At 39.6% G+C, this 121,896-nt stretch overlaps 1 protein-coding gene across 1 annotated transcript; it reads left to right on the top strand.

Moving 5' to 3' along the window:
• Positions 1-11,917: 11,917 nt before the first annotated feature.
• tmeff1a (transmembrane protein with EGF-like and two follistatin-like domains 1a) lies at positions 11,918-118,339 on the top strand. Its single transcript, XM_067606836.1, has 10 exons — positions 11,918-12,651; positions 62,748-62,857; positions 70,449-70,578; positions 80,506-80,535; positions 87,711-87,807; positions 89,475-89,623; positions 101,715-101,774; positions 110,453-110,576; positions 110,695-110,856; positions 112,137-118,339. Exons 1-10 carry the CDS (start codon positions 12,501-12,503, stop codon positions 112,219-112,221), a joined length of 1,098 nt encoding a protein of 365 aa, XP_067462937.1. The 5' UTR covers positions 11,918-12,500; the 3' UTR covers positions 112,222-118,339.
• Positions 118,340-121,896: the final 3,557 nt, after the last annotated feature.

Raw genomic sequence — 121,896 nt, 5'->3', positions numbered from 1 at the left:
TTGAAGACAGAGATGAGAGACGGCAGTGTAGTGATGCCACCATGATTAAAAAAAAACATTTCTTGCTCAGTTTCTTGACATAATGAGAAAGTATCACATTATAACAAGATCATCCTTCTCATTACAATGAGAAAAACAACTAGTTATAACCAGATGCTTGTTCATGTTAAAACTAGTACATTTTCTTGTTATAAGGAGAAAGGTGTTTGAAATATTAGACTGTATCTGTATCTCATAAAAACAGCAGTGTCGCTGCCACTGAAATGGATGCGTGTGAATGTTTGAATATATTGATCAAATCATACTTTCTTCTGGGGTGAACATACAATGAAATTCTGCCACAAGGAACATCATGAGCATGCAAACACTGAAGGATATTTTCTGCTTCTCTATCGGAGAAAGAACCAAGCCCACGGGATGTGTTTGTCACAAGAAATTTATTAACAAAATATGTATTGGAATATGTTTTTTTCTTATAATAAGAATTGTCATCATAACTAAAATGTGTCTCATGAAAACGTGATATTTCCGGTTATAATGAGACATATTTTTCACTAAGGGTGGTCAGTAACGTTCACTGTGGAGGTTGGTATAGTCCAGTATAGTCCCAAGTGCAGCTATGTAACAGTGTTTAATGGATCAGATAATCTTTAAATGATGGAGGTCAGACGTCTCCTGGACCAGCAACACGCCAACTGAAAGGATAGAAAATGTTAGTACAACTTAAAGATAACAGAACTTAAGTGTTGACGATACAAAATGAGCTAAAGGTATGTGCTTCATCTAGGAATTATGTATGTCAAAAATACTAATTCAAAATGAGAATGTAACCAAATATTTGAATCTGCTGCTGTGGCCATCATACCAACAAACCTCCATAAATCCACTTAAAGATCAGAGAAAACAGAGACTTCAGAACTTGCCTGAGAATCCAACCTGATCTCATGGGATGGCGTATAAATAGAACGCCACTTTTAAATACATTTCACATGTCATGTCTATGCAGTTTAAGCTTTTCGCACATCATTTAACACCAAATTTTAAATTTTTTGCTTGTCATTTAACACTTTTGTTTAGGTTAGGTTAGGTTAGGTTAAAATGTCCTGACGTGACAGTAAAAATGTCTGGTTAGTGGTCTCAACAATGCTCTCCTGCTGCTTTTGCAACTTTTGCCAACTAAATATCTAGCAAATCACCCAACCCACCTCCTCCTAACAAGTCAAAATCACCTTATAAAAGAAAAGAAAGTCACATTATATCAACATCCTCTGAAATGCATCACTTCCCCTGTCACTCAAACTTAACTATAGGTCATTTTTGGTGACTGAATTTATGCCCTAAATGGTGTAAAATGTCACACGAAAAGCAAAAAAAATGCGTAGTCATAATAGGTGATAAGACTTACGAAACTGGCATGGTATTCATATGCCATTTGGTGATACCAGACTGGAGAATCCATTTGACAAAATGTGTGAACAAACATGACATTACAAAAGCACATTTGATGAGCTTTTATGAGGTCTTGCTCTCCTGATGCTTTTATTTTTTTCTGTCGTCATATTGGTTCCCAAACAGGCCTAATAATTTGGTGTTTTTGCTGTCAGATTAGCAAAAACAAAAGTCAAATTTCACACTGAGCTGATAAAAGAGTAGTAGGAGGAGGAGCGGCGGGTTCACTGAAAAACAGTTGGTCATTGAAGCTGTAATTATAACTGAGGTGGAGGTGAAAAATGAGCCACATACGGAGAGGGACTGGATTAAAATTACTGACTTGCAGGTAATGTTCAAATCACCACACTTCCCCTACAGACGTATGAATATGCTTGTGTGACACTTATAGAAACCATGTTTGTGTGTCTGAACAGTATGTTCTTGTGCGAAAGAGAAACGAAGAACATCTGTTCATGGTGAAGTGTATCCTGCCATGTGTGTTTGACAATCACGCATAGATTAGTCACAACAAACTCCTAAAGGTTGGTGAGAAAGAGATAAAGGAGTATTCGCCTCACTCTTCGGGGCTCGCTACTCTGCAGCAGCTTGAATGTCTGTGTTGGGTGTGAATGCTCTGAGCATTAAAGAAAGTGTGACAATACTGTATTGAGAATTGCTTCTCTCCTCATTGAAGTCAAGTGCAAGAGGTATATTGACAATTCGGGGGCTCGTCCAGGACACCAATCTCATTCCCTCTTTCAACTATTCTCCAAACAGGTCGAATCTGTGCAGCTGAAGACCCTGAGGAAGGTTTGTAAACGACTCCTGTGGCAAGAAGAGACTGCCTGGGAGGATTATAGACGACAGTTTGAATGATACGGTATCTAAAATTAAATGAGAATACAGTATTGAAGACCACAGAAGACATCCGAAATGTAATTATAACATTCCATAAAGGGTGACGACCCACTGACAAAGGAAATAATGAATAATGTCCACATGGAGCTTAAAGGGGACCGATTATGCTTTCTCATATTTTCAGATGTATATATATATAATGTTACAATGTCGGATGTTCATATTAAATATGGCCAAAGTGTCAAATAATGAGGTAAATGTATGAAGAAATCCCAGTGTGTGTTGAGAGATAAAGAGGGAGGGGTAGAGGGGCGAGAGAGACACAGAGAAGCATAATAACAACACTAATAACAATAACAATGATAATAATAATAATACTAGAGATATGACTAGTAATAATAATAGCAATAACAGTAGGAGAAGGTGTCGAGGCAAGAGAGGACACCCATGAGACCACGCCACCATCATCACAGCCCTCAACGTCTGGTTTTCCTGTGAGACGAGAAAGCACAAAGACTACGAGGAAGAAGCCAAGTTAGAAACACGCATTAATGGTACATGAATGTGTACAAATCATGCAAAGCTACTCTAGTGGAGTCTAAGAATAAAGAATATCGATGGCTAAAACGCAAAACCTCCTATCTGCAGAATTTTCTGATTTCTGCGGATTTCAGTTTGGATGATGAGAACAAGGAAGGCTGCTCATATTCAGTCTGTCTGCAGGATAATCCCGCCCTTCGTTGTGACAGAAAAGTCACACAACCAAACAAAAACACAACTCAGAGTCCCTGGATGTGTAGAGAGGCTGCAGCACGAGTGAATTACACAATCACTGAACATTCATTTCCAGCGGACGAGGAAGCAAATACACCGAATTTAAGGATTTCTGACCCTAGTATACTACAATGTAGTAACTATTACATTCACGGCATCTTTTTACCTGAAAACAAACTTAATTTTATTTTTAATTTCATTTTAATTATTAACTTAATTTAGAGCATCGTTTCGTAGAACCTCTTCCAACTTGCACCAAGTGCAAAAGCTCCTATCTGCACTTTGTGAGCATTAATATCTAGTCGGTATTGTCAACACATAATATAATAATAAAGTCCAAAAACAGTGTATTATATATTGAGTATCCTTAACAAACAGCATTCTGCAAGAAAACAAGTTTTTTTTAGTTTTCTCCAAAAAGTGCATTTTTCAAATAGGAGGTTTTGCTCTTCGGCCGTCGATATAAAGCTGGAAATGAGCATAATAGGTCCCCTTTAAGAAAGTTGGATATTTCATTCAACTTCAGGCAGCTTCACAGATTTTGTTCAGTGTTCTGTGATCAATCAGTAGCTGATGGTAATTTGTATCATTAATGTCTGAATGTTACTGAGAAGTGTAATTTGTACCTCATCACACCCTTTAATTAGACCGTAGGCTGAAATCAAAGGTAAAGTTACAAAGGGGGCCTCCTGCGCTGAACGTTCTCTGTGGCTCACCTTGATTTAATTTTTGTAATGAGATTCATCAACTATTGTGATCAGACAGGTGTGTGTGGAAATGGAAATGTGGCTTCTTTTGAACCGATCTATGCTTTCAACTTTCAATTAGAATGGCAGCGCGGTGTCAGCCGGAGGAAAAGTCATTTCCTCTTAGAGCCGTGATGTGAGTAAAAGGAGAGCAGCACCGGGGGGCGAATGAATCCTGAGATGTGCTTCAGTCCAGTTGGATGTTCTCACAGAAAGATGACTGATGTCAGGTTTTTATTTATAGTTCTCCAAAAGACCATATCACTGTGAAGCTTTTTCATGATATTTTGACCTGTGACCCTCTTTACTACTGGTTTCTAGACAAGTTACGGTAACCACTGTCTTCATGGTGATGGAACATGTCACTCAGTGCAGCGGTGTGACGTGTTTTTAATAGTTTTTGGACAACCGTGGAGGTCTATGGCACAGAGGAATAAGATATATCAGGCTTTGGATACACACACACAATACTTGTTAGTAGATCCTTTTGTTGACAAGAAGAAAAATATAGAAAATTGCCAGCATTATCCTTTAAGAACAGTGTTATTGTGAGATTTTTTTGACATTTTACAGTCTGAAAGAGCAAAAATAATCAGCACATTAATCATAATTAAAATAATTTATGAGTTTTTATCTTTCTTTCTTTTCCTCAGGGACACAGCATATTAATAAAAATCACTGTAAATGTGCCAGCGTTAGGCAGAAGGCTAATTTTCAACTGTTGTCCTTTAACCAGATGTTACATCAGCCGTTAAGACAACAATAAAGCAAACAGCGTGTCAGATCAAAATAGGAGAGAGCAGGGGAAAAACATGAAGCAGCTGAACGGAGGATAAAAAGGCAGGAGACATGAGCTTATCTCACATCGAATCTACAATCAGTAAAATCTGAATCTTAGTCACTCCAGCTGTCAGAGTGGAGATTTATCTCTGATGTGTGGTGGAGAAAAAGGAGAAACGCTGGAGGGGCGAGAACCTCTGAACTGAACCGGACTTCCATCACTAAAATCATTTCTTCTGATGTCTTACTTTTAAAAAGTGACGTTTTCAACTGCCGCATAAAAACTGATTTATAACATGTCATTCACGCGGTTTTATGAACTTGTCATTTTCACAGTTTATGGCCTTCATATATTGTCTTTCAGGGGAGGACAAGGTCAGCTTATTAAAATGTTATTGCAGTCATTAATTATGTAAAATCAGCCCTCGCTACAGAGGAAGATGATTCTACAGTTACTTTCCACTGTTGTAGCTGAATAAGTGGAGGACAGGTGTCCTGTTACCGGGGATGTGCAGAGAGCCCAGTATTTGTATTTGTATCTGTATTTGTTGAGGCAGCAAAATTATTTGTATCTGCATGTGAATAAAAGTGGAAAGAGGCTTAAAAATCCTGTTTTTGTTTTTATGACACTTTTAATTTTAGAAAATTTAAGTGTTACAATAAGTGTTCATGAATAAACTACCTTATAAAGGAGCTTTATCTCTGGGGAACACCCCCAACAAATAATTTTTAAAATATTTGTATGAAACAAATATTTGTATAAAACCCACTATTTGTGCTTTGCCGAATAATGTATTTGTATTCGGGCACACCCCTACCTGTTACAACCAACACTCTACACTCACACAGGGAACCAAACTCTGTGCGAAATGTTCAGTTTTGTCTCTAAAACAGGTTAAAGAACAATCAATATATATGTATCTAAAACAGGAGAAAAAAGGATTTTTCATGCAGTCTGATGTTGCAGGTCAATAAACTGATTTTTACTTTGTTGGTCTGGAAGCTGATTTATCAACATGAACATTTTACCCAAATATGTAAAATCACAATCACATACATCATAATCACATCACGCCCATCTTATTCACCTTATACATGCTCCCTCTTGGCTCCATCTTCAATAAGCATGATATCTCCTAACATTGCTATGCAGATGATACACAGTTATGCCTCCCATTAGAACCTGGTGATGACAATAATGACGCAGTTAGGTCCCTTCTTGACTGCGTCCAGGATGTACAAAATTGGATGGCACAAAACTATCTTCAGTTAAATGCTAGTAAGACAGAAGTGGTTTTATTTGGTCCCTCCGACGCCAGCGGAGATATAGCAAATCACTTAGGGCCCCTGGCAATTAACTCTGTTGTCAAAGGTTGTTTTTTCCAGCTACGTAACATTGTCAAACATGATTTGAAGACTGTCACAAATGCTTTGATTTCCTCTTGTCCGGACTACTGCAATGCCCTTTATTTGGGTGTTAGCCAGTCATCCCTGTCTCGCTTGCAACTAGTGCAGAATGCTGCTGCGCAGCTAATAACTGGTACAAGGAAGAGAGACAGCATCACACCTGTACTGGCCTCCCTGCATTGGTTACCAGTCAAGTACCGGACTGAGTTTAAGGTCCTTTTATTTGTTTTTAAGGCCTGGCGCCCCAGTACATCTCAGAGCTCCTCTGCCCCCTTCACAACACCAGATCTCTCAGATCCTCAGACCAACTGCTCCTCGCTGTCCCTCGATTGAGGCTGGGGGGTAAGGGTGACCGTGCGTTTCCTGTTTCCTGCCCCAAAACTTTGGAACAGTTTACCTTTTGGAATTAAGTGTTCCCCTTCTGTGGACACTTTTATGGCCAAACTTAAGTCGTTACCTTGTCATGTTGTTTTAATTTTATTTCTGATGTTTTATTGTACAGCACTTTGGTCAACTGAGGTTGTTTTTAAATGTGCTTTATAAATAAATTTGATTTGATCTGATTTGATAAAGCATAACACGTTCCCCTTTAAGTGGAGCATTAACGCGGTTAAAGAGGACTCGATCTCCTTTTAAATGAATGACATCATTGTGTGACACCGAATGAACCTCGAGAAAACAGAAACTCTGAGGACACAACCTCCTTGTTTCCAGCAGAAGTTCAAACTGATCACTGAGCACTTTGAGATTAAATGGCTGGTTAAGACTTTTTTCCAGCACTTTAAAGGGTTGTGCAGTGATTAGCGAAGGGTTAAACTGAACCCCCTCCACCCCCCCTCTCTCCCTGCCCGGCCCTGCAGGATGGTTTGGATTATCCCTCCTCGTTACCAGCAGCAGAGGGGTCGACCCTCCCCTGTAGAGGAGCTACAGCTGGCGGTGTGAATTAGAGTCTGCACGCTACGATCAGGATCAGAGCTAAAAACCCCCCGAAACCAGCCGTGTCCCCCTCAGGTGGAGGTTTCTAATAATCAGGGAAGCCTCTGCGCTTCATTAACATTTAATTTGACTTCATTTTATTTCACTCTGCAGGTTCTTACATGAGTTAAAGCTCCAGTGAGTGACATTTTAATTGATGTGGCAACAGATCTGAGTATTTTCTGATTTCCTGCGTTTTTATATCATCTTACAACAAAACCTCTCAGTGTCGCAGCTCTGAGACGACGGGCTCCCAGAGTCTGCAGATCCACAACAATCGCAGTAAGCCAATTAGAGATAACTATCATGGAACTTAATCGAATTAGCATTGCTGATTTGCCATCCCTGTACTCCATTTAGCACACGACATCCCCTCCGTCCCTCCCATTTACACTCCATCACAGCAGCCAGACAGCTCACCTTCAAACGCCTTGTGCTTTAATAATAACTTTATTAGAGACAGGAGCTAAAACGGCCTGTTTCAGACAGAGGCTGAACTGAGGGGCGGCATGAAGAGCCAGTAGAAGATAAATAAGGAGTTTTTAACTGGAAATCACGCAAAGAATATAAATATAGAGCTGGAAATGTGCAGAATACATCCTCTTTAACCACAGCGTTGTCACATCATAAAACGTACATGTTCCAACAGTGATGTGTGACAGTTTTGGAAGAAATGATATGGTCCTGCTGATCAGGGCGTCAGATGAAATGGACCAACCACACATTTTGTTTTTTTGGACACATTTGTAGAAGCACAAAGTCAAAAGCAACACAACTCGATGTAGATTCTCGACGGTGTTTCGCCTCTCATCTGAAAAACTTCTTCAGTTCTGAACTTTACAGAAGTGAAAAAGCTTTTTGGATAAGTGGTGAAACATCTCCAACATCACATCCAGCTGCTTTTGACTTGTTGTACTTCTAGATATCCCGTGATGTGAAAGACTGAGACTCAGAATCTTCAAGCTAACACTACATGGTCATGTTTTATACCTGCTCAGCCACAAGTTATAAGCTTGAAACTCCTGTTTTATACATTCTGCAGACTCTGCAGCACACGGCACATGGAGTTATGACTTTGTTTGAGTATAAATCACAGGACAGCCTCTCCAGGGCTCCATAAATGCCTTTAATGCAAATATTTAAAACATCCACAAGATTCATTCATGAAGTCTGTGTTTTATATGTTTGTTTACACTTTTCATTCATGGGTGTCATCTTCGTCCGGATTGATTTAAACCTCCATGCATTCAGACAATAATAAATAAATGAAAAATTAAAACTACTTCTGACTTTTTTAAAAAACCAACAGGTGACTTGATCCTCTCTGTTTCAGATGGGAAACAGTTTTGCGGTGTGATCTCTCTTCCTCTCCGCTCTGCCGAATAGCTTTTGTCTTAATTTCTCACTAAGCTTCATCTGCTTTTGTCTTCTGTTCGAGGGGTTTAAACTGAAACGGTCGTGCGGTGGTCGCTGTCAGATTATTTCCTCACACCATATGTCTCCGTCCCACAACAGAGAATTACAGCTTACTTGGCAGCACTGACCAGGCCTATTAAATATTCAGCAACACTTTACAAATAATTCCCTACGGGATGTTTCTCAAAAAGAAGTCATTTATCTGTGAGGAAAAAAAGAGACACACAGGTCAGAAGAACATGCAAAAAAAATGTGCACAAGCAAACATATAAATCAACATGTTTGGAGAATATAAAATTAATACTGAATGAATATTTATTGGGTTTTAAAGGGAGCTTTTTGTGCAAGAAAATACATGTTTCTCCCATAATTATTAACAAATGAAACACTTCTATTCATGAAACTTGACAGGAAATCATTTAGAGGTGACAGAGCTGTAAAAAATGTTTTATTAGATCAGCTCTTTCTTCTTTTTATTATTATTTTACACCCCACTGTGCAGGGGACTTCTGATTTTCTTAACAATAAAAATGAACTTGATGAACTTTTTAGGAAGCTGAAAATAAGACGAAAGTAAGTTTACTTAAATACTGTACGATTTTGAGGTACTTTACTGAGTATTTCTATTTGATGCTACTTTGTACTGACCCTTTGGAGGGGCCCGACCCCTAGGTTGGGAACCACTGGACTAAACTAGCTAACTGTATATAAAGTAGTGTAAACTAGCTCCACCTCCAGCAGCTACAACAGTAACATGCTGCTCTAACACTGATGCTTCACTATTAATAATCTAATGATGTCATATATAATAATATATCAGTCAGAGGGACCAAACCACTACTTTTACTGCAATACTTTAACTACATCAAGCTCATAATACTTATGTACTTTTACTGCAATACTTTAACTACATCAAGCTCATAATACTTATGTACTTTTACTGCAATACTTTAACTACATCAAGCTCATAATACTTATGTACTTTTACTGCAATACTTTAACTACATCAAGCTCATAATACTTATGTACTTTTACTGCAATACTTTAACTACATCAAGCTCATAATACTCATGTACTTTTACTGAAGTAAAGGATCTGAATACTTCTTCCACCACTGCCAAAAACCTTTCAGAAATTGAAAAGAGATAACTTTTTTAGCTTTCTGAAACTGACAATCAGATCCTTTCTCTCAGTGATCGGTCAGCTGTGTGGAGGTCTACACTACATCTGTCATGTTTCATCTTTATGTGACTCGCAGTTGGAAACGAGAAACAAAACATCATGGTTTATGTGAAACTTACTGCCTCATTAAGGTCAGGGGGACAATAGTGGAAACAAACAGCGACATCTTGTGTTAAAGTCCGATGTTTTCATCATTACTACGGTCGCTAGAGGGCGCTGTCACTTGAACGTAAACATGTTATTTTTGGGCGTTTTGCGAGCAGTTTTCCAGGACAGTAAAAGGAGTTGGGGGTGTGCAGCTTTAATGAAAATCCTGCAATAACTAGTAACTAGTTTTCATCAGAAACAAGTAGTGAACACAACACTGACCTTTTAAGTTGATATGTTGAACTTGTTAGCAAACAGTTGCTTATTTCCACATCCAGCAGTTACGGAGCAACAGTGTTATTCATTTGAAGTCCAATATTCACTCTCTTTTAGCTCTGTTTTTGTTCTCCACCAACTCCTGAGGGAAATATCTGGCTCTTTAGCTGCTAAATGCTCCACTATGTTCACCAGCTAGTCTACAGCTAACTGTGTCTGTTTGCCGTTTGGTGCTGAGCAGGTAGTGTACAGTGGCTTTTTAGAGCTGGGAGAGCGCTGAGAGTGAACCAGAACAGTAAAGTTGCAGCTGGACAGATAAACAATGAGCTGAAACTCACTATAAAGCTCCGTAAAGCCGAGAGGAGCTGCAGAGTCACTGATAATTCTCTGTAGGGTCATCATTACCAGCAGCTCATACATCATTTTTATTATAAAAGTATCCATTTCAGCAGCTTTAAGTGCATGTAAACACACTGCATGTCAAACAGCAGGTTATGAGAGACACAAAGGATCTTTTCATTATTTCAGGAGCCACAGATTTCTAGCTGGAGCTGTCAGTAGGTAGAAATATTTAAGTCCTCTTGTGTGAAATCCTGCAGAGAAGAAACAATAAAAATGTGATTGAAATCAGTTTCAGTCCACTACTGTATTATGATGTGGACGATACCTGAGCTGGTCGTTGAAACAGGACCCAACACGACTCATTAAACCCTCCGTGTTGACTGGATTAATATTTACACAGCTCACATTGGCTCACAGCTCCATTCTGGGAGGCACTGGCACTCCACCAAGACAGACTGGTGGACTAATTTGGCACGCCACCTTTCATCCAGCAGCTGTTAGTCTACCTTGTCTCCATCACGCTCTGATTTTAGCGGCAGCGGCAGCAGCAGCGTCGGCGGCAGCAGCAGCGTTGGTGGTGGTGGCGATGTGTCCTCTGCGGTGCTGTTGGACACGGTTGGTTCCACGCCAGCAGCTGTAACAGCTCCTCCGGGCACTATCATGGCTTGCCAGACGGCAGAGTGGAGCGAGCCTGTTTTAAATCACTCACCACACTTCCTGGACGAGGTTAAAGAGCTTCCAGAAGGTGTGGAAGGAGGGAAGAAATAAAGAACTCCTCGTTGATTTATTTCTCCTCAGGATGACACTGAGCCAAAGATCAGGGAGGCACTTTAAAATCCCACACAGACTGTGGAAATTAATGACTCGCCCTTATAATAACGACCACAAACCTCTGAGCAAGGCACTAAACACCAGCTGCAGACTTGATTTGAATGTAATGGTTGTATACAGCGTGATAATCTGAGCCCTGTGCACACACAGTCTCAGTTCAACATCTCTACAAATTACATTAATATTTCACAATTTCTCGTGATTTACGTCCAGTTCCAACACTCAGTCCCTCGTATAGAGAGAGGTGGACGGTTATTTTACCCTCGTTGCATGTAACACACATCTCTCTCCCTCTTTTTGTTTCCTGTCTGTCACTTCACTGTCGACTGTCCAATACAGGCAAAAAATGCCAAAGAAATTATGTTTGAAAAAAAAAAAAAGCTAGCCAACAGACCCCTCAGGCTATAACTCAGAACTAACAGCCATGTTTCCACGGTAATAATCCCTGCTGATTAGACAAACTGCACATACATCATTCTGCACAGAGACGCTTAAACATTCAACTGAAGGAATGAGAAAAACACGTTTCTAAATGGAGGGGGGCTTTAAATCTCTGCCTGCACCTCTTTTAATTAAAAAAAAAACATTAAATTAGTGAATAAAATACAATTAAACTGAAATAAGCACATCTTTCAGGTTTGTAGGTGATGTGAGTGCAGAGTGTCGTTGCGTATTTGGTGTTTGCATTCAGAAACACTTTATTTTCTTTGGCCTTGATGCGTTCTGTAAAGTGTGCGTGCGTGTGTGTGCGTGCGTGCGCGCGTGCGTTAGGGGCGTGTAGGTGGAGGGGAGTGTTGCATCCTATCACGTGACCAGCCTTGTCTGTCCTCTCCTCAGTCCGGATCTCTTTGTTGTGGTTGCAGCTGCTGCTCGCTCTCTCTTTACGCACCGCGGCTCCGCTACCGCCGGAGCCTGGAACCGCTTTACCGCGCGGTAAAAATAGAGCCGGAGCGCCTTGATTATCACTCTGTACAGGGGGGGAATCAGGTCGCGGAGGATCGCTACGTGTGCGAGATCCAGTCGATAGAAACTGAGATAGATAAATCTAGCAGAGGAAGACGCGGAGCTTCGGAGAGGAAGGATAGCGAGGATGCTGCCGCTGCCTGCTCTGCTTCCACCGTGGACAAACCGGACCGCCTCCGAGGCTTCCTGAACGCGGAATCAGCTCTCTCTCTGCACATTCCTCCATATTCACCACAGACTTGTGCGCGCTCTCTCTCTCTCGGCTCTCTTCTTGCTCTGCGTGAACCTGTCGGGTTTTTTTTATTTTAATTTCTTTTCTCGGGATTACGCTGAATTGTTTCCACCTGAACACCGAGTGATTTGTCCGCCGGTGTCTGGAGGGTTTGAGGACGGATCATCATCATTATTATCACCATCATCATCATCATCATAATGGTGTCAGGCGCTGGGAGGTGTCCCGGCGGGGTTGTCCGGTACCTGGTATCCGCCTGCCTGCTGTCCCTGCTGCTCTACCTGCCGGAGGCTCGGGCGTCTTATTACCCACAGAGCGGAGAGTGCAAAGGCAAAGGGAAGGACTGCACAGGTAAGACTGCTGCTGCTGCGTGGCTGTGCGTGGCTGTGCGTGGCTCTGCTGTGGTTGTGCGCTCCCTGCACCTTTTTTAAAAAAAAAAAAAAAAAAAAAAAATCACTTTCATACTGGAGACAAATCACCATAAATAATGTTGACAAATCAGCATTCAGTTCATGCAGAGCTGCGTGAGAGAGATGTACCGTAACTGTTATATTCCTGTAGAGACTTCTGCTGTCTGTTGGGCTTTTATTTATTTAATGTTTATTTGTATAGAGGCAAATATATAGCATGAACTTATGCCACACACCAGCATTTATAGCCTAGTTTAGTGTGCAAGATGGGCTTTTTTTTAATGCATGAAACTCAACAGTGAAATGAAACTGCACAGGACTCAACAATACATTATGCACACATTACAACACGAAACTCAACAAGAAAGCAGCACAAACAACCCATAAAGCAGCGGATCACTCATGACTACATGATTGATCTCTCTTTAAAAAAGCGGCTTCAACACTGAGTTTCAAACGTTCCCGGTCATGATCCATTTTGAGTTGTGTGTTATAAAGAGTTCCACATGTTGATGATGAAATGGCATCTTAATATTCCCAGTAGACGCACCTCACGTCAGCGAGAGGTGCCAGCAGGTCACCGAGCACCTGATGAGCTGGAGATTTAGGCATTTATAGATGAGTTTATAGCAACCTTTGTGTGTCTTAAGCTTTCATAGAGTCTAATTATAGTAGATATCAAATGTCTCGTGCCCTTATCGGACCGTTATGTTCCTTCATTAGTTTCCAGCTGACTCAAAGATCACATTAATATTCCTGTTTGTTGGGGGAGGAAATAAAATCAATATCTCGGCTTTATTATGAGGAATTTATCTGCTATAGATGGATCTACTGTATCCCTGCAGGGGCTTGTTAGTGAGTTTATGATGACTCTGCAGCTGTACTATATTTATTTAAATAACGATGCTCATACTTTATATTCACACACAGGCTGCTGATGGTCCACCAGTGACTTTATAAAAACCTTCTTCGCTGATGGTTTTAGTTATTGATCAGTTGATTTAAGCTGTTTATCAAGTCAAAATAAAAAAATTGACAGTGTTTTCAGCCTCTACAGTGAGAGATTGAGCTTGTTTTTGTGTAATTTAAGGTACTTTATTCATTACAATAATAAAATAGAAATACAGAGGAATGTAATTATATGTATATAAATCATATATATATAAATAATTAATCAGTAACTATATGTTTTAAATAAATATAGAGAAGTTAAAAGTACTATATTTCTCTCTTGGAGGAAGAGTATGAAGTTAAACAGCACGACACAAAGTGGAAATTATTTTCTTGATTCATTGGTTAATTGTTTGGTCTATTAAATGTCACAGAATAGTGAAAAATGTCAGAATCAAAGGTGACACGTTCACATATCTTGTTTTGTCTGACAAACAGTCCAGAAGCCCAAAATATTCAGTTCAGTGTCGTGTTTGACTGAGAAAAACATGAAATCATCACATCTGAGAAGCAACTTTTTTAGCATATTTGATTAAAAAATGACTCAAAACGATTCATCAATTATCCAAATAGTCGCTGATTAATTTGCTGTCAGTTGATAATTGATTAATTGATTAATTGTTGCAGCTCTAAAGAATGATTAACAGTCAAAAAAAATGTAAATGACTCTAAAAATGAAAATAAAATGAATACTTTAGAGCTGTAATAGTGTTTCTGAGCTACTAACCATCACTCATAATATTGATTTAATATTCCTCCAATATTATCTGACAGGAATTATCATCAAGACTATTCGCAGCCATGTTTGCATCCTGCATTAATATCTAATATTCATAAATTCATTATAGCATTATACTGTTCTTTCTCTTTGGAGCTTTTATTAAATATTTAACAGCAAAAAACAGCAGTCATGTAAATGAGTGTAAGCTGTCACTCCGGAGTGTGCGGAATAACCCGCCTCACCCATGTTTTATTAATGCATAATGCATAATTGAAGCACTGAATTGCCTTTTCTGTTGCTGCTCACAGTGTGTGCGTTGAGAAATGGAGCATTTTTTCCCTCTCAGACGATGCTGATCTCTGCTCTCCTGCAGAGGCCCGACACACCGCGGCACAATGCAATATTCTGCAGAGCCGAATGAAAACGTTCCGAGTCACTTACCAAAGCAAATACCTTGATTTATTTATATATTTATTTATTTTAGCACGCAAAGTCTAATTCACACATCCACTGTTTCATGCATAGCAATAACCTTGTCGCCCTGTACTGAGTCTTGATACGAGATAATTGACTGCGTTGCTTTCGCAGCTGTTGTTCATCAGAAAGAAAAAAAAGAAGAAGAAAGAAGAAGAAAGGAAGGCTTTTACAGTCGCAGAAGAAACTGAACAAAATGGCTTTTGGCAATTTGTTGGAAGCAGCAGCAGCAGCAGCCCGCTGTGTTCAGGGGATGGAAGGGAAAATGCTGCCCTGGAGAAGCATCAAGCATTTATAGCAGACCATTATTCACTGGTAATATGAGTGCACTGTAATCTGTACACACTGGAAAATTATAGATATAGCATTTTTAACGTCAGCTGTGAGCTCCTGAGGAAGCCTGGAGTTTGGGTTTGACGCTCAGCACCATCTTTTCTAGTTACTTAAAGGTGAACGTCACTGATTTCTCTACCTCAGAGTGTGTTTCCAGATGTTATAGGTGAAAAAAAAGTTGTTTAGTTCTGAAGAAGAAGAAGGAAACTTCTTCCAAGAATCTACAAGTCTAGCTGCTCTTGACTTAATGCTTTTGGATGACTGAAAAGCTTCACAGACAGTTTAGTTTAAAGGCTTTGGTGTCTCCAGAGGGAGCTGTGTGTGAAATCTGATAAACTGCCTCAAGTGATGTCACTTGAGTCAGCGTCGGTCGGGGCTGAAGACGAAGTTTGAAAGTGGACTTAGAAAGTTAGACAGAAGTGAGGTTAGCAGACCTCTGGAGGCTGGAGGCTGACTGAACTGTTGGCAGTCAAGTTGCATTGTGGGTAATGTTTTGGAGGTTTTGACCAGGAAGAAGAATGTGTGGAATAAAAATGATGATATCTCTGGTTCTGCTGCATCGATTTTCATCCTTTTTTAAAAAAAAAAAAAAAAAAAAACTGACCATGAGTTGATGTTGATGCCAGAAAATTCAAATTTGGGAACATGGTGCACTTCATACAAACAAACAACAACAAAACTACAAGAATTTGAAGCCTCAACAGCTAGTTTCACTACTTCTAATTAGGTTTTTGGTTCAAAGACTGGTGATATTCTTTATTTTTTGTCTCTCAATACCTTCTGACTTCAGTATCCTACCTAGCTGCTGAACATAGTGGAGCATTTAGCAGCCAGATATTTCCCTCAGGAGTTGGTAGAGAGCAAAAACAGAGCGAAAAGAGAGTGAATATTGGACTCACATTCACCAGGTGGAAACAGAAACACCTCCAGGAAGACTCTACATGAATGATAATGTTGCTGCTGGATGTGGAAATAAGCAACTGTTAAGTTCAACATATCGACTTAAAGCTGATGATGTGACAGTGTTGTGGTCGCTACTTGTTTCTGATGAAAACTTGTGGACAAAACATCAGTTAATGCAGATTTATGTTCATATTTCAAACAAAACATTTGATGGTTTCAGCTTCTTAAATGGGAAACTTTTGCTGGTCTTACATGATGGTACATTAAATATTTCTGGGCTTTGGACTTTGGTCGGAGTTAAAAAGACATTGTACTGTTTCCTGATGTTTTATAGAACAAATGATTTGTTTAGAAATGGATAAATCCATAATGAAAACATAAACAAACATGCTGCAACACAACACTCTCCGTGTGGCGTTTTCAGATCAGGTCTCTCAGCTGCTTCACGACGACGTCAGCAGCCCAAAGTGGACAAACAGTTATCGGGTGAGCTGTCCTGCTCCGGAGCGTTTACACAGAAGTCTTCTTCAGACAGAAAGAGTTGATTATTGACCTTCTGTCCGGCTCTGGTGTCGACTGTCTTGAGAACAAACGAGATCGATGAGTATGAATCTCTGACATTAAAGTCAGCTGTAAATGTCGTGCACATGTGTCAACTTCCTGTCAGGCGTTTCAGCTCTGTCCTCCACATGTTGTTGTGGTGCGTAGAGCTTTTTTATCCCGCATGTTTGCTCACAGTGAAGATTTTTTTGAAGGCACATATGTTGAGCATGACTCAACAGTCTGTTGGTTTTTTCTTGTACCCCAGATCTTTTTTTTTTGCTTCTAACAGCCTGTTAGTTTCCTCCAGCAGGCGTTTGATGGGTTGATTAATAACCGGCGAGCTCTGGGCCTTCAGTATTTGGATCATCTCGACTACATCTTTTACAGCATGTGTGATTTCTTTGATTGAATCTGATCTGTTGATTTAATGGACTCTGGTTGGTTTCCCTCCTTGCTATGATTCTTTTGGGCAGATCTGAACATAACATTCCTCCTCGGACCAGAACAATTGAGCAGAGACCCAACAGAGGAAGTGGTCTCAGTCCAGTCACAAACAGATTCTGGATTGGTTTGTTTGTGGTGGGAACGTGATCCGACTTCCATCTGACTACGAGGCTGCAAGTCTGAGCTGTGCGCTTTATATAACCTTTATTAAATCAAGATCAGGATCTCTTTTGCTAGAGAGAGAGGGACTCTAGCACAGCAAAGAGACAGAAAAAACAAACAAAATCCCACGCAGCAGCAGAAACAATCACTGAATAGATGAGGTTAAAAGTTTTAAAATCCTCTGTAATTCATTTCATTTATAAAGGTGCAAAGTAGTGGAAGTCTTCCCAAGTTCAGTATTTACCTGAGGGGTAAATACAGTTAAAGAGTCCTGAGTTGGTTTATAAATGAAGAAGAGAAGTCGTACTGACAGCTTCTGCAGGAGACATTTATAAATAAAAATGACATAATGTAGTTTTCTCCTTGTTGCTGCAGTTTCATATCTCCTGTAATGAAACACAAAGAGCAATGATAAACTGCATCAAGCTGTTTTAAAAAGGACATATTCTGCACATGTCCAGCTCTATATCTATATTCTTGGGGCTCTACTAGAATATCTTTACATGATTTACAATGAAAAACTCCTTATTTATCTTCTACTGGCTCTTTATGCAGCCCCTCAGTTCAGCCTCTGTCTGAAACAGGCTGTTTTAGCTCCTGTCTCTTTAAGGCCCGCCTCCTGATGAGCCCACGCTGTTCTGATTGGTCAGCTTTCAGGAAGCTTCATAAACAAACTATAAACAAACTATATTAGCAGGATTTCACTTTTTTTCCCTTTTTTGTCAACTTCTCAACTCCGTCTGTACATGTTGGAGCTGAATCAGATCTAAATTATAAGAATGGACGACACACGGAAGAACCTTAGCAACAACCTAGCAACCGAGGCTACCAAATGGATGCACATTTTTGGGCGTGTGTGACAAAACAACGTCAGATCATCAAAAAAAATAATGATTTGGAATAGGGGTGTGCCCGAATACAAATATGTTATTCGGCCAAGCATAAATAGTTGGTTGTTTATTTTAAACGAATATTTGTTTCATACAAATATTTTAAAAATTATTTGTTTTTGGGAAGAAAAAAAAACAACATGTTAAATACCAGCGCACAGGTCAGTTACATCGCTATCTCAGTGTCTCTCCTCTGCTCCGCTGTTACTTCTATCAGCAGGTCTCAACGAGGGGAGTCACATCCACCTGCTACATGACGCACATTTCCTAATTTGGACATCACTCCCAGAGTTTGGGGTGTTCCCCAGAGATCGAGCTGAACTACTGACACAAATTCCCAAGGGAGCACTTCATGAACACTTATTGTAACACTTTAATTTTCTGAAATTAAAAGTGTAATAAAAACAAAAACAGGATTTTTAAACCTCTTTACTCTTTTATTTGAAAACAAATACAAATAATTTTGCTGCCTCAACAAATACAGATACAAATACAAATACTGGACCCTCTGCACATCCCTATTTTGGAACTTTGTCCACGTTTAACATCTGACATTTTAACAGGATGTAAATGATAGAAAATCCAAAGCTGAACTTCATCTGAGTCAGATTATATTCCGGGACAAATGAACTCATCCTGTATAATTTGGCCTTCTGGGAGATCCTTTCAGATCCTTTCAGTTTGAAATCTGTCTGCCGGCGCTGATGGAGCTCAGTGAAGGAAGGAAACTCATATGCATGACAAGTATTTTTGCGAAACAGTAACAGGCGTGATTAAAATGTGAACAGCAGCTCTGACATTAAGAGTCCGTGCTGTCTGCAGATGAATATTGATGTCCTGTCCACGCTGTTTACAGTTTACACTCAGGCCGTTTAGCCGAAGCTCTCATGCAGAGCAGCTGATGATGACAACAGCATCAGCGAGCGAGTGAGGGAGGGAGAGAGGGAGGGAGGGAGCGTGGTGGAGAATAGTGAAGAGCAGGTAGAGAGCTCCTACAGAAAAGCAGAGGGAGTTGTGGGTTAATGGTGGAGTTGCCGCGGGGCGCTGTCTGGGATTCTCACATACAAATGTTTTGCTTACAAATAATTAGGCGTCGTTGAGCAGATTGCTCTTGAGGACGGCTCTCGGGCTGCTGGGAAATCAGCAGGTAAAAGAACGGAGGGTTGAAGCATCAGTCAGAGCAGCTGCTCCGGGTTTGGGCGATGTCTACAGAACGGGCTTATGATGATGATGCTTTTATTGCACTTACAGTAACGTAACGAGCGTAGTTGTCGTCAACTCGAGCACTTCACGTGGTTCACTGTCTCTCCTCTGCTCCGCTCAGACGACACACACACACACACACACACACACACACATGGAGCGCTCAGCCCCGCCTGCAACGTAGCGTAACCATAAATGACAGCAAAACGCAGGAAACACTGTTTATTTATGTTATTTACCTAATTTATGTGCGCTTGTTTCGTCTCAGCTCAGTGTGAGAGTCTGCTGTCATTTATGGTCGTGCTTTAAATCAGGATGTTACGATGGAAGAGGCTCAGCGCTCGATGACTGTCAGCTATTGGCGATGGACGAACCCTACCAGCTGCAGTGTTAAAATTTAACAAGCCTCATTCAGACAGGAGGAACATTTACTCAAGTACTGTACTTAAGTACAATTTTGAGTTTCTTGTACTTTACTTGAGTATTTCCATGTGATGCTACTTTCTACTTCCACTCCACTACATTTCAGAGGGAAATATTGTACTTTCTACTGTATTACATTTATTTGACATCTATTTTTACATTGATGTATTGATACTTTTACTTAACCCTCCTGTCGTCTTCCTGTCGACCGTGCAACTTTTGTCAAAAGTGACCCAGGAGGACAAAAGTCCACAGATGCTATAAATTTTAATAAAACACTCAAAATTCAACGAAAGTAGTGATCATTACTTTTACTTGCAAAATGTGTGGTATGGAACCATCCATGTGATTTTCAGGCAATTAGATGAAAGAAATTCATATTTCTGATATAAAAACATTTAAAAACAGGTCAAATTTGACCCGAGGACAAGAGGAGGGTTAAGTCAAGGACATGAATACTTCTTCCACCACTGGATGATCACGGGGGGAGGTGGGGGATGAAATAATTGAATTCCTGGTTCTGGACGGCATTTTAACCAGGAGGAAATGACATGGAACAATGGGACAATAAACCCTCTCATCAACCTGTGTTAAGTGTTAAGCAAAATGATATCTATAAGCAACTAAACACAACTAATACATATAGATTTATGTATTTTCCAGTTGGTAAAAATTGAAGTAAAACATCGCAGGTTGAAGTTGTTGAATCTCGGATGAAGCTGTGTGTGTTTAACAAGGGTTTTATTCCTCACAACGGTGCAGAAACAAAGAGACGATAAACAAAAAGATGTTTCTTCTGCTTTCTGTCTCCTTATGAAGAAACAACAACAAAATATCAGTTTATTGGAAACACAGACACCAGCAGCAACAACAGCATTAATCATGTTTTTGGCAGAGTTAGCGCGGCTCCTCCAGGTTTTTACATATCAGGCAGTTGTAAGTATTTCCATGTGGATCCTGCTGATTGATGATTCTTGTGCTCCTTTAATAAACACAAAGACGTGTCTGCCGTTATTAGACACAGGGTTCATTTTTCTGCTCATAACAGTTTTATGTGAGTCATTTCATCATTTCCCCGACTGACTCATTTTTATCGTCTCTTCGTATAATCACATCACGAAAATACCACAAAATTTCAGATGTTTTGTTTTGTTAGTTCCATCTAATTTGACATATTTTACTTAGTGTTTATGTTTGAAGGATTTTCCTGAAATCAATCTTTTTTTTTTATTATTCTGTCTTGTTTGAAGCTGCTGACACTGATTTAATGACAAGCTGGTTTGTATTTAAACCAGTGATGTCAGTCCTTTTGCTTGTTTCAGTTAATCTCTGTTAATCTCTGTTTAAACTGAGATTCTTGCTCTCAAATCATTTATCAAGCCGCATATGTTAACTAGGTTTTATGGCACTGAACATACAGTATATTAATGATAATTACACTTCAAAAATCCATCTTCCTAAGCCATTTCTATCGTAAAATCCTAAAAACCCTTCTGTCTTTATAGTTGTTTTCTTAATAACTAAAAAAAAAATACAATATTTCAATGTGTTTCCACTTGAAAGCAACTTTTCGGTTGCTGCATTAGAATGAAGAACAATGAAACTTGTCTTTTTGGAGAAAATAGTCAAAAAAAAGTTGAATTTGATTCATTATTTACTAGTTTTTTAAAGAAATAAGACTTCAAGGATACAATGCAGAAAAAAATACTGTGAAAAACTTCTAATATAAAATAGAGAAATACTAGATAAGAAGATTTTTTTCAAAGCATCTTGACAGTAATTTTATCTTTGGACCAAAAAGTTTCTCATCCCTTTCTGGTCCACTGGTCTATTTTTAGGATTCTCGTGCCAGCAGATGTTGGAGAGCTGACAAGTTATTATGTGAATAAGAGTACAGATTATGTCTTTTATGTCATTTTTTTGAGAGCATCTCAAGCCTGATTATTATATGTGACTAAGAAGTGAGAAAGCTTTCTGTAGTTAAATAAAAACAACAAAGAGCACAAAACACCGACACCAAATAAACAATGAAATGTTTAAAAATCTGCCATGAACAAGGATTATTTTACTTGTTTCTAAAACACATACATGTGTTTTAATGATTCTCTGACATGATTTTTTATATTATTCATTATTCTGTCTTGTCTGAAGGTGACGCTGATTTATAGAAAACTCTTCATACAAGCTGATTTGTATTTGAACCAGTGATGTTGGTCCTCTTGAAGGGTTAGCCCTAACCCTAACCCTAACCCTAACCCTAAACCTGGCCCTAACCCTGTTATGTTACGATGGAGATTCCTGCTCTCCAACCGTTTCCAGGTTGTGTAGGTTATCTAGTTTTTATGGCACTGAACATATATTTATTCTCTGCGTTGTATTTCTCTGTATCTAGAAGCTGAAGTGTTTTTGTAGCTTGTTTGTTTGTGGAAGAACTTAAAAACTTTCTCCCCACGGCGGCTGTTTCCTTCTGCTTCTCAGTCAAGGACGTTGCCTCTCCTCCATCCTCCATCTCCGGAGACTCTGAGGTGTCAGAACTCAACTCTCTGTTTGCTATGATCACCTGCTTGGGCTTTTCATCACTTACATGACTGACAGGAACTGCCTTTAGAGCTCGACACAACCGAATGCATTTTGAAGCCTCGTGAGACTTTGCCGGGAATCGATCTGGAGAACAGATGCTTTTCAGAAGGTCTGGAGAAAGATGTCGAGTTCATTTCACAGTTTCAAGGTCTTGAAAAGTGTCTCAGTTATATAATGAAGTCTGGAGGGAAACACGGGAACATGCTAACAGATTATATTTCGTTGTAGATCTGATGCTAGTTCACATACTTGGATCATCAGTTGATGTGAAGAATGTGGACCTGATCACATATAGTTGTTTCTATAGTCTGCGACAGTTATCCCGAGTACTTTACAGCATTTAGTTCCAATTAAAGGAAATCTTAGTTCAACCTCATACAATGAGGTAACATTATATTATACAGATCCCTTAATTTTATACTTATTTCCTGGTTTTTGCAGTAATTTGCAGGTATGTGTAATTTGTAGGACATTATTCAGAAAGGGTGGTGCAATCTGGTACAAATTATGTAATTATGTGTTACAAATTATTACAAAATGATTCCAACACCTTTGGGATAAACTGGAGTCAGACTTTATCGCCGACATAAGTGTTGGACCTCATTAATGTTCTTGTGGCTGATTGGTTCCAACATCTGCTGGAAACTGAAAAGACTGAAACTAGAAGAGCACATTAATGAACATGGTATACCAATCACTGCTCAACTATCACATATGGCTAGAAAGTTTTCGTGTCCACATACTTTTGGCCATGTAGTGTAGAATATAAGGGTAAAATACAGGATGTTTTCTTATCATAATCAACATCAGTGCTGGTAGTTTTTCTACACTTTGAAGATATTCAATGCAGTTTTACTTTTTTAAAAGTTTGATCATTTGCACCATGTGTTTTAACGTGTGCACATATTTAGCATTTCACTCCTATAACAGACTCATGATGGACAGTTTTTTTAAAAAAAGGACGAAAATCGATGCAGCAGGACTAGAGATATCGTCTTTTTGTTTTACGCATTCTTCTTCCTTGTCAAAATCTAGCGCCTACATTATCCACAATGCAACTCGACCACAGAGAGTTCTGTCGGAGATTCAGGTGTGTTATGCTAGTAGCGGCTAACGTAGCCTGAGCTGCTAGCCTCCAGTAGAGATGAGGAGCTACAGAGGTCTGGTAACCTCCTTCAACCTTCAAACTTGTAGTCTTCAACCCCAACTGACACTGACTCAAGTGACACCACTGGAGGCAATTCATCAGACATCACACAGCTCCCTCTTGAGACACAAAAAGGCTTTATATTAATTTTTATTCAAATACAACACCTGGAAACACGTGCCGAGGTGGAAAATAGGTGGAGTTCCCCTTTAATGGCTCCAGTTTCACATGAAAACAACCTCTGCTGATGTCTGAGCTGAAAGATTCTCAGGAAACCTGTATCGAGATATCAAGGTTTTTGAAGAAGAGAGATTAATTTTGAAATTTTGTTGATATTAGCTTAAAAAAAAACCTCCCTTGGCTTTTTGGAGTTTAATTGAGCCTCAAGGATAAAACGCACCGTGAAGTCAAGGTGCTCTTTTAGCTCATAAAAAAACCACCTTGACCACCTGCTTGCTCATTTTGAGTCAGAGCATCCTAAAAATGAAATGCCAGGACAGAGTGTGTCTGACAGATTACATTTGTGTAGGCGGAGATCAGATGCATTTTTCACTGATGTCGGTTCACTTTCTCCCAGCGTCGCTCCTCTCCAGCTGAGAAGGAATTATCCACCGATCACTTTTGCCGGCTGAGTTTAGGGCAAACCAATTATCTGCAGTGCTACAGGGTGACAGACGCTTTTAATTGTCTTTCATGAGGCAATAAAAGGTGTTTGTCAACTGGCTGGTTGTGGACTTTCTAAATCGGCCTCGGTTCTTGGAGTTTAATTAAGCCTCGAGGCTAAAAACACATCGTAAAGTCAAGGTGCTCTTTGGGTGAAAACAGGGCTGCAGTGAGTCTGTGGATGTCAAACTGTCTGTGAAGGTTCACAGGGTTAATTCTCGGTCTGAAAAGGAAAAGTACAGTTGTTTTTTTTTTAGTTAATCCAAAAAATTAATCACATTTAAGTCATAATCATTCAGAGAGCTTTCAGTTTTTCAGTGTCAATCATTAAATTCTCCAACAAAATAATCATTCAGCTCACTACTCTCTGTCTGATAGCTCTTTCTTGCTGTAAAATGAAGTGATGACTTTTATGTTTCTTGTTTATTTGGTATAAACACAAGAAGAAGAAGAACTTGATAGTTAGCATTAGCTGTGATTGTTACTGTGGCTGAAAAGACAAAGAAAAGAAAATCCAAAAATAAAGACGTCATCGTACCACCCACCCATGTTTGATTGGTAGAGCCCGTGCCCACACTAGGCCATCATATTATATATGTTTGTTTTACATACATTGTGGGGACCAAACCTGGCAGCCAACCTTATCGGGACACGCCTCTATTCTGGGGAAAGAAAAGCCTGTAATAGCTTCTTTTGGGGGTTAAGATTTAGTTTTATGGTTAAGAGTAGACTTAGGTTTAGGGAGGGTTAGGAAAGTCACCATAAGGATAGGTAATTAAGTTTGAATGTGTTTGATCACAGGACTTTGCATCAACAGTATCATTCAGCTTTATTAATTATATCAGAAGATTTGTCACACCTGCATTTTACTCTGTAGAGGGTTGAATATACTGTTATTTACCTAATTTATGTACACTCTTTGTTTCATTCTAGCTCAGTGTACAGAAATACACCGATATGAACAACCGCCTTACTGCACTAGAGCCAAAGACAAAACTATTCTGAGTTTTCTGCGGCGTATTGGTGTAACTTATGGTCCTGGCGGTGCTGTTGCCCTTCTGCCTCCATTCTTTGTTTCCTCTCTTCCATTTGTTTTAGCTCCTCTCTGTATACTATAAAGTTTGCCATCAAAGTGAAACGACTGATCATCATCCTCATAAAAGTCCACAGGATAATGCATCACTGCACTCAGTTTTTTTTAGTTTCCTTTAGTTTCAATCTCATACATGTAAATAAACCGGTGTGTATGGATGAATATGTGGGTGGTTCACTTAGCCGGCAAGTTGCCCGAGATATAGCTCCCTGTGCAGTTAGCCATAATGCTGCTACAGGCGGCTAGTTCCTGTGTTTACTTTCGTTCAGACTCAGTAGTAGGAGGCTGACTGAGCCCCGATAACCATTGGTATACATGGTGTTTAAAAACTTCTTAATGACCATAAAACAATAGAGACCGGAGCTGAAATATCAAATTTAACAGAATTTATTGTCTTGTACCAGAAGGAGAGTTTCACAATGCAACACGCAGGATGAGGTTACAAAGAAAAAGGCTCCCAGTGGAGCGACTACAACAGGGTTTTATACACTTTAAATGGGCGTTACAGTTCTTTTCTTAATCTATCAAATACAGACTTATAGATAACGTCATGTCTGTTTTCAGTTCTCCTGTCCAGGAGCCATCTTGCCCAACTGACCACCAGATAACATGTCTCACCCTGTCTCCAATGAATTTTAATTTCTACATTTTCCTCTTTACAAATATAATGCTGAACTCCTTTAACCTGAGCTGATGATGAGTCTGCTGATGTTGCAGAGTTGCAGTGCAAGACAGGAACAGTTCACCATGATCTAGATAAAATAGTAACACTCATAGACAGTGAAATCATATTTTTTATAACACACGGTGTACGGCCTCATTCGCCCGAATCTCAGTCTGAATCACTGGAATCTCTATAGCGGAGCTGGAAAGAGCAAAGTCGACCAGTATGACCCGCAGAGCCACAACTGTCACATTAATGGGAAGAACAACAGGTTCAAATAAAGTGGATTCTCCCTTTAAGGAAGCATTGGCAAAAATGAACCTCAGGAAATTCAAGAAAAATAACTAAAGCTGAAGCAAAACAAAAAAACAAACCAAAACAAAAAAAAATCAATAAAATCACTGCAGACAATCACAATTTTCTACAAGCACTCAGATACCATCATAAGAGCATCAACTTCAACAGAATCATTTACTACACAACAGTTTTATTTTTCCTCCCACATCTTTCACCGCTGAGAGAAGCTGATGATACAAACCTGTTTCTACTGTCACTGATCAGCTGATTCACTCACAACATCGCAGGCACAACTACTGACCATAATACAAACATACATATACATTATTCTTGTGCTACTGATAAAAGCTAACAGATGAATAAACAGATTAATGGAAACATCTGACCAAAATAAATGATTCAATGTGGGTTTTGGACATTTATATGTGAAATACTAATAAGTATGTATTATTTTTTATAACTCTTCCTCCACTCGACTGTGAATGTAAAGCAGCCTCATTAACAGATAATAAATGCAAATTCACTACCTGTATGATATATAAATGCACGTCTTATGCTTCCTCCTAAGATAATATTGTCATAAATTTCACATTTTTATCATTTTTTTTTATGCGCACGAAAAGAGACTTTAAAAAAAAAGAGCGATTCCATTTATTTATTATCTCGTGGGTATTAACACGGTGTGTTTTTGTAATCCGCGTTGGTTGATTAAGATGTGAAAACTGTCATTTCAAGGATTTTATGGATGAATAAGCTCGAGCTTGTAGAAGAGAGGTGAGCATATTTCAGTTTTTATTTTTCTCTCGCATTGAAGGAGAAAGGCTGCTCACAGCCTGGAGATTTCATCCAACTGCAAAATAAGTTTTTTTTTTAAAAAAATCAATCACTTTGTCAACTCGTGTAGGAAATAATAAAGCTCTTGTGGCTGGGTGAAGAGAAAAAATCTTTCGGTTGATATGATCTGTATGGGAAATCGGAATAGCGAAAAAAACCACAAAAACTTGCTTCTCATGGATGTTTGAGGCGTTTTTTATGTTTATGGAAGCAGCCTCGGCGCCGTGCTGCATGTATATGATGAGCGGACGCTGCAGTAGTGACTCACAGTAAAAGGATCTCGCAGCTCTACAGGTGTGTTATAGCCTGCGGGCCCCTCAGGTGCGCACGTAGCCGACACCCCCGCCGTCCTCTGACTCGCCTCCTTCGCCCCGCAGCGCCGGCTCTCAGCCGCCATCAAACAACGATGTTTGCACTTCAAACGGGAGGGCTAATCTTATTCAGCCGAAGCCTCAGATCGAGTTCACTCTCAAAATGTAAATCTTAACACCGTCTGACTGCAGGTGCGTACGTTTGATTGATCCACCTCTTTGATCTCGCTCTCGTTAGTTCAGATTATGTTCAGGGTGATTCTGCGGTTGGAATGTGATGCCTCGCTTCCTGTGGTCGATCCCCCCCCCCCACCTTTCTACCTGCTGCCGCCTCTTCCGCCATCAGGTCAGGGGTCAAAGGTCAGGGCCTGCTAAGAAAGTGGTGAAGAAGTAGCGCTGAAGGTGGCAGAGAGTCAACGACACTTCAGCAGGGCTTTGATTACTTTTTAACCTGCACAGACTTGACAAATGATTCAAATGTTCTTGTAAATCATCATAATAAAATAAATAAAATATACACAGCTAGTAAACGACTCCATAGCGAGCAAGTTCAAAACAAAACACAGCGTCATAGTTGCTGAATAAATTCACAATTAAGCCAAAATTTAAGGGTGAACTGATACATTTTCAGTTTTCTCAACATTGTAACTCGCAGCACCCTTTCATGACAGAATTTGAAGCTCTGTGATTGGATGCGTATTTCTGAAATGCAGCTTTCAGCAGTCGCGTTCAACCTCAAAGTTTCCACCAGATATTTTTTTTGAATAGTTATTTATCTGTTATTCTGATGATTCAAGCAGGAGAGTTTCGTGTCGTGTCTGTACATACAGTAATGATGTGTTGACGTCTTTCCGTTGACTTTTTAAGCATTCATGACACCTTAAAGTTCATTCACCTTTGTGTTACATAATGTGTAACAAGGGCAGCTGTAATGACGTTGGAGCAGAAAATAAAAAAAGTGATTATAGAAAAGCTCTGAGCTCTAAGTAGAAAATGCTGCAGGTCTGTTAATGTGATGGTAATTATTACCTCCATATTAAGTGAAGCAGCAACAGAAAGAGGCCAGCTAGAGGTCAGGACCTCCGACGCGGCTTCCACAGGGTGCGTCGCATCATCTGAAGGCTTCTGTAAACATCCGACTAAACGTAAAGAGTGAATTTTCAGGGTTTGTTATCTACTGTGTTCAGGCAGGTTGGCGCTCTGAGGCAGCAGTCTGTGCAGCCCACACACACACAAACACACACACACACACACACACACACACACAAGGTGAAGCGAAGCCACCCGCACAGCGACAGACACGGCTTCAACGTCCTGACAGCGTCTCTTGCACTCCGCGTCAGATTCGCTGTCGTGGACTTGCACAAGTCGCCACGTTAGTCGTCCGGTAACACGTCTTATCTTCCTGGACGTTTGGGTGTCAAACCAAAGGAACAATTAAGATTTGGCAAACACCCACCCTACCCCCCCCCTCCATCCCCCATCCCATCGCCTCGCTGAGAACATTAAAATGATTTCTGTGACATTGGCTTAATGTGTGGGCTGTCAATTATGCGAGGTAATATTGCATGCGTCGATGACTCTGTAGATTAGGCGTGAATGGCAGGTTTATGAAGGCAGTGAAATTGCAGAGGCCTCATTTGTCAGATTTAGAGTGACTCGGCCTCCACGACGACGTTGCCACTGCTGCTGCTGCTGCTGCTGCTGTTGCTCTTCTCTTTCAGCAAGATTGTTTCTCCTCATGAAATGCAGGCCTGATTAAAGAAATAGAGCTCATCAAAATGCTAAATACAAGGGTGGTGATTTAGCATCGGTTTGCACGTCAGGGCGGATTGAACAGCAAGTGTGTGTTTCCAAGCTGCAGGGAGCCAGAATCACTTTATATCTGGAGTGCAGTAACAGTGCAGTCATTTGTCTTTACACACTCACACACACACACACACACACACACACACACACACACACACACAGAGTGTACTGACAGCACACAGTAAACCCAAGACGGACTACGTGACTAAATCAAATGGCTGAAATGTGACAAAAACAAATGTATTTTTGGCGCATATTTTTACTCTAAATCAAAATCAGATGAGAAAAATAACACTGCTGGTTAATTAGCATGTAGAGTTGAGAATCACTGGAGATTTAGTGCTACTGTAAGACTGTACTTTCTTCAAAATTTATATATATGAGTAATATAAACATGATTTTTCTACAAAACCCTTTTTTTCTTTCATTATCGATCAATTTGTTGATCATTTTCTTGATTAATTATAGTTGTTTGGTCTATAAAATGTCAGAAAATGGTGAAAAATGTCGATCACTGTTTCCCAAAGATGACGTCCTCAAATGTCAACAATCAAAAGATATAAAGATATTCAGTTTACCGTCACAGAGGATTAAAGAAACCAGAAAATATTCACAGTGAGAAAGAGAAGCTGGAATCAGAGAATCAAAATAGTTCTTCTCTGTGCAGCAAGTAAAGAAAATACCACATTGTAGCAACAGAATAATAAACAATACAGACTAATAAACACATTTTTCACCTGGCTTGTTGTGGCTGAATCCAAATGTTAAAGGTGTAAAAGAGATGAAATGAAAGTTCTCCGCAGCGTCTCCACCACCAGCTGCTATTTGATTAGTAGCTGATAGAGATTCATTGTCATACCTGCTGCCTCATTTACTGCATCTTCTGTGTCTAAGCAGGTTTGTCAGCAGCTGGCACGACTAAATACAGCACAGATAAGAGTCCCGAATGTTAAATGTTGTCTCAACACGAGCAGCCGCGCTATAATTTCACAGATGTCAGATGTAGGTACTTAAAGCTACAATATGCAGGTCCAGGAAATCAAGCTAGCGTGCAGCCCGATGTATTGATTTCTGGAAGAGAGCTCTTCAATTGGAGGAATCAGGAGCTTCTGAGTAATAAGCCATGATGACGTCCTCCAGCAGCTAACGCTAGCTTTGTGCCTCGGTGTGAGAGGAGTAGTAGACCAGAAGTGCGTTCATGTATTGATTGATTAGCTCCCACCTCTGACTTTGGCATCCACTGATTGGTTAGAAGAGTGAGGCTCAATGACTCACAGAAGCCTTTGACACCTCTCCACATTACGATATGCTTTAGAGCTTATTCAAACTAAAAAATATGAGGAAAAAACCATAGACTGTATAAAAATATGGACGTAGTTACTGTGACGTCACCCGTTGGTTTCTGAAGAGCGGTTTTGAAGCTCAAAGTGAGCCGCTCCGTCCGTTGCCATCTTGGCAGTGCGTGACGCTGCCTAACTCTCAGCCAATCAAAAATGGGCAAAGAGGCAGGCCGAACGGCTGAAACAAGCCACCTAGCGGCTGGCGGACCTGTCACTCAAAGCAGCCATAGCCAGCCAGAGTGAGTTCACCGCCCGTCCAGTTGTCACAAAAGAGGAAATTAGCTTTAGAGACCAAAACCGTTGTTTGTACCAGGCTGTAAACATGTTTATTTCTGCTGTAAAGTTGGACATTGTAACATGGGGGTCTATGAGGAATGACTCGCTTTTAGAGCCTCAAGTGGCCATTCAAGGAACTGCACCGCTTGGAAAAACTTAAATACTGTAGCTTTAAGAGTTTTTGACTCTGCTGCTTGGTGCAATGAACACATCTCAGTCGGTACTAAAAAGTCATGAGCTTCTCTAGCGGCGCCGTTCACATAAAAAATATAGTATGTGCAGAGGACTTTCATTAGCAAGGTTTCCATTCAAAAGTTTAACCAAATTTTCAGATTATTCACGTGAATGTTTGTTTCCATCCGCTACTGTTGTGTGAATATTATGAGATAAACAGTTGGTGGCGCTAATTGCAGAATCGCAGAAGAAGAAGGCACAACGAGGCGACGTCATTTAAAGAGCGGCAGTCAAAGCTGAAACGATGGAAAACCTGATGGAAATATGACATTTCTGTTTGTTTCATGTATTCGAGGAACATTTCAGTCTCCTCATCGCTCCACACAGATCTGATGTTTTCAGCTCTTCAGTGACGTTTAAGTCACATGATTCATCGTTTACATTTGCTTTTTACCCACACATACACACTTTATTTGTGTTATTTAGACTTATTTTTCTGAATTTCCAGTGTATCCATTTGGGGTTTTTAACATGCACGAAAACATTAGAATGGAGATGCACTTATTTATCGTTATTTTTCATTATTGATCGATCTATTAATTATTATTTTGCCATTCGAAATACAAAATCTAAAAAAGATCCCAGAGTCCAAAGTGACATCTTCAAATATTTCTGTATATCTTGTTTTGTCTGATCAACAGTCCAAAAAAAAAGAGAAAGATTTTCAGTTTACAATAATAAGAAAAACAACAAATCCTCATATGATAGAAGCTGTAAACAGGAAATGTTGAAAATTGGTCAAGGGTAAAAGGTCATATTGGGCCTACCGACATCCTGTTAGAGAAGTATGAGGAGACTGGAAGAGTTTGTTTCTCTCTCAGGCAGATGGGAATGTGAGGAGGAGGAGGAGGAGGAGGAGGAGGAGGGGGAGGAGATGTTTTATCGCCCGACTAGCTGATGTGCTGCTCTGTTTTCTCTTAGACCTCAAACTCCCCGGAGGACGTTTTCAGCACTGAATATATTTACTGCAGAAACCAGCTGTGTCTGTTTTATTCACATTAGGTGTTCTTCATATGTGGGATTTTTTTTTCTGTTTGCCTTTGCCGGCGGATATTTATTCTTTTTTACTTTGGAAGACAAGACCAGTGATTTCTTGCTTTATTTGACCTGACAAATGAACAGTGTTGAATCAGCTTCCACGGTATTTATTAGTGCAGCTGGTTCAGTGGAGACGACTGAACTCTGTGGTTCATTCGGGCAGATGAGGAGAGAGATGTTCAAGATAAACTCTGTTTTTTTAAATTTTAAGACTGTAGCATTCAAACAGTAATTGACAGCACCTTCTATGAATATCTGTGACATTATATACATGTACTGGGTTAGCTGTTTCGCCCCAGTTTATGTGCTAAGCTAGGCTAAACATACCCTTGACTGTTGTCTGTACCGGATACACACAGATGAAACTGAACATAGAAAATAATTTTGAAAAGGTTGGACTGTTCCGTCATTGCTTTAGTCATCAAACTGAAGATTTTTGAAGGACTATGGCTGCAACTAATACTTATTTTCATTATCTATTAATTTGCATATTATTTGTCCATAAAATGAGGTCATTGTCACGACATCTTAGCTGTGTCTCAAATCACATACTTCTGTTAGTACGCTTTCATGTAGCACACTGTGTACACTATGTGCTCACTGGCGTAGTGTGCAAATTTCTACTGGATAGTGTTGTCTCAAACCAAACAACGGCCGTTGTGCACTTACCGGAAATGACAATCGCAAATTAGCATTAGCTAGCTTTAGCATTCACGTTATCGTTTGTGCTACCAAATCATTACAGACTGCTAAATTAACCCAAAAAACATACTGATGGCTTATATCTGACAACAGTATAGTGGTGCTTATTGCTAAAAAACACATGTATAACTTACATTTGTATAATGTGGTGATGTTCACTGTAGTTACAACGTACTCGGCCGCCATTTCCAATTTGAAAACTGGTTCCTCCCCTTCCGCTACATAGCCAAGATGGCGACCGTTGAAGGCGAGAAGTGTCCATAGTTCCACACTCAACTTTTTGACTGTTTGAGTGCACCATCCGAGTACTCACAGTGCACTGCATTTCCCATACTCCTCAGTGTGAACGCACTTATGCACTCAAAATGTTAAGTGTAAGTACAGAAATACGCAATTTGAGACACAGCACTTGTTTTGTCTGATGATTCTGTCTGTATGACACAGAAAAAGCTAAAATTCTCACAATTAAGAAGCTGCAGCCAGCATTTTTTCATGTCATTTGTGTTATTTGATCATCAAAATAGCAGCAGATACAGAGCAACACGATCATCCCATCCAAGGGGTGTCAGTGATTACTTGTGGGGTTCCTCAGGGTTCTACTTTTGGTCCTTTTATATTTTCAACTTTGCTACATTTTTTTCAATATTTTTGTGTGTTTTGTCCACTTTGTGGCAGCAGAACAAACTTAAAACACAACACCTGATATATTATCAGCTTATAAAGTAGTTGTAGCAAGCACAGAGCAACGTGATCTGTGTTTGTCTCTTTGCAGTCATGTTTCGGTCCACCTGGTGAATCTTAGTCCAATATTCACTGTCTCTTAGCTCTGCTTTGGTCTCAACCAACTAATGAGAAAAATATCTTTAGCTGCTAAATACTCCTCTTTCTTCACCAGCTAGTCTCCAACTTTGTCTGTCTGCTGTTTGCTGCTGGGCCGGTAGTGTACAGTGGGTTTATCAGAGTTTGTTTGATGAGAACAGCTGTGATTGAACTGAAACTGCAGCAGCCCTGAGGTGCAAAACACAACAAATCTGAAAACAGAATTCCAGAAAACACATTAACAAATTAGAAAACACAACAACAACAAAATACCACAGTCTCTGGGGATTAATTTACTTTAACAGACTATTTTTCAGTTGACACCACATCTTTTATGTTGGGCACAGCATTATGGGAAACACCATGGCAACAGAAGAAGCCAGATGCCACACCAGCCCCCATTTTCATGTGTCTTTTTTTTATTTTTTCATCCTTCCAGTTTCACTAAACCAATGAACACACATACAAATAGCCACATTCTGCTCCTGTTAGCCATGCTGCTTCTACTGCAGTCCAGCACATTTTCTTTTTTTTTTTGTAAAGCCTCTCCTCCCAAATCATGCTGTGAAAAGAGCTTTCTGTTGCCAGAAGACAATGGCTGAAGCTTGAGACTGTGTCCGAGAAACGGCTGGATGAGCAGAACGTGAAACAGTGGTTTCCTTGTCAGTTTACTGGCGCTCATTAGTTCACAAGTCTACAGCAGCTGCATATATAAAAATAAGCTCCATTTCCAAACTGAGACATCAACCATATGAGAGAAATTAACCTTATCTTGACCAATAACTGATAGCACAAAATTAAAAACCAGTTATCTCTCCAGAGATATCATCCTGGTGTTCATTTGATCTGTTTAACTGTATTAACTTATGACATATGTATATCCATTAATAGATTATACTGTATATACTGAGGTATTTTTTGTGGGTTTTATATATTGTTTAATGGGTTTTCTAAGGAGACAACCCCATAAAAATCTGCTAAATAACGTTAAAGCAACCTCTGAATTTGTACCTAAAAGAGCCCTAAATTAGGTTTTTTTAATCTTCTCTTGGTAAAAACCCACTTAACCATGGAAATCCATTATTTATTATGTTATAACACATTAATTGATACAAGAATTAGTGGACTAAAATCACATGAAAGAACACTTGTACCTTCATAAATCTTTAATTGTTAATTACAGTTCAATCTAGAGGTGTTTTTAATGCTAGTCGGTTAATTTCATGTGTTTTTCTTCCTTAAAACCCCCTACACTGTGGAGAAATCCCATTAACAACACTATAAAAGTAACGTAATAGTAGGCACACCCTGGAGTACACTTCTACATCACTGCAGCAAGGTAAGAAGGTCAGCAAAAACAAGATGTTTTGGCTGCTTTATTGTAAATGTTTCCCATTAACCCCCCCCCCCCCCCCCCCCCCCCCCCCCCCCCTAGGTTAAAGCCCCTTAAGTCATAACAAAAAACATTAATCCCACCCTCAATATATTGTATTCCATTGATTTAGCCATTGATTTACCCTTTAAAAACACATGAAAAGAGCATTTGTACATAATTTTCAATCAAGGTTCAAAGTCAGGTGTGGCTGGTCACAGATGGTCACTTTTTATGTTTTGTTCTCCTCTCAAACTCATTAAACATGCAGAAAACAAAAATAGCTTTATATATAATAGTCCATTAGTTAATCCATTAAAGAGCCTTAATTTGTAATTGAGGTTCAAAGTCAGAGGTGGCTTTGATGTCAGTTGGTCAATTTTCATGTGTTTTTCTTGCTTAAATCCCCTTAAACCACACAGGAAAACCCATTTAAAATACCTTAATATATGACCAATCCATTAATTTAATGGATTAATCTAAAAGCCATGAAAATAGTTGTACTGTTAAAATAGATTTCATTTGTAATTATAGTTAAAATTAAACTTAAAGGTTAAAAAGGTGTAGTTTTAATGTTTTGGGGCTTTTGTTAAAACCTCTTAAATCATGTGGAAAACCCATAAAAACCACCCTAATATACTTCCTATATTACAAATACAATACATTTCACAATCCACTAATTAGTTTCCTCTTAAAAGGCCATAAAAACAAATCATTTAAATCTGTGTTAATGGAAAATTATTGTTTCATAACAAAATGTTTCTTATTGATCACATTTTTCTCTTTACCTCTGATTCTGAGATAAAACATTTTATTTCCAAAGAAATGTGTCACCTAAACTTGCAAATATTATATAACTAAAACATTTAAGTGCATCATTGTGAGTTTTTGGAAGAGATCTTTGGTTTTTGTGACCAAAATGATGATTTTTTTCCACCCAGAATCCTCCATCATTATCCTCCATAAAGCTCTGTGTAAACAGGTCATGTATGTGAGCTGGAAGTGTCTGCAGTCTGTGCTGAAGACTGAGCACAATCTTTATGTCCTGTCACTCTTGTTATTAGCCCGAGGATAAAGACGAGCCTCTCACTGATGGTAATGAATTCTACATGACAAAATAACCCACGGAAGGCGATTCATACATTTATTTATTCTGCAGGAATTGATTGAACCAATATTTTCATGCCAGAGGTGATTCATAATTCAGTGCTGCTGTGTTTTAATTCTGCAGCCGTCATCTATCACGCTCGCTGTGGGTTTTCGTCTGCAGCTATCTCGGCCTTCTTTTATTCTCCTCGGCCTTTGTCACCGTGCGCCTCTGGAGCTCATATTCTCTGCAGGGTTTGTTGTGAAGCCATTAGCCGCCGCGGCGCTCAGGGTTACCTTCCCCTCCCCATTGATCTCGGATGGACAAAGAGCCTCGAGCAGGCCGGGGTCGTCTCCCTGTGCATCTCTGAACCCAGAACAGCATCTGAAGTCTCCTGTTACCTCGCTGCTTTAGGGGGCTGCAGAGAGAAGGAGGGGGGGGGAGAAATGCATTTCACAGCCGAAAACGCAGTTCTTTGTGCGCCAATTAGAATGCATCAAGTGCAAATCACCTGCTGGTTTACTGTTTGAGCTCGGGGACCGGGGTCTGGTGTCCTCCGCTGTGCCCAGAATTGGAATGGGACCTGATTAGTCTCGCATCGCCGACTCTTCGGGTGAATCCATTCAATGCAGCAACAAGCCGGGAGGAGGGGGGGGGGGGGGGTGGAAGAGCTGGAGCTGAAAAGTACCTCATGTTGGAATATGTCAGTGCGTCTGATTATGTTTTAGTATCCAGATGATTCAAGTGTTGATTAAAGCTGAAAGCTGCAGACTTGAAAATATTTTTAAAACACTGACAGAGTTTAGATGAGATTGGCAGTGTGCGTTTTTTTTTTTTTTTTCTTATTTCCAAGGCACGACACAGTGTTGGAGATTTTTGGATGTGTGTTCCTGCCTTCCCGGTTGCCGTTGGTTTCCATTCAATTCACTATATTATCAAAACTGCAACGACTTGCAGAAACCTGAAACTTGAGCACTTCCTCTCAACAAGATGGTGGCTTCTTGTTTCTTATGGGATTAAATTTGTGTCATAATAATTATATAATAACAAAATCTCCCAAGAATCAAATAAAAAAATACATTGAAAGAACAAAACAAATGACCTCACAGGATAAAACTAAAACTACAGTATAAGAGTGATTACAATACAATATTTTACAATATTATTTTAGTTTGGGCAGCTGTTACAGGGTGTGGGTGGGTGTTACAGGGCTGCGTCCCCATTGGCCAATTACTTTGTGAGGAAACAGGTCAATGGTCCGAAGTGCAACAAGCTGTAGGACGTTAATTATTTCCCCTCACCAGCTAGTTGAAATTGAAAAATTCTGCAGCAAAATTGAAAAAAACTGACTGCAAAAGCGAAATCCTGATCATTGAAAGAAAAGTGAAAATATTGTAATCAAACGATGATTTGATTCTTGGGAGATTTTCTTTAATTTATTATGACACAAATTTAATCCCATAGTTTCTCCATATTTGCTACGTTACGCTATTTTATTTTCCAGTTTCCAAGCGTCGATGTACTGAAGTACCTGATTCAAAAATTCTCCAAAACAATCGTCCAATAGCTCAACTTTACTGCTCGCTACAGAGTAAACTACATGAGGAATCATTGTTTCACTGTAATCTAGTTCAGACTTGCAAATATTGTAGCTTCCAGATCGTTTGATTCACTCTCAACATACGAGATTTGTTCAGAGATTCAAACGTGTTTAATGTGCTTGTTGAAGGTTTGAGTTGAGAAAAACGGACTCAGCTGTGCGTGTTTCTGTTTCAAGTCGACCCTAACAACTCCGAAAGCGACATATTTTGTCAATTATTGTGGAAAAAGGGTAACAGCCTCTAGCGACCGCCAGCTACCACAGCTTCTGTGTGGACTGAAAATAACCACAGTAAATGAGACGGATACGTCAGTCACTGCTGATCGGTTTAAGAACGAAAACAAAATAACGATGAATAAATGAATAAAAAAGTGAATGGAAATGAACAAACTGCTCGGAGGGTTTGAATAAACACATCTGAAAATCAAAAACACTGCTGCTTGTGTTGGAAAATGATCAACAGAAGATTCTGATAGATATAAATAAACAGAAAGTGGATTTTTGGTTAATCCAGTGAATTAAACACCTGACGAAGCAAGATACATTGATGCAAATATCACAGAGAAATTTAAAAAACAAATCTGTAAATCAGTAGATAATAACGGTAGATATGTTTTAGTATAAATGGTGTAGAAATCTCTGAGTCATGGTGAACATTGTAATATTATTCTGCTGCTTGTTTTACTGGAAATGAACAGAAACCAACGACTTCTTAAACATTAAAAGCTAAAAACACAACTGAATTCTTTTCAAAATGCTGAAGAGTAAAATAAATTATAGTTGATTTGTAGAAAATAGGGATGCGCAGAGATCCCAGTATTTGTATTTGTTGAAGCAGCAAAATTATTTGTATTTGTATTCAAATGAAAGTGGAAAGAAGCTTAAAAATCCTGTTTTTGTTTTTATGATGCTTTTAATTTTAGAGCAATTAAAGTGTTACAATAAGTGTTCATGAATAAACTACCTTATGAAGGAGGTCCTTACACCGGGTCTTGAACTGGAGTCTCCCAGATCATAGACGACTGTGCTGACTACTGAGCTTAAACTTTACTCATTGCCTCATTGCAGACAAACCTCTACCTATTTATACACCCATAACACAGAGACAGCACACCGTGTACCATGTAGAAGAACTTGAAAGGAAATTATTGCTTTGCACTTTTCATTTATTGCCTATTTTTTACAACCTAACTTTGTGGAAAGGAGAAGGGGAACAACAGGTGATGGAGAGTCCTTTGGGACTCCTGATAGATGTAACAGCGGAGCAGAGGAGAGAGACTCAGATAATGATGTAACCGACTTGCAAACTGGTATTTGATATGTTTTTTTTTTTCCTTCCCAAAAACAAATAATATTAAAAATATTTGTATGAAACAAATATTCGTATGAAACCCACTATTTGTGCTTTGCCGAATAATGTATTTGTTTATCTAGTAGAAAACATGCACGTCTTTGAAATTAGACCATTTAACTGTGGATGTGTTTAACGAGGAACCTCCACAGTCAACTGACAGTTAAATTAAAGGTTTTTCTGTCTGACTCTTTGATTGATTTGCTAAAAATGTTGGTCGTGCTCTTGAATCTCATCAGCTCTTCCTCACTAACACTCTGTGGTCTCGGGTTCTTTCTTCGCTGGATTTCCGCCTGTTTGTGGTTTTGCTGCTTGTTTATCACTGAATCTCAGCTTCTTCGCTGAGGTTTTTCCTCTTTCCGCCAGCAGACTGACCACAGCAGGAGACTTTCTATCTGGAGCGTCGAGAGAACTAAATCTCTCTTTTGTCTTCCAGAGACGGAGCAACGTCTCATGTCAAACTCTCAAGCTGTAAACTCGGATCAAATGGCTCTCGCATTGGGGTCGTGTGACGCCTCTATAGAATCGATACAGGGGTGAGATATTTCCATCTCCACGGTGCCGTTAACATGCCAACAGTGAGATTTATGCGACTGGGTTTAGGAGAGGATGAGGTTAAAGACTGAGAGCGAGGCAGAAGGGAAGACACATCCTGACAGCCAGTCAGAGAATGAAAACAACCTGAAAGCTAGAAATTGAAAATGCAAATGCAAGACGATCCTCTGTTTGGCTGTCAGGTCTCTTTGACTTCATGACGGCTGCGTTAAACAAACTGCATTGCTTCTATAATTAAGGTTTCTAAATGTATTGTCGCTGTCGTGAAGCTGAATGACTCCCTCTGTTCGGCTCCTTGGGGAGGAGGGTGGGTGGGGGAGGGTGGGGGGGCAGTGGGAGGTTGTGACAGATTTTGGGCTCTTTGCGCATCTCGTGGCGTCCTGACAGCGTCGTCCATGAGGCTCATAAACAGTCACAACATGCAGCGAGGCCGTAAACAGTCTGTGAGAAACGCCCGGAGGAGGACAAAAGCCTCTCTCTCTGCGTCTCTGTTTGGCTCTCTGAAGAGCTTTCCACAGTTAGAGAGAGTTAGAGCAGCACTTCACCACAAAAAACAAAATAGATTTATTGCAGGCAGATCACACACAGAGAGAAACTCTGAACTCAGGCTGCGGAGGAAGAACTTGAAGCCCTTAATGATGTAAAAGTCATAATTAACACAGTGTAACACGAGTGAAACTCATTCTTACTCGCCGCAAGACTCTAGAGACGCCAAACATCAGCGCGTTGGTCCAAAACTTTGACTCAGACTGAAATATCTTGACAAATATTGAATGAATTGCCGTAAATTTTGGTTCAGCAGCACCATGAGCTTTTGTGTGAAAGCTCTCGTCATCTATTGGATGGATCGCCATGAAATTTGGTACAAACAGTTTTGGTGATCCTCTGACTTCATCACCCTAGCAACATCATCAGGTCAAATACTTTGGTTTATGAGTAAATACCTGCTAAACTTATAATATATTCCCATCAGCTTCATCTGTACTTTATTTTGTGCCAATTAGTCGAGTCAGTTTATCCATTGAGCATGTTAAAAAAAAAAAAAAAAATATTGACTAAAGTATTGCCACAAATGTATTCCCATTTCAAATATTGCTTTAATTAAAAATATTCTCAATATAGTTTTATGTTGTAACCAACAGTTTTCATTCTTTTAATGTTGTTTTCTCTCCTTCGGTGGATGGCTCTAGATATAATACCCAGGAGATGCTGCTGCCGTTGCCATGGAGAAGAATAAGTGGTGGATTCAAAACACTTTGTTGTTTTAGTTGAGAACAAAATGCGGCACCATAATGTCCATCTGTTTTTATTTATACTTTCAATTTACACATTTGAAATGCTGAAAGTTAGAAAAAGTGTCAGTTTCGGTGTCGTCTGATGAGAAGTTGTGTGGATGTAAACAGACTGAGTGAACAAACGATGACGTACATGAATCATGTGATTTAAATGTCACTGAAGAGCTGAAAACGTCAGATCTGTGAGGAGCGATGATGAGGAGACTGTAACCTTCCTCAAATGACTGCATGAAACAAACAGAAATGTCATATTTCCATAATGTTTTCCACATGGTTTGAGCTTTGACTGATGCTCTTTTAATGACGTCATCGTGTTGTGTCTTCTTCTTCTTCTGCGATGGTTTAACGGCACCGACTGGAGGATTAGCGCCACCAGCTGTTTATCTCTTAACATTCACACAACAGGAGTAAATGGAGAAGAGCATTAATTCAAATTGTGATAAATTTTGATGGAAATGGAGCCGTAGTTGTTAAAAGTGAACTGACTTATTCTGCAGATTGTAAACATCATAATATCTAGCTTTCACCTGTACATAATAGAAGTTTAAGCTCTGTGATTGGCTGTTTCTTGCTGAAATGCACCTTGGGAGTCGTAGTTTACTTCACCTTGAAGAACCAGATATTTTCTTACACAGATTATCATCTTTTCTTCTGATGATTCAACAGGAGAGAACTGAGAGTCACTTCCCACCTCTAGGGGATGTGCCCGAATACAAATACAATATCCGGCAAAGCACAAATAGTGGGTTTTATACGAATATTTGTTTCATACAAATATTTTAAAAGTTATTTGTTGGGGGTGTCCCCCAGAGATAAAGCTGAGCTACTGACACAAGCAAAGTGTTCCCAACGGACTCTCCAAACCTGTTGTTCCTCTTCTCCTTTAAACAAAGTTAGGTTGTAAAAAATAGGCAATAAATGAAAAGTGAAAAGCAATAATTGCCTTTGAAGTTCCTCCCTACATGTTACATGGCGTGCTGTCTCTGTGTTATGGGTGTATAAATAGGTAGAGGTCTGTCTGCAATGAGGTGATGAATAAAGTTTTATCTCAGTAGTCAGCGCAATCGTCTATGATCTGGGAGACTCCAGTTCAAGACCCGGTGTAAGGACCTCCTTCATAAGGTAGTTTATTCATGAACACTTATTGTAACACTTTAATTTTCTAAAATTAAAAGTGTCATAAAAAAAAACAGGATTTTTAAGCTTCTTTCCATTTTTATTCGAATACAAATACAAATAATTTTGCTGCCTTAACAAATACAGATACAAATACAAATACTGGGCTCTCTGCACATCGCTGCCCACCTCTATGGAAATAAAAAGTACTGAACCTCAAAACTGAACTGAAGCACAGAACTTAAACTCTTCCCTCCACTGGCATAAACTCATTCAGCTCGACTATAAATGCATTTTTGTTCTCCCATTAAAATGTCACATTTAACGAGATTGTGTTTGTATCTCTCCGGTTTAAAACATCCTGTTTGTCTTTCTGCTTTCTGCCAAAACACCACTTGTCACTCATCTCATTTCCTCACGACTATAAACACTCTTAAATATTTACCGGTAAACACGTCGCCGCGTCTGTTTTCAGTCCAGATTTTTTTCTTCCTGCCTCCTGTTTGATCCACATCTGTCCTTTTTGCTTCATTTCATACGCAGAAGTGTCATTTCTGTAGCTTTTACATTACATTTCCAGTCCTGTTATTAATGAAGACAAATCTGCCTATTGATGTAGTTTGGATGATCAGATCTTCTGCAGGTTAATGCAGGTGGAAATGAATGAAATCAGTCCACCGTTGCACGGCGGCTCACACGCAGTCGTCTGCAGATCAGAAAATATGAAATGTCCAAATTAAAACTGCAGAGAATGAGGCTTTTTGTGATTGCAGATTAAAAAAAAGTCGTTCAAGGGTGAAGTGGCTCTTTCCAACAGAAGGACACTTCTTGCCGCCAGAAAAAAAAAGCCACGATACAAGAGAAAGAACACACTAACGTACTGTAGAGTGCTGCGGTTACTCACCGCCACTCATTGTAGTGAGATAAATGATACTGTACGAAGGTATTGGGCTGTAATTATGCAAATTACACGGCGGTTTGCAGGGGTGGAGGCTGACACACGAGCTGATTCGCAGCTGGCAGCAAGATGGTGATGATGATGATGATGATGATGATGATGATGATGGTACAGAATCCTGTGTTACGGCCCCTCAGTGGTCAAAGCAGCTGCATCTCCAGGCTGCAAACATCTGGGGCCAGATGTATAAACGATATGCACAACCCCTCCCCATACAGAATGTGCACATACCAGCGTACACACGTTTTGATGACTGAGGGCCAATTTAAGGAGCCGACACCGGATTTAGGGCCAAACAAGAAAAAAACGGAGCACAAAATAACTCAAAAAATCTTTCTCTTTAATAGCCAATCATACATACCAGTGATCACACCAACAGCATTACTGGAGGCCTAAAATAAATCTTTATAGAGCAGTCGTTCAAGAGTTCATTTTAAAGGTTAATCAAACATTTAGTTGTCTCAAAAGTGCCTTCAATCACACACACACACAGAGAAAGAGAGAGAGAGCTTTGTGCTGGAGTGGATGATATGCTGTTGATTTCCTGTCTTATCAGCATGGACCTGATTCAGAACCGATTCCAGCTGCTGAAGCACCACAGGACGACCTACAGAGAGAGAGAGAGAGAGAGAAACCGACAGATACATACATACATAGAAGAGGAGGGAGAGACTTTTAAAATAGAAACCTACCAAATACCACAATATTCATCATCAGTGTTTCCCCTATAATTGTAAAGGCCCGGCAGGCCGACGAGAACCCAGCCAGACCCAAAAAAAATCTTTTTTTTTTAATGCCAAATATAACATTAAACATCCATTCATTCAGAGATCAATAGCGTTTGGGAGCCTCTGTGCAAAGCTGTTCTGACACGTGAGTCAACCTCTGTGTTGTTGCCTGATTAACTGTTGGCAGTGGACAAAAGACGGGAGACCACACATGAGTTGTAACTAAAAATAAGCTTATTGTAAATAACTAAAAGATAAATGAAACTAAACACAACCAAAACCAATATGGAAGCCAGATGGGAGAGAGGGAAAATGACTGCCTGCCTACCAGCTTGTATAGAAGCTGAATCTCCATGACGACCTGACTCCGCCCACCAGGCTCCTGCAGGTAGAGGCGGTTCAGAGACGGTCATCACAGTAGCGTAGCTGCTTTAAAGAAGACCTATTATGCTCATTTCAGCACTAAATTTTTTATTTTTGGACTCCACTAGAGTAGCTCTGCATGATTCAGAGTTCAAAAAAACTCCTTATTTATCTCATACTGGTCCTTTATGCAGCAACTCAATATACACAGTTTCTTTTACGCTCCGTTTTAGCTCCTGTCTCTTTAAGGCCCGCCTCCCGATGAGCCCACTCTGCTCTGATTGGCCAGCGTTACGTATCAGAGTACAAACAAACATTTCCTGCTTTACTGCTTCAAATTAAAAGCTTTTAAATCACTAACTAATGGGAGACTTTTATTGTGAAGAATTTACAGGAAGTAAAAACGTGTTCCTCACTGGCTTAGCGGAGCTTCGTGAGCAGCAACAACAGGAGCTATTTGAAGCTATTTGAGATGTTTTATGAAGAGCTACAGACAACCAGCACACCTCCAACAGGTAAACCCCTTATTTTACTTTGCTGTGCTGCGTAATGGCGTCGTGGCTTGGCGTAACTACTCTCAGAGCGGAGCAGCGAAGTCATGTGCTGTGCATGTAGCAGATGTCCATATGAAGAAATCCGTCACGAAATGACATCAGCTCGGGCCAGAAGTAGAAAAAAAACGTTGGAAACCAAGCGTTCAGAGCAGCCTGAAGCTGCTGCTTTCTGCTCACAGGGATTACTGCTACATACGTTTACCTCGTTATTTGACACTTTTAACATAAATATCCAACATTGTGACATTATATATATATATATGTCTGAAAATAAGGAAAAGCATAATACCTCCCCTTTAAGGAACGTGGCGGTGTGTAATGTGTGTATGTGCAGAGAGCGAGCAGCAGAAAAGTGATGGTGAACGCAGGCGGAGCAGAGGAAAAGGTTAACAGGAAGTTGTCAGTCTGGCAGTAAATGTTCAGTACAGACTGCAGTGTGTCAGTTAATAAATGTTGCAGCTTCTCAACACCAAGAAAAGTCTGTTGTTTCCTAAACTACTGGACTAGTGAAGCTGGTTAGCCCTGAAGTTAGCGACAGCGGGTTAGCTTAACCTCTTGCAAAAGTCTTTGGATGTTTTTTTTAAAGTAATTCACCAAAGTTACATGTCGGATATTTATGTTCTATTTATTCTACAAGTAACTGTTTGTCTGTTGTCTCTAAAATCTCTGTTTGGCTGTTAAGAAGATGAGAATTTGACGACTGAGAAGAAAACGGCTAGAAGGTCAAAAAGCTGCCACCAAACACAGAACACACAAAATGAAAGCACCTCCGGTTCTTCCTCTTTGTGTTTTGTGTCGGAGCCTGAGTGCTTCGGTCTCCTGGCGGTCAGAGTGTTTGGAGGAAGGGGGGGGGGGGGTGAGGGAGGCAGGTTGCATTAGAGGATGATGTGCAGAGAAACATTTGGACAACCTCCCTGCAGCTCATCTCATCAGCAGCAGAGCAGGAGAGTGGAGACGTCAGAGGAAAGGATAGAAAAGTACTACCACTACTCCCGGAGACTCTGACAGGCACAGCCGAAGGTTTCCTGAAGTAAAAATGACCTCGCGGAAGAAATGAGAAAACAATCAAAGAGCTCACACCTCCACCGAGGCTGCACAGTCCTCTGAATGTCTCATTTTACCAAAAGAAAATGTTTAAACATTTGGATAACTGTGGTGGCTGTGATTTTTTAGAGAATATCTGAATCTCATCTCGCAACATGTCAGCTTTGCTCAAGGTTGAATTGTGCAAAATTTCAAAATAGTTAAGATTATTTACCACTGAGTGATGTTAATTAAAGTTTCAGTTGAGCCTCCTATGAGTTCAATGTCATTCGATTTTGCTAAGAGTTTAATATTTGCACATGTCATGCAGGTGTTTCAGATCATTTCAAGGTCATTTCACTATAAGAATCTCTATCAGGTATTTTATGCATCAGATGTGATGATTTGGTGAAATTTGTAAGAGTGGTGGAAAATTTGTTTTAAGCTAGTTTAGATGTACAGTAATAACTCATCATAAATATATGGAAGTGTTTAGTGTTCACCAAAGGAAGAAAACCTGAGGCTTTGTCTTCTAATTATGATTCTCGCATCTCATAATTGTTACTTACTATCTCATAATAACAAGAAAATGTCTCATAATTATGAGGCGTTTCCTTTTGTCAATATCACAATTTTATATAATTATAAATTCATAATTACAAGACATTACATTGTCGTTCCCTGGTTCGCTGCTACCTTTATGTTTACACTATAAACTCAACACCTGTGCCGTCCAATACAGCAACTCTGCCATAAATTCTACAGTTATGAAGGTTATGCATTTTCAGTTTTTGTTGACGTTGTCATAATTCTACTTTATGTTTGTTATTGAGGTCGTAGCGGGTGCTGCTGGAGAGCTTTATTTTGAAACGTGTTGTACTGGCTCATCCCTGATCTATTGTTAACGGGCGCCTTCTCGCAGCATCGTGTTTGTAAAAGCTGCTCGTCTTCTTAGTTTGTTTATACGGATGAAAACTGTGTGTGAGCTACCCCCCCGCAACCACACACACACACACACACACACACACAACCACACACATACACACACACACACACACACACACACTCTCTTTTAATGAGTGGTAAATGGCGGCCAGCTTGAAAGCCGTTTCATGGAGGCCTCTGCTTACAGTTTAGATAATCGGTGTCAAAAGTCAAGTCATGATTCTCCAACACACACACACACACACACACACACACACACACACACAACACACACACACACACACACACACACACACACACACACACACACAAACACACACACACACACACACACACACACACACACACACACAGTATCTAGCAGACTGAAGGGCCTGAGGTCACTCAGCCTTTGAATTCCCTCGCCACTTACACTCTTTCATCATGTGGAGTCTTCTCCTCCTCCTCTGACTCTCTGCTGGATATTTAGAAGCTGTCATTATTTTCAGCCCTGCTTCTCTTTCTCAAACCACTTCGCTGCTTCTTTAACGGTCAGTTTGGATACGACTTCAGGATTTAAACTTGTATTATCTTAACAAAGGCTGCAACTAACGATTATTTCCAATAGTGATTAATATATTGGTGATTTTCTGTGTTTTTCTTCTTGTCAACAAATCTTACCAACAAGTATTGTGTTTGTATCCAAACCCTCCGTTGACCTCCGTTGTTGTAAACAGATCCGTGTTACAATCTCATCATTGTTTTACTCTTTGGAGCCGTTTCTAAACAAACTATCTGTCTTCATAATGAGGGAACGTGTCAGCGATGTGGCAGCGATGTGTTTTTAGTAGTTTTTGGACAACGGAGGTCTACGGCACAGAGGAAGAAGATGTATCAGTGATACTTGTTAGTAGATCAGTTCATTGTTGGTTTGGATCCAAACATGAGATTTGTAGAAAATAAGAAAAATACAGAAAATCGCCAGAGTTATCCTTTAAAAAAATAGTAAAAATGGCATTCACAGTTTTGCACAGCTGACAGTGATGTCTTCAGTTTGCTTGTTTTGTGTGACAAGAACCTTTAGATATTCAATTAAGTGTCTTATATGACAAAGAAATACAGCATTTGATTTGTATTTTTGCTTGAACGACTGAAATTATTTATCAAACATCAAAAAAGTTGCAGATTAATTTTCTTTCGATTGACTTAACGATTATTCAGCTAATCATTGCAGCTCTGATCTTATTGCAGTTCTGCTGATATATATGTTACATTTGACAAAACTTGTGAAAACTTAAAAACTGCAAATATAATCACATCTTGTACAAATCTTAGTTCACTATTTTGTATTCTTTCTTACTTTTGTCATGTTTGAAATATCAAATAATATAAATCTCAAAGATTCAACAACAATACATCTCATTCTCTCTACCGCTCATTATTTATATTATTGATTAATCTGCTGATTATCTCCTTTATTAATTGTTTTATTGTTTAAATGTATAAAAATAGTAAATAATGCATTACATACCTTGTTTTGTCTGATGTTATGATACACCATGATAACATTTAAACAAAAGATATTTTATTCAACCCAAATTGAACCAAATTAAAGAATTAACTGGGTACATAAGGGATGGGGTGTGGATATCCGTAGCATCAGTGTGCATGTGTGTGTGTGTGTTGTAAGATGCAAGAAAGTAAAGCGTAACAGAACGAAGGCAACATAACTAAACCACACGGTTGCCTGCGGGGAGGAGCAGCAGACAGACAGAGAGAGAGAGAGATGCTCTGCAGCCAGGCTTAAATAACCTGGGAAACACCCCGGGGCCTCCAGGTGTTCCAGGTTACCCTAACAATCCACCTGCAGGGTGAACAAACAGACAGCAACACAAGATGACTCAGCAGAGGTCATCACACTGACCGAGCGTCCAAAACAAGACAAAGATCACACAAAGAGGCTGGAAACAGAAAATATTTGGCATTTTTTACTTGAAAAAACTATTCAAATGACATGTTTCCCCTAAATGTAGGTTTCATAATTTTGAAAAAGCACAATAACGACTGTGAAAATCATTCAAATCTGTCAAAATAAAACCCAAAAACAGCTGCAACCAGAAAATTCTAAGTGAACATGAAATTCAGTTTGTTTGTCTACGTTCTGTGTAAGTTTTTCAAGCATATCATTACATTTTAGAACGGCTCAGTTTTGTCACAGATATAATTTTATCTGTAAATGATGAAATCTGCATTTTAGCTGCAATTTCTATGTCTGACTTGACAGTATAATAATTTGAATATCTTCAGGGTTTTTGTAGTAGTTTTTCAAGTTTCCCTGAAGCTTTTCTTCATGCGGTCTGGTCTAATTTGTTCAGGAGGTCTGAGGGTTTTAACGGTTGCTGGCTGCTGTTGTGTCTTTGTGTGTTTGTTTTTGAAGCTAACGCTGCTGAGGAGCTAACTGTGAAAAGCAGCCTTGTATGTGGACTCACACATTAAAGTGACTGAAGTGTGATTTTTTTGTACACCTGCTCCGTCTGCACACTAAACAGAAGCAGAGACAGTTTTTTTTTGATTCAGGCGGCGGAGGAGAGTCACAGATCAGAGCGAAGGTCTGGTGAACAGAGCAGCAGAGCGCTAATGAAGTCTGTCAGCTGTCTGAAGGAGGGACTGTGGGTGTCGGCAGGATAATACAGACACGCTGAGTCAGCTGGTTTGTGCTAGCCTAGCTTAGCACGAAGACCGGAAGTCTCCATCAAAAGCTGGTCATTTTTTGGAGATTTCAAGAATGCTCAATATTTGCTCACATTGTTAAAGAAATCGGTAGTCCAGTCTTTACATTCAGGATTAGTTTAGCCTAGCTTAGCACAAATACTGGAGGCAAAGGGAAATGGCTAGCTTAGCTTGGTCAATAGAGAAAAAGTATAGGTATTGACAGGTTTCCTCACGTTTCTGAAGCAAAACTTTAAACTTATTTAAATCCTCAACATTTGCTTTGCGTTGTTGAGTTGTTAGCTTAGCGTAGCACAAATAAGACTAACACTGTGTTTCATTTTGGATACTTCCATGTAGTACACTGTGTACTTACTATGTACTTACATGTATAGTGTGTGAATGTCTCAAATCAAACACGGCCATTGTGAACTTACTAGAAATGACGATCACAACATTTGACTGCTTCTTCTTCTTCATCTTCTTCTTTTTAATGGCGAATTGCAAACGGGCGGAGCATTATCGCCAACATTTCACCGTGATTGTCGCCCGCCAAAATATACGCTTTTACTTTAACTTGCTTGTGTGGGCCCCCCCCCCCCGTTTCATACGAGGTGGAAATTACGCTGCTATCTGCGCTGAAGATGTGTCCTCCTCCTACTAGATGAAAACATACGGTATGTTGATTTACATATTGTTTTTATTGTGATCTATGTAGCCTATAAACTAGATTATTGTTGTGCATCATTACCCTTAATTCAAACTTACCTAATAAATAAACCATTATCTAAAGTTGTAATTGTCTGTGCTCTAGCTAGACTGACCATTACGTAAAAGCACCTAACAGTATAACAATGTATGTATAGGTGTCAGAATACATCTACATTTATGCACTACTGTCTGATAGTAACTCGCTGTAGTCGTTAAAAGTATAAATTCAAAAGAAAGAGAGCAGAGACAACAGGATAGACATCAAAATAGATACTGGTCATGACTTCTATTCATTTAAGCACTACTGTATGTTATTTATAGCTTGCTACAGTCATGCAAAGACTGTAATGCAAAAGAAAACACATACTAACATTAAAATAAACTGAATAGACAGTGTGTCCTGTGTTTTTCTTTCTCCAGCATCTAAATACCAGGCAGTAGTGATAGCTACATGCTACAGTGCCAGTACTACATTGAGAGTGGACGTCTCTCCTTCAATGCTCTGATGGCCGTCCTTCAGCACGGTGTGTGACCATGGCTGGGGACCCGTCATTGAGGCCCTGATCTTCCTATTTCGGTCGGCCAGTGGTACCTCATATTGTGTTGTCGGCAGAGCCTTCGATACGCCCTGAGCCACTGTGCACTTGGCAGTCCACAGGACCAGCAGGAAGGTCCTCTCTCTCCTCACACAGGTCATCCACTTTCCATCTGAGGAGGATTTGCCTGGCCTGGGTGCAGGTTTTGCACGTTTGGCCAGGTCAGCAGCCTTTAATAGGGTTGCTGGCAGCCACATCCGTGTGAAGCCACCAACAGAGGACGCAGCCTGTTACCTGAATAGAAAACTATTCTATTCAGTTTCAGGCTGTCTGTGACCACACAGCCAAGTTCACCAATGTGTTCATTGGTTTCCTTGGGTCAGCGCGTGATGCAAAGGTGTTAAAGCACAACCCCATTTATTATCCACAGAAATACCCTCCATCAGGCCTCTGCATCATTGGGGATGGTGGCTAGCCCTGCCTCAAACAACCCATCATCCCCATAACCCCTTACAGACAGCCTCTCTTCTTAAACCTATCTCTAAAGCAAGATAAGAGAAAGAGCTTTTGGCATCCTGAAGACGTCCTCTATGTCCCAGATGTCATTGCCTGCTGCACAGTCCTTCACAACATCTGCCTCAGCTGCGGGGACCTGTTGGAGCCAGAAGATTTTGACGTGGAGGGAGCAGCAGGGGACCAACCAGAACCAGTACCTCCAGGCACCATCTGTGCATCAGAGTACAGGCACAGGATGGCAATGTTGTATTATGCACCAGATCATGACTTTTCTCATTAATTGATTAAATACATAATTTTGCTTAATTGGAACATTATTGTGTGTATTGATGTCATGGATGTTGTGGCCGTGTCCCGTTCTGGGGTCACCACAGAGAGGGGGGGGGGTTTGACCACCGACCACATCCTGGGAAGATGAGGCAATGAGAACAGGCAACGTTACCGACAGCCTGCCCCCAGTTGCCTCATCCATCAAACTATACCACTCTCAAGATGCGGCAGTGGTCTCACCCCCCCCTCTGTGCTGATCTCAGTTCTGGGACACTTCAAGTCCTGGAGGAAAGACAGAAAAAACAGATCAAACATTTGAAATGTCATTCCTTGCACATTCCTCACAGTATTCAGTGTTTCCCCTGCGATTTTTTGCTCAGCAGCAGTGCTGTTGTGCTTAATAGAAATAGTAAACAAGCTAAAATGTATGAAAATGTAAAATGTAAGCAATATAAAATCATCCTCAGTTAATTTGTGTTATGAGTACTGTGCACCAAACATCATGAATAATAAACTGAAACGTCCACACAGTGGAGCCTCTAATTCAGTATCGACGGTCCGCCACTGCTGCATTTAGTGGAAACACTGGTATTACATTTCCTGAGGCTACTAACGACTTGCACCAGCAAAAAAGTAAAGTGATTAATTATATAGAATCAATATGAGAGCATCCACATAGCTGCATCTTCATCAACTTAAACAACAATTGACAACTTTTCACATCCTGGCTGGCTGATTACCTCACAGGGATCAGGCATACAACCAACTTTATATTCCTGTTTTTAGTATGTAGCAACGTAGGAAAAGTTTCATATAATAGTGTATAATGATAGCTAGATGTGGTATTCATTCACCACCTCTCCGTGAACAAGGAGGCGTTGTTCAGCTGTTCAGACTGAAATATCTCAACAATTACTTTAACAATGTATTGTCATGGAAACTGGTAAACAATCGTGGTTCCCATATGGAGATACTTTCCCAATTTTGCCACTATGAGGACGGATTGTTTTGTTTTTTTAACCAGGTTATCATATTTAACTGTTTTTGCTTGTTTCTTTCATCCACAGTAACTGTCACCTTCATGAAAAAATGATAACATATAACATACTTAGAGGGTCTATCCAAAGCCAGAAAAAGAGCTTTAAAATCCTTAGATTGAGGCCAAATACGAACCTGATCCCCGTCCACTTCCTGCCTGCAGGTCCTGCTGCTCAACACGCTGTGAGGTGAAATCAAATTGGCTGAAAAATACTCACAGTCCTGCTGCTTTTTACTGCACATAATGCGAGCCTGTATAATAGCAGTTGTTAGTCCGGCAAAATAGCTCGCAATGCTCGCAAATAAAATACACTCAGATTTATAGTTTAAAGTGCTTTACGTCGGCAAATAGCTTTTCCATTAACGGTAACAACAAAAATATTGAGAGCAGTGAATCAGCGGCAGGAGGAGGAGGAGGAGGAGGAGGAGGAGGAGGAGGAGGAGCGTCTGTTGCTTTAAGGACATCTCTCTTAATTTCCCCTCCAATTTTATACAAGTGCAGCATTTTACAATAAAGCCCTAAAAGTTTTAAATGGCTTTTTGGAAAACATCTTAATAAAAAAAAACAGAGTGATTAGAAAAGCTATTTGACTAATTTTGTGTGTCTGCCTGGCTGTGAGTTTTATGAATGTTGTTCAGATGTGATTAAAGCCGCTGAGACAGGAACAATACTGTTATATCTGTGATTACTGAAACATATGGTTTATAATAATATATATCAGTCAGTTCATTAGGATCATGGGTAAAACAGTGTCAGTGACAAAAGCAGCAACTGTGGCGGAAAAAGAAAAGATTTTACTAGAAAGTTCATTAAAGCAGGAGGTGACAGAAAGCAGCTGAAAGCTCCGACAGCAGACTGCAGGTGAGCGCTGTCAGCTGTGGGCGGATTTGTGGGCTGGAAAATAAATAAAGTACATTTCATCGAGTTTGATCTCATAAATGCACTGAGCTGGATAATGAGTCAGTCCGGCGGGCTCGTTTAACGCCTCAGTCTGAAGTGCTGTCACACCTCAGTGGCTGTTATACTGCAGTAAAAAAAAACCCACATCTACCCTCAGCAACCAGGAAGACTTTCAGCTAACAAACGACATACCAGAACAACAACAACAACAACAACAACAACATAGAGCCTTCTCAGAGTGACTCATCGCTCTGTTTTCTGATCCGCCGCACACAATCGAGGTCTCGTTAAGACAACTAAAACCACTTGATTACAGATGGAGGAAGATGAACCGACGTTGATTGTTTGTAGGAGACGGTTGTTTGTACGTCCAATCATTCGCTGCGGACTTTTAACACTCAGAGGTTTTGTGGCGCTAATAATGTCACGTTATTAGAGACAACAGACGTTAATCACACAACAGCAGAAGGTCACATGTCAGGGAAACATAAACATTAGAGGTGGAAGTTGAAAAAATGAGCTAGAATAGTTCAGTACAGTAATTTGTTTGTCGCTGATGTAGTTTATCTGATTGATTTTAGTGCTTTTGATGACGTCTGACATCATCTGTGATGTGAAAAACTTAGATTTCCACAACGAAAGATACAAAGAATTGTCATAATTCATAATGAAACTCAAATTTACTGTGGAAATATGTGGAGAAGTTCCCTCTTTTTCATTAAGTAGATGATTTTAAAGCAGGACCGGGTCTCCTGTCATGCTGTTTTAATGTGTTCTTCTGTGAAACATGAGGTTTGAATCAATTTGAAGCTCGTCAGCTGATGATTCAGCTCATTAATGATTAGAAAAGCAGCCCGGAAATTGATTCTGAATAATATTCGGTTTATCTTTAACATCCTGCAGCGTATTCTACAAAGATGACTGTTACTGTATTAATTAGTATGAATTAATAATGAAGACATTTGAGGATACAAATAATTAACATCTGGGAAATAATTGCTCATTAGTGACATAATATGATGAATTATTTATCAAATTATCAAACAATAGACACTGATGGAGCAGTAGTTCTCTTGATTTGAAAGCTGCACGTAAGAATTCAAGGTTTTCCAGGAAATCTGTGTGTGAAACTTCTAACTATCTTCTCCAGTAAATATGAGGCTTAATTGTCTTGTTAGTAACAAACAAGTGACCCCGCTTGTCTTAGAGAGACTCCCCCGGAGGTCAATTACTTCCTGCTCTGCGTCCGCATCAGACTGCAGAATGAGTCTTTCTGTCGCTCTCGTCTGTTCGTCATGAATAAAACATCAAAGCCGTTATCTTCACGCCGCACACGTGCTTCCCAGGTGAAGATTAGTCTGCAGCAACAGCTGATGAAGCCAAACGAGTCGACGTGTCTGCCGACCCCTCCGGGGGGCGACTCGGAGTCAGATGCTCGCTCTGCCTTCGAGGAAATGCATTCATAAAACTGGACAAATTAGTCCCAGTTATAGAGGAGGAGGAGGAGGAGGAGGAGGAGGAGGAAGGCAGGGCAGTAATTAGGCAGCAGCTTCTGCAGCATCTGCTCAGTGTCTCTAACAGGGTTGAGGGTTCAACTCCCGGAAACTCTCGCTGGGTTTTTCTGCTGCTGTTTTGGCCACAGTTCTGTTTTCATGCATGAGATGTTTATTAAAGATGGATCAGTAAAATCACTCAGTTCTATCTCGGAGCTCTTTTTAAGTTATTTGAAATTTTGAAATTTGCAGCTCAGGAGCGAGCGGTGTTGAGGCAGAACTTGTTACTACGTCACACCAGACAGTCAAATCAAATCTGCGGGATGCTTCAGCGTGAGCTCACCGCCGCTCAGTGATCCGCTGAGCATGAATGTAACTTCTGTAGTCAGAGTTTGCATTTCAGGACTCTGGTGAGTCTTAACAGCCTTCCAGAAGATGGAAATTTACATAAGGAATGGCTGAAATTCAGTTTTGGGGACAATCTTCCCTCCGTTATTACAGCCAACTGTCTGCTTAAAGAGACTCAACACGCTGCAGATTTAAAGGACGAGTTCACAATTTTTCAAATGTGTCTTAAACCAACAGTCAGGAGCCCAGATGAACATTAAACCTGTTTATCTTGCTGTAATCATTCCTCCTGTTCATACTGACCATTAGAAGATCCCTTCATAATGACCTTACAATGGAAGTGATGGAGGACAAAATCCACAGTTTCTGTGCAAAAAATGTATTTAAAAGTTTATCTGAAGCTAATATGAAGCTTCAGCATCCAAATGAGTCAAATCAAGTAGATATCTTTCAACGTTACAGTCTTTTTAGTGCCAAAGTTCCTCTTTTTGTTACTATACTTCCACCTGCAGCTCAACAGGGAAACACTGTCCGAGGAAACACAAAGAGGGAATTTGATGCTAAAAAGACTGTAAATGTGTCAGATATCCACTTGATATGACTAACTCAGACTGATGAAGACTCATATAAGCTTCACATCAACTCTTAAATTCATTTTTGCACAAAATGACTTCTGGTCCAAATCACTTACATTGAAAGCACATTTGAAGGATCTTTTAATATCCAGTATGAACAGGAGGAATGATTACAGCTTGATAACTGTTGTTTTAAGACACACTTGAGAAATTCTGAATGCGTCCTTTATTTTTAGTTCGATCGTCAGCCGTGTTGCTGCGAGCGGGTCTCTCTTGAAAAGTTTGCAGCGATTCTAAAACTGTGAACATCAGAATCACAGATGAAGCTCTCGTGCTAAAACATGCAGACGTGTGAGTGCTGCTTCTGTATTTTTTTCTGCAGCGACGGTCTTTAATATTTAGATCACTAAAGATGAATCTCATCTCAACACTTTTCTGAAAATACAGTTTCTACTGAACATTATTTTTCCCCTTTATAAAAGATAAACTTACTGTTGGCCAGTGACAGGTGCAAAGAAGAAATAAAACTAAAACAATATAAAAATGCAAAAAAATTTTCATGCTAAAGACGTCAGTGTCCCTGCGTTGCCCGTAGCAACGAGGAGGAGGAGGAGGAGGAGGCGGCGGTCAGGGTTTCATGTTTTATTCAAACAGCAGGAGAGAACAGAGAAAAGCTCTTCACACAGGAACTCATCCAGCTGCTGCAGCCAGGAGCTTTAAAATAGATCCAGGAACAAATGGACAACAGGAGCTGTGCAGCTCGCAGCGTTTAGTCTTTATTAGTGCGGACAGACCTCACATACATCATCACACTTCAACACGCTGCCGCTACACTCTCTCTGAGGGGATTTACATCTTTACTTTTTATGTTTTTATCCATAAAAAAACAAAATAATTATTTTATATTTGGATTTTTCCAACATCAATAACTGACTCTGATTGATGGTTCATCTTTATACTAATATTGGAAATACGTTTTTTAATACCGTGTTCATGTTTTCAAAGTGTTCTGTGATACGAAAGTGAGGAAAAAAAAAAAAAAACTACAAAAATGTCTGCGGTTGAGTGAACACTTTAATCCAGACTCCAGCGAGACTTTCTGCATTTTAAAGGTTTTATTCCAACATGAGATGAATGCTGACACCTCTTCCTCACCTCTTCTTCACCTCTTCTTCTTCTTCTTCTTTACTTTCTATGTTGTTCTCCATAAAAACACCAGATTTATTTTATATTCTGAGTGGATCCTTCAATCCAAACTCCAGTGAGATTTTTAAAAGGTTTTATTTCCAAGATGAGACGAAACCTCTTTGAACAAGGAGGTGTGAGGTGGTCCTGGTCTCAAAGAGGGACTCTACATCTAGTTTGAAGACTTTAAATGTGTTTTCAGACACAACACGAAGCAAACGTTTGTGTTTATTCGCCCCAAACAGCTAAAATACGTGACTGTACACGACTGTAAGTTAGCAACAGACACCGCTGACCGTGTCTGTTCAGCTTCAGACTGAAGACACCAGAGACTCCAGTTCTGTTATTTCTCTCCAGTCTCTGTAAGTTATATAAAGCAGATTCATAAAGCCGCAGGACGGGCACAAATTCCTCACTTTGCACGGATGTGTATTCGCGTCAGTTCACGCCACCCCGAGCGAATTCACATGTACTTGTGTCTTTGCACGACTTTGTCTAAAATTCACTGTGTGTTCTGTCTGAACTCACAGTTATAGTTTTAGTTTATATTGAGCTCATTTGTTGTAAAGTTGTGTTTTATTGAACTGGTTGAGACTGGTTGTATTATTCTATCATAGGAGTAATGTCAGGCTGTAAACAACTATTATTTTCTTTAATATTTGATTTAATGCCGCCGTGTACGGAGGTTAATCCGGTCCGTGCGAGTGTGTCACTGGTGTTTCAGAGCTTCCTGAGGAGACGACCGTGAACATCCGGCAGGTGTGAAGGATCCTGTTTGCCGGCAGGAAGAGAAACACAACTCAGTGTACATGAAGAGGAAAAGAAAACCATCTCACTGAGCTGTTTTTTATTTTTTATTTTATTGGTTTTTAAGCAGCAGCTGTGATGATTACAGCTTCTGTTACATCCAGTGAAATCTTTTCCTCATAACTTCAGTACAGAGCTGGAACAAGGAGATACAGAAAATACATGTGATGTTTGTTGAACAGTTTTCAGCTTTGAAGCTTCTTTAGAGAATTTGGTTTATATTAATATTAGTAGGAGATTTAAATCCACAAAGGAAAACTATCAACAAAATGCCGCTTTTTTTTCAACTTCACTAGCAAACTGGAACATTTGTGTTCTTTCGGCTTTTCGGTGTGATGGGGGATTTAAAGTCCCATCATGCATCACTGATGGCGGTATTTTACATGAATGTCACGCCGCCGCCGCCGCCGCCGCCTCCCTCTTCTCCTGTTTCACATCTCTGCTGAGGATAAATTCCCTCGCTTTTAGAAAACCAAATCAATACACCACAGCGCAGTCCTTGAGAAGGTTTCACTTCTCTATGAAATGAAAACCTCACTCTGGAGATATCTGTGTGTGTGTGTGTGTGTGTGTGTGTGTGTGTGTGTGTGTGTGTGTTTGTGTGTGTGTGTGCGTGTGTGTGTGTGTGTATACGTCGAGGTTGTTTTCTCTCTTTTTTTTTTAAAAGCAGAAAACAGAAGCAACAGAATGAAATTCTCAAGTTTATGTTCTTTTGAAGGACCTGCTGCCGTTAGAGCGGAGAGGAGGAGAGTGAACGAATTACCTTTTTTTTTTTTTTATTATCGTCTTTACTCTCGTCCTGTTTTTATGGATTATTATTATTTTACAGTGCTGCTTGAAAGTTTGTGAACCCTTTAGAATTTTCTCTATTTCTACATTAAATAGATTTTTACACAAGTCCTCAAACTAGAGGAAACCAAATTAAACAAATGAGACATTAAACTTACTCTTTTATTTATAGAGGAAAATGATCCAATCTTACATATTTGTGCAGAAGTAGATGAATGTGTGACCCCCCCCCCCCTTTTTTTGCAGCAATAACTTCAACTAAACATTTCCAGTAACTGTTTATCAGCTCTGATCATCAGCTCAGAGGAATACTAGCCCGTTCCTCCTCACAGAACAGTCTCAACTCAGGGATGTTTGTCGGTTTCTTTGCATGAACTACATGCTTCAGATCCGTCCACAGCATCTCTATAGGATTAAGATCAGGAGAAAACATTAACCTTCTTCTGCTTTAACTAATCTTTGGTAGAACAACTTGTGTGTTTAGGGTTTCTGTTGAGCTTCAGTTCACTCGTAGCTCCATCAGTGATTGGTTCAGAGGCAGCAAAGCAAACCGTGATACTACCACCACCATGTTTCACTGATAGAAGAAGGTTCTCATGCTGGAACGCAGCGTTTGCTCATCGCCAAACATAACTCTTCTCATTCAAGCCAAAAAGTTGGATTTTGGTCTCATCCATCCACAGGACATTGTTCTAATCACCTTCTGGTTTCTCCACGTGGTTTTGAGCAAACTGTATAAGTAACAAAAAGAAGGACTTTAGCACTAAAAAGACTGTAAGACTTGGCTTGTGTCTCCTATATCCCCAAAACGCTTTTAAGCAATTAACATCTCATTATTGAATTGTCATCAGAGCTGTCTGTACTGTCAGCTGTTAGTCCACCACCATCGCCATCATCGACACATAACGCAGAGACTGTAGGCTGTCACCATTATCAGCAGTATAAAAGAGACTTAACAGAGGCGTTATATACTGTAAAATATAGACATGGCACTAAAAAGACTGAAAGATTTCTACTCGATTTGACTCATTTGGATGCTGAAGCTTCATAGATAAACTGTTTTTGCACAGAAGGAGGACTGTGGATTGTAAGGTCATTATGAAGGGATCTTCTAATGGTCAGTATGAACAGGAGGAATGATTACAGCAAGAAAAAACAGATTAAAATCATCAGCGTGTATGATTAGTATGAAGTCTTTGTCAGTGAATCTGTAACCGTTTGCTTATTTTTAACATTCATTTTAAACACTTTACTTTGAATTCCCCCGTCTAGCATTAATAATCAGCGCACGAACCTTTAATAAACGGTTTATTACAGGCTACACAGTGGCAGCATGTGTCTGTGCCGCAGCGGTGAAAGAGTTAAGGGATGTTGGGAGTGCTGAAGGTCTCAGAGTGCCAGACAGAAGATGAGGTATTGACGTCCATCTCGCCTGGAGTCAGGGCTGCTGCAGTGGAGGAAGATGGAGGGCGGGAGGGGAGGGTGTAGAGGGGGGTGCAGATAACGACTCAGGGGAGCGGCGGCTGGGTGGCCATGACGACCGGGCTGGGGCTCGGGGGGATTTGGGAGGTGGATGTGCCTCCGGGCGGGTGGAGAGGGGGGGGAGCTGCTGCCACGCTCCGTCAGCTTCTTTAGTTCTGCTCCGATCCAAAAGAGGGAATTATGTGCATTTCAAATCCCTGTTTCTGTTGTAAAATGTATGAACCCGAACACAACACGGCCGGGGTCGACTACAAACACACACACACACACACACAGAAATATATCAGCAGCAGCCAGCGTCTCGCTCCTCAGAGGAACACACACACACACACATTTCAGACTGAAAACACTCGTTTGCTCTGCTCAACACACACTCATTTGCATTTCTGTTTCTCGCCAGACAGAGGGTTTAAAGACTTCTGGTTTGCCGTTCAGCATAATCCCAAATTGTCTGGGTATTAAAAATTTGGCTTTTTTTGAAACCTGCAAACAGGAAACACAACACACTAGTCTCTCTGTCACACACACACACACACACACACACACACATACATACAGTTGATCAGCAGGCTTCAGGCTCTGAGCTGTTGATGAATGTGGCTGCTGGTTGGACTCAATTAGCCATGAACGTCCTGCAGCAGCCGGACCCGCTCCGCCTGAAGACCTCCAACCTGCTGAACAGCTTCCTTCAACAGGCGTAGATCTGCTCATGCGCGGGTCGGAAGATGGTTCGAGTTAAAACTGGGATACATTTGTTTGACAAGTCAGGTTTTATTAGTTTAAGGTCGTAATGTTAGTCGCACAAAAAAAGAACCAGCAGCGACTGTTTCCGACCGCGAGTCTGGACAGTTTTATAAAAAGCGTAACTATGGTCGTCCCCTCACCTTAACCATGTGGTTATTATTGTAGCCATGACGACGAAGGTGGCCTAGCTGTAAGGAAGTGGTAACTTTAACCCACCACATAACCCAAACTATGATCTTTCCCTAAACATAACCAGACTTTAACCACAGCGTCGTCACATCATGAGGCATCATTATTGTTTAACAGTTTTTGAAAGTACAGACAGATGATGTCGTCCTGCAGATTAGAAAAAACGCTGCTGTGTGTCGTTCTGGAGTCACATGATCAAACCGTGTTTTTGGAGTTTAATTTGGAGGACTTCTTGTTAAATACGGTGGCCCCCTGAGGACAAAACACATACAAAAGCAAAAGCACATACATTAAGAAAAATGCACTTCAAATCCAGAACTGCTACAAATACAAAACCTCCTATGACAGTGAAAGATGAAGAAACAGCTGCAAAACACACAGAGAACACATACAGAAGCTTTTTAAAAACATAAAGACACTGCAGACTCATTTGAGATTATGTTCATCTGGAGAGGAATGATGTTTTATAGAGTTATACAGTACTTTTCCTTTAAATTAATTGGAAAAACCTCTAGAAACACGGCGGGCTCAGTGGAAGAGGACCCGCTCCTTATGTAGATATAAAGGTCTCATTCTAAGCTAACGTGATTATACACTAATTAAAACATATTTATGAATATTATATTCCATTTCTGCCAAGTCTCTTCCACTAGATGGCACTAAATCCTGCACACTGCACCTTTAAATGGAGCATCTTTCCATTATTGCAGTGTTATAAGTCTTACTTACAGATTTAAGAGCTTCTTCCAGCACTTCATTAGTATTTTATTTCCCCTTGAATCTGAAGGTTAGTACTACGACTCTCTGCCTCCTCATCCTCTCTGTGCTGGTTTGAGCTTCAGGGGTTTTTGTGGCTGGTTGTTACTGCGGCCAGCGGCGGCCATTTTTAGGAGTAGGGGAGGTCCACAAACAGTAATTAGAGGCCATTACACGGCTCTTCAAAGCTCACTCAGCTGTGGTCTGTGACACACACACACACAGTCACACACAGTCACACACAGTCACACACACACACACACACATACCTCCTGTTTTTCAGCTGGCAGGAATCTGCGGCTTTTATCTCAAAGAATATGTGGATAATTTAAGTCAGCTGCACAGTTCTGAGTCGCGGAGGCCTGTTATTATCAGACAAGACACGACTCCCTGTACAGACTGCCAGCAGCATGAACAGTGTGTGGTTTGTTGGTGTGTGTGTGTGTGTGTGTGTGTGTGTGTGTGTGATCTGAAGGTCCTGTAACGTTCACACAAGTCAGGATTTTCTCCTTTAAATCTCCAGATAAGAATAAAGCTCCCTGCTTCATGACATTTCATTAATTGGTCACTAATTGAACTTTAAAGAGCAAAACTAATTCAAGAATCACCTAAAAACTATCCTCCATCTCCAAAGTTAAGTGTGAAAGTTTCTTCCTAATATAATCCTAATAAATAAATATATTTATATTTAAATATTTATAACGAGTCAGCTGAACTCGTCACCAAATCTGCTGACCAACGTCTGCGTTTGATTTATTTTTCTTTTTTTATTTCTTTGCACCTCTAATTTTTTACGATTCACCACACATTTCATTACACAATCTGACAGCTTCCGACTGATATTGTGCAGTTTCTGCTCGTTAACGTCTCCTCTGAGGACTGTCGGATCACAGATTTGTGTTGCGCCGCGCTGTGAGTCTACCTGTGTAAACACTCCTGCAGTGCCGGTGTCTGCTGCGACATGAAGCCTTATTGATCTATCATCTGATAAACAATCTTCTCCCCTGTTGTGCTTTAGAGGGGGGGGAATGTGTGCAGCTTTGCTCTCTATCTGCTTTTTATTGTTTCATAAACTCATAAAACTGTCCGGGCGTTATTCAGAGCGGATGTGAGATCAGAGCGTCGGGATATACTGCTGATACTTTGTGGTGGCGCCGTGGTTTTATTTAACCCTTTTTTCTCTGTCTGTTTGTTTCTGTTTGTGGCAGATCTGTCAGAGAAGAAGAGCGACCTGAGGGTTTGTGATGACTCCACCTGCAGATTCGGAGGCGTCTGCAGAGACGACGGAGCTCAGCTCAAATGTGTTTGCCAGTTCCAGGTAGGAAAAGATGAAATGTTTTTTTCCTTACTGTCAACAAATCCCATGAAAAGACTCAAACCAACAATGTGTTTGTCCGTCTCTAGATGCGTTCAGGCTCTCAGCTCCAAGCACATTGGTTTCTACTGAAGACTTTAAAAACACCTCATAAATTTATAGTTTCATTTTTAAAAAGAGGCTCAGTCATAAAAGTCCTGAAACGTTGCTCAAACAGGAGGAAATGCATTCGTTAGGGACTATTTTCAATGGCGGATGAATTCACGTTTGGTGCTCTAGTGAGTATTTCTGTCAGCAGGACGGTGTGTGTGTGTGTGTGTGTGTGTGTGTGTTTGTGTGTGTGTGTGTGTGTGTGTGTGTGTGTGTGTCTGTGTGGCTCAGTGACACATTTTTAACAGTTTTTGGACGACAATTGACGTCGACAGCACAGAGGAATAAACTACGTCAGGTTTTGTCAACTTCTAACACATATAGGAACATCTGGTGGAGAAATAATATTATTATATGTTACAGACTTAAAACAGTAAAGTCAAAAAGTACTGAGTCTATAAAATTGTCAGTATTAGCTTTAAAAAACTTAGTATTGAGTTATAGACATAGACTGTATAAAAATATGGACGTAGTTACCGTGACGTCACCTGTTGGTTTCTGAAGAGCGGTTTATAAGCTCAAAGTGACTCCCAGCCAATCAAAAATGGGCAAAGAGGCGGGCCGAATGGCTGAAACAAGCCACCTAGCGGCTGGCGGACCTGTCACTCAAAGCAGCCATGTCCTTCATTATGCATAACTTTATGGCTTAATAAAATTTAAACGGGTGAGTTAAAAAAACACTCACCCCCGTACAGTTGTCATGAAAGAGGAAATTAGCTACAGAGACCAAAACCGTTGTTTGTACCAGGCTGTAAACATGTTTATTTCTGCTGTAAAGTTGGGCATTTTAACATGGGGGTCTATGGGGATTGACTCGCTTTTGGAGCCTCAAGTGGCCATTCAAGGAACTGCAGTTTGTGGCACTTCCTCATTGACTTCATTTTACAGCCCCGGAGGCTGCCGCTTGGTTATAGACCATGAGACTATGAAGCTTGTTGAATTTTTTCTAAGCTAAGCAACTATATTACTGTTCCAGTATACTGTATTGGTGGCCAGATCCCCCCTCTTCCAACAACTGCTTTTTTTTTTTCCTTGTGTTTTGTCTTTTGTAGTTTTGGTTTTTAATCCCTTTTCATTCAAGTGGTAACGACCACCTCTTGAGTCTGAAGCCGATGCAGAAGCACCACTAGAACTGACTCCCCTTCAAAAAGTCTCAAATACTAAATTAATCATTGTTTTCAACGAGTCATTATGGTCTCAAGCTATAAATTCAGTCCCTCTAATAAGTGAGCTGGTGGTCATTTTGGAAATTAGAAGAGAAGGATTTGAAGACTTATAGTAGTGCTGCTCTCCTCGGCTCCTGGACTCACACTAAGTCGGACTATTGTCACAATATTTCATTAGGTTTAATGTCACTTGATTACGATACCTGCTCTGTTAGCACAATTTAGCTAAAGTAGCTAACGTTAGCCCAAGTGTGCAGCACTTGTTGTTCCCAGTAAGCTAGCATTAGCTTGGGTTCAAGCTATCGGGAAGGTCCTGGCTCCAAACGGAAAAGATGGTGCCGACCGTACGCTGCAACTCGGGGCTTCAAACCAGCTCCAATAAAACCAGCAGGTGACGTCACACCTGGCTACATCCGTCTTTATATACAGGTTATGTTTTGGTTTTGATACATTTATTTACCACCCTCTGGGGTCTTGGAAACACATCAGTGAGTCTTCTGTCTGAACACTCAGGGTTGCATCTTTCCTTTGAAACACAAAGTCGATTTTGAAAAAGACTTTTTGAAGATAAAACACACTTTCACGCTCGTCCTGTTGGAACGCTGAGATACTGTTAATCCAAGGAGAAGAGAGTCCTCATCCTGGAAGCCTTTTCTCTTGTTAAAGTGAAATTCTTCCATTAAAGCAGAATGTAAATCCCACATTTGTGTATCTTGTCTATCAGTCACACACTCTCCTCTCTCTGGCCTTCAGACAGTCAAACTTAATTATCTTTTCGTTTTCTTTGACGAGAATCTGTTGTTTCTCAGGATCACTATGTTATTCTTTATTTTCTTGGCTTAGTGATCTCATAGAAACTCCACCGCTAAACCGCATCTGTGAGCCCTCCGTCGGTGGCAGAATGTATGTGGAGTTGACTCCAGGAGCTGACTGAGGAATCAGAGGCTGAACACACACAGATTGTGGCCACAAACTCAACATCGACCCTCAGTCTTGTTAGTTTTGGAGCTAAAACATGAATAAAACATTATATATTCCTTCAGACATGATCTGCTTGCTGTTTGTTCTCATGATATAAAATGAAATATAATTACTTTCTCCCCAGCCAGTCGTGTTTGCTGCATATTTGGCTGAAACAACATGACAGAATAAAAGCAGCAGCGGCAGCGTGAAGGGCAGAGTCTAGAAGACAAATTCACCACAGAGCTGCTGCTTTACTGCAACAACAAGACGCACAGACACTGTTTAAAACCGGCCGTCACGCTCTGTGATCTGAAAGCAAAACCTACATTTATTACTCCTGTTCACACAGACAGGACGGAGCGCGCTGAGCTGTTAAACCTGATCAGAGGAGTTTCACAGCCACCTGAGCGAGACGACTTCACCCTCACAGACACAACAACAAACTGCATGTTTTATAACTCGGATCATCACAGGAAGGACAAAACCAGTAGAGACAACCAGAGGACCAACACAGTGCGGACAGATCCATTACTACAGTAAAAATACTCTATAACAAGTCCTGCATGAAAAATCCTACTACAGTAAAAGTACATAAGTATTATGAGCTTGATGTAGTTAAAGTATTGCAGTAAAAGTACATAAGTGTTATGAGCTTGATGTAGTTAAAGTATTGCAGTAAAAGTACATAAGTATTATGAGCTTGATGTAGTTAAAGTATTGCAGTAAAAGTACATAAGTATTATGAGCTTGATGTAGTTAAAGTATTGCAGTAAAAGTACATAAGTATTATGAGCTTGATGTAGTTAAAGTATTGCAGTAAAAGTACATAAGTATTATGAGCTTGATGTAGTTAAAGTATTGCAGTAAAAGTACATAAGTATTATGAGCTTGATGTAGTTAAAGTATTGCAGTAAAAGTAGTGGTTTGGTCCCTCTGACTGATATATTATTATATATGACATCATTAGATTATTAATAGTGAAGCATCAGTGTTAGAGCAGCATGTTACTGTTGTAGCTGCTGGAGGTGGAGCTAGTTTACACTACTTTATATACAGTTAGCTAGTTTAGTCCAGTGGTTCCCAACCTAGGGGTCGGGCCCCTCCAAAGGGTCAGCAGATAAATCTGAGGGGTGGTGAGATGATTAATGGTAGAGGAAAGAAGAAAAAACAAAGTTCTGATACACAAATCTGTTTTCAGTTTTTGGACTTTTTCTCTAATCTTTGATTTTTGCTGAAATATTGGATCATTTGAACATTTATTGAAATGAAAGCATGTGAGAAGTTTAGAGGGAAAAATCACTATTTGGTGGAGCTGTTAACAACTCATAGACATGTGAAATGTGACCCCGACTACACACTGCTTTTTGTAAGACGTCAAAAGACAAAAAGGTTGGAAACCACTGGTTTCATCTTTAACAATGTGTTGTATTTTAAAAGCTTGTTATATTATCCATTGTGTCAAATCTTCATCTGAAAAGTAACTAAAGCTGTCAAATAAATGTAGTGGAGTAGAAAGTACAATATTTCCCTCTGAAATGTAGAAAGTAGCATCACATGGAAATACTCAAGTAAAGTACAAGTACCTCAGAACTGTACATAGTTTTTCTTGCCACCTTGCACATTGAGAGTTGTAGTTTACTTCTAACTTGAAGATTTATGTCCACAGTCTTGTACCTCTGAGTTTTTATCAAAGAATCATATATTCTCTAACAGAGTTGTTCATCTTTTCAACCAGGAGAGTTTCATGTTGATCCAAACTGTAGAAGAAAGAACTGAGAGTCTCTAACGTTGTTTATGGGAAAAAATAAATTGGATTTTTAGTTCTGAAACATCTCCTCCCTCTTCACAACTCTGCCAGTAAACTGAATATCTTTGAAACATTTAAAGATGTAACCTTTGACTCTGGGGAATTATAACATTTAACATTTTCTGACAAAACGATTAATCAAGAAAATAATCTTGAATAATGTTGAATGAGGTTCTCCTCCTTCGATAAGATTCATTTAGGCAGATTTAAAGCAGTAATTGTACCAAAGAAACTGCAGTGAGACTCTTCAGAGGAGGTTTGTTTTTGCAATGCAGATGTATGAATATGACTGTACAACCCGAGTCAGCACATTTATCTTCCATTGTGCTAAAAATATCTTGAAATGTATTCAAAGTGTAGAGTTTTCTCTGCAGGTGTGTGTGTGTGTGTGTGTGTGTGTGTGTGTGTGTGTGTGTGTGTAGCTGGATGTAAATCAGTCCCAGTTTTTACATCACACTCAAACAATTTAACGTGTGTGTGTCGGTTCGTCGTGATGACAGAGAATCTCATCAAAGTAGTTTCAGCGTGTGATTGAAATCTGCTCCACCCGCCTCTGCTCCAGGGGCAACAGAGTCTCAATATCAAACATCCACCGTTGCCCTGCATTCACTAATTAAAAGGAGTGATCTGTTAGATTTCTATCTAAATAAACCTCCTGTTCTGCTTGAACCAGCAGGGATCAATCTCTGTCCTGATCAGTATTAAACTGCTTTTTTTCTTTGTCTTCTACAGCAACGTATCTGTAAATCACTTGTCCTGCTTTGAGGAAAGGATGGCGCCGTCTAGTCTTACACAATGAAACACTGTTCTGTTATCTGTCTGTACAGTCATTATTTCAATACAGCAAATACAATATTAGCACAGAGCAGTAATGCGGAGATAAAAAGGAGCATTTCTAATATTTTCACTATATGTAAAAACATGTTGACCAAACAGAAGAAGAAGAGTGTTTAAAGCCTGGTTACACCATGAATTGAATTCCAATGATTAGCGGATTTGCTCATCAATGTCAGTTGTCAATTTTGGAAAGTTACAGAATCTGTTAGATGCATAAATTTCGATGTTTTAAAGGTCTAATGAATGACAGCAAACAAGCCGACCCCCCAAAATGTGGAAGTGACGTAGTGTAATTTAGATTAGTAACTGTAACTGATAAAGTAATTGCATCATCGGTCACTGTGCACATGCAAACATTTTGCTTCAACCTCATCTATCTGACACTGTGTGTTTTTATTCATCTTGCATGTTGTGTTAACTCTCAACTCACTGATTTTAATCAAGAGCGAAAAAGCAACTTTTATGCGCGAACGGTACAGAAGCTACACAGAAATTGAATTTAAACAATATTACATATTGAACAAACTTCTGTTTATAACCATGGATCATATAATCATCATGGTCTTTACTAGTTGATAACATTGTGAGTAAAACAGGAAGCGGTGTGTCAGCTATGAGAAGAGTTTTTATGAAAAAGTAGCTCAAACCAAAGCTGCACATTGTGCTTTACTTACAGAACTGATGTAATAGACCTGCGTGACTGTAACTACAGTATGATTTGTTAAATTTAGTCAGATATATACCGATGACACGATCACCAGAGATATTATATGAACAGTTATTTCCCAGTTTGTTCAACACAATAATCAAACATGATAAGCAACAGAAAGAAGGTTCATGATACTTCAAGCAAAACAAGTATGATGCAGAAAACGAGATCGAGTGGAATTCATTGCCAGCGAATATCGTTTAAGAAAATACGTGTGTGTGTGTGTGTGTGTGTGTGTGTGTGTTTGAGTGCAGGGAATGAGTTGTAATGTATTTTACACCCTTTTTCTTGGAATTAAATGTGTGAAAGCGCAGGATGGATCAATCTATATTTTAAGGATGTTACCAGACGAGGATCTATGTTTATTCAGAATGATCATTTATTTATATGGATGAAAAATATCAAGTTTGCTGTGAATTCTTGAGGAATCGTGATAATTTGTGTTTGACTTAATGTGATGACAACTTTGTTTCTCCTCTGTATGTATTTGATTGTTAATTCAATAAGATGAGCTGGTTGGTGTGTTGTGTTTATGTGATTATAGTGTTTATAAGTGTGTGTAAAGAAGGAAAGGATCAACTGAGTGACTGTAACGTGAAACTGACACTAAACATAAACACTCAACCTCCGGTCAGTTCGTCCAGTGACAGCTCCAATAATGTTTATTCAAACAAGTTGACCACATCCTCAAGAATGTTGACAGAAAGAGAGAAAGCAGAGTTACTTTGTGTAAATTCTAGTATGAACAGAATCAGTCACGTCAGGCGACTAAACAGATGTTGTGACCTCAAACTGCATGTCGACTAATCTGACAGAAATTCAGCCTGATTTCTACAATTATTCTGAGTTCAAATCTGCTTTTAATCTTAATTTGGTTGATCTCTTTATCACCAAAACGCTGACAAACTCTCTCTGTTTCTCATGACTCTGGATCTACAGGGCTGATCACTGTTAGGGTTAGGGTTAGGGCGTTAGGGTTATGGTTAGGGTTAGGGCGTTAGGGTTAGGGCGTCAGGGCGTTAGGGTCATGGTAAGGGTTGGGGCGTCAGGGCGTTAGGGTTATGGTTAGGGTTAGGGTTAGGGTGTCAGGGCGTTAGGGTTATGGTTAGGGCGTTAGGGTTAGGGTCAGGGCGTTATGGTTATGGTTAGGGTTAGTTTCTGTCATCAATGAGTTTCCATAAAAACAGCAGCTGCAGACGTCACCGGAGAGCCAAACAGTGTGTTTCTACCGTGTGTGCAGAGGTCACAAAGGTCAGCTCTGCGGGGAGGGGGGGAGGGAGGGTGGGATTCCTGTTAAATGATTGATGGCTCCGAGTTAATAGAATATGGATTTCTGAACACTGATATGTGTCCTTGGCAGCTGCAGCTTGTGTCTGACAGCAGAGTCAAGTTATTCTGCGCTCAACCTCATGCAGAATGAATGAAGCTCTTCTAACGGCAGGCTGACTCACATCATATTTAACATGTTGCGTAACTGGCAGCTGCTTCTCATCTTACATCAGAATATGAGATTTGGTTTTTCTACGGCCACAGATGCAAGCGGCCCCGGATCTGTTGTTTGATTGTTCACACTCAATCTGATCTTGGAGGCAAAAATATTGGATTTGGGCCACTTCAGCATATTTGCATGCAGGCAGCAGGAAAAACAGGTTGCAGTTGCAGAGATGTATATACTGTATGTGGCTGAGTGTAAATGAAAATGTCTAAAATCTCATCTCCAGATACCAGACAATGAGTGGAATAAGTGGAAATGAGGCCAAAAAGTGTTGAGATTGAAAATCCAGCGCTAATCAGTGTAGCTGACGAGCTCTTTCTCAAGTTTTCTCTCCATAAAAAAACCTTCCTGAACTCATTCAGCTGGTTGTGAATCATCATCATCATCATCATCAGGTCTGAAGTTTGTCCTGTGAGCAGCGGTCACATTGAAACTTAATTAACATTTTGATTGTGTTTGATTTTCAGTGCCACAAAAACTACATCCCCGTGTGCGGCTCCAACGGAGACACTTACCAGAACGAGTGCTACAGGCGACAGGCGTCCTGCAAACAGCAGAGACTCATCTCTCGGGTGTCCGACGGGCCCTGCTCTGCCGGTGAGTCTGCCAGGAAATACACTGGGGTCATCGCAATGGAAACCTGCAAATGACGCTGATTGATTGAGAGCAACAGGCTCGTCAAAAAAAAGAAAAGTGAATCAAAACACTTCGTTTATCGGTATCGAGCAGTCGGAAGAGGATGTGATTTAAAATGTTCTTGAAGTGTTTTGAGGAAATCAGTCATAAAAAAGATCCTACATTTCCCATGATGCACCTCTCTGTGTGGTAAACAGTCACATCTTTCAAACTCCAAACACTTTCAGTTTGTAACACACTTGCTGAGATAACCCTGATGACATCACCATGACATCATCGGGGTTATTTTGTCCTCCAGAACAGCTGAACCCTTTAAAGACAAGGTGTTTTCTAGAGAGTTAAAAAGTCATTTAATTGATTTTAAAGGTGAAGATGATCATTTAAACTCATTCATGATGAGATCAGCTGATCGTCCTATAACGTGTCGCGTGAAGTCGACCGTGCTGCGGCGTTTTCATGGCATTTTGACTGAACACCGAACGCTACACCGCTCGTCCTCGATTTTTCCTCTGAACTCTGCGGGACGTCATGAGTCGGATTGATTTCAGAGAACGAGCCGGTTAATCAACCCGCGGATCAATTTTAATTAGGAGCGGTGGATAGAAAACCGTTAAAAAACCTCTAAAAGCCGAGGGGTTCCAAAACTAGAGTTCGGGGACCCTGCGGGGGTCCTTCAGGAGGTTTCAGAGGAGCCGCAGTGTAATGAGGATTAGTTTAATTTCACTCCGAGGCCTTTTAGTCCAGGAGAGATGCTGTAATGAATCACGGAGAAAAATGCATGATTAAATAAATCCTTTATCAACAGAACTCAGGTTAATCTGTTTGAGAACATCTGAAGGATCACTGAGACATTTATATCGCAGCTAAATAAAACTCTTCTCTGTGTGTTCAGTGCAGCGTTAATAGACTAAAGAGTCAAATATGAGAGATGATGATAATATCTTACTGACAGACAATCAGTACAGTTTGAAATAAAATACTAACAGGAGATGGAAGAATTAAACTTGAGAGCAGTGACAGCGGAAAGGACATTTTGTGGCATCAAGAGGAAAAAAAACTAATTTCTTGAGAATCCTTCAGGCCGAATAAACAACTTAACCGACTGAAATCATTTCCAGGACTCTCTACGGGATTCCTGGAAATGATGTTCCTCTAAATATAAAGGCCCCTTTTTCTATTTATTCATTTTTTGCGAACATAATCTTAAAACAAGCACACAAAAAAACATACAAACATAAAAAAGAAGGCAAAACTGATGAAACGGAGTGAATAAGACTGGATGTATTATGTTGCTTTATGAGAAAACATTAACAATCACTTTTCTGTTTGTTTCATTGATCTTATTATAAGACCTTATTAATAAGGAATTGGTGCCATTTTTTTCTGTTGGTAATTCTTCATTTTGAAGGTTAAATTGTGTTTCAGGTGAGACGAAAGTCCAGTTTGAGTAACAGATGCAAGAGTTTGAAGGTTTATCAGACACTTCATCGCTGCGTAGTTTATAATAAAGTTATCACAGTGACTTTATCTTTCATCCTGACGACTGCCAGATAAACAAGAGTTCACTTTACAGAGAAATCTATGAAGAATCTGCACCTGGAAGCATTTGATTGGTCAAAGCAGCACATTGTGTCCTGCAAAGTTGAACCAGATGCAACTTTTTTTTTACAGAACAACCCCTAAGATTGTTCAATATTTTATATTTTTCAATACTTCAAAGATTAATTATGCAAAAAATGATTAGAAGATTTTTTTCTGAAGTCCTGGATAAAAGTAACTGCAGTTGATGCAAAACTAACAAGTTGACAGGCAGCGTTTGATTTTATCTAGAAGGAATGTAAATCATAAACTCAGCTGAAGATTTGGTGGATGATGTTTTAATGTTTGGATGTTTAAAATCAAAGCTGCTCCGTTCTGTCCTGAATCTGAAGACAGAAATACAACATGATCATCTCTGAGAAATGTTTTTCTTCAAGAGAAAATAAGAGTATAACACACTGCTACACTGCAGATATTCTGGATCAGAACATCTCCTGTATACTGAAACTCACTTCCTGTGTATCTAAACACACATCCTGCATTAACTTCAGTGTTTGCTTTAGTTTCACCTCCTGAGCAAAGCTGAAATTTAGGTTCAGGGAACTTAAACCCAATGCGATCGGTAAACAGAGGAAACAAAACGGCTACACCTTCAGTCGTAAAGCTCCTGTAGTGTGAGAGAGGCTACAGCGTGTAAGTATACACCCATCAGCACTCAGACATTCAGTATGTGGAGGGAATATTGGCATGAGGCAGGTTTTATTTCCCAAAAGCTGCTGGTTTAATGTTCCACATCTGGATGATAACCAGCTGTAAATCAGACACAAGCTAAACGTTAAGGGCTAAACGTTTTTCTCATCAAGCCACCAGCAGACTCTCTGGATTCAAACGTCTCTGCAGGCCAGTCAAGGTTTATGTTCTCCTCCCGCTTTGGAGAAAATGTGTTGGAGAAACTTAGAGAAACACCACAGCGGCGGCACGGCGGTGGCGGTCAACTCCATCTGCAGGGGCAGTGGCCTGATTTCCCAGGAGGCACTGCCCGGCGCTCTGCTCTTATTACCCGTTACACCGGGGGATCCGACGCCGCGTTATGCCCTCTGCTTCCCTCGCCTCCCTCCTGTCCTGCTGCAATTTCCTCTCCCCGAGATTTATGCTTCCTGTAATTGGAACGTTCGGTGGCTGTGAGCCAAGGCGACGGCATGAATACTCAGCTGAGTGTATTTCCCCGGGCAAGAGTGAGGAGGAAATGCAGCGACTTGGCTTCTTTTTTTTGAGAGAGCAGACTGTTGAGGTTATGAGAGGCAGGAGGGCTGACACTCCTCCCTGGGATCTGATCACAGGTCAGCGGTAGGTTTAGCTCCGGAGCTGAAAGGTCTGAACCTCCACACCGACCTCGGGCACAAAGCTATTACTTCTTCAAACTTGTGTTGTTGGCTTTTTGACTTTTCTGGCCTGTTGAAAGAAGAGAAAGGAAAAGAGAGAGAGAGAGACGCCTGCAGCAGAAAGCAGATTTCACACAGTCGGATTATAAAAAAGGGGATGTGACACTAAAAGCCCCTTTTTTCCTCTAAAAGGAACTTCACACAACTTAACTTGAGACCTCCCATAACCGCAACTTTAAATAACTTTGTGAGGCTTCGGGATGAGCTTCCGCTGTATGTGGAAACATAAGGAGGAATGTTTTTGTTTTTCAGTCATTAAAAAGACGAAATTGGGAACAAATTTGTTATTTTTACCGAACCATCTGTTCGGTAGGTTAGTGAAGTAAACATTTCCGGGACAGACGGCAAAAGTTAGAAGCAGTGATGACATTTATGTTTACTTGAACATGAAATCCAAGTTTATCTGCCGACAGAGAATCCAGCAAACACATCCTCTAAATTAAAGGACAAAAAAAAACCATCTTCTGATCTGATCATCGGGATCACATCATCGTGGTTAAGGTCTGATGAGGTTTAAAGAGAGATCGTGGTTTGGGTTAAAATATGTACTTGTTACATTGTTTTAAAGAAAACAAGGTTGACTCGCAGTTTGAAACAGGAAAATGGACTTTGTTGCTCAATAGTAATACCATATGTTAAGCTTAAAGCTGGAGTTCAGGACTTTTGTCTCCCCCTTCTGGCAGTTAGAGTAATTACATCAGAGGCTCCACAATAGCCTACTCCATCGCTACTGATGCAGCTGAAAATGGTGGATAAATTGTTTCGAGCGTCACACAACCCCTTCAAAATGACTAATTTCACTATCGGAATTTGATCCATTTGGTCAGATAACATTTAGAAAGTCTAGAAGACACACAATTAAAGTATTTTATCCCCATTCAAGTTAGCAGAGAGCTAACTGGGAAAGTTAGCTGACTCAGCCAAAGGAAGTCTCTAGTGCACATGTTCTGCTGATAGAGTATGTGCTTTATGCATCATTCAGCCAGCGAGGGAATGTCAAACCCAACACCAGGTTAAAAACTTAATCAACATTGTGTGAACTTGTTTGGTAAAGGCTTGAATGTAACGGACGTTGGTTTATATGTAAAAGTTCTGCACTGCAGGTTTAAAGTGGCTATAATCTATATTTTTATAACTGCACAGTATAATTCCTAACAACACTGTTGTAATGGCAGTAAAGATAACTAACATTTGCAGTAATTTGTAAGTATTAAGGAGTAATTTGCAGGTATTTAATGGTTGGTTTTTACAAACTACACAGAATTGTCTTACTTATTTCTTTGTCTTATTTATTATTATTATTATCTTATGTTCTATTGTCTTACTTTACTAAGAAACTTTTTTCAGTTTTTTTCTCATAATTTGTATGAAATGTCCCAAACATTTACTGTTAAATACCTGCAATTTACTCAAAGAAAATTCCAAGAAATCAGTATAAAATTAGAGGATCTGTAAAATAGATTCCAATTTATCCCAAACATCAAGAATGAATTTCTCAAGAAGAACAAAGTTTTTCTCTTTGGAATTTATGTGAACACAACTACATCTAAACACAATTTTATTTTGTTATTTTCAACCACAGTTGTCTCAAGTCTTTGAGATGTGATTTACAAATCAAAAAGTCTTTCAGTCCATCAAGGCTTAATATGCAAATTACAATAATGAAAACAATGTTCTGACCAAGTGGTGAATCAAACATGTCTATGTGACGAGTGATTCACTGAGAATTCTCGAAATGAAAAGTTTAAATGTTTTTAACGCTGCAAAAAGGAACATTTTGGAACATTTTTGTCTCGACACATTAAGAACCAGAACTGAACCTCAATGTCAGCAGAAGAACTTCATTTTAAGTTGTTTTTTATTTTCATTGACTCAGTAGTAGTTCAGGTGAATTTTAAGGCAATAACTCACATTTTCATTTCATTTTCAACCTTTTATTTTTTAGAGCAATACATTTTTCATATTGTAATGTCAAACACTGAACCAACGAACCAAACGAGTGGCTTTAAGTTTAAATGTCAGAAGGATAAAAATTTATAGAACAATTTAGAGTAACATCAGACTCTGACTCTGCTGTGACACTGTTGTGTTTTTGTTTGGTTGTTAAACTTTATGAGTGAGAGATTTTCTGTTTCCAACCGTGAACCGAAAGAAAAATCAAACATTGAATTGAGTCACAAGTGACCTTTGTGTTTGCTTTTGGGAACAGTTTGAATGTCTATTAAGGTCTATTTTGTTGTAATAAATTGAATTGTCACACTTGCCTCAGTTCATTGCTGTTAAGAGCAAAGTTTAAAAGAGGCACAAAAAGAGAGTTAAAAATAAAAAATAAAGGTATATTTCTGCTCTGAGTCTTGATTTATCCTGTCAGGCTTCATTATACTGTCATTAGAAAGCAAAGAAACTCTTTAAAGGACTCATATTCTGCACATTTCCAGCTCTATATTTATATTCTGGGGCTCTACTGGAATATCTTTGCATGATTTACAGTTTAAAACTCCTTATTTATCTTCTACTGGTTCTTTATGCAGCCGCTCAGGTCAGGAATCTTCCTCCAACTCAACGTAAACAAACTACAGTAGCAGGATTTCACTTCTTTTTCTCCTTATTACTCAAAATGGAAACTTCTCAAATCCATCCGTACATGTTGGAGTTGAATCACATCTGAAATATGAGAGTGAACAACGTTAGCAAACAAGGCTACAGAACTGACGGCCATTTATGGACATCAGAGGTGGAAACAAGTACATTTACTCAAGTACAGTTTTGAAGTATTTGTACTTTACTTGAGTATTTCCATGTGATGCTACTTTCTACATTTCAGAGGGAAATATTGTACTTTCTACTCCACTACATTTATTTGACAGCTTTAGTTACTTTTCAGATGAAGATTTGACACAATGGATAATATAACAAGCTTTTAAAATACAACACATTGTTAAAGATGAAACCAGTGGTTTCCAACCTTTTTGTCTTTTGACGTCTTACAAAAAGCAGTGTGTAGTCGGGGTCACATTTCACATGTCTATGAGTTGTTAACAGCTCCACCAAATAGTGATTTTTCCCTCTAAACTTCTCACATGCTTTCATTTCAATAAATGTTCAAATGATCCAATATTTCAGCAAAAATCAAAGATTAGAGAAAAAGTCCAAAAACTGAAAACAGATTTGAGTATCAGAACTTTGTTTTTTCTTCTTTCCTCTCCCATTAATCATCTCACCACCCCTCAGATTTATCTGCTGACCCTTTGGAGGGGCCCAACCCCTAGGTTGGGAACCACTGGACTAAACTAGTTAACTGTATATAAAGTAGTGTAAACTAGCTCCACCTCCAGCAGCTACAACAGTAACATGCTGCTCTAACACTGATGCTTCACTATTAATAATCTAATGATGTCATATATAATAATATATCAGTCAGAGGGACCAAACCACTACTTTTACTGCAATACTTTAACTACATCAAGCTCATAATACTTATGTACTTTTACTGCAATACTTTAACTACATCAAGCTCATAATACTTATGTACTTTTACTGCAATACTTTAACTACATCAAGCTCATAATACTTATGTACTTTTACTGCAATACTTTAACTACATCAAGCTCATAATACTTATGTACTTTTACTGCAATACTTTAACTACATCAAGCTCATAATACTTATGTACTTTTACTGCAATACTTTAACTACATCAAGCTCATAATACTTATGTACTTTTACTGTAGTAGGATTTTTCATGCAGGACTTTTACTTGTTATGGAGTATTTTTACATTGCTGTATTGGTACTTTTACTGAAGTAAAGGATCTGAGTACTTCTTGCACCTTTGGTTATGTGCGACAACATGACGTCATCATGAGGCGGAAACAGAGAATTCTTGACTTGAAGGCAGAATTTTTTTTGTTTTTTGCAAGTTTTGGAACTTTGATCATGTTTAACATCAAACATCATAACAGTATTTCACAAAAAGCCTGCTATGCCCCCTTCAGAGTTTAGAACCAGCAGAATGAGTAACACTTGTGGACTGCAGTAAAAGTTAACGGTGCACAAGTTCGTTCTGTTTCATTAAACACAGTCGGCCGTGTTTAATTTCCTCAGCGGGTTTTATTGACTGTGCTTCTGCAGCGTCGGTAGAAAGACTCGAGAGCTTTTATCCAGCGGAGGATTTGTTGATTCGTTGAGTCGCTGCAGCGTTAATGTGGCCTCACAGCTAATGAATAGCACAGTTTGTTACCGAGCTTCTAATCCAATATTCTCTCACGAAGAAATTTGGAATAATTTCTCCGTCTGTATCGGATCGATGAAAGTATGACAGGGAACAAAGACGCGGCTGCAGGTGATTCAGAGAGATTTCTGCTCTCAGCAGGTTTTTAATTCTGAAACTCTTTCAAGTTTATTGATCCGGGTGAAGTTTTCAGATCTGCAGAGGAGCTCGCTTTCACTTTCAGCTCGTCTCTATCAGCTGAACAAAATCTGTGGATTCAATTCAAAGAGACTTTGTTTATATTCTCTTCCTTACTTCCTTCCATTTCTTTCTTTCTTTCCTCCCTTCGATCAATCATTCCTTCCTTCCTTCCTCCAACACTTAAAATAAGAAGCTGACTGTGTTTATTCATCAGGACGTTCATATGTAATTTCAGCCACTCAGAGTCTTTCAATCAAAACAATAACAAAAGACGGAGTTTGATGACGTCGTGAAGTAGCAAGGGATCATGGGAGTTGTTGTCTTCATTGCTAAACAACCAGCTTCTCCCGGTCAGGATTCCTGCAGTGTTTATCGTTCAGGAGGTTTGTATCTGGGAGCTGAAGTCTCCTCCTCTCTAGAACAAACAGACATGTTGATTAAAACCAGTAAAAACACTGGTTATAGAGAGTTAAAGAGCAGTTTCACTTGAGATCCAGACGTTCGATGACTAAAATCCTTCATCCAGTTAAAAGATATAGTTAAAAGCGACCAATGAACGTAAAAATCTGGCTTAAAACTGAATAAAAGTCCATTTTAATTCAATTTCTGGTGGTTAACGACGATGCTGACGTATTATCTTGTATGCGTATACTCTTATGGTGGACGCCATGGCTCTAGTTGTTTTTAGACATTTTAATGCAGAATAGTTACATATTAAAGCTTTAAAGCAGTTGAAAGAGTTTCAGTCTTTTCATTTATACATTAAACAGAATGATTTTCTCATTAGTAAATTATCCACATCAAAGAAGAGTTTTTTTTCCTTGATGAAATGTTAAAGCGACTAAAACCTGCAGTTTGACACCAAACGTTTAGTCAATAAGATGCCGACAGAATCGTTAATATCTCTGCTCACTCTCAGGGAAAAATTTCTGCCTCCTTTTGCATGAAAAAACAATCTCATCGTGACTTTGTAAAGAAGTGCAGCAGCTAAAGGTGAAATTTAATTGAACAAAGCAGCCGGTGTCCATTTCTTAATGCAGCAGCAGCAGCAGCAGCGACGAGCCAGAAAACCCCCCGAACACAACCTCCATTTCTTAATTCAAGGTTGCCGCGCCAAGATTTATACCGTCAGAGTCCATTTCCTGATGGAGCTGCAGATCCGAGCCAACAGGACATTTACTTCGACCTGCTGCAATACAGCACTGCGCTCTTATTGTCTATAATTACATTATCATACATGTATCTGATTTATCAATTTGCTCATGTCATTAGTATTCTGTTCCAATCTGACAGTTTGATTGATTATATATTTATTGTAGCTCTACTGTTTTTTAATCAATTTATCTTTCTGACAAATTTTTTGCCCAAAAAGTGCTGAATTCTCTGCTTCCAGCTTCTTAAATATGAATATTTTCTGGTTTCTTTTGTCCTCTGTGACAGAAAACTGAATATCTTTCAGGTTGACTCACCATTTCACCATTTTCTGGCATTTTAAAGGCCAATAATGAAACTAATCGTTATTTGCAGCCTTCATTTTCTTTCATTTGTTTAACCAGGAAGTCTCTTGAGATACATTATTTCAGTAGTTTTGTATTAGTTGTGTCTCCTTGTCATGTTTCAGATGATAATCAACTTTATTTCCTGCTTCACAGAATACAAAACTATAAAATATAGGTGCAATGATGAAACAGAGAGTTCTTGTGTATCAGAACTTTGTTTTTTCTTCTTCTCTCTCCCATTAATCATCTCATGACCCCTCAGATTTATCTGCTGACCCTTTGGAGGGCCTCGACCCTGTGTTTTGTGTTTGTGTGTTTCAACATTCAACAAATAAAACAAAACAAAACAAGAATAACGAATAAAATGGATAGTATGCATACAGCAAACTCTCAAAAAACAGAGTCTCATAAACATAAATAAACAACATAAATAAATATTACACGTCTAAAAAGGAGGAAGAAGAAGTATACAGTTATATGGTCCGACATCTTCTTCATAACTCAGACTATTTAATCAATATTTATCATATATACAACTTACAAACAACCACTCCAAAGCTCTTATGTACAACCCAGATATCCATCCAATCAGATGTAACGTTCATCCGACCGACTCTTCCTCATCTCTGTTCCTCTTCAAAATGAAGTTTTTGTACATCGTCTTAAATTGATTTATCATTATTCATATTTATTATTATCATTATTTATATCTGCGCAAATTGAAATACACATATTCTTCAGAGTGGTATGAACACAACATTAAATTATAACCCTCCTCTCTGTCTAAGAACATGTTTACCCAGTAGTAAATTGTTTCTTACTTTATACATTATTTGTGACTTTAAAAACAGCGTGTTAGTGTGTTCGTGATATTCTACATTGTTAAACATCCTCATGGCTCTTTTTTATAATAAGCATAATGAGTCTGAGTTGCTTTTGTACGTGTTGCTCCACATGTACCCTGATACATAAATAACAGTTGTTGTGTCTCTTCACAGATCCTGGCTCCGGTTCAGGAGACGGAGACGGTGAGTGTCTTTTTTTTCTTCTTCTTCTTCTTCTTCTTCTTCCATGTGCTATTTAAAGATTTCATTTCCTGCTTCCTTCCTGATCCGACTCAAAGTCAAACAGAAATCAATTACAGTTCAGTCTCTATCTGCCCTCCGCAAACATTAACTGCTTGTATTGTGAGTCCTGAGCTCTGATATGACTTGAGTTCTGTTGGTTCTCAGGTCAGAACGTGGCTGAATGACGCCTGAACGCAGCGCTCGAGGATCTTTTATCCTTTCCTTTGTGTCTTTCCGTATCTCCAAACATTCCCTCCCTGAATATTAACTCCTCTAATAAAGGCCGAGTGTAGATTTTCAGTCCGTGCATGAACTCCTCCTGATATTTCCTCTGTCTCGTGGGAGTCGAGCTGAAAAGCCTCCAACGCCGCCAATTTTGGCAACAGAGACATTTCGCGACCATCTGCGAGGGCTGTGTTTGTTGTTTAATATGGCTGCTGGTGGGAGAGGGTGGGGGGGGTGGGGGGGGGGGGTTTAATTGGAGGCGGCCTCTGGAGAGACGGTATCTCCACCATCTGCATGTGGACGTGGCTTCAGCTCAGTCGAGGAGCCGGTGATTCCCCCCGCAGGCAACCGACCAATCGAGCCACGGAGATAAATTATTAAACCTCATCTCAGACGTGTGGAGTGAAGTCAAGTCCGTGTTTGTCTTTTACTCTCTAAACATCTACAGACATGTCGGCTAAGAAGCATCTACCTGTGAAACAGTTTCTTCTGGGAGAAATGAGATTGTGTGACTTTTCTAAAGGTTTCTAACACGTTTTAAAGGTAAATACCGCGACTCAGCAACGATTAAAACAGTGAAACTTTGTGGAAAATTCATTTAACCCTTTCATGCATGAATTATGATCACCTCAGTCAGAGTGTTTTTATTCCTCTTTAGGCATGAAAAAAATATTTGAACTTTTTTAAACATGCATTTTTCAAGGAGTTTGTCCAACTTAGTGGACAGATGATTAATTGTCTCCCAACATAAAATCAATACTTGGAGATTTTAACACTTTACTCTTTAGTTGTTACTTGATGTTACAAAAGTTTATTTACCTGCAAGTGTCAATCACTATAGAAGGACTGGCGAGATATTCCTCAGCTGTTGAGCATTTCTGGCCAGCCGGCGGCCATCTTGGTTTTGAGAAATTTGTGTTGCACTTACAAAGGCTGACCAGTGGATGGCAGTGTGTGGGGAAACCTGGACATAACATGTTTAGAGCCCCCGTTCTTCCCAGGATCAAGAACGGTCAGCCCGACAACCATCACAGTTCTCTGTAGCAGTTTATTTTGCAGAACAAAGTTATTGTTTGTTGTTGCCCAAAACAACAAACAAAACTAAACTGAACCGCCACCCTAAACTTCACTATCGAAAAACAAAATAGAAACAAAAGACCAGACATAACTCCTACTCAAGAAAAACAGGAGAAAAAGGTTCACACACAAAAAAAGGGCTTCTCACTCCTACGAATTTAACTGCTGCCTAAGTTTGTGCAAATATTTACAATGTACAAGAACTATCATCTAGTGGAGAAGAACCGCCCAGCAGACCTGGCTGACAGTAAATCTGCAGCACTTTACCACTCCTATACATGACTAACACACACACACACACACACACACACTACAACTAGCAGGATGGGCCTCCATTGTCAGACATGGGAGAGAGAGAGGGGGCGGGAGCCGGCATCAGCTGGTGTTTAAATCATCCGTTCTGGCCAATCAGGGAGCACCACCTGCACGTAACCAGACATGCACACACTAGAGGGGATGACACACTAGAGTCCACCATGTTGGCTGATGTGCAGCTATACCATTAAAACCGATGCATCTATAAGAAAACGGCTTCTGAATAGCTGTCCACTATGCATGAAAGGGTTAATTCCAGTAAAATCGATGCAGTCAGTGGATTCGCTCACAGGGGTGAAATACATCCGCTCAAACTTTTTCACATCGAGTTCAACTTTGATGGTAAGTTCATGTCGTTCAACAGCGAGCCGTCGTGACAGAGCTGAACTCTGAAGGACCAGAAGTGTTTTTCCTCTTTCTGTTCTGTCTTTAAACAACATCCTTAATATTACTGAACACAGAAACTCAGGACTCTCCCATATACTGTAACGATCCTACAGGTTTATATTCTGACCGTCGGTTTCAATTATTTCAACTTCTTAGAAAACATGTTTTGTTTACAATACCCATGAGCCTCAGCTGCCGTTGCTATGGAGAAGAAGCCGGTCAGAGATGTGAATCAGAGTGTAATGAATTCAAAATGCTTCGTCATGTCAGTTGTAAACAAAATGCAACGACATAGTCACTAGGGGATGTGCCTAAATACAAATACATTATTCGGCAAAGCACAGATAGTGAGTTTTATACGAATATTTGTTTCATACAAATATTTTAAAAGTTATTTGTTGGGGGTGTTCCCCAGAGATAAAGCTGAGCTACTGACACAAGCAAGGTGTTCCCAACGGACTCTCCAAACCTGTTGTTCCCCTTCTCCTTTACACAAAGTTAGGTTGTAAAAAATAGGCGATAAATGAAAAGTGAAAAGCAAGAATCACCTTTGAAGTTCTTCTCTACACATGACACAGTGTGCTGTCTCTGTGTTATGGGTGTATAAATAGGTAGAGGTCTGTCTGCAATGAGGCGATGAGTAAAGTTTTAGCTCAGTAATCGGGGCAGTCGTCTATGATCTGGGAGACTCCAGTTCGGGACCTCCATCGTAAGGTGGTTTATTCATGAACACTTATTGTAACACTTTAATTTTCTAAAATTAAAAGTGTCATAAAAACAAAACCAGGATTTTTAAGCCTCTTTCCACTTTTATTCAAATACAAATACAAATAATTTTACTGCCTCAACAAATACAGATACAAATACAAATACTGGGATCTCTGCACATCCCTGATAGTTGCTGAATTCACTCAAAAATGACCCAGAAACTAAATATGAACTGATATAATCTGCAGATTGTAAAATTGTTTCTATAAAATCATAATATTTAGTTTCCGCTCGCCGTTAGCTGTTTGAAATATTCTCTTTTTGAATTTGTACATCAAGAGTTTACATCAAACCTAAACCAATCAATCAATACATTAATCAAAGTTAACCATGATTTCTCTGACTGTGATCAATCAGTTTTAGTTTAAGAACGGAGGTGACGGATCAGAAAACACTCCTATGTGTGATAGATGAGGACTTATTGGCTTTTACAAAAACCAAACCTGATGAGGTTTTTTGTGTGTTTTGGACGGGACAGAAACGGCGGTGGCTGATGTGGTTGTAGTGTGTTTGTGTGTGTGTGTGTGTGTGTGTGTGTGTGTGTGTGTGTGGCGGTGGGCGGAGCCTGTGTGAAGCAGTATCCTGCTGTCAGCACAGCGGAACAGAAACAAAGAGCCTCTCTGCTGCAGATCCTCGTGGATCGATCGGCAGCCTCCGAGCCCCGGCTGAGCTCTCCATGTCCAATACATCCACACACAGCAGGCCAATCTGTCAGCCAGCGGGGCTCACACACACACACACACACACACACACACACACACACACGCACACACACACACACACACACACACACACACACACACACACACACAGCAGCAGCATCCTTTTCATCATGTTGTCGCTCTTTGAGTCGTATTTTTCTTACGATAACAGAATAACAGAAGAAATCTGCTCCTGCTCTCTTGATTCAGCTCAGTATGTTTAACTGAGGCTGGATCACGGACGCATTAAGAGACGACGGGCCCCTGGGCGCAGACGTGTAACGGGCCCCCCACCTCTCCTGCATAGGAGCAAGACCCCCAGACTGAAAGACAGATAAATCACGGCTGTGTCGGTGACATTTAGCAGGTGAATCACAACTCTCAGGTGCTGCTGTTGCTTCAAAGACGACATCTGAGCTTCAGTGTTTAGTTTAGACTGGAGATAAAGAGAAGCTGTCTGACTCCTCTCGAAATCCTCACTGACCGTCCTCTGCACAGAGATTACACTCAATGCTACAACACATTATATAAACTATGATAGGAAACCATCAAAATGCAGATTCTATTCTCTTAAAGGAGACATATCGTGCTTTCTGATTATTTTCTATCATTTAGTTATGATGTCGGATGTTAAACAGAGCTTCAACCTGCCCTGAACCACGGCTGTATTAAGGAGACCTGGATACCGTCTTCAAAGATGGCGCCCGCTCATTCCTATGAAAGTTGCTCAGCGGTGCATGAAGCCAAAAAACTGTTGATTGCTGTGATTCTGCCATTTTTCTGAGGCTTCCTCACGCTGACACTTTCTGGGCCCATAGAGCATGCTCAGTAGCGTCCTTCTCCAGCTCGTCTGAGACTTCCTGTTGGCTCCCGCTCACTTGAGTAGGGATAGAATAATTTAATCATGTGACTCTTTTAGACTCTCCGAATGTTATTTCGGCCAAATGGATGAAATTCTGGTAATAAAAGAGACAGTGAATAAATGCTTCTGATTGAAATGACTAATCAGAAACATTTATTCATTGTTTCCAGTGATTGTGTGGGGAAAATGCTTTTTGGGCCTCTATGCATCACGTGACAGACAGGAAGTTGTAATAACCCCGGTTTTGCCATTATGTCAAATTGGCCCCACAACCCGCCACTGTTGCAGGGGGCTTGGTTTGAACGCTCCGTTTGCAAAATTACCTCCACTTCCTCATCAAACTGACTTCAGATCGTCTGCACGTGCCTACAATCAGCCGTCTGCTGAGGTTGTTCACGTTGTCTGCTCTCATACTGACGATCAGATTCAGCTCGAACATGTATGGATGTATTTAAGAAGGAGGAAAAGAAGAGAAATCTTGCTACTATAGTTTGTTTATGTAGAGCTGGAGGAAGCTTCCTGAAGCTGACCAATCAGAACAGAGTGGGCTCATCAGGAGGCGGGGCCTTAAAGAGACAGGAGCTAAAACGTCCTGTTTCAGACAGAGGCTGAACTGAGGGACCAGTAGAAGATAAATAAGAAGTTTTTAACTGTAAATTATGCAAAGATATTCCAGTAGAGCCCCAGAATATAAATATAAACCTGGAAATGTGCAGAATATTTAAAACACAGCTGCTCTGCTGTTAAACTGATCAATCCTTTACTAATTATACTGCCTTTTAATGAAACATTACTGTAGCATCAATACGCTGCGCAGCTTTAATATGAAAGAAAATCAACAAAGACAAACGCTGAATTTGATTTGGGTGACAGATATTCAATATTAAAAGACTCTGATAAGATCAGGAGCAAAAAGTTTGATCGGCACATCTTCAACAAGATGTTAACAATCACTTCCAGCCTCCTTTTCTTCACTTTCACGTCATTTCAGTGCGTTTCGTCTTTCTTGCTTCCTTTTTTCTTTCCTTCCATGTTTTCTCATCCACTGATATGAAACGTTTCTAGCGTCTCAAACGTGAGGATTTGCTGCTTTTCTTTGTCTTATTTGATAGTAAACTGAATATATTTGGACTTTAGACTTTGGGAAACTCTGGTGGACAGACAGTCTGAGCGATTGATCGAGAAAATAATCATTTGATTAACAGATAATGGAAATAATTGTTACTTGCAGCCTTACTTCACTAAATATTTTACTACTAAGACTCTCATTTTACCGACTGTAACGTTGGTATTTCTACTTTTAAGCTTTACTTCTTCTACCATTGTTCCTAACATTTTGCTGTCATTAATTATATTTACCTTTTTGAAGATATTTTGGTCTGCAGTGGAAACAGCTGCCATGATTTCATTGCTTTTTTTCAGAAGATTTGAACACATGTGAACACAGGATTTAATGACTTCAGGTGTAGCTTTCTGCAGCTTTGCAGGACAGTTTGTTACATTTCGTGTCATGTGCTGTGGATTAATTTCAATCCCCTTGATAGCAGTAAGCTTTTCCTCTATTCCATTACAAAATTACACTTGATGAATCATGAAAACGGCTCCCTTGATGAAAGGCACCCAAAAAAAATAATCCCTTCCAGCTCTTTGATATTTGATGTTTCAGTTGTTACTGCCTCCTCTGCTCGCCGCTCGCTCTCTGCTGGAAAACGGACGCCGTCATGCGAGATGGCATTAAACGCATCCCCCGTAATGATAATAATAATATCATAAGATGATAATGTCTGGCTCTGTTTCCATTTGGCCGATAAGCTTCAAGAGTCTCTTCACACACTCAGCCGTGTCTGATGGAAAAGTGTGTGAGCCGTGTCGTGTGGTGTCATCGGAGTTAACGGCACGACGGCGCCGGATGTTGTTTCAGAAATGAAATCAAGTCGCTGTTCTGGAAGGAAGTGCAAAAATAATCATGATAAAAGCTGATTATGTTGTTCAAGGATGGAAAAATAGAAATATACAAGCAAGTAAAGCAGAAACAGTGGAGGTGCAACACTGAGGTTAAATAAAAGAGATTTGTTTTAAGTCATAAGAATCACAGTTGAACCAGATGCAACATGCAGTGTCACAACTGATTTATAACAGAAAATGACCACATATGAACATTATTATTTTTATCAGTAGCAGAAGAAATAACAGCAGTACAAACATATGAAAATACTCCATTACAGTAAAAGACTTATCATCAAATCAATATGAAAAGAAAAAAGAAAAAAGTACTCGTCATGTAAAACATGTTCACGCTGCTGGAGTTTTTCATGTTTTTTTATTAAAACATTGAATCAAAGTGGATTTAATGTGGATTTTTTTTATGCCAATCAAAATAAAAAAGGTCCTTTTAAGTCAAAGAGGAAACATCTCTTACAAAGAATTACAAATTTAAAATATAAATCATTTGTTTTACTCATAAAATCTGTATCTGAAAAGTAAAAATGTGAGACAAATGTAGTGGAGAAAAAAAGGTAGAATATTTCCCTCTGAATTGTAGCAGAGTGGAAGTATGAGCATGAAATGGAAACACTCAAGTACCTTAAAATCATACTGGTCCTTGAGTAAATTTACTCTGGAGGTTCCACCGCTGATTGATGACAGGTGTTGTTAGAATGAAGAAATGTTCACTAACAACTACGAAACCCTGTGAAAATAAGAAGCAGACATGTTTGCAAAATACCTTCCTTGTGATTACAGCTGAACCCTGTTAAACGCTGGACACCTCTGGTAACACCGTCTCATTCCCCCCCTCACAGATGACGAAGGTTCAGGCTCCGACGTTGGGAAGAAGTTCAACAAGTGCAGCACGTGTAAATATGGAGCAGAGTGTGACTATGACTCAGAGGACGTCTGGTGAGTGTTTGACTTACAGTTTCAATTTGAGTGCATGATATGAGTCACAGTGATGCTGCAAAATACACTTGGTTGTGATTTAGTGAAATACACTAAGGTGTAAAAAAAAAAAGACTCTCTGAACATCTTCATCTTACTGTCCACCAGTGGAGGAAAGTACTAAGTACATTCAATTACTGTACTTGAGAACAATTTTGAGGTACTTATACTTTACGTGAGTATTTCCATGTGATGCTACTTTCTACATTTCAGAGGGAAATATTGTAATTTCTACTCCACTACATTTATTTGACAGCTTTAGTTAGTTTTCAGATGAAGATTTGACACAATGGATAATATAACAAGCTTTTAAAATACAACACATTGTTAAAGATGAAACCAGTGGTTTCCAACCTTTTTGTCTTTTGACGTCTTACAAAAAGCAGTGTGTAGTCGGGGTCACATTTCACATGTCTATGAGTTGTTAACAGCTCCACCAAATAGTGATTTTTCCCTCTAAACTTCTCACATGCTTTCATTTCAATAAATGTTCAAATGATCCAATATTTCAGCAAAAATCAAAGATTAGAGAAAAAGTCCAAAAACTGAAAACAGATTTGTGTATCAGAACTTTGTTTTTTCTTCTTTCCTCTCCCATTAATCATCTCACCACCCCTCAGATTTATCTGCTGACCCTTTGGAGGGGCCCGACCCCTAGGTTGGGAACCACTGGACTAAACTAGCTAACTGTATATAAAGTAGTGTAAACTAGCTCCACCTCCAGCAGCTACAACAGTAACATGCTGCTCTAACACTGATTTTCTTAATTTTAAATTAATGAGCTTGCAATTTCAATATACTGTATATATGTTATCTAACTGACAAACAGTTCCTGTCAGAGTTACTCGATTTCTTGGACAAAAAATGAGTTCATATCTCATAAAACTCATTTATCTGCTTACCTTTCTAATAAACTTTATATTTAGATTCATACTTTTATGCTCCACTACAATTCCTGGTTGGGAAAAGGCCCATTTTAGATAAACTCACTGTATATAGTTACCTGTGAAGAGAGATAAACTGACAGGTTCTTGCATGATTTGTCCTAATATTCATCTAAAAATGTTTAATTTTTTTAAAAAGATAAAAACAGACAAAAGACTTAACACTGGAAAGTAATTTGGAGGGAAAGGAAACAGCGAGAAAAGGAAGCAATCATCACGTCAACCTGAATGATTTAAAACAATATTCACAATGTCAAAAGCAACTAATCAAAATGATAAATTCGAGGCTAAATCTTCTTTTCAACATGTTCTGTTGGAGTTTAAAGAAGATGTAATTTCATCCAAATGAGAAAAAGTGCTCCAGAAGTCGTGATCCCCATATCGAACTGAAAACTGTCTGTAGGAGCGAATCTATGAATTAATTTGGAAATATTAATCCTGCTCTGAATTGTATCTGCTACATGTCGGAGAAAGTTCTTCCAAAGTATTAAAATTAGCTCTTTATATCTGTAGACTCCCAGTCTGTGGAAAATTAATGACCTGTGTCTTCATTCAGAAGTCTCTAAATGTACTTCAGCTAATGATTTGGTGCTGATGTGAGCTGTGCAGCAGAGACATGACTGAGGGCTGAATACTAATGTTTCCAATGATAAACAGTCCTGACACCTGACTTCTCTCCCTCAGGTGCATCTGTAACATCGACTGCAGCCGTCACAACGAGAACCCGGTGTGCGCCACCGACGGGAACTCATACAACAACCCTTGTCTGGTCCGAGAGGCGTCGTGTATGAAGCAGGAGCAGATCGATGTCAAACACCTGGGCAGGTGTCCCGGTAAGACTGAGCTTAAAGTCTTTATAGAGCACTAATAAATATGTGGTCTGAGTTTATCACACAGCAGAAAAATGTGTAATTAACCACCCAGACAAATGTGAATGATTAAAAAGAATCGCCAAGTCTGTAAAATAAGTATTCTCCGCTCTGAAACGCTGGGGGCTCGTCCAGGCGCTGAAAGCACGGCACAACTGAACAGCCTCTGAGTTAATAATGCTCATACCAAACTCCTGTACAAAAATACGCAGTATAAATAGGCCTTGTTTGTAGGTGTAAGACAAGCAACATGGATGATATTTTCAAAATAAAGTAATGTCAGGAGCCACTGTTTAATTCAGCACATATTTTGCAGGTAAATGTGGATTTGTTTCAGTAAAAATGTTACTTAAATGACTCGTGAACAAGCGATCCATCACCAGTTCGGTGCACTTAACGTTAATCACTTCTCTGCTGAGACATCCTTCATTGTGGCCGTCACCCTTGGAGCAAAAGCCTCTCACAATGTGCTTTTTGGTGAAGTGCCTCCTGGGAAATGCTCTCCCTCTGGCCGAGGACCTCCCAGCCACACAGCCGGTGCTGAAGCCAAAGCCGCCAGAGGCTCCAACCGTCAACAAACGCTTCAGTTGGGTTTAAAATAACTCCTTTAGCACTAACTTTGTACCAAAAATGGCCCCATAAAGTGAATCCCAGTTGTCTCTGATGATGGTAGGGTTAACTACATGGTGTAAAAATAGTAGTAACTTTGAGTCTGTGCACTGTAGTGTTTATATCGGGGGAGGGGGTCATGCTAGTAACCCCTCTACGTCATCGAGCCACCGTTTCAGACCCGCCCAAAAAATCCTGAACACAGAAATGGTGAAAAACAGTTTAATGCTCTTAACTCCATGATTCAGGACTACATCGTTCAGTCTTTTCAAATGTTTTCATCAAATATTTTCTAATGCGTATTAATGTGTTTAGAAAAGAAATCTCACGACACAGATTTTAATGAAACACATCACATCACCTGTGGGGACAGGAGTAGATTTTCTACATCACTCTGGACGACAGTAATGAGCCGTAATCTTATCATCCTAAATCACAGAATGGGGTTGTAAAGTGTCCCCTCGATGCTAATTGACCTTTTGCTAACCTTGGCAACCGTAACTAGGCACAGGAGGTCTGTCAAGCTTCGGATTTCTCAGCATGTTGATGCAGATGTAATGAAATAGACACACAAACACACACACACACACACACAAAGAGTTTGGATGTTGGAGTCTTTCTTTAATCTTTCCAAACCCCAAAACACACAGCAAAAGTGTAAGGAAGGAATAAAACTGTGTTTGTCTGCTCTAACATAAGCCCCAAACAGTTAAGCTAACTAGCTGCTGCAGTAAGACCTCATTACTTCTAAGGCCAATTAAGAGTTAGCAAATGATTACTGCCCTACAGATGTTTGGTCAAAACTTAGTTAAATGATAAAACTGTCGATTTTCTATATTTTTCTTATTGTCAACAAATCTCATGTTGTTGTCCAAAAACTATTAAAAACATGTCAGTGAGCCACACTGCTGCACTGGATGACATGTTCCTTCATTATGAAGAGTTTGGTCATGTTGGTTTGTTTAGAAATGACTCCAAAGACTAATAACAGTGATCACATTTTCAGTCTCTGGAGAGTAGTTCTGTGTCAGGAAGAGGGTACGTATGCATGCATGAGGATGCGGTTCTGTTTACAGTAAACAGTCGCCATTTCACACTCTGACCCAAACACTGTACATTTCTCAAAGACGATCATTAGAAAGTCAAAACTTTGTGGTATGTAGCACAACAAGCTAGCAGAGCGGTGTCAACAGACCCGCGTCCCACTACCGACTGAAATGACAACCCTGTTTAGCAGATTTTATCAGCTGTAGCTAATTAGCAAATTAAGCTAACAGTAGCACCATGAGTTGAAAGAAAATGCTGTCTAATTTACTTTTTAATGTTTTCAGCTGACTTTTTTTTAAATGTGATTTTTGTAAAAAGGGTCTTAAATATCATGCTAACAGGCTAAAGATGTATGTCCCATTCAAAAAACATCCTCACCAGAGATACAGTAGCATGTTTCAGTCTTCACATTACAAGAGAAAAGGCTTTTAGGATAAGGACTAACCAGTGTGTTTGGTGAACATAGTGCCATAGTTAAAGTATTGCAGTAAAAGTAGTGATAGATAGATAGATAGATAGATAGATAGATAGATAGATAGATAGATAGATAGATAGATAGATAGATAGATAGATAGATATGGTGGTTATGGTTATATCTCTAGTCTATTCTGTTTTTTATATGTTCTATTTCAGTTAGTTAATTCAGTTACTCTATCTATCTATCTATCTATCTATCTATCTATATAACTAACTATCCATCGATCTATGCTATAATACATTGTACATTACTGCAAATCAGGTGGATATTTCTATATTGTCCATGGATGTGAGATGTTAGATGGAGGTACTTAGTTAGCCAGGCATGCTAATGTTTGCAGGTTTAACCTAATAGTAAATTCAGACCATTTGCAATCCAGTGGTAAATATTTTTTGAAAATGACAACTAAACCTCAGCTGTATCTCAGTGTCAGAGACAGCAGAAAGTGGATCACGTTGTATCAGTCAGTGTGTGGAAGTGTAACAGCGAATCAGGATGCTACTGATTCACTGCTCTGTCACCTCACCACCACTGATTATTCATGTCAGGTAGATCAGACCCAGGTGTGTGTTTGGTTGCTGCATGAATGTGATATAGAGGTGAAAAGAGCATGTGCGCAAATTATATGTGTGATAATGAGCAGTGCAGATTAAAAACAACACCCATGCTCGGAGTAAAAATGGATGAAATGTCATTTTCTATCAAGACGTGCCGGAGCAGACACCAGATGTCTGGTTTTAAACCTTTCATAAGAATAATATTAGGTATGAGCTAAGTATGCAGGCAGAGTTTCTCTCTTGTGTAACTGTGTCGCTTTGAAATTATTTTTCATTAGTAAAATTATTCATCAGCTGCAGGGGAACATGAGAGACTGACTGACCTCACATCTGCTTCAGTCCTGATCCTTCAGTCTGCCTCTTTAAAGATAAACCTGAATTTTCAGCCATTGCACAATTAAACTCGATACATCACAGCATAGACTTGTGGCCAAAAGCATGTAGACACCATCGTCCACATGTGTACAAATCCCATAAAAAGACACAAACTAACAGAAGACAAATACAGACATCACATTGTGTCTCTACACACAGATTCTCAGAGGGCATCTGTTCAGCTCTCTGGGACCTCGGTGATCACGCTGTTCACTGACGTGCAGAAGCGATCGGGCGGAGGCGAGGGCTTAACCACACCACATGCAGCTTTGTGGCAGCCGCCAGGAAACACTGTGTGAGGAGCTGTTCAGCCGATGAGGAGTGAATTTTGACAATATCCAGAGTAACTGCTGATCTTAGCCCTTTTTTTCAGCCATGCTAGCAGCGCGGCTCTAGGATGTCTTTTGGTCGGTTCGTCCACCACTTCAGTCCAGACTGAAATATCTCAACAACTATCTGATGGATCATTATGACATTTTGTACAAACACTCATGCTCACCAGATGATGACTCCTACAGACTTTGGTGATCCTCTGAGTCTTCCTCTGGCGCCACCATGAGGTCGACTTTTTAGTTGTTGATTGAAACATCTCAACAACCGTTGGATCAGTTCACACATTTATGTTCCCCAGATGATGAGCTGTACTAACTTCAATCCTCTGATTGAAGTCTATCACCATCATCAGGTCAAACCTTAGACAATTCTGTGGTTTATGATATAATAATACCAGCAAAACTTGTGGCTAAACTTCCCATCATCCTCAGCTGTACTTTGTCTTTAGCGCTAATTAGCAAATGTTAGCATGCTAACACGCTAAACTAAGATGGTAAACATGTAAAACCTTACACCTGCTAAACTTCAACATGCTAGTGTTATCATTGTGAGCATGTTAGCATGGTGATAAGCAGTTTCTACTATAATTATATACTGTAAATAGATTTTAAATTAAATTTTAATATTATTTTGTTTTATTTCATCATTTATTATTACTTATTATTAGTATTACTTATGCTCTATTGTTTTTCTTTATTCTTCTATGTTGCGCTAGACACACACAGGTGCATACATATACATAGTTCACCTGTTTTCCATCTTTTCTTGTAGGTTTTTAGTGTGAGTTTGCCTCCTTCATGCAGCCTGACTATATTTAACCACATAATTTTAACCTACAGTAAACCTTGACATGTTTGCACTCGACCTCAGTGAAGCTGTTAAACTGTTACTGTGAGTAAATATATTTTCTGGGACTCTCGTGATATTCTGTAAACAGTTTGATATTCTGTGGATTTAGTTCCAGCCTCTTTGTGTACAGACAGATAAATCTGCCCGCTGATGCTTTTATCACTGCTTTATTGAAGCCAAATTGGGAAATCCCGTCACCTGAGCCTGTTGAACTTCAGAAAATGGCCGCCATAACCTCTGTGAATTATGAAAGAGGCCCATTCCTAACAGATAAACTGCCCCATAAATGAAAAGCATTTCATAGACTCTCATTGGTTCTTCAGTTCAGATTCAAACTCTCACAGATGAGAGAGAGTCGAGGTGAAGAAGACGAGTTAAGAGGTTTTGGTTCTTTATTTCCTTATGTCCTGTTTATTTTCCTTCTGTCCCTCCTTTTATCTTTTCTCCTTCTCGTATGTCCTTTCTTCTTTCTTCATTCTTTATTTTCTTCTTTGTCCTCCCTTACTTTCCTGTTTCTTTCCTTCATTTCCTTCCCTTTACTTTTTCTTCATCAGCTTTTCAGCTTTTTCCTCCTTCATTTTTTCTTTCCTTTGTCCTCCCTTATTTTTTTATTTTTCATCGTTTTCATCTTCCTTTCTGTCTTTCAACTTCCCTTTTGTTTCTCCTTCCCTCCTTCTATAGTCCCTTTTTCTTTTTTTCTCGTCTGTCTTCATTTCTTCTTTTGTAATTTCTTTCCTTCATTGTTTTTGCTTTCTTCTTTTCTTCATTCTTTCCTTTAGTCCTTTAGTATTTCTCCTTTAACTTTGTATTTTCTTTCTTTCTGTCGTTCTTACCTGAAGAACAACTTTTACTTTTGATCCTTGAGGACTTTTTCCAAGTCTGTCAGATGCAGAAAAAGCTTCTTTCCCACATTATTCTGAGTAAATATAATCAATATGATAAAACAAAATGTAAATCCATGATCACAGATATCACTCTTCACTGCTGCACTTTAAATCACCCACCTTGAACATTATTTAAGTCTTTTGGACGCAGATCATTATTTCACATTAACTTGCTGATGTGGTAAAATGCAGGATTGATGTTGTTTCACCCCCACTGAACACTGCTGACTACACAACTGTGAACGCTTCATCTCTGCCATAAATCAGCCTCATTATTGAAACCGTGTCAGACAATTTAATGTGTCTAATCACCAATGTTTTCAATTAACCCACAAACCAAGCATGCAGTTTGTTTCCATGGGAGCTGAGCTTTGATTCACCAACACATTAATCCACACCTTGTTGCACGTCCTTCTATAATCTGACACAGAAGAATTATTTGGTCAAATCTGACTGCTGGTTGATACAGTACTATATGTGTAAATACGTGATGTTATGGTTATTCTACAAAATCTGTCAGAAATCAGGTTCTTTAGGCTGCAAACAGCTTATTGTGGTGCAACTTTGAGATAAACATTTTTTAAAATTATATTTAATGAAGCCTTATTTTAGACAACATTTGCACTAAGTAGCTGTTTCCTGTGGGAAAATGTAATTATCTTGCAAGATACTGTTCAATATCAGCAAATAACTGATACTAAAAGACTGATCAGGATCTGAGACAAAAACTGTAATAGGGCCCTCCTCTGTTGTTGTTGTTGCAGAATTAAGTGAAATTTAGTGGAAAGTTTGGCTTTAGCATTTGGTTTGGATCCAATAATCTTTTTAAAGTCATTACCAGATGTTATTTTTACTCTCTCATTAGGGCTGAGTACCATTTAAAGTCCAGCTGAAATCACATTTAGTCATCTCTCTTTGCAGTCAGAAATAAAGTCAACATGTTGTTTTAAATGTGTTGTTAATAATCTTGTTTTATTAGAATGACAAAGAGACTGGGGGAGTGTATCGGTGTCTGTGTTTGATTGACAGCAGCTGGAAGGGCATGTCGGTGTCTGTGTTTGATTGACAGCAGCTGGACGGAAGTGTTGGTGTCTGTGTTTGATTGACAGCAGCTGGAGGGGCGTGTCAGTGTCCGTGTATGATTGACAGCAGCTGGAGGGAAGTGTTGGTGTCCGTGTTTGATTGACAGCAGCTGGAGGGGCGTGTCTGTGTTTGATTAACAGCAGCTGGAAGGGCGTGTCGGTGTCTGTGTTTGATTGACAGCAGCTGGAGGGAAGTGTTGGTGTCTGTGTTTGATTAACAGCAGCTGGAAGGGCGTGTCGGTGTCTGTGTTTGATTGACAGCAGCTGGAGGGAAGTTTCAGTGTCTGTGTTTGATTGACAGCAACTGGAGGGGTGTGTCGGTGTCTGTGTTTGATTGACAGCAGCTGGAGGGAAGTTTCAGTGTCTGTGTTTGATTGACAGAAACTGGAGGGGCGTGTCGGTGTCTGTGTTTGATTGACAGCAGCTGGAGGGGCGTGTCGGTTTCTGTGTTTGATTGACAGCAGCTGGAGGGAAGTGTCGGTGTCTGTGTTTGATTGACAGCAGCTGACAGGCAACCAGTGTCACACCATATGAATAGAGACAAAGTAAACAAACTCCTGTAGTTAGAAGTCATGGACAGACAGTGTGACACTAACAGGGATTTTAAAGAGCAACGACCAAACCAGCATCCAACAGGTGAGAGGCGACATTTGCAGGTATGTTTACATGCTGTTTAATGTGTTGCAGCTGAGCAGCTAATTTAGCTGTCTAGCCTGTTAACTGTTAGCAGTGCACTTTTCCCTGATCAATGCTTATAAGCTGCAGGACAAGGTGTGTGTTCATGTTTGTAAATTAGATAAGAAGGAGACTCTAGCAGGGAGCTAATGTGGGTTGTTGTTCAGAGTCTGTGGCTCTTGTGTTGTGTAGCAGGATGCAATCAGGCTCAGTGTGACCATCTGCTGATAGAATGACACGTTATCGCTTTATGCAAAGATTTGATTTGCTGTACTGAAATAAGGACTCGTAAGCACGTAAGCAGATGACGGAACCTTTGACATACATGAGGGGGCAAAATATTAGGATCACTTTTCAATATAATGCACTACAGTACATCACCACCACCCACTATGACCTCAATAATAAACATAAAGTAGAATTTTCACCATTCTGACAATGACGATGTTTACATGCACACTAGTATTCCACTATTATTCCAACTATGACAATATTCCGAATATGATCTAGGTCATGTAAACAGCATATTCCGTTTGGATATTCAGAATTGGGCCTTATTCCGATTGTAGCATTTTCTGATTAAGACATGTGGGATATGCTGATATTATTCAGGTTTTAGGAGCATTCTTTGGACACGTATACAGCGCATTTGGAATATGCATCTCATTTGGGGTTTTACGACAGTTTGCGACACACAGCCTTCCTGCCTGTTTACCCCCGCACAGGCAAAATGACAAATACTGGAGCAGGAAGGCAGACAGAGGAGAGGAATGAGAGGAGAGTGGAGGTGCTGTTCAGGACGGGCTGGAAAAATAGAGTGCGCCTTCTCCACGACAGGGACGGGAGGGGATTAGTTATTATCCTGACACGCAAGCCTTGGACTGATCGTGATGACTGGTGTGATGCACCACTAACACTCAGCAGTGTAGTAAACATCATGCGAACTAACTATACATTTATAATATCAGTCATATCAATATCACTTATAAATATCAGGCAGCAGCTCACTAATGTTTTTCTAATTCACTGCCTGCGGAGATCTTGTGATTCCCGTTCCCACTAGAGCAGAGGGAAACCCTGAAAACCCCTCTGCATGTAAACAGGATTATTAGCGGAATATTCATTTTCATTAGCCATGTAAACAGCTCAGTAGGAATATTGTCTTTTTCTGAATAAGGGCAAAAAAACGGAATATTTTGTGCATGTAAATGTAGTCAACACTAGAATATAATTTATTGCCGAGCTGTTGTACTGAATTGCATCAGATTGCACAGGTGTTCCTAATAAAGTGCTCAGCGAGTGTATATCTGATGAAAGAATACTTCAACAAGACTATCAAACTGAACAGGTGGACAGAAACACGACTCCACACGCATGATAATGTTGCTCCGTAACTGCTTGATGTGGAAATAGGCAACTGTTTGCCAACAAGTTCAATATATTAACTTATGTGTCAGTGTTGTGTTCACTACTAGTTTCTGCTGAAAACTAGTGGACAAAAACATGAAATTATTGTAGATTTAATACGCACAAGAGCTTTTAACAAGGAAGATAAAAGCACAGAAGTGAGTCACGTCAGCTCTTCTGATCTATCACTGAATGATTTGGGTTTTTCTGTGTGTGTGATGGGTCGTCTTTCGGAGGAGGAGGGCTGGTGGTGGTGGGAGTGTTAGATACAAACCTCATTTGCAGTCACAGTTTGCTCCGTGATGTTTTTCAGAGTCTGTGCCAACACCCAGAGCTCCTCCAGTCTCAGTACATCCTCAGAGTATCTTCTAAGATCTGATTTATGTTGATGGACTCACCTTGAATCACAGTGTGTCGTCTTGTTGGAGACACACACTCTGCTCTCTCTCTGTCGGTGATGGCAGGAGATGCTAACCCGGCAGGATTTATGGATTTCTTGTCAGTGGCTATGGCTGTAAGGTAGCTGGTGACCAAGCGTCTGATTGGCTCGGGGAGGTGGTGGGTGGTGGGATATGTCTAGCACCCTGATGTGAAGAGCACCTGCCCTCACTCCTGATCTGCTGTCTCCTCGGGGCATTGAGCCAACACTTTGATTCACAAAAACATAAAGAAGGTGTTTGTGAAGTGACCAAAGCAGCTTTCTCTGTTTTAAAAAATATTGCAAAGGTACGGCTGTTCCTATCCACACGAGATGCCAAAAACCTGTTCATGCGTTTATTTCAAGCAGATTAGACCACTTTAATGCTCTTTTCATCAGTCTTCCAAAACAATCCATTAATAAACTACAATTAATTCAGAACAACTCTGCTGCCAGGCTTTTAACTAGAAGAAAGATGGAGCATATCACCACAGTTTTAGCTCTCAGTGTCTTTTAGGATTGATTTTAAAGTTCTTTTACTTATTAACAAGGCTCTTAATGGTTTGGGACCAGCCTACATTACTAATTCTAAGTCATTTTTAATCCTTCAAGGCCTCTTAGATCCTCTGCTGCTGTTTTTTTAAAATAAAAACTATGACACAAATAAGAAAATTGGCAGCTCAGCCTTTTTTAACTATGCACCAAAATTATGGAATTCTCTACCCAAGCATATAAGAAATGCAAGCTCTGTAAACAACAATTTATTGAATTTATTCAACATTGCTTTTGACTAACTATCACTCTTCCTTTGTTTTATTCGTATCTTTTCCATATTTTATTGCAGCTTCTTTTGCTTGTTATTCATTTAATTGCTTGGTTTTATCACAAAGTATTTGCACTTGTTTTAATCTGTGTGTTTTTATTTATTATCTTGTTTCTTCATTTTATTGTAAAGTACTCTGACTTAAACCTTGTAGGAAAGGTGCTATATAAATAATCTTGCTTGACCACCAGGACGTCTTTATCTTGTACTGAAATTCACCCTTCAGCTGATAAAAATGTGATCTGTATTTTTGTAGGAGACATAAGATTCAGTATACATGTTGATCTTAAAGGTATAAATTATAATTTAAGTGTGAAATAAAGTAAAGCCTTAGTAAGTAAAGACTTATGTTTGCAGTAATGATCAGTTGACTTTAGGCCTTTAACCGATTAGCTCTTAAAAGCTGCGTTAGTCATTTTTTGGCCACTAGGGGGCAAAAGATCTCCAGAAAAAGGTCTCTTATAGAATATTTCCTTGTAAAATTATAATAGCTAATGTGTTAGCAAACAGCCTCCCACTTCCACATCCAGCAGACATGATTATCCCATTAACAGTCTGTAGTTACGTGTGGGGTTCCTCAGGGTTCTATTCTTGGTCCTTTATATTTTCAATTTCATTAAAGCTACATTATTTTCTATGTATTTGTGTGTTGTATCCACTTGGTGGCAGCAGAACAAATTTAAAACACAACATCTGACATGTTATTAGCTTATAAAGTAATTGTGGCTAACATGTTAGCAGACAGCTGCTTACTTCCATGTCCAGCAGATGCAGAGCAACATGTTGTTTATGTAAAAGTGCCTCAAGTGTTTATTCAGACAGAGACCGACATATTGAACTTCCATTAAATTAACATAAAGCGGTGCATGTCTTAAAGGGGCTTGAGACTAAACCAGAGAGTAAATATTTTCATAAAACCAAAACTAGGAGCTAAAAGAGGCTGAAAAGCTTTGTAGAGCTGCAGAGTTGAGTGATAATTCTGTCAGTATGATTGACTCTTTCTCAGGAGTCATTTCATTCAGGGTTAAAAGACAAGTTCATAATTTTTCAAGTCTGTCGTAAAACAACAGTCAGGTTCCCAAATGAACATGTTTTTCTTGCTTTAATCATTCCTCCTGTTCATACTGACCATTAGAAGATCCTTTCATAATGACCTCACAATGGAAGTGATGAAGGACAAAATCAACAGTCCTCCTTCTGTACAAAAATGTATTTAACAGTTTATCTGAAGCTAATATGAAACTTCAAATGAGTCAAATCAAGTAGATATCTTTCAACGTTACAGTCTTTTTAGTGTCAAAGTTCCTCCATTTGTTACTATACTTCCACCTGCAGCTCAACAGGGAAACACTGAGGAAACACAAAGAGGGAATTTGATGCTAAAAAGACTGTAAATGTGTCAGATATCCACTTGATATGACTAACTCAGACTGCTGAAGCCTCATATATATATATATATATATATATATATATATATATATACATATATATATATATATCCTTTAATATAAAAAAATATTGAGTCATGCAATTTGAAGACGATTCTTTTCAGAGATCGTGACACTTACTGCAGAGCAACATGTCGACATCTGTGTTCACACAGAGAGCGACGGAGTTGAGTCTGACTCATGAGAAATAGAAATACAGTAGATGCTTTCACTGTTCATGTTTTTATAATTATAATGAAAGCAGCTTTGTTTTTCTTCTCTTTTATGCAGTATTTCTCTCTCTCTCTCTCTCTGTGTGTGCTTTATAAACACAAAGAAGTCTACACAAAGCGAGGGAGGGGAGAGAGGAGGGAGAGAGATAAAGGGAGGATGAAGGAGAGAAAGATATAATGGAAGAGCAAAAAGGAGAGGGGAGGTGTGAAACGGGGATTGATGGGAGAGAGAAGGGAGGAAGAGAGGTGTGGCAGGGAGAAGAGAGAGAGAGGGAGGAAGATGGAGAGACTTCTGTCAATATTTCTTCAGGAATGATGGAGCATTAAAAATGGATGAGTGTGTGTGTGTGTGTGTGTGTGTGTGTGTGTGTGTGTGTGTGTGTATGCTGTTTAATATTCCCAGCAGCTCCTCCTTCATGCTGCAGACAGCATGAGGACATGAAGCCCGTCGACAGAAAAAATAACCACAACAACACAGCAAACCCGCTGCTTTTTGTTTGTTTGTTTATTCCTTGTCACACACACACACACACACACACACACACACATACATATTATACTGCTACACACACACACACACACACTGAAGCTCAGACTGACCCTTCACCACCTCGACTTTGACAAACATGGCGAGACACAGACAGCGAGTAAACATCCTCCAACGTCCTCTACTTCCCTCAGACTGTCCTGAAGACATAACACACACACACACACACACACACACACACAGATTAGACAAAATGCTCCGAGACAGTTAACAGGCAGTCAAACCTTCAGGTGACAAAGGTTTAGACTTCCTCTCCCTGTCTGTCTGTCTGTCTGTCTGTAGCTGACTCTGTTCATCTGTTTCCTCCACAGCTGACAAAGAGAAACTGGGGAAGAAAGACGACGGCAGTCCTTTCAAAGTAAACGTCTTAGGTAAGAACATGACCAGCAAAAAATGTGCAAGTTCCCATCAAGCAGCGTTCACATGACTCACTGTGGATTACAGCGTCATTATAGCGAGCCGACGTTAATTGTAGTAACATAAATAACGTAGAACGTAACCTTACTTAACAGTATGTTGTTCACTTCATATGTTTAAGTAAGAACGGTCATCTAGGAAAGTATGTTCAATATTTCTGTTTTTAGCATCCTTTAACCAACACCATTTCCCATAAGCCCACAGACCATTGCAGGTTAAACGTCCATGAGACAGTCAGGTGTCTGTGGTTAGTGAACTTATAAACTAAAATAGTATACTGGTACAGATACAAGAGGATTTTTTATCTAGAAATTATGTTTGAAAAAGTGAAGGTCGTCTTACATTCGAGGACCAGACAAAAAGGCTCCTACACAGAGTGTTGCATTATGGGTTGTTTGTACCCACTAAACAAATCACTGGGTTAAAATTTTGCCCAGTTTGGGTCAATATAGCACCTGAACAACATTGACTTAATGTTCCACAGAAAGCCACTCAAGGCAAGCTGTTGCTTTGACCCAGATTTAGTGTCGGGTTATCTACCAAACTAAAGCTGGTTATAATCTGCTTAAATTTACACGTCACGGTTTGTTATCAATAGTTAATAACTTGTGTATCTTTCGAATGTCATACGCACATCATCTTATACAAGAAACAATACATTTATGACAGTTTTGTTGTTTGTAACAGTGGCTCAAAATAACAGATTGCTACAGTTACAACCCAATGTTGTATCGTGAAGCCCTCGTGATTTTAAGGGGAGACAGGATTTTACAACTCTGGAATATTATCACATCAGCTTTATCACTTTTTTGCCTCAACAGACGACTGCTGTGGCTAGCGAGTTTCTTCCAGCCTGTTAGAGTCAGTCAAAGTGTTTAGTTAGCTCAGTTTAACATGCAGGAGTTCCTGAAGGCTTGTGTTAAGTGTTTTTTCTGTTGCTGAGAGTGAAAAACGAGTCTTAAGTGCAGAAATGGATCGCTGTCATACATGATGAGACACTCAAAAAGAAAAAAACAGTCATAAAAATAAAACTCATTCTCACCGCTTCCATGAGCCGACGACAGTTTCAATGGAAGTATTTAATTCATTCTTATGTTGTTGTTTTTGTCTTTTATAAAACTTTTAATTCATAAATGTCTTTTCTCCATTATAAAAACGCACCACAGTGAATAAAGAATAAACAAAATGAAAATCATAATAAGATTTTAAACATGTTGCAAAGTTTCCCTGAAAAGAAATGATAAAACACCAACCAAGTTTTAAATTCTATATATTTTATCACTGAAGGTTTAAACAAGTTTAAAAGCCTCAAGCATCATTAAAAAATCACTCAACACATTAACAACCTCAGAGACTTCATTTTTCAGGATTATATAAAACACTGTAAATCCACTTTACTGCCTTTAATGCAGCTGATGGTAAAACTTCCTGTGGCCTTTCAGCAGCCTGTTAACCTGCGTCTGAACCTGCTGAGGAGCAATAACCGCAGGATAAAACTTAATGAAAATCTCCTAAAACACATATCGTTCTCACAGGAGGAAGAAACAGAGCAGGAGAATCTAAATCCTCACAGCTCCGACTCTCCACTGATACTGAAAATAATCTGAGTACGCTGTTCATTAAGCCTTGGCACAGTCATTTTTCATAAGTAAACACACAGATTATGGTGGAGCAGGGTGTTTTTCGTGTGTTACCCACCCGGCTGCACCATGCACGATGAGTTTAGAGATCAAAGAGGAGATGAAACAGAATCCAAAGGGTTTTTATTATCCGCAGCTCGCTCTGTGCATTGATATCAGTGACTAAAACGTCTCGGGGGAGAATGATTCCTCCGCAGCTCCGTCAGTTCCTTCACTTTGTGTTTTAAGACAGACAATGGAAGGATCGGATTAATCTGCTGCATTGTCAACAACACAAACTGTGAAGGACGGAGCAGCACATTTCCGACTCTGATAAAATGAGACAGAAAAGCTGAGAGAGTGTTTCCTTCTCTGGTTCGTCCAGGTGATGATGATGACCTTCATCAAATAAAATCCTGTCATTGGACGTGTCCTTGAAGTGAATAAATCATCCAAACTCAATAATACATGAAAAACCATAGTTATGTCCCCTTTTTTTAACCTTCAGCAGATGCTTTTTTCACTCAAGGTTCCCAAAGACTGAAGAATGTGTTGTTTAGAGAAGTATTCATATCTTTTACTTGAGTATAAGAAACAATAACACTGTGTAAAAATACTCAGTTATGAGTCATATATTCAAGCTTTTTCTTGAGTAAAAGTACAAAATTATTATCAAAAGTACTCATTGTGCAAAACGGCCTCCTGCAGAGGTTTATATTATTATACATATTATATTTTTGGATTATTATTGGTGATGCATGTTTTAATGTTGCAGGCAGTTGAGCTGGAGCAATGTTTTTGAGGTTTCATAGTTTCACAGTGTTTATGTTAATGTTAACTCCAAACCAAGTTGCTACCAGTATCTGCTTTGGTTTCTATGTTTATGATCAAACTGCTATCAGTCACTATCTACAACTATAATTGAATGACACTTATTAACACTATATTGTATTTAATAGCAATATTGAACAAGAAAATGTTAATGAAAAGGCATTAAACTCAGGGTAACATTAGCTGGCTAGCTAGCAGCATCATTGATTATTTAAAGGATGAGGCTGGTGATTTTCTTTATTTTTTTTATTGTCAATAAATCTCATGTTTGAAGCCAAACCTACAATTAATTGATCTACTAATAAGTATTGTGTGTGTATCCAAAGCTTGATATATCTCATTCCTCTGTAACGTAGACCTCCATTGTTGTCCAAAAACTAAAAACAGGTCAGTGAGCCACACCGCTGCACTGGGCGACATGTTCTTTGGTTCCTGAAAACGGTGGTTACTTTAGCTTGTTTAGAAACGGCTCCAAAGGGTAAAAATAGCAATAAGACAGTAACCTGCCACTATGCACGCTCAGAAACGCAGTCCCGTTTATAGAGCTTCACTAGCTAGTTGTGTAATATATTACAACCTCTTGACTATGTTCCCGCGTATGCACAGTGGCGGTTTACTAACTTACTGCTATTTTTACTCTTTGGAGCCGTTTTCTACACAAACTAAGGACTTTAGAGCAATACATAAATGTAACTGGGAAAACGATTTTGTTGTATATTAATGTAGTTTCTAGGAGACAGGGTTGCCATTCACAGTTTGTTTTGGTTCAAGAACACATGATAATTGGCATTCTAGCAGAATTTTCGGACTGGTCCACCACCAGAACACCACACATTACAAAACAGTGGTTCAGTTTGTTGTCTGTGCGATTACTCAGTCATAAGGGTTTGTGCTCCTTCCTGACTGTTAAAGACTAAAAAAATCGATGCCGGGGGGTGGAAACAATCTTTATGTCCAGTCCTTGTAGTCTTTAGCTTGTCTTCAGGTTTTTCAGCTTTAATTGTAGCAGATAATCTTACTATGTTCTTGCTCATGGTGGAGCTGAAGGGAAAGTCAGAGAACAATCCAATCTTATAGTTATTGAGATATGTCACTCTGAACTGCAAATGTCAAACTCATGGATGCACTAGAGGAAAGGTAACGGGATTACAAGGGTTCATCCTCTGGTGAACATGAATGTCTGTACAAAATTTAATAACAATCCATCTGATAGTTGTTGAGATATTTCAGTCTGAACCAAAGTGATGGACCAACAGACAATTCTATCCCTGGAACCATGCTGTTAATCTTGGCTAAAAACCCCAATCAGAGAGCATGAAGCCAAAAAAACATCACACCAGAACAAAAATAACATCAAATAATAATAATATACAACAAAGACAGCAAACCCTACAGAAGACGTGCAGGCGGAGGAGATGCTGCTAGATTTCCTCTCATCGTTTGCTGCACAGTGATCATTTCTGTGTCACTGTCTTTTTGAGAAATAAAAACAGCTAAATGTGGGCTGTCAAGCAAATTACAGTCATTAATGTTTTTCTGTCTGGATGCCGTCCTTTCAGCTGCACTCGGGGATGTTTGGAGAACAGTGTTACAAAGATTCCCGGGATGTTAAAATGACACATTTGTTGACTCTGCAATTACAGCGGCAGTAATTCAGCAGTAAAGGTATCGTGGCAGAGCAGTTAGTGATTATTAGATTTAGATTCCTGGATTGGATTGGATTGTCATTGCACAGAGTACAAGTACTGAGACAACAAAATGCAGTTTAGCATCTAACCAGAAGTGCAAGTGTAATGTATGTATGTATAATATATGAATAGAATAAACAGTAAGGGTAGGTATGAATATGCAAAGATATATGTAGTATGAACAGTAATAACAGAATAAACAGTATGAATAGAGTGATATGCTAAGATGTATACAGTGTGAATACTAGTAACAGTAAGAACAGTATGAAATGTAAACGCTAGCAAATGCAGAGTAAACAGCTTGAGATATGAGAAGATTACAATATACACACTGTAGATCAGATATAAAGACTATAGACAGTAGTATAAACATGGATGCACTATAGAAGATACAACCAGTAAAGACAGTGGTATAAGTGTGGTATGATTAATGAATAAATATGAATACACTACAGGGCAGTTGAGGTGGATCGGTGCAGCATCAGCAGTGATGCAGGCGTTGTACCGGATTGTTGTGATGAAGAAAGAGCTGAGTCAGAAGGCAAAGCTTGGTCTACGTCCCAACCTTCACCTTTGATCATGAGCTTTGGATACTGACTGAAACAATGAGATCGCAGATACAAGCAGCCAAAATGAGTTTCCTCTGGAGAGTGTCTGGGCTCAGCCGTAGAGATAGGGTGAGGAGGGCGGCTCAGAGTAGAGGTGTGCGCCTTCGCATCAAAAGGAGCCGGTTGAGGTGGATTGGGCACCTGGTTAGGATGCCTACTGGTCGTCTCCCTCTGGAGGTGATCCAGGCTCGTCCAACTGGTAGGAGACCCCGGGGCAGACCCAGAACACGCTGGTGGGATTACATATCTCCTCTGGCCTGGGAACGCCTTCAGATCTCCCAGGAAGAGCTGGAGGGCGTCGCAGGGGTGAAGGATGTCTGGGTTTCCCTACTCAGTCTGATGTCACTGCGATCCGGTTCTGCTGTCATTCTGCAAGGTGCAAAAGTTCAGTCACTGGAGTAAGGTGTGTGGCGGTGGGGGTGGGGGTTGGAGGGGTAATCCGAGGTTGGGGGGACTCTCACCATGGTGCAGAGTTCAACAAGGTGACAGCTGAGGGGATGAAGCTGTTCCAGAACCTGCTGGTCTTGGAACAGAGATTCCTGCAGAACCTCCCAGAGGGGAGGAGGGCAAGCAGTCTGTGGCTGGGGTGAGAGGTGTCCCTGGCGATGCTGTGCGCCCTCCACAGATGCGTGTGCTGGACAGCCTTAATGGCAAGGAGTGTAGCACCGGCAATGCATTGGGCAGTTTTCACTTCCCTCTGCAGTGTTTTCCGGTCTGAGGCAGCACAGTTGCCATACCAAACTGTGATGCAGTTGGTGAGGATGCTCTTGATGGCGCAGCGGTAGAAGATCACCAGAATCTGAGGAGACAGATGAGCTTTTCTTAGTCGCCTCAGGAAGAAGAGATGCTGGTGAGCCTTTTTGACAGGGGTCAAGTTGTTTAGGGCTCAAGAGATGTCCTCAGAGATGTGGACACCAGGAAACTTGAAACCTCTGTCCCTTTTGATGCAGATGGGCGTGTGTGTGCCACCTTTGGTCTTTCTGAAGTCCACAGGGAGCTCCTTGGTCTTCTTGGTGTTGAGGGCCAGGTTGTTGTCTCCCTATAGGCCATCTCATTGTGGTTGTTGATGAGACCAACTACCGTTGTGTCATCTGCAAACTTGATAATGCTATTGGAGCCATGTACAAGAGTGCAGTCATGGGTAGAGAGGGAGTAGAGGAGAGGACTCAGCATACAGCCCTGTGAGACACTGGTGTTCAGGCTGAGGGTTGAGGAGTTGAGGTTGTCTAATCTAACATGCTGGGGTCTGTCTTTTAGGAAGTCCAGTATCCAGTTGCAGAGGGAGGTGTTGATATTAAGGTAACCGGGGATGATGGTGTTGAATGCTGAATTGAAGTTGATAAAAAGCATTTTCACATAGGTGTTGCTGTTGTCCAGGTGGGAGAGGGCACAGTGTAGCACCATGGAGATGCACCTGTTCTGGCAGTAGGCCACTTTGGTGGAGGTCCAGTGTGGGTGGTAAGCAGGATTTGAGGTGAACCAGGACCAGCCTCTCAAAGCAGTTCATGATAGTGAGGGACGCTACAGTGCAACAGGTTGGAAGTCAATTAGGCTCGCTGCAGAGGAGTGTTTTGGTACCAGCGCAGTGGAGGTGGATTTGAAGCACATGGGGACAGCTGCTTGGGCTAGTGACAGGTTGAAGATGTCAGTCAGGACCTCAGTCAGCTGCCAAGCGCAGGCCCTGAGGACATGTCCGGGGATGCCATCTGGGCTAGCAGCCTTACATGCATTAATCCTGTTCAGTGTCGCACACACATTGGTGGGGGAGAGGGTTAGGGGCTGGTGGTCTGCAGGGAGCACAGCCTTGTTGTCCTTTTCAAAGCAAGCATAAAATTTATTAAGCTCATCAACGAAGGAGGGGTTGCTGTTTTGGCAGGAAGTGTTGGTGGGTTTGTAGTCCATGATGGCCTGGATGCCTTGCCATATGCGTCAGGGGTCGGAGTTGTTGTTGAAGTGCTCTTCAATCCTTAGCTTGCGGCTGTGCTTGGCCCTCTTGATGCCCCTTTTCAGGTTAGCCCTGGCTGAGCTGTAGGCCTGCACGTCACCTTTGTTATCCTCTTTGGTCTTTAGGTAAAAGGCCAGAAGTTAAGGCTTATGCTAAAATAATCCTCACTGAAAGTGTAAAGTATTCTGCTGGTTGGAAAAAATGTATGAAAGTGTCCCAAACACTCCTGACAATTAGACAATATATAAGGTTTTTTGTAACAGCGCTTCTAATTTTTTTTATTCCTGTAAACCGCCAACATTTCTTGTCACGATTGTAGTCATAAACATGTCAGATCGTGAGCCTTACACACAGGGTGTTATTGAAGGCTTTCTTAATGTTAATGTAAATTTGATACAGTCATATCAGTCATTGTAATGAGCAGCACAGATTGCTTTGTTGGCCGTTTCTTTATTGCTGCAGTGAATTACTGAGAACAGACAGCTCCGTATGATTGAAGAATCCCTTTATGTGTAAAGCATTTGTGTTTTATGATTGATGGAATTGCAGTTTAGCAGGACTAAGTCTACAGCCATGCTAGCAGCTCTGTGAGGCACAGAGCTAAATGCTTAGCATGCTAACATGCTAATGTTCAGCAGGTATAATGTTTAAAATGTTCACCATTTTAGAGTGAATGCAAATTGACGTTCTTCACCAGACTTCACTTGGATGATTACATGGTTCATAGCAAAGATATGACCATGTAAAAGTTGGATAATAATATGTAATATATACAGTACCAGTCAAACGTTTGGACACATCTGCTCATTCAAGGGTTGATTTTTTACAATTTTTTACATTATAGAACAGTACACCAAATGGTTTTCAATTAACAGATGTGCCCTGTCAAAAGTTAATTGGTGGAATTTCTTGCCTTCTTAATGCATTTGAGAGCATGAGTTGTGTTGGTTTGAGGTAGTGTTGGCATTCAGCAAATAGTCCTACTATTCCACCACTAAGTAAACAGAAACAACAGTCCTGATGTCCCATCGCTGTCACAGACTTGACATGATGAACACGTCACAGTACATATAACAAAAGTCTGAGTCCAGAGGGTGGATTCAGCCTTAGTTTAGCATGTCAGCATGAAATATTTGCTAATTAGCACTAAACACAAAGTATAGCTGATGGAAATGTCATTCGTTTTGCAGGTATTTGGTCATAAACCAAAGTATTGGACAAATTTTGAACAGATGATGGTGCTAGATGAAAAGTCAGTGGAACAAAGTTATTACAATTCATCCCGATGGGAACATGAATGCTTGTACCAAATTTCATGGCAATCCATCCAATAATAGTTGAGATATTTCAGTTTGAACCAAAGTGATGGACCAACAAACTGACATTCCCATCCATATAGCCATGCTGCTTAACCAACAAAACGGAGTGATTTATTATTATGTTGCATTCTGTGTGAATAATTGTGTCTCACATAATGCAATAGAACACATTTCATTGCACTGGACATCAATTTGATTGTTTATATGCAATTTTTTCATTTTTTCCACATTTTTATATCTAATAATGCCGGAAAATAATCATTTGGTTTCACCCAGTCTGCTCTGTAATAATCACACATTACATTAATCTGCACAGGATTGAATTACTGTTGTAAAAACAACATGCAGACTTCCTGTGAAATTGCCTGAACTCAGCTTAATAAACCAAACAATGTTATCTTTTTGCTTGTTTGTTTTGTCATTTGAGCCTCCTTCCTGTTGCTGTTTCATTCATTTAATGACTAGAGAGATTAAGACCAGCTCATCACGACACATCAGCTGCTCTGAAACCATCATCCAGCGCTCCAGTTATCAGATGCTCAGGTGTTTGCAGCTGTGATAAAAGATTTTTGCCTGCCTGTTTAGTTTGTGTTTATGTTTGTTTGTTTTTTAATTTTTTTAGAAACCAAAGGTCTGGACCACAGCGACGGTTTCTACGCCGGGATACCGATCCCCTGCGCTGACAGCTACGCCGGCTTCTGCGTTCATGGGACATGTGAGATCAAATACAACATGGCCACCTGCAGGTCTGTGACTCTTTACTGAGTCTGTATTACACTGTTACTGCTTTAACTACTATTACTAATATTCGTAATATTACCAGATGTTTGTTTTTATGAACCTATGAACTCCTGTAATCTGCAGATGTGACTCCGGCTACAAAGGTCCTCAGTGTGATGAGCCTCAGGACTTCAACATCCTCTACGTGGTTCCCAGTGGACAGAAGCTTCACTACGTCCTCATTGCCGCCATCATCGGCGCCGTGCAGATCGCCATCATTGTTGCCGTGGTGATGTGCATCACAAGGTAAGGTCACAAAAAACTAAACTCTTAATTTTAATTTCAAATGCCTTTAATTAACAAAAAAAGGAGATTTTAAGGGTTACATGCTTAACATATTTATTTTAAGGTATTTAACAAATCCATTAATGATGAATTTATGGTGTTATTCAGTGGTTCCCCTCAAAATTTGGAGTTGACTAAAGAATAAATTAACGGATTATATGTTGAGATGTTTTGATTTAAAAGAGGAACATTGAAAACCTGAAGGTTTTTATTAAATGATAGCTTATATGTTATTTGATTGAATTCATGAACTTATCCATTAATTATCTCTTTAAAATAAAACAGTTAAATCATTATTAAGTGTTAAATTATGGACTTTTAAAATATTTTATTGCAAGTTAAATTTCCAGTTTATTTATTTATTTATAGTTTTGCTTTAAAAGAAAAGAAAACCATATGAAAAAGACAAATGCATGTCATCAAATGCATGCATAGTACTAATATTGCAAATATTAATTTATTAATATTGATGTATATTTTCAGAGATTTGGTTTCATAATGGTCATAATGGTGTTTTAATCCCTTTGAGCTAACAGGGGCACATGTTAGGAAGATAATGATGAAAAGATGGTGGTATTTTCCAGCACAGCAGCTTTAATCCACACTGTTAACCTGCAGACGTATACTGAAAGTACATAATAACACAGTATAATGCACGATGATAATCCTCTTATACATAACGTGCATATTGTGTAAAACTGTAATATAAACACATCATTTCTTGCACAATTATTCTGCCTTTTTTCATCCTGTTTCTGAGTTGTGGAGACACATTTTCCGATGTCTCTCTCCTGTTATTTGCCGAACATTGTTGCTCTCAGCCAGACAAACCAACTGAACTAAAACAGAAATCGGTGCAGACAAACAGCTCTGAACAGCTGTGAATGCAGCCTCGTTGTTCCTCCATCACTCTTGAAGTGTAGGTGTGATGTCTGTCAGGAGGGAGGACGGAGCTGCAGGTGACAGTTTGAGGCTTAAAGCTAAAGGAGACTTAAACAGGATTTGATTTGGCCTCATTTTTCTCTTCAGAGCGACTTCACTCTGAAAAATATCAGTTTCTCTTTTCAACGTTAGAGGTTTTTGGCAGCCGTTTGACAGTAAAAGAAGTCTTTTTATTAAAATATATTAAAGGAATCTCAAAATGATGTGGTTATTCGCTAACCAGTTTATTAAAGGTAAAGTTTTAGCTAAAATTTTTTGATAACAGAATTTTATGAATCTTTGTCTCTTTGTGTCTTTAGGAAATGTCCAAAAAACAACAGAGGCCGCCGGCAAAAACAAAACCTCGGACACTTCTCCTCGGACACAAACTCCAGGATGGTATAGCCGTGTTTGTCTGCGTTTTTTTGATAAGTTTTTTCTTACGACGTGGGAATACCATTTTTTAACAGTAGATGTGTGGTATTAAATTTTTGTTTCTCCTGGGAAACCATAAATAAAGAAGAAGAATGATAATATTTATTTAAGGGGCCTTATTTTATCTCCTTTTTTTTGTTTTTGGATGGAATTGTTGCGCAACGATTTACGCGATCAAGATTTTTCTTTTTTTTTTTTCTCCGCAAGACCAAGAGGAGCCGAATCGACAAAACCCGCCGTCACTTTACATCGTTGCCATGTCTGCTTTCTTAATTACTTTTAACTGCTTCATTAGAGGTTTTGTTGAATGCTTTATAAATACGGTACCTTTGGCAAACTGGCTAACAGAGTAATGTCTGCCCCTCTGGAATGTGCTATTTATTGAAAATGATTTATTTCTACGCCCCTCTCTGTTTCACTTTTTACTAATAATGTGCAGCTGATCACCAAATGCAGTTTTTTTTTGTTTTTTGTTGTTTGTAGGAGGTGAGAGGGGCCAGCCAGTCAGATAGATATGTTTACACTTCTTATTCTTTGGTATGAAATTCCATTTAAATACTTCACTGTGTTTAAACGAGCTAATAATTTATTATTATTATAATTATTTTCATTTAAAGTAGTTTTTACTTCTTATGTTAACCTTTATTTTAAAAGTTGCTTTCTGAATTCTAGTTCCTGTATATTCGCATGACTTGTGAAAACTGTGTACTGTGGTGTAGTTTTAACTTTTTAAAAAGAAAAGCTGACGGCCTCGACGCCTCCGCCGTCTCTGCGTCGCCGGGTATCCGATGACCGCTGACGGCAAGGTGGAAATCCGAAAAAGTGGGACTGATGAAGGGAGGACATGGTGAGGGACACTGAGGGAGGAGGAAATACTCTGTGTTATAAAGAAAGGAATGTGTAATGTTTGAAAAAATCAGTCTGCTGTTTTTATCCCCGCCAGAAAACGACAAAAAAAAAAAAGAACACAGACATCATTGACGAGGGGAAACTTCTAAAATATAATTTTGCTTTAAGGGGAAGAAAGTCGTGTTGATTGTAACACTCAGAGGCAGGAATGTTTTTCATCTCTGTCTGTAAATCTGAAGGATTGTAAAGGAAGGGCTGTCTGCTGTTTTGGGGGTTTGAAGGCAGTTTGAAAGGACTGAATGCACATTGAGGTCAACTTTAATGATATTTTTCATGTAATTGGAAGAAGTCTTAGTTGCTGAGATGGCTGTAATCAAGGCTTTTTTTTGAATGTGAGAGAATAATTTTGTCTTTTTTAAAATTTTTGTTTGTTTAGTTTTGCATTTGGTCCTCAGCGAGACATTCCAAGCACAAAGGATCCCTTACGAAAAATAACTATAATAACCCTTTCCACCTTATTCCTTGCTCCATGAGACCTTGTGACAATTATGGGTGCAACCTCTGGTTATTATTGTGAACCAGCGTTTGTCAGAGTTAGTTTGGGAAATAAATGATGAATGAACACAGCCTGTCACAAAAGAAAAAGTTTGGGAAATACAATCATTCTCTTTCTTGCCAAGAGTTAAATGAGAAGGAAGTAATATTATTAGGATCCGTATAACAACGATTAGTTGTTTTGTTTTTGTGCAGATTAACAAACAACATATAACATGTTGATCGGTGAGCTTTAGAGGTGCTGGTAGGTGGATTCTGTAACCTTTGGACAAAGCCAGGCTAGCTGCTTTCAACCGCGCCCAGTCTTTGTGCTAAGCTAAGTTAGCTATAGCTAACTAGCGATAGTTAGCCAAAATGACAAACTTTTTCCTTAAACAGGATCATATGATCATACCTCTGCCTTCTGCCAGTGATGATTTTATGTATGTGGAAACGCACCTTGCTTTCAGATAGATAAGATTCAGTTCTAACTCCTTTAACAAAACCGGTCTGTCTTTGTCACTATAGAAACACTGATGAGCCTCAGAGCTTTTCAGATCGCTTCACCATCAGCAGTGAAGACAGAATATCTCCTCTCCAGAAGCTGTCATCTTGCTCGTGTGACGTCATTTTGAGCCGGAGTTTGCGCAGTAGAGTTGGGTGGCGGGATGACAGCCCAAGGGACACCACCGCCCCTGAGCCGTCCCGCCGTCTGACAGAGGTTTGTGAGCGGCTGTCACAACTGTCGGTCTTGTCGTCACACCCCCTTTTTATATTGTCAAATAAAAACAAACTTATCAGAAAACTGCAATCGAACATACATAAGAATGGTAAATGGACTGCATTTATGTAGCTTCTTTCTAGTCTTATCGTCCACTCAAAGAACAAGAACTACCTAAAATGACAGAAACCATCGTTGGGAAAGTTACGACCTTTACTGCAACCAGCCACCAGGGGGCGATCGTGATATTTTGTCTTCACTTTTAGGGAGCTGTCATGACTTCCATCTTTATATACAGTCTATGTGCTGTATGTTAGCTGACACCACACTCATCCCTCAGTAGTAGAAGGCAGAGGTAAGATCACATGATCCTGTTTAAGGTGTAACAGGTTTTGTTCCCATGTCATTTATTCTCCCCAAGGAGAAAAGCGAAGACACTTTTAGCATCCCGCTAACCCCCACTGACGCCAGTTCAGTAAAATGAATAACCAGAAGTTGTCCGGGACTAGTAATAAGGTGGATAGTCAATATTCAAAAGATACTATACTGTATAAATATCATGTCCAACATGTGATCAGATACATGTCTTGCAGGTGTTAGCTGTGTGCAGCTGCCTCGCTATCATTAAAGCCTCTTAGCTTTAATGTTATAGTCTTAATATTAGCCTGAACAGTGAAGACAAACAGATACTGTACATACGTAGTCACATGGCAGACCAAAAAAAATCTGATTCGGTCCTCCAGCAATGTCGATGGGAACTTGATGTCCCATGAATGAAAATGCCTTTTCTGTGTTGTGTCCCTGAGTTTACTGTAACACTACCTGTTATTATACTGATTGTCCAGTTATGCATTTTTGTGTGTTTTATATCAAAATCACATAATTTTCCTGCAAATTTTCCAAAACATTTTCACTGAATTGTCTTGCTTCTTCTGTCCCACCTCAGCACTCTCAAAATGAAAATTTTGGTTCCTTCTGATCAGCTTTTTCACACTTGATAATACATTTAAATTTATGTTTTATGGCAAATACCACGTTGACGTGAGTGACTGCAATTGTATATTTGTGATGTTCAGTATTCATGAGGTTGGAGAATTAATAGAGTTTGACCTTTAGAAGCTGAAGCTGATTTCTGTGGTATTTGTTCCAGCAGTATTCAAACCTCAATCTCACTTGTAAGGCAGCAACTAATGATTATTTTCATTACTGATTAATCTGTTGATCATTTTCTCAATTAATTGATTAGTTGTTTGGTCCATAAAATGTAAGAAAATGACCCAATGGACATCTTCAAATGTCTTGTTTTGTCCAACCAACAGTCAACAACCCAAAGAGTTTACTGTCGAAGAGGACTAAAGAAACCTGAAAATATTTACATTTAAGAAGCTGTAATCAGAGAATTTGGAAAATTTTCTTCTTAAAAAATGACTCAAATTGATTAATTGATGATTAAAATAGTTGCCAATTAATTTAATAGTTGGCAACTAATCGATTATTCAAATAATGGTTACAGCTCTACTCACCTGTTCAAGTCATATTGGATATTCTATAAGTTTTGTCAGGTATCTCCCACAGAAACCCTCAGTTATATTCACAGTAACACAACTAAATGTACTTGTTAAAAGTGAATGTTTGCTATTTTTGCAATTTGTTCATTCCAACAACTCTCCCAACTTTTATGAAAAAAAAAGGTCTGAGTGTTTTGTTTCTTCTAATGTGATGTGAACACAGATGATCAGTATTTTCTGAATCAGGACCTTCCAGAGCGATTAACTGTGCATTAACTCGACTGCCATTTACTCCGTTAGGAATGAGATGATAAATAAAACTGAGACTGCAAGAAGAAACTCAGAATAAGAAAGGAACTGATAGAGACCGAAAGAACATTAAACTAATCTAATATAAGCTATCACTGACAAATAATATTAAATTAAAAGAGCTAAAATGGCCACGGGGCCAACAGCAGCCTAGAAGCTCAGTCACACCAGCACTAACAGCAATATTATGGGCCAAAATCAATTGATGTGAGTATATTGGCTGGTCACAACAATTAATATAATAAATTCATTCATTCACAGACCTATTTTGTAGCTCAAAATGGTGAACTGTGATGGGCTAATTCACTATGTTAACGACAGTAACAGAGAGCTTGAGAGTCCCAAATGGAGGACGCTATCATATTAGCTGTGTAGAACCATTTAGTCGCTCTACTGGAGTATAAACTGCTCCACAATGAGATACAGTATTGGCTGCAGTTAACCGTGAGGCAGGAGCTGATGGTACAAATACAAGTCTTCAATAAACTGTGTTATTATTGGTTAGCAATCAAGCTAGCTGGCCTGCCAGTTAGGCAGTTAGGCTAACTATTGTGGCTTGCTAACTCTAGCATGTTAAGGGGTAGCTTTCCAAGTATCCCCACAAGAAGTCACAACGTCACCAAGCTTCAAGCAACACCATATTCCAGTATTTTATGTCACTTTCTTCCTTTTTTGTGTGACCTCCTGATAGACACTAAATCTGGTATGTCTAGTTTAATAATGCCAGAATTGACCCAAGTACACATGTCCAACTAATGCTACTGCCCAACTGCTGCTAGCTAGCTGGAGCTAATTCTCAGCCAAAGTCTGCAGCCTGAAGGTGTAGCCAGATCTGGCAGCCATATACAGGCCACCAGATCACATTAGGCCCTCTGGTACCAGAACACACCAAAGGGCACCAACACGGAGCCACAATTTACTACCATTATCAATAAGCTAATGGGGGCAAGTTATGCTAAGTTTAGCTAGTGGGCTAACTAGTTTTTAGCACATTAATGCACATATTGCATTGTGGTACAGAGCCCGGGAGTGGCCATGGAGAAAAAAATAACTAATTTGTGCTCTCGATTTAATAATTTGTGCTCTCGATTTAATAATTCGTGCTCTCAATTTAATAATTTGTGCTCTCGATTTAATAATTTGTGCTCCCGATTTAATCATTTGTGCTCTCAATTTAATAATTCACACTCTCGATTTAATAATTTGTGCTCTTGATTTAGTAATTTGTGCTCTCGATTTAATAATTCGTGCTCAGAATTTAATAATTCATGCTCTCAATTTAATAGTATTCACCCTCATGACATCCTCTCGTCCTACGTTCACCCTCACTATGGATTGCTCGGATTTAATGAGGTTTTATTTTGATATTGGACTCAGATATGTGGATATACTTCAGGTTTTGGCTTGTAAGCACAACACTGTGTTATCTCTGAGATCCTTTATAATGTAAGTAATATAAAGTAATATAAATCAAACAAGTTTTACCTTTTCTTCACTCACAACACACAACATTCTTCTTAGTACATCCATGTTCAACACACATCAGCAGCACAAGTAACAAGAAATAGATAAATCAAGTGTATGAATTATTAAATCGAGAGTATAAATTTGTTTTTTGTTCTTTTTTTCTCCGTTGTCCCTCCCGGGTTCTGTATCGTGGATCAGAGTAACGTTATCTAACATGTTCGCTCACAAAAAAAAAAGTACAATAATATGACTATTTACATTTTGTTATGCATGTACAGAAGAAGAAATGTGTAATTTACATGTGATGGAAGGTCATGATTCGGTGGTGACACCAGATTTTGTGAACGCAGCTTTCTATTTGAGCTTCTTTCTCGGTGTATATCTGTGGAGGAACTGAGGTCTAAAATGCAAGTTCAGGGAGGTTTGTCTTCTCTGTATGTTTATAATTTTTTTATTTTCTGTCAAAGGAGTTTTTCTGTAACGTCTTAGTCTCCGTCTACAGGTCATAGGTCAGCCCCCCCCCCCATCCCCCCCACCCTCCTCCGCTGAGCAACGTGTTTCTACTTGTTGTCGACCATCGCAGCCGTGACTTCTCTAAATGTGACTAGAATGTGTTTGACATGTTAATATTCTGCATGTAGACTTTGAGAGGCTATTTTTGGTCTCTGCCAAAATAAAAAGGACATGTTTTTTTAATGTACAGCGGGGTGCCGATGTGTCATTTGAGTGAAATTTTCCTCTTTTTTTTTAATGTCTGTCTTGTGAGGTTTGTCTTTGATTTGTGTTTCTTCTTCTGACGCTGCTCTCATTTTAATGTGTATTCAACTTCCTGTGATGGATTAATGATGTTTTGTTCACTGTGTGTGTGTGTGTGTGTGTGTGTGTGTGTGTCTGCGAGCGATTCGCCTGCAGAAATACAAATTATTGAGATGACCGGTGTGATCAGCCACAGGAGACTCTTCACAGACAAAAGACTGGTTTATTTTTGCTCTACAGAGACACTGTGACCCAATTCCATACTTAAACACTAATATTAAACACCATCTTCTTGACAGTTTAGACTGTTTACAAGGAATTCATGTGCATCATTATAAGGTTGTCAGCCCTTAAAGAAAATCACATGTAAATTGTTAATTTTATGGAGTCCCGCAGGAGTCAAAACTACTTTCTGTACAAGTACCTGCAATCTCAAAATAGCGTCAAGCTTTAAGGTGCATAAAAATACTGAATTTGTACCATCATATTAATATTATCAGTTTATCACATTTGTATTTGTCCCCTCAACAATCGAACTTAGAAGTTAAGAACATTACGACAAACACTCGTAAATAAACTTCAGCACATTTACATCACTAAGAGCTTCTTAACGTCGGTCGTCTGTTGTGATAATTAGGGCTGGATTTAAAAACAACGATTTTCTTATTTGAATGATCGATCTTTGCATTTGTGCCTTTAGTCAGTAAACGTGTACGTGTGCGCTAAACGTGACGTATGTGGTGTTTACTTAGAGCTTAGAGCTGCATGATGTGTAAAATATCTACTTTGTGGAAATCGAGTTGCACAAAAAGCTAATTTTCAGTTAGAAAAGTAACGTAGGTGATAGTGCAGTGCAGTGCATTGTGGGACAACATACAGTTGTACACAGTAGAATCTGTGCAAATGTTTGACACATGTTGTAACACCAGCAACACATCCACACAGTTTACGATAAATTAATCAATCGATGATACTTTTCAGTTGATTTTTTGTTCAATATTTTGGGTTTTCCTGTATTACATGGATATCTCTGCTGCCAGATGTGTTAATACTGAAACATAGGTTCAGTATAGTTGAGAAACAGAAAATATCTAATATGATTCTGATAATATTTACATCATTCAAATCATTTATTAAACAACAAATACCAGCCTTTCAGATGTGAGAATTTTACTGCTCTTGTCTGTTTTATGTTATTTTAAGTTGAAAATCTTTGGGGTTTTGCCCTGTTGGTTGAAAATATTCTGCAATTTATAATTATGTTAATATTATGATATATTGTTTTTTTCTTGGATTATGTAATTTTAGTCAATTAACAGCAGCATAGTTCAGGGTACAATCAATTATTATTAATTTCCTTCCCCAGGTGTAGAAGCTTTGGGACTTTGTGGGTTGAAAAAGGGGACAGATGAGGTTGAATATGGCCTCCAGTCATGTCATCATCATCATCGTCATCATCATTAGACCCAAACCCCTGCCTGGTGCTGGAGGGGAGGAGCTAAATCATTAATTAGTGTTCTATCTAATTAAAAACTGCTCATCTGCAGAAGTTAGAAGGAGAGCAGAGGTCACCACCTCTCCACATGAAAATACACCATCGCGTGTGTGTCGTTTATTTCTGCCAGGGGCGGGGACTCAGGTCTGCTACCCCAGGGTAAATATAGAGTTATAGACACGAGGGAGGTGGGCGGAGAGGAGGGGGGGGGGGCGGGGGGGGGAATTCAGGGACAAGAACAGCTGCTGGCTTCAGTCGAACACGATCCTTTACAGTAACTCCCTTAAAGACAGGAAATATCAGTGTTTGTAGTCATGAGCACAGTTGATTGACAGATACAGTCAGTTCAGAGAGAGAGAGAGAGAGAGAGAGAGAGAGTCGAGCAAACTAAACTGAAAATGAATTCTGTCTTGTTTCATTGCAGTCACAACGCAGAAAAAACACCAGAACACAAAATACAGCAGTGGTATTCAGCTCCTTTACTTAAGCATCAATACAGCAAAATACTCAAATACAAGTAAAAGTCCTGCATGAAAAATCCTACTACAGTAAAAGTACATAAGTATTACTAGCTTGATGTAGTTAAAGTATTGCAGTAAAAGTACATAAGTATTATGAGCTTGATGTAGTTAAAGTATTGCAGTAAAAGTAGTGGTTTGGTCCCTCTGACTGATATATTATTATATATGACATCATTAGATTATTAATAGTGAAGCATCAGTGTTAGAGCAGCATGTTACTGTTGTAGCTGCTGGAGGTGGAGCTAGTTTACACTACTTTATATACAGTTAGCTAGTTTAGTCCAGTGGTTCCCAACCTAGGGGTCGGGCCCCTCCAAAGGGTCAGCAGATAAATCTGAGGGGTCGTGTGATGATTAATGGGAGAGGAAAGAAGAAAAAACAAAGTTCTGATACACAAATCTGTTTTCAGTTTTTGGAATTTCAGTCAATCAGTCAGTCTGTCAGTCATGAGCTAGTACAGTGTCTGTAGCCTACACAAAGTCCTTTCATTTTAGGCAAAAGCTTCTAACTTATGTTGCATTATTTAGGGGTTAAACCAGCGGTTCCCAAACTTAACATAAAATCAGTATGTAATTGTGTCTCCTTTTCATGTTTCAGAGGTCTATGAGTTGTTAGCTCCTCTAAACGTCTTTTCAAATAGGCATAAAACCATGGATTTATTATAAGAACTGGATACCGGAGATAAAGATCGTGCCTATTCAATCAAATGAGAATTGCTTGTCTGACGCATGAGCCAAAAAAGTTTCTAGCTTCCAGGTTTATTTCTACCTTGTACGGCCGACTGAATATGCGCAGTAGTGTTTCTCCCGCCGGCCCATAGACACTGGGATAACTTCACAGATTTTAAGGCTCCAGGCTCGAGGAAAGTTTTACAAATATAAAACCTTCATGGATCAAAAAAATCATAATACAAAGAGTCATAATTGAGCGTATTTGCAGTTTGAGGTGTGCAGTCAACAGTTTTATAGACATCTTTTATAATCTATAGTCTATGGGGACGATGCTTTTTAGGGCAAAGAGGATTTTTTCACTACAATACCACAAGTGACCACTTATGGTATTGTAGCCAGCGAGACTGAGCAGCGGCAACGTGTCTGGTTCTCTTAATACATCGATGCATTTAACCCAAAGAGGTAAAAGTCCAATATTTCACAAAAAATCAAAGATGAGAGAAAAGTTCTGTAAAATGAATCAAAATGTGTCAGAATTTTGTTTTTTCTTCTTTCCAACAAATTGTCATCTCACAATCTCTCAGATTTATCTTGTGACTCTTATAAAGTCCTGAAGATCAAATAATAACAAAATGCTGCTCATGCACTGATTCATCAGTATTAATAATGTACTTTATTAAACATATTTACTACAGTCAAACCCTTATTTTCTTCAAAACAAGCACTCTTATTTAAGTAGGATTTTAAATGTGGGACTTTTGCTTGTAACTGAGTATTTTTACATTGTGGTACTTTTACTTAAGTAAAGGATCTG

The sequence above is a fragment of the Thunnus thynnus genome, chromosome 12 (assembly GCF_963924715.1).
Source record: "Thunnus thynnus chromosome 12, fThuThy2.1, whole genome shotgun sequence".
Classification (NCBI taxonomy): Eukaryota; Metazoa; Chordata; class Actinopteri; order Scombriformes; family Scombridae; genus Thunnus; species Thunnus thynnus.
The sequence above is the reverse complement of the archived record's forward strand: the minus strand, read 5'-3'. Positions and strand labels throughout refer to the sequence as shown.

Coding starts and splice junctions, on each gene's coding strand:
- tmeff1a (XM_067606836.1), top strand. CDS start 12,501: ATGGTGTCAGGCGCTGGGAGGTGTCCCGGCGGGGTTGTCCGGTACCTG. Junction 70,579..80,505: donor CGACGGGCCCTGCTCTGCCG/GTGAGTCTGCCA, acceptor GTCTCTTCACAG/ATCCTGGCTCCGGTTCAGGA. Junction 110,857..112,136: donor GTGGTGATGTGCATCACAAG/GTAAGGTCACAA, acceptor TTGTGTCTTTAG/GAAATGTCCAAAAAACAACA.